Source organism: Cannabis sativa, chromosome 6 (assembly GCF_029168945.1).
Source record: "Cannabis sativa cultivar Pink pepper isolate KNU-18-1 chromosome 6, ASM2916894v1, whole genome shotgun sequence".
In the NCBI taxonomy this organism is placed as follows: domain Eukaryota; kingdom Viridiplantae; phylum Streptophyta; class Magnoliopsida; order Rosales; family Cannabaceae; genus Cannabis; species Cannabis sativa.
In genome coordinates, this window is record NC_083606.1 from 8878842 (window position 1) to 9023020 (window position 144179).

The 144179-nt window shown below is 32.6% G+C and overlaps 8 protein-coding genes, 1 long non-coding RNA gene and 2 other non-coding genes across 16 annotated transcripts; 5 read left to right on the forward strand and 6 right to left on the reverse strand.

Annotated features, from left to right (window-relative positions):
- The first annotated feature begins 8544 nt into the window (after positions 1-8544).
- Positions 8545-14059, forward strand: LOC115725130 (large ribosomal subunit protein uL11m). 2 transcript variants are annotated; one of them, XM_030654564.2, is made up of 3 exons: positions 8545-8713; positions 8784-8858; positions 13200-14059. In XM_030654564.2, the coding sequence occupies exon 3, from the start codon at positions 13287-13289 to the stop codon at positions 13758-13760; it is 474 nt and encodes a 157-aa protein (XP_030510424.1). In that variant the 5' UTR covers positions 8545-8713; positions 8784-8858; positions 13200-13286; the 3' UTR covers positions 13761-14059. The 2 variants fall into 2 exon arrangements, with proteins under 2 accessions (XP_030510424.1, XP_030510423.1); XM_030654563.2 differs by having other exon boundaries at positions 8648-8713; positions 13230-14059.
- Positions 8676-62823, forward strand: LOC115725129 (uncharacterized). Of its 3 annotated transcripts, none has more exons than XM_030654560.2 (7): positions 8676-8713; positions 8784-8858; positions 60780-60842; positions 60928-60983; positions 61184-61233; positions 61881-62023; positions 62121-62823. In XM_030654560.2, the coding sequence occupies exons 3-7, from the start codon at positions 60823-60825 to the stop codon at positions 62326-62328; spliced, it is 477 nt and encodes a 158-aa protein (XP_030510420.1). In that variant the 5' UTR covers positions 8676-8713; positions 8784-8858; positions 60780-60822; the 3' UTR covers positions 62329-62823. The 3 variants fall into 3 exon arrangements, with proteins under 3 accessions (XP_030510420.1, XP_030510422.1, XP_030510421.1); XM_030654562.2 differs by lacking the exons at positions 8676-8713; positions 8784-8858 and adding exons at positions 59385-59524; positions 59611-59669; XM_030654561.2 differs by lacking the exons at positions 8676-8713; positions 8784-8858 and adding exons at positions 59386-59524; positions 59595-59669.
- TRNAR-ACG (transfer RNA arginine (anticodon ACG)) lies at positions 18641-18713 on the reverse strand. The gene has a single exon. It is a non-coding gene; the product is annotated as a tRNA-Arg (tRNA).
- Positions 19304-19376, forward strand: TRNAR-ACG (transfer RNA arginine (anticodon ACG)). The gene has a single exon. It is a non-coding gene; the product is annotated as a tRNA-Arg (tRNA).
- Positions 50529-55874, forward strand: LOC115725128 (reticulon-like protein B21). 2 transcript variants are annotated; one of them, XM_030654558.2, is made up of 9 exons: positions 50529-52151; positions 52272-52331; positions 52434-52536; positions 52892-52966; positions 53064-53208; positions 53309-53378; positions 53700-53765; positions 55072-55194; positions 55449-55874. In XM_030654558.2, exons 1-9 carry the CDS (start codon positions 50957-50959, stop codon positions 55631-55633), a joined length of 2022 nt encoding a protein of 673 aa, XP_030510418.1. In that variant the 5' UTR covers positions 50529-50956; the 3' UTR covers positions 55634-55874. The 2 variants fall into 2 exon arrangements, with proteins under 2 accessions (XP_030510418.1, XP_030510419.1); XM_030654559.2 differs by having other exon boundaries at positions 52278-52331.
- Positions 54633-62230, reverse strand: LOC115725131 (uncharacterized). Of its 2 annotated transcripts, XR_009688542.1 has the most exons (4): positions 62092-62230; positions 61878-62007; positions 55427-55615; positions 54633-55197 (listed from the first exon to the last, which is right to left on the reverse strand). It is a non-coding gene; the product is annotated as an uncharacterized LOC115725131 (long non-coding RNA). The 2 variants fall into 2 exon arrangements; XR_009688543.1 differs by lacking the exons at positions 54633-55197; positions 55427-55615 and adding an exon at positions 58370-59534.
- Positions 62824-65763: 2940 nt separating the features above from the next.
- On the forward strand, positions 65764-69906 carry LOC115700241 (uncharacterized). The gene has a single exon (XM_061117964.1). It carries the CDS (start codon positions 65764-65766, stop codon positions 69904-69906), a length of 4143 nt encoding a protein of 1380 aa, XP_060973947.1.
- Positions 69907-69935: 29 nt separating this feature from the next.
- On the reverse strand, positions 69936-70646 carry LOC115694924 (uncharacterized). The gene has a single exon (XM_030622026.2). The coding sequence runs from the start codon at positions 70644-70646 to the stop codon at positions 69936-69938; it is 711 nt and encodes a 236-aa protein (XP_030477886.2).
- A 282-nt stretch (positions 70647-70928) lies between these two features.
- LOC115694925 (uncharacterized mitochondrial protein AtMg00310-like) lies at positions 70929-71392 on the reverse strand. Its single transcript, XM_030622027.1, has 2 exons — positions 71249-71392; positions 70929-71153 (listed from the first exon to the last, which is right to left on the reverse strand). The coding sequence occupies exons 1-2, from the start codon at positions 71390-71392 to the stop codon at positions 70929-70931; spliced, it is 369 nt and encodes a 122-aa protein (XP_030477887.1).
- Positions 71393-104522: 33130 nt separating this feature from the next.
- LOC115694926 (uncharacterized) lies at positions 104523-104957 on the reverse strand. Its single transcript, XM_030622028.1, has one exon. The coding sequence runs from the start codon at positions 104955-104957 to the stop codon at positions 104523-104525; it is 435 nt and encodes a 144-aa protein (XP_030477888.1).
- A 33439-nt stretch (positions 104958-138396) lies between these two features.
- LOC133039137 (uncharacterized) lies at positions 138397-138945 on the reverse strand. Its single transcript, XM_061117966.1, has one exon. The coding sequence runs from the start codon at positions 138943-138945 to the stop codon at positions 138397-138399; it is 549 nt and encodes a 182-aa protein (XP_060973949.1).
- Between the last annotated feature and the right edge of the window lie 5234 nt (positions 138946-144179).

A 144179-nucleotide genomic window follows, 5' to 3' on the forward strand; every position in this document is an offset into this window, starting at 1 on the left:
AAATTATCGTAAGAGGACCTGAATAAACATAAGGGTTAGGGTTTATTCACTTAAGTACATTGCCACATAAAGTACATTGTTATATAATAAATATATTGTAATACATGGAAGATAATACTCGACTTATAATGAGGACATGTCGCTATGATTCGTATGTTTATTATATAATGAGGAACGTTTGGGTTTGAATGTTTTAGTTTAAATGCTGACCAAGTGGGAGAATATTAGAATATTTCTAATTAAGGAAATAAAATAATATTATTGATTCTGATAAATGAATATTTTATATTCATTAAATCTGGACGAAATCAATTACGTAATATTCTATATATGGTCAGATTTCTATATTCATTACCTGATTTGATTTCCTGAATTAATTGTCAAAATATTCTGACAATTAATGTGGCACAGATACTGATGGAGTATCTCACCTATAAATATAGGGTCTCGGTCCCCGAGCTCCTCACTCATTCTGTTTATAACAGTAAAATTCCATCTAAAGAGAGTTGAGAGAGCGAGGAAGCCCGATTACCCACATCAATCAGTTTTCTTCGCAGATCAAAGCTTGTATGGGATTGAAGCTCAAAATCAATGGCTGGAGGTATTTCGATCCTTATTCATAGTGTATATATGTTTGATTAATTCCGCACTTTATACATAAACATATATATTTCAGTTTATACATATAAATGTCTAATAACACAACATGCACAATAACTCCTGATGCGCATAACATACCAGCAGTCCCTTCTGGTATCTCTCCCACACCAGCTACTGCTGCTGAAGACAAAAACTAGATTTTACATGCTGATTTACAACAGGAATTAGCTCCAATTTTTGAAAAATCAGATCCAGACCTTCTTCTCAAATCTAAAACTGGCAGACATGTCACTAAACCTAAATATTTAAAGGACTATGTCTGCCACACAACATCCACGACTTACCCTATTGAACAATTCATTTATTATACCAAGCTCAGTCCTCAATTTAGAGCTACCGTCCTTGTAGCCTACTCCCAACTTGAACCTCGTTCTTATACAGAAGCTTCACAGTTCAAACACTAGCTTCAAGCCATGGATAGTGAAATTGAAGCTCTCGAAAAAAATAAAACTTGAACTATCACCAAATTACCTCCTGGCCATAAAGCCATAGGATGTAAATGGGTTTATAAATTCAAGTATAACCAACAAGGCGAAGTTGTTAGATTCAAAGCTCGCCTTGTCGCTAAAGGATTCAACCAACAACAAGGCATAGACTACGATTAGACCTATGCACCTGTGGCCAAATTTAATACACTAAAAAATTTTCTTGCACTAGCTGCAATGTATAATTGGGATGTTCATCAAATTGACATCAACAACGCCTTTTTACATGGCGATCTACATGAAGAGGTGTATATGAAAATCTCCCTAGAATACAAGGCCCCACCCAACACTGTTTGCAAGCTCAACAAAGAGTATATATGGCCTTAAACAAGCATCTAGACAGTGGTACAAAAAATTAAGTACCACACTAAAAAATGAAGGCTTCCATCAATCTCTCTCAGATAATTCTTTGTTCAACAAAAGAACACCAACATTAATGCTTGTTGTCCTAATATATGTCGATGACATTATTGTGGCTAGCAACAATGAACTTGCCATCAAACACTTCAAAAAAAAATTTAGACAAGAAATTTACACTTAAAGATATAGGCTCCCTTCGGTTCTTCCTTGGCCTAGAAATTGGCAGAACAAAACACGACATATCCATCTCCTAAAGACCTTTCACTTTGTAACTACTTGCTGACACAGATTACCTTGGAGCAAAACCTGCTTCAACTCCAATGGAACCTAATCTTAAGCTAAGTAAGGATAAAGGAAAACCACTTTCGAATCCTACAACTTATAGAAGCCTCATCGGTAAACTCATTTACCTCACTATAACAAGGCCGAACATCTCTTATGTCGTCAATCATCTAAGCCAATTCCTCATATGTCCAAGAGTACCTCACCAACAAGCAACTCATCGTGTGCTTCAATATCTCAAACATACTTCAGGACAAGGCTTATTCTTTCCATCTAACACTACTCCACATGTTTTGGCATGTGCTGAAACCAGCCTATCCCCATCAAATGTTCAATTATCATTCTTCGCAGATGCAGACTGGGGAACATGCCAAGACACACGCCGATCCATATTTGTCTATTGCGTGTTCCTTGGCAAAGCCCTTGTCTCTTAGAAATAAAAAAACAGCAAGTTGTTTCTCGCTCCTCAGCTGAAGCCGAGTATCGTGCTATGGCAAATGCCACATCTAAAGTTACTTGGATCATCGCCCTTCTCATGGATTTTGGAATATCACTCAATCGGCTTGCGTCTCTATACTGTGACAATACCGCATCAATTCACATAAGCAAAAATCCAGTCTATCATGAGCGCACAAAGCACGTCGAAATTGATTGCCATTTCATTCGGGAAAAAAATCCAAAAGGGTCTCTCAAGTTACTTCACGTCCAATCTCAACAAAACTTGACTGACATCTTCACCAAAGCCTTACTTCCATCACCTTTCACCAACATCATGTCCAAGATGAATGTCTCCAACATCTACACATCTTGAAGGGGGCTATCAAAATTAGGATGTTAGTTCAGTTAGTTGAGTGGATTATAGTCTGTTATAACATGTTAATTTGGTCTCTTGATTCCGTTACTGTTATTACTTCAGTTAGCCTTGTTTGGACTAAACCTACTGCTATATATACATAGCTCTTTTGTATCAGACACATTATAGTAATAAGAATATACAGAGCAATATTTAGTTGCTCCTTTTTCTCTCTTCTCGAGTACTCTGTACTCTTTTTCCTCATAGATTTAAATGGTTAACTGAGTTAAAATAGTGTTAAAAATAACAATATTAAAAGATTCAAAACTAAGTTATTTCTCTACCACAAATAAATTTTGTGCCAAATAAAATAATTAAAAAAAATGAAAGCTTGGACAAGTTTATGTTTTTTTTTTTGTTTTTTTGAGAGAGAGATTGAAAGTTAACTTTTTGAAGTAATAAAAAACATTTCATTTTCAATACCATAAACAAAAAACAAAAAGTTATGAAATTAGGTGGTGTAGTGATCTGATCGAGATCTATATATATATATAGAGAGATTTATGATTAATTATATTTGATTTATGTTTTAATATTTTTTAGAAATTTATTTTTATTTTCTAATCTTTTTAAAAATATTTTATATTTTTATAGAAAATTAAAATAATAATAAAATATCAATTTGTAAATTTATGCTTTTTTATAGAAAAATTATTAAAATAATAGTAAAATATAAATTTGTAAATTTATGCTTTAATAAAATATTAAAATTGAGAGAATTAAGGAGAGAAGAGAAAAATAATTTTAAAGTGATTTTAGAATGTCATGTCATCACCTCATACTTCTCTTATATATAGAGAGATTTACGATTAATTATATTTGATTTAAGTTTTAATATTCAACTTTTTTTAAAATATTTTATATTTTTATAGAAAATTAAAATAATAATAAAATATCAATTTGTAAATTTATGCTTTAATACAAGGCTAATTAGTATTTTTTTTCCCTCAAACTTTGACATGTACCAAATCATGTCTCCTGAACTTTTTTGGCCGTTAAAAATTCCCCCTGAACTATTAAGATTGTTAGATTTAAGGACTTTTGTCTAATTTCATTCAATTTTATTGTTTCAGTGATTGTTTATGTAATAAATCATGCTTCCCAGACTTTGATATCTACCAAATCATGCCCCTAAAACTTTAATATATACTAAATCATTGCCCTTGAACTTTCATCTATGTTAGAATTTTTTTACTAAAATTAGACAAAAGTCCTTAAATCTACCAATCTCATTAAAATTAGATAAGAGTGCTTAAATTCAACAATCTCAATGGTTCAGGAAGAAATTTTGAACAGCTTTAAAAATTTTAAAAACATGTCGAAATTAAAAAAAAAAAAAACTTAATTAGCCATATGATTTTCTTTTTCTTTGTAGCCATTTTGTGTTAATTATTTGATTTATACATTGACACATGTTTAAGTTGAAAAAGAGATGTGAAGAAGTGCATTGACTCTATTCGATTTTTTTCGCAGAATTACATGCTACTATTTTCCCTTCCAATGTCCCTTGCCTGAAGGAGTGCTGGTCTCCCCCCCCCCCCTCTCATGATTGGATCAAACTGAATTGCAATGTTAAAGTGGGGCTTGATAGCATGTGTATAGCAGTTGTTGCCAGGAACCACTTAGGCGAGGTGGTTCAAGTTCATGCGGCTTGTCTTGACTTTTCTGATGCTCTTTGTGGGGAAGCAGCAGCATGCTGCTTGGCTATTTCTACTACTTTGGAATTTTATGCTAAGTTTGTCATCGTGGAGAGCGACTCGAGGGTAGTCATCAATGCTCTCAATGGGAAGGAGTCTCATTGGGTTATTGGAAACTATATCTCTTTTTGTAATAGTCAATCTTCTTTATTTTCGAGTTGTATTTTCTCTCATATTAGCAGGACTTGTAATTTTGTTGTCCATAATGTGGCTAAGTGGGCGTTTACCCACAAATTATTTGGTGATATTCTGTTATCTACCCTCCTGTTAAACAAATTATGTAATGACCGTGAGGTCTAACATATTCTATTAATGAAATACGCTTTTCTTCAAAAAGAAAAAAAAAAGTTGAGAGAGAGATGGACAAAGGCAAAGGGAGCCATATTGTCATCTGACTTAGTGGTCACTAAGAATAGAAAAGAATATTATATCTGAAGAAACATGCTTCGGTTTCGACTTGAGTAATTTACGGTATAAATACCTAAGTTTAACTTCTAATTGCAAATAAATACCCAAGTTTAATTTTTGGCGGTAATAATACCTAAGTTATTATTTTGGAACTTCTGTAGGTACTTGATTAAATAAACTGCCACGTGGCAATCCTTGATTGGTCCAAGTCATTAATTTTTTATTATTTAAAAAAATTAGTTCAAATATACCAATAAGAAAATGACACGTGGATATAATGGATTAACATTTAACGGTTAGGTACCTACAGAGTTCTAGAAATATAACTTAGGTATTATTACTGCCAAAAATTAAACTTAGGTATTGTTTGAGGGGGAAAATCAAACTTAGAAATAAACGGCCCAATAAAATAAACAACACAAAAAAGGCCCACGTTAAAAGGCCCACAAAAATGAATGCATCCAGGCCCAAGGATATAGAGGGAGGCCCAACTCGATGTGGATCAGTTACTGATCCTAGTTATTGATCCTTAAGGGAGCGCTACGGACAAAAAGAAAGAAAACGATAAACGACAAGAACAAGTAAAGAAAGCACCGACGGAAGCGGAAGAAAGAACGGGAGAGAATATGTAACCGACGGATTGAAGATCAACTGTAAGTGAAACGATAAACCGGAATCCGATGAGGCACCCATATAACTTGCCGACGGAGGAAGTACCTAAAACACAACGAAGGGAGGGTACCGAGGTAACACCACTAGCAAAACAAAGGCCCCCGATAGAGGAGAACTCGGATCCCCTCAGACGAGAGCTCCGGCGAAAAAAGAAGGTCTCGAGCATAAAGTAAGAAATTGATACTTTCAAGAATGCGATGCTGACGGACACGACACCGTCGAATTTAAGGTAACTAATAGCATTAAAACCCACTAAAAACATAGACACGTGTAACACTGGAGTTATCTATTAGAATACGAACACGTGGCAGGGGGAAGAAGAATAAAAGAAAGAGAACACGTGTCGATAAGGGAATAGGAGGATGATAGATCATCCATGCAAGAGAAGGACGTACATATAAATAAAAGAAAAGGAACGTAAAAAAGGGGGGATTAGGAACTGGAAAAAGAAAGAGCTCACAAAAGAAATTTTTACTGTTTTCGACCAAAACAAGTATTTATTTGCAACTGATAGTTAAACTTAAGTATTTATGCCGTAAATTACTCTTTCGACTTTCGTGATGTGAGACGAGTTGTCGTTATTATATGTCTATTCAATATTCCAAAAGTTTTGTCTCACTCTCATTTCATTTTCTTTCGATATTTGGGATTATAAACATCTACACAGGATTAGAGGCTTACTATAAAAGAACATTAAAAAGTTCATCAACACTTTGGACTATCCTTTTCACAACACAAGTCTCTCTTATGGCTTTCCTTTTAACGAATTAACACACTAAATAATAAAAAAATTATAGACTAAAGTATTAACATCACTCCCATCTCATATCTCATGAACTAAAATAACTTAAAAGGTAAAAATATAAAGAAATATTGTTAAAAATAGGCTCCATCAAGTGAGCTAAAATAGCTCAATATTTTAGATCATGAATAGAGAGAAACACTATTTATTCTTCAAATATTATTTTAATAATTTCTCTATATTTTTTAATTCTTTTTCATTTAATATTTTTGGTTTATATAATAAAAATTAGATAGATGTTACGTGTTAAGTCACGTATGTTAATTTTATTTTAGTTTTTAATTTTTTTAATATCATAATTTTAAAATTAATAATATTCAATGTAATGATAATCATTGAAATTTGAAAGCATAATAGTGATTTAAATAAAAACAAAATTACTATTATATTTTGTAATAGTAATTAAAAAAAATTATTATTCGTCCTAAATTTATCTTCAGAATTAATGAAAATGCTTATCTGGTTAAACTATCAAAACATTAAATTTAATTTAGAATAATATTTAAAATTTAACTAATTCTAAATATCAAAATTTGAAAATAATTTTTAATAAAAAAATAAATAATATTAATAAATTTATTATTAATTGCAACACTTTAGCTGAATTAATTATATTTAGGTTTAACTAACTACATGAAGGTTGACCCTTTACGTGGTAACATCTAATAATTTATTATTTTTTTTATTTAAAAAAAAGTCACCCAATAATTTCTCATAAATCAAGAATTATGTTATATAGCCACATTTTATATATAATAGATATTAAAAAAATTAAATATATAAATGATATGTAGAAAAATAGAAAATTTGATGTATGATATTGTTGACGTAATTTTTTGTCAACAGATCTAGGAAGATCGTACACGAGCAAGATGAACACAAGTAATTATCAATCAAAGTAAATCGATTTGTAGAAAACAAAATTAACGATATGAACACAATGTTTTATAATGGTTCATCCCCTTTCAGCGATAATAAGTTAGTCAACTTCAAGTTTTATTAATCTTAATGCTTAAGAATAATTCTCCAGAGTTATGTTCTCTAAAAATTCAGTTCTCAAATGAGATTTTAGAGTGAAGGAAGGAGCCAATGTAAATATTTTTTAGTTTATATGAAACTAATTTTATTATTATTTGATATTTGAACAACATTTTCTGTTTTTATTTTAAATAACGGTTCTGACACACATTATTTTATTGTTTTCATAACTGGTTTTTTTTTTTTTAAGTAATTAGTTTTCATAATTGGGTTTTTTTTTTTTTTTGTTCATAATTGAGTTATAAGTTTTAATTTTTTTTATTTAGTTATTTCAAGAAATTGGTTTTTTTTTTTTGTTATTCTTTTATGGTTTTTATTAGGACTGTCAATAAAGTATCCGATCCAATCCGTACGATCCAATCCATCCAATCCGCAAAATGCGGATGTCCGCACTTAAAATGCACCCCCTTAAAATGGATATATTGATGCACCCCTATCTGTTTTAGCATCCGAAATAATTTTTTGGTCAAATTTTTTCTCATAGTCATGTACGTTATAGTTATTTAAGACATCCTGCAAAATTTTAAGAAATTCGGAAAAGTTTAACACGCCGAAAACTACGTTCAAACAGTGTGTTGCACACGTGACTATTTTGTTTTATACGTGTGTAAAATAGATTGTTTGAACATTGTTTTCTATATTGTAAACTATTCCGAATTTTTCAAAATTTTGTAAGATATCTTAAATAGATATAACGTACATGAATATGAAAAAAAATTAGATTAAAAAATTCTTCTAGATGCTGAAACAAGTTAAGGGTGCATCAATACATCTATTTTAAGGGGGTGCAGAATCACCCTATAATCATATTATATTATTCTAGAGTAATATTAACAAAAAAAAGAGAAAACTAAATATAATTTAGGAAAATTCTACAATGCACACCCTTAAAATGGATATATTGATGCACCCCTATCTGTTTTAGCATCCGAAATAATTTTTTAGTCAAATTTTTTCTCATGATCATGTACATTATAATTTTAAGAAATTTGAAAAAGTTTAACATGTCGAAAATTATGTTCAAACAGTGTGTTGTACGCGTGACTATTTTATTTTATACGCGTGTAAAATAGACTGTTTGAACATTGTTTTCTATATTGTAAATTATTCCAAATTTTTCGAAATTTTGTAGGACATCTTAAATAGTTATAACGTACAATATGAAAAAAAATTAGACTAAAATTTCTTTCTAAATGCGGAAACAAGTTAAGGGTGCACCAATACATCCCTTTTAAGGGGGTGCATTGTAGAATCACCCTATAATTTATCTTCTCCTACAGCCGTTCTGTTCTCTCCACTAAACTCAAACCTAAACCAAAATTTTCTGGAACTCACCACTCTCAGACTCACACCTCATACCTTCTCTCTTGGCGACGGGGACGGCAACCCTCCTTCCACCTGCACCGGCCACGGCCTTTCTCAGCCTCAGAGCAGCAACATTCTCGGCCACTCTCTGGTAACGTTTCCTTATAGGGGCTGTTTGGTACACAGTTTTCTCTCTGAAAATGACGTGTTTTATTTACTAGGAAAATCAAAACCTAGCTTGGTGAAGCCCTAGCCGTTCTCCACTTGTTCCCTTCCTCTTCACTTCACTGAACCAGGTATCTCTCTCTCTCTCTCTCTCATTTTCTGGTTGTGATACGTTTATGTGTATGTATTGTTATTTGCTTAGTGTTACTTCTTCTGGTTGTGATTGCTATGGTTAATTTCTGTATTGTATAATAAGATATTATGAATGAAACCCGATTCCGATTCCAATTAGCTAAGGTAATACTTTTCCTCTTCAGCTTCAATTTCAACTTTAGTTCAATAAAACTTTTTTCTGTGATTTGCTTTTGTCATTCTTTCATAGATATAGATAAATATTTAATTTGGAACTGTTCTTTGCACCTATTAATCATATCACAATGCATTAGATTGTTTGTGTGAAATTCAATGTATAAGTGAATGGGTCTTCTTAAAAATTTTGATTTTATTAGATTCCATGTTTGAAAAGTTTCTGAATTTTTTGTAATTGAAGTGATTTGCCTTAGGTGATGCTCTCTATTTTGTATCCTGAATTTCTTAACATTGAAAATTTAATCGAATTATGAAGTCCTTATGAATTGAGGCAATTGTGTTTTAGTTCTTTTTGGGTGGTGGGGAATGCCAATTGTGTTTGAAGTCCTTATGAATGGAGGCAGTTATATACTGTCAATACATCTGTATTATTTATAAATGTCCGCTTATTGTGTCACTGATCAGATCTCCATGTTTGGAGTGTTTCATGGGGTTTAACTTTAAAAACAGTGATATAAAAAAACTGAGCTGTATACAAACCCATTTGATACAAGTATATATATAGGATTATACTATTATACTATTGTGTGTTAAAAGCTTTTATTGTTATTTAAATTATTGATTCTTGAAAAATTATTATCAAATTTGCAATTATTTGTTGTGACAAGTATATATATAGGAATGGTAAAAGAGATATCGTGTCGGGCCGGGTCAATGCCGGGTTGAGCTCGACTCGGTCCGATTGACATTCCTATATATGTATATTTTACTTTTTATAATTATTTATTATTGTTAATTTTTTTTAAAAAATTATATGAAAAATAATAAATAAATATTATTTTCAACATTTAAAAAGAAAAAAAAATATGAAATTATTAGTATTTTTTTTTAAAAAAAATAATCATTATTGTAAAAATTGTCACATTTCATTCCTATGTCAACCAAACAAAGTAATTTTCATATTCCTAGGCATCATCATAATATTACTTCACATAATCAAACACAGTAATGTTGCTTTCTTAGGTTTATAATTCCCTTCATCACTCTCTCAGTAATGTTAAACCTATTCCCATGAAATGAAACCTACATACCAAACGGCCCCTGAAGGTATTGAAGTTAGGCCCGATATTATTATTATTATTATTAAGCATTAATAAAGTGCTGTTTATTTCTTTTTTCTGATATTCATGCTTCCATTGTTTTTTAATTGTAATGTTTCAAAATGAGATGTAATTAAATAAATATATACACCTACGTCGAAGAAGAGTTTCTTGATTGCTTGATCTTATGTTCAAATTCAAGGTTCACTTTCATCCAAATATTTTAGTACTAAGATATAAAATCTTAATTAATTGGAACAGATATTCCTCTTAATTTCATCACGAAAAGAGCCTATAAAATCTTGGGTTCTCTACTCAAGTTTGGTAGCCCAAAAGATGTTTCAGGGGTGTGGTTACGGGAGGTTCATTCTAGGCCGTATTTAGTTCAAAGTCGTCAATTTCAATCTTGGGTTTACTCTTGATTTTATAGCAAATCAGTTGTAGACAAATGTTTTGGAGTTTAGTTGTTTAAAGTCATAGCTTGCAGTTTCATAGTAGCAAGTTTGATTTTTGTTGAGTGATCTTAATCTATGTGCTGCATTAGAGATGTGGGTTTTTTATTGGAATATTCCCCATTCAATGCTTATCTAACTTTAATCTCCCTTCCCAACCCCTAGCTTGTTTAGATTGTTACAAGTTTTGTGTCAACTTTGTTGTTTTATATGTGTCAAATAAGTTAATATTAATATAAGCTTTAGGCAAAAAGGGCGTGTAATCCTAATTTGTTTATATGTGAGAAAATCTATGGAGCATTGGAGTTGAAACATTGGGCATTGGATTTGGATTTGGAACATTTTTCTTTTTGAAATGGATTTGGAACATGTATTTTTTTGGGGGGGATAATAATAACATGTTTTTAGTTAGTTCTTATTCTTACTGTTTGTGTTTTTTATTGTGGGTTGTTCAGTTGTTGGATTTGGAATATGAAAGATGCTTGTTTTTTTTATTGTTAGTGTAATGTGTTGCTGGAGTTGAAGATTAAGAAACAATAGTTTTTTTTTCTTAATTTTGTTTCTAGTGTTTGTTAAATTCTGGTTGTGCTACTATTGTTGTGTGTGTATTTTTTTTTTTTTTGCAATTTAATGAAATATTAAATAATTTAACATTAAAAAAAAGCGGATTGGATTGGATTTAAACTGTCATGCGGATTGGATTGGATGGAGTTTGTTTTTATTGGATTTCACTATCTTATATTTGCTGTTTCAGATTTCTTAGTATAAAATATATATATTTATATATATATGTATATTGGGTGAACAATAATCTGCAACACATTCTAACAGAAGAAAGAAAAACTAGTTAATCATTTGATCCTAAAGTTCATAATAGCTACTAGAAATTTCAAACATAAAAAAGAAAAAAAAAGGGGGTATTAAGAATTAGATGGTTTCTATCACAGAATCATAGATGCCCATTTCTACATAAACAAAATAGAAAACTCACAGGGGAGCCTTGACTGGTGGCCTGGTTAAAACATGAGTCCCCAACACTTTGGACTTAATCCCCTTTTCCAGGTTACTTTCCATCTTCTCTCTGTCCCTTTTATATTATTTTATTTTTGCTTTGCTTTGCTTTCTTCAGCCTAGTTTGAACTTTATCTAGTTGCCTACGATCACAGCTCACTCTGTTTTAGGGAAACTATTTTTATAACCGGATAAATATGAATATGATTTGAACTATGGTATTGGACCCACCTTTTCAGCGGCAATGTACAAGATGGGGTATTCCTAAATGCCCATTATGTTTTTCTTTCTTTCTAAATGCAAGGAATTTGGTTTTGATGTTGAGTAGTATTGGGTTTAGAGGTATATATATAATAGTGTATACCATTACTTTTTTAGCTAGTGGATATGACATATTTGGAGGATGAAAGTGAAACCCTAATCTCAATACCATTTCTTCGATTCTGTCTCTGTTGTTACCCTAGAAAAGTATTACAGATCGGAGATCGGAGATCGGAGAGGAACTTTGTCTAGTTGTTTGAGTTAGTTTTCTCAAGTTTTGATTCTCTCTGTTTTGCTGTGTAGAGTTGTTTTGCATTTGCATTGATATGGGAATTTGTTATTATTCATCCTATTCTCTCTCTTTTTGATAATAGTTTTATTTTTGTCGTAATTAGTTTATACTGTTAATTAGTACAGTTCTTAGATTGGTATTTGTTCCTATGTGTATATGTTATTATTTCATTACTGTGTTTAAGTTGTTTGGTGTTGATGATGATGATGATGATGAAGTGTTTGGTGACATTGTGAAATTTGTCTTTAAATAAAATCTAATTGATGAAAAGTCACATAGAATAGAACAAACAATGTTGTGTTGTTGATTGGAGAGATAATTTGTAGTTGGTTTCAAATTTTATCTGCTGTTTTAATTGGAGAATCAAAATATGCAATGCTTCTTCATTGGAGAAGAGATGATGATAATTTGTGGTTACCAATTAATAACAATTATGATTTGTTCATTTGCATCTCTTTAGCATTGTTGTTAGCACTTGAGTTCAATTTTAATGTTGTTTTATATCATCAAGAACTTTTGTAAATTGTTTCCCTTTTTCTAGTTTTAATGCAATGAAAAGGACAATAAGTAACTTGAGAGAAAATTAGCTCTCCTGTTGAATTCTTCTATAGTATGAATAATTTAAGCAATGTTAGGTAATAGATTCCATTGATGATATCTAATATCAGGATCAGGATAAAAGCATTGGCTGGCTATTAGTTTTCTGGATAATTTAGGACTTATTCAAATTTAAAGTGTTTATTCATGATTTGTTACATTTTTTTTTGAAGAATTTATAGTTACTATTAGCTCTGTTTTCTGATGTCATGTTTGCTACAATTTCGTGTTATCATAAATATGAGGCCTCTGGGTCCAAATATTGTCCTTTCCTTAATTTAAATTGATGTCCTATACTGCTTTAATGGTTTTCTTCTTTCATGCTTTTCTTTTCTTTAAGAAAAAAAAAATCAGTCATGTTTATGCGTTGATATTAATTTTGATATTTGAAGCTATTTGTTGTTTGCCTGAGCTTATGCTGTTTGTCATTTTCGGTTTTTTGTTAATGAGGCTACCTCTGTTTTTATATCAAATAAATAGCAAGAAGAGGCGAAACAAGTCATCATTCTCTAAGCGTGGAAAGAGGCAAAAAAATCAATGGCTACTTTGAAGGAAATCTTAACACGACGCCCTGTGTCCGCGACTATTCGCCTGACTGTACCAGCAGGAGGTGCTCGTCCTGCACCCCCTGTTGGTCCAGCACTAGGGCAGTATCGATTGAACTTGATGGCATTCTGCAAGGACTTCAATGCTCGTACTCAAAAGTACAAGCCAGACACCCCTATGTCTGTAACTATCACCGCCTTCAAAGACAACACATTCGAGTTCACAGTTAAATCACCATCGGTTTCTTGGTACCTTAAGAAGGCAGCTGGGATTGAATCAGGAAGCAGCCGTCCAGGCCATGTAATTGCATCAACACTGCCACTCAAGCACGTGTATGAGATCGCCAAAGTGAAGCAATCCGATCCTTATTGCCAGTACATGTCATTGGAGTCTATTTGCAAGTCCATCATTGGTACTGCAAATACCATGGGGATCAAGGTTGTTAAGGACTTGGAGGAGGAGTAGATCATCGATTCAATCGTTGTCCGAATCCAAGGTAGGTTTTAAGGTGTCCTCATAAACTTTTGTTTTCTTCCCTTTGTAGAATTTGCTGCTGAGGAAAGTAACATCTTCATAGGCTTAGTTTCAATCCCTTTGTAGAAGATTCAAAGGAAAAGTGAAAAAAATTACAAAAGAGGATTGTTTGGTAAATTTATCCTTGAGCCAAATGTGTGTTTTACATAAGTGGTCAAACAATAGTTTACTATGATGAGATTTTTATTTATTTATTTTTTTTTTTTGAATAAAAGCGAACTTATCATAAATGATAAATATGGTTAGACCTCATGGTTATTACTAAATAAGTTTTTCCGTATGGAATCTACTATGATAAGACCAAACATCTGGTAAGCAAACGCCTATTTAGCTATATTATGAGCGGCAAAATTATAAGCTCTACTAACGTTAAAAAAATTACAATTAATAAACAAAGGAGAGGACATAATGAGATTTTGAGGTTGGTTATCCAAAATTATGCTATTTGGGTGCTGAGGAATCTTTCTTAATCCAAAGGCTTTCTCATGATTCATTATGTTATGAGAATTCTCATGTAGTTCAAAGCATATTTGTCAATTCTAGTTGTGTGAATATGAGGCGATCTTAAAATGGGAAACAATCTCACTTAATTTACCTTATACAACTATTTATGGTTATATAATGTAATTTGCAATCTTTTCTGCAACCATAAAAGATTATTTTACTAATAAGTTTTTTTTATAAAGACTATTTTTATAGAACACTCTCTTAAAATCCAATCAAAACAATTAGGTGCGTTTCTAAATTTGAAATATTTGCATGTAAAAGTGAAAGTACTCATTTTATTACATTTGTAATATTTAAATGTTCATTTTTTTTTTCAGGTTTTGGTGTTACTTATTACTAATTAGTATTGATATATGCACACATAGATTTATATTGCATTTAATTTTAACTATTCATCATATTTTACTTCTTAAAAATGACTTGTAACGTAAATATATACAGTAGAACCTCTATTTAAGAATACTCTATTCAAGAATAACCTCTAATTTGTTATAAAAAAATCAAGTCCCAATTTGGGCCAGTTATAAATAAGAATAACCTCTAAATTGTAATTAGTTATACATTTTCTAAGTCCAGTATTAACAAAGTATACCTCTATATAAGAATAATTATATCTTAATAAAATATATATATGTATTTTGTAAATTTATTTGTGTAAAATTAATAATTTTATTTTAAATTATAATACATGTATGAAATTATATTTACTCTAATTTTTTTTTTATTATGATATAGTATTAATGATTATTTATTATTATTATTGTTACATTGATACTTTTTAGTTTTTTTATTTTTTTTTCTAGTGTAACTCTATTTAGTTATAACCTCCCAATTAGAATATAATTTACTTAGTCCCAAGTGTATTCTTAGATAGAGGCTCTACTGTATTAAGATCATGTGTAATTTATATTTGCAAATATTAATACTATCATATCATATGCCAACTTTAATGAGTGTTGCCCATATAGTTGTCCAAAACATTTTGGGTCATATTAGTAGCGGACTCAGGATTTAAAGTGAGGGGGTGTCATTTTTTTATTTTTTTTTTGTAAAGTAAGGGGAAAAGTAAACTTAAAAAAAAATTAATATTTTTTATGAGAATTGAAGCATTGTCCTCTACTCTATATGTAATCTAGTTTATCGATTACACTAAAGTTAATTTATGTTCATAAATATCATTTTTTTATTACAAGTATATGTCGTAATTAATTAAATTGCATATATATTTTTGTCCCAATTTTTTTTTTCAGGGTAATTACCTCGTCTCGCTTACATGTCGGTTCGCCCCTGGATCATATTGTATTATGTGACAAAAGAGAGAAAGAGAGATAATAAAATATTCTAAAATGGACATATACAAGGATCATTACCCATTTATATTTTTACTTAAAAAAATTGTGATTAGCTAATACAATGATATTTACACCATATAATAATTTTTTTTTTTTAAAACAATTATATTTATATTTATATTTTTAAAATATAATTGTTTACATTTATACTTTTCCTACTTTTTATTTCTCTTATTTATTTATTTATTTTTCTATAACTTTTTTTTTTCTTTCTTATATCTCTTTTTATTTTTCTTTTTATTGATTTCTTTTTTAAGTTGACTTCTCTTTTTTTTTTTTTCTTTTTTCTTTTTCTTATGTAAGTTTAGCTCTCTAACTCACTAATTTTTTTTTTAATATCTCTATATATACTAGGTTATTGTTACGTGCATTGTACGTATACTTAGTTATATTTTTAGTTTTTATTTTAGTTATGTGTATTTTTAAAATTTTATAAATTAGAGGAAACTAATTAATTTTTAAGTTTGTTTTTTTTTTTTTGTATTTAAAGTTTTAAAAATTTGAGGAAAATAAATATAAAGTTTAAGAATATTAAAATTGAACATAAAATAACAATAAAAAATAATAATGTTATAAATAATATATTAATATTTATACATATATATTTAAATTAATTTAAAATTAGTATAAGTTCAATTATCCTAAAACAAATAATATTAATATTTATATATATTTAAATCGATCTAAAATAAATTATATTAATATTTATAAAACTAAACCTACTAACACTGTTAAAGTAGTACTCAAACGGTTTGGCATGCAAGACTGTAGACTAGGCGATACCCTGTCGTTAAAGGACACAAATTTTGTCTTAAACAATGCCCTAAAGGAAGCCTTGAAATTCAAGAAATCAAAAGATTCCCTACGCTTCAGCTGTTGGGAGTCTAATGTATGCTCAAGTTTGTACGCGTCCAGATATAGCGTACATTGTTGGAATGTTAGGCAGATACTTAAGCAATCCAGGAATTGATCACTGGAAAGCAGCCAAAAAGGTTATGAGATATTTGAAGAGAACAAGAGAGTACATGCTCACATATAGGATAGGAGGTCAGATCACTTTGAGGTCATTGGATATTCTGACTCCAACTTTGCGGGATGCCAAGATAGTAGGAGATCTACTTCGGGCTACATATATCTGTTAGGTGGTGGAGCTATATCATGGAAGAGTGCAAAACAAACACTCATAGCTTCATCCACCATGGCAGCAGAATTTGTTGCATATGAGGCATCCAACCATGGTATATGGCTGAAGAACTTTGTCACTGGGCTGCGCATTGTGGATGGAATTGAAAGACCACTTAAGTTGTATTGTGACAATAAGTTAGCTGTATTGTATTCCAACAACAACAGGAGCTCGTCGAAGTCAAAACACATTGACATCAAGTTCCTTGCTGTAAAAGAAAGGGTACAAAGTGGACAGATTTGCATAGAACACTTAGGTACAAACTTCATGATTGCAGACCCCCTTACTAAGGGTTTGCCACCCAAGGTCTTTTATGAGCACACTGCTCGTATGGGTGTTTTAGACTATGAGGATATCTAGATTTAGTGGGAGTTTGTCTTTATTATCCTTAGTGTGTTTTATTTGTTTCATGAAACATCTGTATTTGGATATTTTTCTAATCAGAAATTATATCATTCAGTTTATTTCACTTTGTACATTTAAGCTAAAGTTTTGATCTCCATAAAGTAAAGTAGGACCAATTGAAAATTGACATGAATAGATCACTATGCATGTAATTTTCATCCCACATTATCATGATTGATCTATGTCTTTTGGCTATGTTGATGTATGTGACAATTGATGGGTTTAGTTGTGATTGATACAACGAAAATCAATTTGATCCTATGTTGATATAGTTAATGGACAAGATTGCACATGCCTATGGTTATAATGACAAAGTTATGAGCTCAATAAGGTTAACACATATATATATACATATGTGACCTAGTGGGAGATTGTTAGAATTTATTGGGGTCACAATTGTATATATAAAATGTGTGTTGGGTCATCAAATAAATAAGTCAAGTTTATGTGGTCTATTTTGGAATAAAGTTTATAACTTAAGGGTATAATTATTATGATTTTCATATGTGGATACCAATTAGATAGTTTCTGATTTGATGAGGGGCCAAATTAGAAATAATTAATAAATATTACCAACGGTTGTAACAGTTGGTAATATAACAGGTTTTGGTCCCCATCATCAGGAAAATAAGGTTTCAAAGGTTTTGATGCAAAATTGGAAGATTATACCCTTCTTCAAGCGATTCAATGGACTCCGGTACGCTTCCGCTATTCCTTAATCCTACTGTTTGATTCTCATAAATTAATTAGGGCTAAAATCAAATTTACAGTGTTTTATGATTAAATACTAAAAAGAAAGTGGTACAGAAAACACTAAAATTTTATCAAAGTTCACCTTAATTTTTGAGCTACGTCTTGGAGCTCAATTGCTTGCTCTAGATGATTCGATCTGGATTAGAGTCTTTAAGTCGAATCCATTGAGCCTTTAGACGAGTCAAGGCTTAATTCGAGTGATCGGTTGTAGTAATTTCAGAATGTGATTCTTGAGTATTGTAAAGTTTGTTTATGAGTGAATTTAATTTAACATTTATATTAAACATGATTTTTTTTTTGTTCTTCACATGTTCTTTTCTTATATTTTCAATTGCTTACTCTAAAAAATTTGATTATAATTAGAGTCTTTAAGTCGAATTTATTAAGCCTTTAGATAAGTCAAAGTTTGGTTCAAGTGATCGGTTGTGGTAATATCGAGACTCGAGAGTGTAATGTTTATTTACGAATGAATTTAATTTAATATTTATATTAAACATGAAAAAATAATTTATTTTTGTTTTTTTTTGTTCTTCACACATTTTTTTTCTTCTATTTACCTTACCTTTGTTTTTCTTACTAAAATCCAACATTAAATAAAAACATATTAATCTCGACTCTGCTGGGGATCGAACCCAGAATCTCTGGTTCCGTAGACCAGCGCCTTATCCATTGGGCCACAGAGTCATTTCATGTTATGAATGCAAACATAATAGAACTAATTTTATTACAAAGTAGTTTCGTTAAGTAAATATATTATATTTCAAAAGAATATTATATGATTATTCCATTATACATTCACTCTTCTTCCAAAAATAAAATTAAATTGTCCATCATTTATTAGAGTTGATCATAAAATAATCAATCCAATCCAATATAATTAAACATTTTTTATACATTCAATTTTTTTCTTCCTTTACATTTGTTATTTTTTGTTTTATTTATTTAATTTGTTGTTGGAGGTATATAACAATAATAATTTATTTTATTTTGTTGTTATTTATGTGAGAATAATTTTTTTAATAAATATTAAAGGGTAACAATTCCAAAATAACTAATTCAATCCATATTTTTGTTGATTGGATCTAAAATATTAAATCTACACTTTGTACGAATTTGATGATAAACAAAATAATATAGATTAGAATGGAGGAAACTCTACTATGTATTACTAAATACACATTTAAATAATTGGTAACATATTTTGAAGAAATGAAACAAATTAATATAATAATCAACAGTATTAATTGATATGTTTGCATTACAAAACATCAAATGACTCTGTGGCCCAATGGATAAGGCGCTGGTCTACGGAACCAGAGATTCTGGGTTCGATCCCCAGCAGAGTCGAATTCTATTAATTTTCATTTTATTTTTTTTTTTACTTTTGAAAAATAATAGTAATAATAATTTATTATTTTAATTAAATCTTATATTAATCTCATGTGTTCATGCATTGTTCCCATAATCCAACAATGCACACATTCTTAATTTTATTTGTTTTTTTTTTAAAATAATAATAAGTACAATAACAGTCTAACAAATCTACTTGATCAATTTAATTTATTATTTTTTTTTTAAATTGTTGAATTCCTACCTCCATTCCAAGTGATGAGTTTCCATACTCCAATCACTCCCCCCATTTAGCTTTTTCCCTACATTAAATTTCATAGACAAAATAATCTAAATCCAATACATAACCCTGGTTAATTCCTAAACCATATATCATGTTTTCTCAGAATTGGATTGGATTGATGCAGCTTTCAGTTTCCTGTCTAACTGTTTTCAAAGATAGGCCTGTTTTAGTTTTTCCCGACGAGCATTATTTTCACATATTGAGTTTCCAATCGAATACGAAATTGCTCATCAAGTTTATTAACCATACACTTTTATGCTTGATATAAAATAATATAATAGACAGAGTGTAGTCAGGTCTATCCTAACACCTACAAAATTCAGCTATTCTCAAAGGGTATCTTCTGAATAATAACTTTTCAAAATAATAGTAATACAATGATGTTTAATGGTATGCAACGAACAAAACAAAACCAACAATAATCCATCATGTTGTGTAAATCAAACAGAGAAAATATAAAGTTATCAGGGAAGATCAGGATTTGGGTGGCTGTTGTTAGAAATTGGTAGTGCATTATGTAATTTGTTTCTTGTGTTTTCTGAGTGTTTTACAATATGAATGAACCACTGTAGGTCAGTGATTCATCATTCATATATGAAGAAAGAAATGCATACAATCAACCAAATCCAAATAAACTAGTGCATAGAAATAGCTTTAAACGAGTACCTTACAAAACGCTTGTGTTCATGTTAAACAGCAAAGAATCATCATTGTCAGCATCTTTATTTTCCAATGCTAGTGTATCAGAAGATTGAAGCTGTTGAATCTTCTGTGACTCATCATAGATTAAGAATACTCAACAAAAATCAAACTTGCTACTATGAAACTGCAAGCTATGACTTAATTAAACAACTAAACTCCAAAACATTTGTCTACTACAACTGATTTATTATAAAATCAAGAGTAAACCCAAGATTAAAATTGACCACTTTGAACTAAATACGGCCTAGAATGAACCACACCCCTGAAACATCTTTTGGGCTACCAATCTTGAGTAGAGAACCCAAGATTTTATAGGCTCTTTTCGTGAAGAAATTCAGATCAAGCAATCAAGAAACTCTTTGTAAACCTATTAACCACTTAGTTAGTTAATACGGTTTTATATGTTGGTAGTTAGTTAGTTAAAAGCAGTTGTAACGGTTTTGTTGATTTCTTGAGTTTGTTTTCTGTACAATTCTCTATAAATAAAATGGACTGAGCTAACCATTTTGGGTTAAGCTTTTCTTGGCAACATTTTTTTTTCTCTGTTCTCTTTCTCTGTTTTTCTACTGGTTTGTACCATCTGGTATGTACCAGTTCTTGCTGCCATTTCAAAGCTCTTCATGGTATCAATCGCCCTTGACCACTGTCTCCCATGGCTTCCCATGATAACACCTCCTCCACTGCTGCTCAACATGATCCTGTTCATGCTACTACCGCTGCTGCTACTCCGCTCCATCATCCGTCGTGGAATCCATTTGCCCATTCTCTCTCTGCCTCTCTCACTGTGCGCTTGGATCGCACGAATTTCCTGGCATGGAAATCACAGGTTGTTCCAACCGTAATCGGCCATGATCTTGAGGATATTCTGTTCACCGGTGTTCCCCCTCCAACACATCTTGTTAATGGAGCTCCAAATCCCCAATATCTTCAATGGAAGAAACGTGACCAATTGCTACTTTCTTGGCTTCGATCCTCCATGACAGAAGGGATTCTTGCTGCTGTTGCTACATACAATACCTCCGCTCAGTTATGGCGAGCTCTTGAACAACGCTTCACTAGCCACTCTCGCGCCCGATTACTTCAGCTCAAAGGCCAATTTTCTCATATTCGTAAGGGTTCTTTATCAATTTCTGACTATATCGATAAAGTTCAATCTATCTCTGACTCCATTGTTACTGCTGGTTCCACAATCTCTGACCAAGATTTAATTCTTCAATTGCTAAATGGGTTGGGTCCTGAGTATGACTCAGTTGTATCGGGTATTACATCTAGAAGTGATGATCTGACCCTTGAAGAAGTGCAGGCTCTTCTCATGGCTCATGAGAGTCGGCTTGACCATCATAACTCCCTTACTGATCTGAACTTAAAGATGCAGGCTAACATTGCATATGGAACACAAAGAAATGGCCAGCCTCGCCCATTTCAGCAGGGTGTTCGAAATTCCACTCAAGAACATCCCTCTCGGACTCATATCAGAGGTTATGGAAGGGGATTCAACACCAATACTAGGCTGATTTGTCAATTGTGTCTCAAAAGTGGCCATACAGCGGCTGTATGTCACTATCGATTCGACAAAAATTGGGTCACCCCCAAACCCAACCCCACCAACCCTCGGGCTTACCTTGCTAAAATGGACATTGACCAAGATCCCACCAACTACTCTCCTCAAGTTGTCCCTGATTTTGGTGATGATTTTGGGTGGTTTATTGACACTGGAGCCACAAATCATGTCACCAACACCAATGACAATCTTGACAATGCTATAGTCTACAATGGAAATGACACATTGGCTGTCGGTAATGGTAAGAAATTAGCTATTTCCCATATTGGCTCTACTTCTTTACCTTCTTCCTCTCATAAATGTCTTAGTCTCAATTCTGTCCTCACTGTTCCCTCTATTACAAAAAGTTTGATAAGTGTTTCTCAATTGACTAATGACAATCATGTTTTTCTTGAATTTCATAAAAATTCTTGTTTTGTCAAGGACAAGAACACTGGCCAAGTTCTACTGAGGGGGCGGCTTAAAGATGGTCTTTACTTACTAGGAGAAGGTTCTTCCATCTCCAAATCTGTATTGCAATGCAATCTTGCATATATGGCTTCTGATATGTCTAATGAGTCCATTCCCAACTCTTGTAATACTGACCATAGTGTCAGTTCTTGTAATTCTACAACAAGCAATAAAAATTGTTCTTTTTCTCATACTACAGATGGTTGTAACCATGCTATTTTTCATTCATCTCTCAATAAAGATGTGAACAATCGGCATTGCAAGCTTGGGCACCCCAATGCTCAAACCTTAAGCCGTCTATTACCCCACTTACCACACACTGGCACATTGAAAGATTTAAAATTTTGCCATTCTTGTCAGTTAGGTAAAAGTCATACTCTCCCATTTCCTATTTCACAAAGTAGAGCCACTCAACCTCTCGCACTCATCCACACTGATCTTTGGGGTCCTTCCCATGATCTCTCCATTGATGGGTATAAATACTATGTTCATTTCCTTGATGACTATAGCAGGTACACTTGGATCTTTCCCCTAACCCTAAGATCACAAGCTTTTGAGGTTTTTCTCAAATGGAAGGCATTAGTGGAAAAACAATTCAATTTACCTATCAAATCTGTCCAAGCTGACTGGGGAGGGGAATATAGACCTTTTAACGATTTCTTGAAGACCAAGGGATACATTTTCAACATCCCTGTCCCCATACTCATGAACAAAATGGGAGGGCAGAGAGGAAACATAGACATATTAATGAAACTGGTCTCACTCTTTTGGCAAAAGCTGGATTAGGAATGTCATATTGGTGGCATGCTTTTAGTTGTGCTGTTTTCACAATAAATAGATTACCAACAAGAGTTCTCAATTGGTCATCTCCTCTTGAGGTTCTATTTCACAACAAGCCTGATTATTCTCTCCTCAAACCATTTGGATGTGCTTGCTTCCCACATTTGAGGCCATACAATAAACACAAGTTGGAATTTCGATCCCAACAATGTCTTTTCTTGGGCTATTCATCTCATCACAAAGGCTATATTTGTCAAGCACCAGAAGGAAGGATTTACATAGCTCGTAATGTTGTTTTTAATGAAGATTTCTTCCCTGGTGCATTCATTAACACAACATTAACTTCTGAAGCACCACCACAGGTACATTCTACACCAATTACACCTCCTGTTTTTAATTCAACAGTTTCTGGTGTTCAATTTCACAATCCTAATGATGTTGCTTCTTGTGTATTACCATCGGGCTGTCCAAATAATGCAACATCTGGTGCTCCTATTTATGCAACATCTGGTGTTAATGTCCCTGGTACTGTCCCTATTACATCTGGTGCAAACTATGCAACATGTGGTGCTAATATTAATGCACCATCTGCTGCTGATCTTCATACAACATTTAATGCACCATCTGGTGCTAATATTAATGCACCATCTGGTGCTGCTGTTGGTATATTGTCTTCTGAGGCTTCCCCAAATGTTGCATGCATGCCACCTCCAATTTCCCATGACCCTCTATCCACCACCAATATTAATCAATTAACAGCCATTGTTCCCTCCCAATTTCCACCTGACCCGACTATACATCAGCCTCCTCACCAAAATGATAACCCCATAAGCCACAATAATTGTCCCACACCTGTAGCCACTGCCCCAACTACACAGTCCAATACTCACCCAATGCAAACTAGATCAAAGAGTGGCATCCGAAAACCCAAAGCCTATCTTGCCACTAGACACCCTTTACCCGAGTCTCTCCTTCCAACTGAACCAAGAAATATAAAGGAAGCTCTTAATAATCCCAAGTGGAATGCTGCAATGACCTCAGAATTTCAAGCCCTCAAAAGACAAGGCACGTGGACATTGGTTCCATATGATCCATCAATGCATATTATTGATAACAAATGGGTTCACCGAATAAAACTAAATGCTGATGGTTCTTTAGACAAGTACAAATCACGCCTAGTTGCCAAAGGGTATCTCCAAACTCCGGGCATTGACTACCAAGACACTTTTAGTCCGGTTGTGAAGCCTACTACTGTTCGAATTGTATTAAGCATTGCTGTCTCATCCAATTGGTCAGTGAAACAACTTGATGTAAGCAATGCTTTTCTTTAAGGCAATCTTGAAGAAACCGTGTTCATGAAACAACCTCAAGGCTTTGTTGATCCTACTCATCCCACTCATGTGTGTCTCCTACACAAAGCCCTATATGGTTTAAAACAAGCCCCTCGGGCATGGAATGGTCGACTCAAAAGCGCTTTATTTCAGTGGGGATTCACTGCTTCTCGATCTGATAATAGTCTGTTTATACATGGATCGGGCAACTCTCTTGTATATCTCTTGGTCTATGTGGATGACATATTGATTACCGGTCCTAATTCATCATTGATTTCCAAACTCATATCTGATCTTAACAGAGAATTCTCCTTAAAAGATATGGGCCCTCTTCATTATTTTCTTGGGATAGAAATTTATCGTGACGCTACTGGTATGTATCTTACTCAAAGCAAGTACATCACCGACATTCTCACTCGTCTTCATATGGAAGGTGCAAAGTCTTGTCCTAATCCAACAAGCTCAACTACTAAACTTAGTCTTTGTGATGGAGAACCTATGGAGGACATTACTCTTTACCGCAGCACCTTGGGTGCCTTACAATATCTTAGTCTCACACGCCCTGACGTAGCCTTTATCATCAATAAACTTAGCCAGTTTATTCAAGCTCCCACGGTTAAACATTGGGAGGCATGTAAACGCCTTCTCCGCTATCTCAAAGGAACAATCAATGATGGTTTATGGCTTTCCCCGTCCGATATAATGCAACTTCATGGATATAATGATGCTGATTGGGCTAGTTGCCTTGATGATCGGAGATCCACGGGGGGCTATGCAATGTTTCTGGGCAAAAATTTGGTGTCTTGGTCCGCCAAAAAGCAGCAGGTCGTTGCACGTTCATCAACCGAAAGTGAGTTCAGAGCTTTAGCAAATGCTGCTGCTGAACTCAAATGGATTACATCTTTGTTGTCTGAGTTGCAAGTCTCAAGTATTCAGCCTCCTATTTTGTGGGTTGATAATCAAAGTGCAATATCCCTTGCTGCCAATCCTGTGTTTCATGCCCGAAGCAAACACATCGAAATCGATCTTCACTTTGTTCGAGATCAAATCATTGCTCAGCAACTTTCAGTCCGTTTTGTCCCTTCTGTAGATCAAACTGCTGATGTTCTTACAAAACCTTTGTCTACAGAAAGATTTTTGTACTTAAAGAACAAACTTCACTTAGCTACCTCTAAGTTTCGTTTGAGGGGGGATGTAAACCTATTAACCACTTAGTTAGTTAATACGGTTTTATATGTTGGTAGTTAGTTAGTTAAAAGCAGTTGTAACGGTTTTGTTGATTTCTTGAGTTTGTTTTCTGTACAATTCTCTATAAATAAAATGGACTGAGCTAACCATTTTGGGTTAAGCTTTTCTTGGCAACATTTTTTTTTCTCTGTTCTCTTTCTCTGTTTTTCTACTGGTTTGTACCATCTGGTATGTACCAGTTCTTGCTGCCATTTCAAAGCTCTTCACTCTTCTTCGACGTAACGTAGGTATATATATTTATTTAATTACATCTCATTTTGAAACATTACAATTTTAAAAAAACAATGGAAGAATGAATTAATATCAGAAAAAGAAATAAACAGAACTTTATTAATGCTTAATAATAATAATATTGGGCCTAATAATATCTGATGCTTTTTAATGAAGTTCGATGTTTTCTCAGGAAAAAAAAAGGAGTGGTCCAATCCAAATGTGTGCATTACATGGCGACAAAATAATTACAAATCCAATGTCCCACCGACACATAGAACTTCTTCCATTTATTATTATTACATATTTGTTTTTTTTTTGTCTTTTGGGACAAGAAAAAATAGATATTGTATCAGTGCATGCATTACACAGAAAATAACAGAAGAAATCACTTTCTATATACCAGTTCTTGGGTCATGTGCCTTAGCCACATCATCTACTACGTAAATAAATAGTAATATATTAAGTAAACAAAATCATTGTACAATATTTTGCTGGAAAAAAAATTTTGTTATATTTGAATGTTTTATTCTCTGTTATAAGGGTACTTATTATAAATATAAATTGATACTTTATTTATAAAAATATTTTTATAAAGTAAAAATAAGATTTATACTTTTTATGTGATTTTAATTACAAAAATACCACTTACATTATCGCTTACATAATCAGACGATAGTTACAGGGTAGTTATTGCGTGGTTGCGCGGTAGTTGTATCAGACAAAAGTTTCAATCAGACGATGGTTGCAGGGTGGTTGCTAGGTGGTTGACCGAAGGTTGAATCGACGAAAGTTTCAATCAGACAAAAATTTCAAGGTAGTTGTTGGGTGGTTGGCCGAAAGTGGCATCAGACGAAGGTTTCAATTAGACGAAATAACTGTTAGCAAAATATTTATGCAACTGTAATATAACTGTAATGCAACTTTTGTGAAATATTAAAAATCATAACAGTGTTTCCACGTACGTAACTCTATCTACATGTCTCTTTATGATTTAATATGAACAAATTCACCATTAGAAATTTAGAAAACAACAAAAATACACCAGGATAAACATTTTATACTATAGTATTGATGTAATTTTTTTTATTATTATACTTGAGTTAGATTGTTTGAGAACTCCAGTTCAACTTTTTTATATCTGCCTTTCATGGAACTAAAAATTGAAGTTAGGAGACATTAGTTTTATGCAAATTAAATTGGATTTTCGGTTGAATTTTAGTTTCGTAGTAGTTTTTCTACACTTTTTTTTTATAAATTCAAAACAGCCTCTATTTTGATTGATTATGGTCGTCTTCTCAGGTTAAGTCGTCGAAATTAATGGTGGTTATCTTTCTGGTTGAATTTTTGTTTTTGTTGCGTGGGATTGCTGCGTAGTTGCGCGATAGTTGCACAGGAAGCATGGATCCTAGGTTGAAGGTGTGTGTAAGTGGTATTTGTGTAATTTTTTTTATTTGGGTTGTATATTTGTTTATTTGGCCAACTGAAAGTATTTTTGTAATATTGTTATTTTTTTTATTAAAACTGAAAAAACACCCTAAAAAGAAAGTGCAACATTTAATTTTTTTTTTTTAACCATAGTAAAACATTATATATTTCTTGAGAACTTATCAAAGTTCACTACAATTACAATACAGTACTATTTCTTTCCTTTTTTTTAAAAAAAAAAAAAATTAAAATTAAAACATCTCAATCATGCTAACGAGGGAAGGGAGTGTGTTATCTCGCAAATACCTCCTAAATTAAAGCCAATATTTCTTTTGGGTAGTTCTATACTTCTAGAGTAGTTGGTTTTTTTTTGGTTAATTATGATTTTTGCCCTCTAAACTTTTAGGGTCGTTTAAAATGCGTCTCTGAACTATTGAGATTGTTAGATTTAATGACTTTTTTCCAATTTTAATAAAAAAGTCTAACATGGATGAAAGTTCAGGGACCATAATTTAGTACGTGTAAAAGTTCGAAGGACATGATTCGGTAGATATCAAAGTCTGAGGAGCATAGTTTATTACATAAACAATCACTGAAATAGTAAAATTGAATGAAATTAGACAAAAGTCCTTAAATCCAACAATCTCAATTAATAGTTCAGGGGGCATTTTTAATGACCTTAAAAGTTCAGGGGGCATGATTTGGTACATGTCAAAGTTCAGGGGGCAAAAATCCTAATTAGCCTTTTTTTTTTGGGTAAAAATCATTTTAGATCTTGTATTTTGTAAATGTTACAAATTGAACTTTCTGTTTTATTAAATGACAAAATAGACCCTATATTTTTTAAAATTGTACAAATAGGACCATGAATTGATTTTTTGTCAAAATAAAACTTAATAATAATTTGATCTAGAGATGTTATGATAAAACTGGTTACATTTTCTATATCTGTTCGTGTTAGAAATTATCTTAAAGTTGGTTCTATTAAAAAATAAAATTGTTGAAAATTGAGCTCAGGGTCCTATTTTTACTATTTTAGAAAATATAAGGTCTATTTTATCATTTAAAAAAAATAAAGGGTCTAATTAATAACTTTTACAAAGTACATGGTCCAAAATAATATTTACTCTAATTTTTTCGTGTAAGACCACCACTAATTTTCTTTCTATTATTTTCGATATGCAGACTTTTTTTCTTATATAGTACCATCAAATTTTTTTATCAATTTATCAGAGTATATTATAATTAGAGCACATTTTTTATAGGGTCCACTTTATTAGAAAATTAAGAGGCACCAAAATAAAAAAGGAAAATGGATCTCTTCTAAATAATAAAAAAACTTTTTATTCTAAAGACAAGTAAACTTGTGGTATTTGTATTTGATCCTCTAAACTAAACTAAAACTAACTTACCTACTCTTAACTAACTCAACTAACTTTCAGTAATGTTATAGTTGGTGCTAGTTTTGCACCTAGTTTCTAGCGGTAAGTTGTACCTATATATAGGATATTCTTTTCACTTCTGAATCAGAGAATTAGGAGAGAGTTTAGAGGTTAATTGCTTAGTTTTCTAAGCTGTAAAATCATGTACGTTCTTGAAGGGATCAAGAACTAAGGGTGTACTCGGGTAGGAGTTGAGAAACTGAGACTATTTCTCTGGTGTGTTTTTCGAGTGAAGAAGAGCATTGTTTGCTCTAGTATTGGTGATTGTACAAACTTTCTTATTCTCCATATTAATGAAAGCATTGATGGTGTTTCTCAGTTGGAGTATGACCAAGAATCAATTTGATCTCTAGGACCGGAACTAGGATAATCCTTGTTGCATTCTCTCTTGATTCAATTATGTTTTCTTGTATTATGTTTTCTTGTTTATTTCTGTTCTTGTTAATAGTTTTAGTGCAGGTGTTAGTGTTAAATCGTGTTATTATTGTTGCTGAATTTACAACAAATCATATTCTAAGAAAACTAGAGAAAGTACAACTTTAAAGTGGTTATAAAAACACTAATCTTATTTTTTTTTCATCGGACCAAAATTTTTAAATAATTTATTCAAAAATTATTTAGAAACACACCTCACATATAAACAAAATTTAAATAACTTGTTTCACATGTATATGAAAAGAAACACACATCACATATATTGAATGGACTATTTGAATTTTGTTTATGTCACAATAAGTTATTTAGATTTTTTTTGAAAAATAGGTATGATTAGAGATGGAAATTGGTTGGTTAATGTACGGGGAATGCAATCCCCAACCCCATCCCCGTTACATATTTATACCCCCATCCCCGCCCCATCCCCGTCTAATAACTTACGGATTCGGGGTAGGGGAATACCCATCGGTTATGGGGAACCCATCGGGTATCCATTAAAGTAAAATGAAAAAACAAATTAATTTAAAATAATTGAAAAAAATAAGTTAAACTAATATTCTCACAAATATTTATTATGCATTCATAATTCATAGAAGATAAAAAATAAACCTTCTTAAAAAAAAAGCATAACCTAATAGAAAATAAAAACTAAATATGTGTCAAAGTTTGAAAAAAAAGCAAAAAATATTATATATATCTATATCGGGATCGGATATGGTGCGGATAGTGTTATATTTTGATATAATATTTTTGATTGATTAAATAAATGTTACAAAAGTTACAAGTTTGTTACTAAAGAGATAATATTTAATCTAGTGGGGGATTGTTATATTATTTATAATAATATAATATATAGATTAAATATGTGTAATAAACTAATAATATGTAACATATGACAATGTATATTAGTTGTCATCTTTTTGTAACATTTGGGAGTTACTTGTTACTATGAGTAACCTCCACCATCATCACCAACATTAAGAGTGTAAAAAGATGTTACACATCTTAATTTGAAATTCTTAATGCTATAGGAGTTATGGTGTGTGTAGGAGTTACATTTGAGTCCATAACATCTATGGGGTTATGAGTTTGAATTTCAAATGGTGATGATATCCTAAACACTATATAAAGAGGTCTAAGGTGCTCATTTTGGAGAAGAAGTTTTCTATCAAGAAAGCACTTTGCTAGAAAACCCTAAAAGGCTTGATAATTCTCAAAGCTATTTCCTAGAGAGTTCCCTTAGTGCTTAGAGATATGGGGAAATAAGCTTTTGGACAAAGGTGTAATACCTTGTTCAAGTCATGGTGATCCCTACTAATCTACACTCAAGGTGGTGAGTGAGTGTATATATATTATTCTGTTGTTATATATATACATATATTATATTACATGTTGTGACAGTCAGTAGTCCCGTGATCCGTAAGGGGAAACACCGGGTAAGCTGTGCAATCCCACACCGCCTGGGGAAGGTCAAGTGGGATGATTCTGAGACTGTGTAGGTATGGGACTATACAGTTGAAGAGGGCTTAAATGGATTGATTGGTACTACCTATGTCAACAAGGTGCATCTTGTTTTTCGGTAGCCCATCTCGAAAGAACTCCACAGTTAAGCGTGCTTGACTTGGGAGCAATTTTAGGATGGGTGACCTCTTGGGAAGTTTTCCCAGGAAGCGTGCGAGTGAGGACAAAGCACGCTGAAAACACTCGTGTTGGTCTGTAGGGCCAGTCATCAATCCAGGAAGCAGCCAGAGTGACGTACTCGTGTATAAGAGCCATTCATTCCGTGGGTGTAAGGACCCAATGGAGGCTTGAAGCGGTAACGTTACAAAATGGTATCAGAGCCTTGACCCAGCCGGAAGTGTGGTCGACGAGGACGTCGGACCCTGTAAGGGGGGGTGATTGTGACAGTCAGTAGTCCCGTGATCCGTAAGGGGAAACACCGGGTAAGCTGTGCAATCCCACACCGCCTGGGGAAGGTCAAGTGGGATGATTCTGAGACTGTGTAGGTATGGGACTATACAGTTGAAGAGGGCTTAAATGGATTGATTGGTACTACCTATGTCAACAAGGTGCATCTTGTTTTTCGGTAGCCCATCTCGAAAGAACTCCACAGTTAAGCGTGCTTGACTTGGGAGCAATTTTAGGATGGGTGACCTCCTGGGAAGTTTTCCCAGGAAGCGTGCGAGTGAGGACAAAGCACGCTGAAAACACTCGTGTTGGTCTGTAGGGCCAGTCATCAATCCAGGAAGCAGCCAGAGTGACGTACTCGTGTATAAGAGCCATTCATTCCGTGGGTGTAAGGACCCAATGGAGGCTTGAAGCGGTAACGTTACACATGTGTTCTTATCTTCTTCTATATTTCTTATATATAATATATATAGTGTATATATGTTGTATATTATGTTGTTGTAACATTTATTTAATCTCTTTGTTGGTCCTTGTATTGTATTACAATAGAGTTGTAATATGTTGATTTTCTTTCATTATAATAAAATCTCTAACAATCAAAAGCTTATTCCTTTTCAATGGAAGAGGAGATAAATCAAGATTGTGAGAATACAAGGATAAGAGATTTTATGTGAAAACCATTCATGGGTGAGCATGGTGGTGTATATTATGTGATTTACTATTTTATATGATAGTAATATATATAATATATATATATATATGAGTTATATATATGTGACATATATGTGATTATGAGTTTATATCATATAATATATAGTGATATATAATATGATATTTGAATTTATTACATGTTTGTATGTGTATATATATGAGATATATAATATATAACATGTATATGAGTTATGTGTATTACATATATGATGAGATATGACATAATATATATATATATTATGAGATTTAATATGTAGAAATAATTACTTCTATGTATTTATGTGAGACATGCATATATAATATATGTTATATATGTGTATATAATATATATCATGTATATTAATGTGTATATATATGTTATATATGTGTGAGGTATGTAACATATATAGTTGTGTAATTAATGTATATATTATGTGTATATGATATATATATATGTATATTATAGTATATATGTTATATATATATATGAGATATGTAACATATATATTGTGAATTTAATATTGATCTCATGTGTATGTTACATATAAGATGTTGATTAGTAACATACATATTATATTAATGTATGAGTTATATAGTATGATAATAATGTTGATAGTAATAATATAATATTGTTTATTGCTATTGATGTGGAAATTATTATCATCTACTTTGTGAATAAAGAATATTTTAATTTTTTTTTTTCAATTTGGTAGTGAACATCTCACTTTATGAGATAATAAAAGATGACTTTTGAGAAGTTACATCTTTTATTGGGTTATAAGAGATAGGCATCTCACATTTGAGATAAGAAAAAGTGGACTATGAGAGTTACACTTTTATTGGACTTGCATTGTCATAAGCAAGAACAAATGGATTAAAAGTGAATCCAAACTTGTGAAATGAGCCATAAATTGGAAGAGCAATTTTGGACTCAAAAGTAAATGAATCAATGTGGATTCAAAAAGATAACAAAATTGGAGAAGCAATTTTGAATCTTAAATGATCAAAGTTGTGAACAAAATTGATAAGAATTTTGTTAACTTTGGTATAATTTTGGGCTAATCTCAATAAGGAGATAACCTTAAAATTATGAGTAAAAATAATCACATTATTTTATGAGTAGTAATGTGAGTTTAATATTTTAGTTTTGTTGAGAAAACTAAAAATGTCAAATGGTATTTTTAAAGTGGCCTTAAAAAGTCATTTCAAGAGGAAAATACACAAAAGTGATATTTTATATACACTTTATGGTAAAAATGTGGGGGTGAGCCACAAATTTAATCAAAATGTATTGAGACATTATTGATTAATTTATTTGATTTTGAATTTAGATTCTAAATCAAGTTTGGCTATGTGCATAAGTGAAAATATTGACATATTTGGTGTCAAATTTTTGGTAAAAATAATTTCAAGAAGGAAATTAAATTTAAGAAAAATTATAGAGACAAAGTGGTCTTCTATATTTTAAAATCAAGATATTTTCTTGATAATGAAATGTGAAAGTGTGGGGGTGTATACTCTAATATGAGAAAATTTAGACATATTTAGTGTCTAAATTAGTGTTTAATTTTGATATGCTTGGTATCAAAATTATTGAGAATTTGAGTTGTGTGAAAATTAATCTTTTATGATTGAATTTTCCAAGCTTAAGTACTTAAGGAGAAAAGTGGTCACAAAGTGAACACTATATTTTGGCATGCATGATTCACATGGAATCAATAGTGAGAGGTTATAACAAATCGCTTAATCTCCGTACAAGATTAAAGCATGAATTTTCGAGTGATCGGACCTAAACTCCCTTAGTGTTTCTCTCATTGATGGTAACCTATCTTAACACTAGTAAACATCTAGTCTTAAGTTCAATAGGTAATAACAAGTCAATAGAGTGAATATTGTACTCAATAGTCCCATCTATGGATGAGTACATGTTGTGAAAATTGAGGGTTAAAACCGAAAGGTTTTTTAATGGAGCTTAAGCTTAAGAAAACTCACTTAAGCTTAAGAAGTGTCTAACGAGTGGTGAGACACTAAAAATCCACCTATATGGACTAGAGGTGGTGCCGCCTTTTATGAGAATTGGGAGTTATTCTCTAGAGAGTCCATGAATTGGAATTTTGCACATGGCCATTAACGGTGCAAGAGCGAGACATGCGGTCTCAAGTGAGCATTAGCGAGGGTGTGTGTGTTATCACCGGTTTGTATTAAAGGAATAATGGTTCAATGCTACGACAACCAAAATTTCATCAAACTTTGTGGTAATTACACTAAAATAAAATTCAAGTCGAAAGACATTTTATCTAATGCACCTAAGCAAGACTTCTTAAAAGTGTGTATTTAGTCAATCAAAGTGGGGGAATGTTATATTTTGATATAATATTTTTGATTGATTAAATAAATGTTACAAAAGTTACAAGTTTGTTACTAAAGAGATAATATTTAATCTAGTGGGGGATTGTTATATTATTTATAATAATATAATATATAGATTAAATATGTGTAATAAACTAATAATATGTAACATATGACAATGTATATTAGTTGTCATCTTTTTGTAACATTTGGGAGTTACTTGTTACTATGAGTAACCTCCACCATCATCACCAACATTAAGAGTGTAAAAAGATGTTACACATCTTAATTTGAAATTCTTAATGCTATAGGAGTTATGGTGTGTGTAGGAGTTACATTTGAGTCCATAACATCTATGGGGTTATGAGTTTGAATTTCAAATGGTGATGATATCCTAAACACTATATAAAGAGGTCTAAGGTGCTCATTTTGGAGAAGAAGTTTTCTATCAAGAAAGCACTTTGCTAGAAAACCCTAAAAGACTTGATAATTCCCAAAGCTATTTCCTAGAGAGTTCCCTTAGTGCTTAGAGATAGGGGGAAATAAGCTTTTGGACAAAGGTGTAATACCTTGTTCAAGTCATGGTGATCCCTACTAATCTACACTCAAGGTGGTGAGTGAGTGTATATATATTATTCTGTTGTTATATATATACATATATTATATTACATGTGTTCTTATCTTCTTCTATATTTCTTATATATAATATATATAGTGTATATATGTTGTATATTATATTGTTGTAACATTTATTTAATCTCTTTGTTGGTCCTTGTATTGTATTACAATAGAGTTGTAATATCTTGATTTTCTTTCATTATAATAAAATCTCTAACAGATAGTATTATCCCCGCCCCTGCCCCATCCCCGCTTCGGGTATTGAAATTGTCCCCCACCACCGCCCCATTAACCACTAAGATGGGGATGTTAGATAAATTAACAATTAACCCAAGATCTATTTGTATATAACATAGAACACAATAATAAGATATAATAATTAGGTATGTGTACCTGATTGATCCATAGCAATTATCTCAGTTTGATCCACAGCAGTTACTCCAATTTGATAGTGCAATACTATCAACTAAGTCTTCCTCCCTAGATCTCTAAATCAGAAGCAGTTTATTTATCTGATTATCAAAAGGTATACAATTGTGATGAGACAATATGTATTTATAGAGTTAGGGAGGGGACTTAGCTACAAAACCCTAGTTGGGCTGGGCCTGCTCATCAAAGGCTTCAGTCAACTAGAAAAGCCCACACTTCTGCTTCACCTAGACTTTACACACAGATGCTAAGCCAATTAACAATTGATCACCAACAACATGGGCTAACACAGCAAAGAACTATCCAATCAACCCAAGTTTTAATAAAACCAATAAAATTTAATGTAAGCCCAAATAAAAGTCTAACATTCTCCCACTTGGGCTACATTGATTTTAATACATTATATATTATATATCAAAATAATTTTATTTGAAAACGACTCATGGGTTGAACAACAAGAAAACATTTGTGGCCACTTTAAAAAATGATAGTTCTCTGATAGCATCTCAACATACCGGTCCAATTTAACCTTTGATAATGAACTATGACAATCATATTGTTTTTAACTCAACAAAAGACATTCATAATCACAAATACCAAAGTATTAAATCGACATGGTCAATAAGTCTAGTAGTGTGGTAAGGAATTTTGTTCAACATGTGATCAATTTAAAATAACATAATATCATTATCAGTTCTCAATTTCACTGATACCGTGATGCTTAATAAATAAGCCAGTGAAATTAAACATACACTACTTAATAAATAAGTAAGTGTCACTAAATATGCTTAAAGAATTAAGCCAACAACATATCATTGTCAATAAGCAAATAAATTTAAAAGACAATGATCACAACAATATGAACCACATGCTTTCAATTCAATCATTCTCGAGAATATAACAAAACATAATTGAAAACATATCCATTCAATAATAAAATATTGAAACATAAAATGTAGTTCATAACTTTATTCAGAAAATTATAAATAATAATTTCTAAAAACAAACAGAAAACAAAACTCCCACTAACCCAAAAGATCAAAAGATTCTAAAATGCCCATATTAACAACATGTTTATTAAACAACACGGCACTTAACCCTTTGGTTAGAGGATCTGCTAACATCGACTCGGTCTTGCAATTTTCAATAACAATGTCTCCTTTCTTGACCAAGTCTCTGACAGTGAGATACTTTATTTCCATATGTTTAGAAGCACTACTAATCTTGTTATTCTTTGAAAAGAAAACAGCAGCATTATTATCACAATAGATTAGCATAGGTGTGGAAATAGAATCAACCACTCGTATCTCCGAAATAAAATTCTTCAGCCACAAAGCTTGCAAAGATGCCCCATAACATGCAACAAACTCAGCATACATAGTAGATGATGTGATCAAAGTCTGTTTGACACTCTTCCAAGAAATAGCAGCACCTGCCAAGGTGAAAATATAGCCAGAAGTTGACTTTAAATCATCTACACAACCACCAAAATCTGAATCTGAATAACCAACAACTCGAAGATTGTCAACATGCTTATACACAAGCATAAAACTCTTCGTTCTTTGCAAATATCTCAAAACTTTCTTGGCTGCAACCCAATGATCATGGCCAGGATCAGATAAATATCTCCCAAGAACATTGACTACGAAAGCTATGTCAGGTCGAGTGCAAACCTGAGCATACATCAAACTCCCTACTACACTTGCATAAGGGATGTTCTTCATTGCTCCTCTTTCCAATTCGTTCTTAGGACATTGCTGCTTAGTGAACTTGTCCCCTTTCAGAATAGGAACAGAACCAGCTTTACACAAATCCATGTTGAACCTTTTGAGCACACGATTAATGTAAGCTTCTTGAGATAAGCCAAGAACTTTTCGATTCCTGTCACGATGGATCTCAATCCCCAAAACATAGGATGCCTCTCCAAGATCTTTCATATCAAAATTGGAAGACAGAAAATTTTTGGTCTCATTTAGTAGTGACAAATCACTGCTGGCAAGTAAAATGTCATCTACATAAAGAACAAGAAAAATATAACGACTCCCACTGATCTTCATATAAATACACTGATCAAACTTGTTCTCTACGAAACCAAACGATGTCACAACCTTGTCAAACTTCAAGTACCACTGGCGAGATGCCTGTTTGAGACCATAAATGGATCGTTTCAACTTGCAAACCAAGTGTTCTTTTCCATTCTCCTTGTAGCCTTCAGGTTGAGACATATAGACTTCCTCATTCAATTCTCCATTCAGAAAAGCAGTTTTAACATCCATTTGATGCAACTCTAAATCAAAATGCGCAACTAAGGCCATAATAATTCTGAATGAATCTTTAGTGGAAACAGGTGAGAAAGTTTCAGTGTAATCAATACCTTCTCTTTGAGTAAAGCCTTTAGCCACTAAACGCGCTTTAAACCTTTCAATCTGTCCCTTTTTATCCCTTTTAGCCTTTAAAATCCACTTACAACCTATTGGTTTAAAACCATCAGGTAATAAAACTAGCTCCCATACACCATTTTTCTTCATGGAGTCGATCTCATCATCCGTAGCTGCTAACCATTTTGAAGATTGTGGACTATTAAGGGCTTCACTAAAAGTGACAGGATCCACAAAATGATCAATATCATATTCTCCTTCTCCAAGATAAACAAAATTATCATGACACTTTGTTGACTTCTTTTGTCTCTGAGATCTTCTTAGAGGAGGTACTTCTGGAATAACTTCTCTTTGTTGATCATTGTTTTGAATAACATCTTCCACAACTGGAATTTCTTCAATAACAGGATTCTCATTAACAATAGGAGCTTCATCATTAACAAGCCCTTCATCAATAATAGGATCTTCATCATCTTCGATATCGGGAGCAATGTATTCATCAACAATGGGAGCATTACCAACTGGAGTAGGATGGAGACTACTATTATCATCTCTTGAAAATGACATAGGAATACAAATTCCTTTAGAGGACTCCCCCATTTCAAGAGATGTTGAAGGAATTTTTTCAGCAACATCAAATTCCAGAAATTTAGCAGTCTGAGATTCAACAATTCGCGTACCACGAGTAGGACAGTAAAAGCGATAGCCTTTCGAGCGCATTGGATAACCAATGAAATAACAGCGATTTGTTCTCGGATCTAACTTTTTTAAATTAGGATCATAAATCTTTACTTCAGCTGGACAACCCCATACACGAAGGTGATTCAAACTAGGCTTTCGCCCAGTCCACAACTCAAAAGGGGTTTTGGGAACAGATTTACTGGGAACACGATTTAAAATATAAGTTGCAGTCATAAGTGCTTCACCCCATAAAAACTCTGGAAGATTTGTTCTACTCATCATACTTCTAACCATATCCATGAGAGTGCGATTTCTTCTTTCAGCAACGCCATTTTGCTCAGGTGAACCAGGCATAGTGTATTGAGCAACTATACCATTTTCTTGTAAGTACTCTGCAAAAAGCCCCATGTGTTGTCCAGATTCTGTATAACCACCATAATATTCTCCTCCACGATCAGAATGAACAACTTTGATGACTCTTCCTAATTGTTTCTCAACCTCATTTCGAAAAATTTTGAGTTTATCAAGGGCGTAAGATTTTTCTTTAATTAAATAGGTGAATCCATAACGAGAAAAATCATCGATAAAAGTGATAAAATATTTATTTCTGCACAATGTGGTGGAATAAGGACCACTGATGTCTGTGTGGATAATTTCCAATAAAGATTGACTGCGGTTTGCAGTCTTCTTTCTTGTTTTAGTCAATTTTCCACGAGTACAATCAACACAAGTATCCCAATCAGAAGCATCAAGAGGAGGAAGTATTTCAGATTTAATTAAACGATCAACCCTTTCTCTGGAAATATGACCAAATCTTTTGTGCCATAACAATAAGGATGTTTCCTTAATATGAGGTCTTTTACCCACAGTATTCACAACATTAAAAGAGGAATCTAAAGGAGCCAATGACAACTTGTAAAGACCATCAGAATAAAAGTAATTTCCAATAATTCGAGAGTCAAGCATAATGTCAACATTATCATTTGCAAAATGAAAAGAATATCCTTGTTTAACCAAAAGCGGAAGCGAAACTAAATTCCTTTTAAAAGTAGGAACATAAAAAGTATTGTTCAGAATAATCTTATCACGAGACTGTAATTCAAGAGTAAATGTTCCAACATAGATAACGTCAACTCCAACATCATTGCCCACTTTAAGCTTGGACTCCCTCTCACTTGGCTTCCTGAGATCCCTTAGCCCCTGTAAAGAAGCAGAAACATGAACAGTAGCACCACTGTCTAACCACCAAGAATCAATAGGAACATCAACTAGATTAGATTCAAAACAAATACATGCTAATGGATTACCTGATTGTGCTTGCTTCTTTTCTAACCAAGTCTTAAATTTGTGACAGTCCGTTCTCCGATGCCCCAATTTTTCACAAAAGTAACACTTCACATTAGAGTATTTGGACTTTCCATTGTTATTCTTCTGTTTATTCTTATGCTCCTTACCATTACCATTCTGTTTAGTAGCACCATCATTTTTATTCTTGAATTTTCCTTTTCCTTTGTTGGGCTTGAGGTGAGAAACATAGTTAGCAGATTCATTCTTCTCCCTTTTAAGCTTGCTTTCGTCGGCTACACACCGAGAAATTAGGTCGCCGATAGTCCATGTTTGATTGTAAGTGTTGTAAGGTTTGTCTTGATAAGGCTGAAAGAGGCAGGAAGAGCATGAAGAGCTCGATGAATAATGAAAGAGTCAGGAAGAGGAATATTATGATCTCTCAACTTGGACTGAACATTCACCAATTTCAGAATAAAATCTCGCACTCCTTTTAATTCATCATACTTAATGGTTGTCATTTCATCCATAAGATGTCCAGCTCAGCGTTTTCACCAGTGTCGTATAATTTTTCTACAGCATTGAAAAACTCTTTGGCATTTGTAGTGTCTGGCAAACCACCCAATAGATGTTCAGGAATGGATCTTTTCATAGTAAGAAGACTAAGACGACTTGACTTTTCCCATTGTGCATGATGAGTTCTCTCGGCGGTACATCGGAGTCAGTAAGATCAGCAGGTTTTTCTTCTCGTAGGCATAAGTCCAAATCCATTATGCCTAAAGTAAATTCCACATCTCGTTTCCATGTCTTGTAGTTGGAAGCATTCAAAATATGGATGAAAGCATTATTGTTGTTCACAGAAAAGGAGACTGAAAAATTCAAAAAATTAAAACTTGAATAAGCAATATGAGCAATGTATTAGAAAATATTGTAGAATCAACTGGTCATTATAAACTCCCCTTTGGGGTGAGAATATAACACACACATGATCTACCTTCATGAAGTTAACAACAAAGAAAAAAATACATATCATTTAAGAATTTTATTACCTTTGGGCAAATAAATTTCTTAAAAATATGTATTAATTCAAGCAAAAAATAATAATAAATTTATATATTTAAATTATTACCTTTGGGCAAATAATTAAAATATATATATTTAATATTAACTCACTTCATGGAATGTGAACTAATACATGTAAATACTACCTTTGGGCAAGTAATTACACATATAGTCAACCAAAAGATATAATATTTTCTTCAACATGTGAAATTTGGTGATAAAACAATCTTTGAAGATTAATAATTTTCAACCAAATTTCCAAAAGAGATATATAATTGCTTTTATTATATTGATAATCAAAAAATAAAGTGTCCACCATAACACATTATTTTTTGTATCAAACAACCAAGTTTTATAATTTTAGAACAACAAATAATTAAAAGATGTGAATATAAGAAAATTGGTGGAGACTACATAGTCAAAATAAATTAAATAAGAGAGTGACTATGTCATATGGAACGAGAAGAAACTCAAAAAAATTTCTATGATCGACAAATTTCGAAAAATTATCAAAAAATATTTTTAATAATTTTTTAACTACATAATTATCATTAAAATAATAATAATTATTAAACGGAGTCAAAAAATTAATTAAAAATCATAGAAAAATCAGAAATTGAATTTTAAGCACGCTGGAAAAAAAAACGTCGAAAAATGACCTCTGACGGGGTCCCACGCGCCGCCTGCGCGAGTGGGCGTTGCTGGCTGGCCTCCTTCTTCTTCCTCCAGCCGGGTTGGAGGCGGGTCGCGCGACCCGGTTTGGCCCAGTCGGGTCTGCAAGCGTTTTCCGGCCAAAAAATCGACGAAAAGTGGGGATTTTGGATGGGTTTCGATCGGGAATCGATTTCTAGTTGATTTACACTAATAATTTCGTGTATTAAAGACTAAATGGGTAGATCTATTGCTAAAATCAATCCGAAAATTGAAGAACAAAAAGAAAAAAAAATTGTGATGCTAATTTTAGTTTAAATCCGAAATTAATTATGTAGGAACATTCTTAAACAATTGATAATGAGTTATCTATAATCAATTTTAAATCAAAAATAATAAAATCAAAACACACAAATTATAATTTTATAAACCCTAAAACTTTAAAGTTAAAACTCTCTTAATATACACAATGATTTCATGCATATAATATATCAATAGAACGAGAATTTAATGATAAACAAAACCCCTAAAGTTTTAACATTTAAAAACAAAAAATTCAACATAAAATAATAACGAAATTAATATGAAATTATGGATAATTAACATATACAAATTAATTATACTAATTATAGGTTCTAAATCATATACAATAGGCAATCTGATACCACATGTTAGATAAATTAACAATTAACCCAAGATCTATTTGTATATAACATAGAACACAATAATAAGATATAATAATTAGGTATGTGTACCTGATTGATCCATAGCAATTATCTCAGTTTGATCCACAGCAGTTACTCCAATTTGATAGTGCAATACTATCAACTAAGTCTTCCTCCCTAGATCTCTAAATCAGAAGCAGTTTATTTATCTGATTATCAAAAGGTATACAATTGTGATGAGACAATATGTATTTATAGAGTTAGGGAGGGGACTTAGCTACAAAACCCTAGTTGGCCGGACACGCTCATCAAAGGCTTCAGTCAACTAGAAAAGCCCACACTTCTGCTTCACCTAGACTTTACACACAGATGCTAAGCCCATTAACAATTGATCACCAACAACATGGGCTAACACAGCAAAGAACTATCCAATCAACCCAAGTTTTAATAAAACCAATAAAATTTAATGTAAGCCCAAATAAAAGTCTAACAGGGGAATCCCCACCCCATTAGGGGCGGGTCCCCGCGGTTACCCATCCCCGCGGTATAAATTTCCATCTCTAGGTATGATCTATAATTATCTATGTTATATTAAATGTAGCTATATAATTAAGAGTATTGTTTTTTTTATATATATAAATATTACAATTCAAATTTAAATTTAAATTCACTACATATCTATCTTATCTTTTATTTTATATCAAAGTCTAATTAGGATTTTTACCTTCAAACTTTGACATGTGCCAAATCATGCATTTTGGATTTTTTTGGTGGTTAAAAATTCTTTCTGAACTATTGAGATTGTTAGATTCAAAGATTTTTGTTTAATTTCATTCAATTTGACTATTTTAGTGATTGTTTATGTATTAAATTATGCTCCTCATACTTTGATACCTACTAAATTATGTCTCTCGAACTTTGACATAAACTAAATCATGCCCCTAAACTTTCATCCATGTTAGACTTTTTTTTACTAAAATTAGACAAAAGTCCTTAAATCTAACAATCTCAATGATTTAGTATATATGTCAAAACTCATGAGTAAAAATTCAAATTAGCCTATATCAAATATAATTATATAATGAAAAAAATCCTAAAAATTAATAAAGCATCTAGAAAATTCTCCTCAACTTGTTTTCATAAATTATATCATATACTTTTTGTTTTGGGCAGAATGGAATCATGGATGCCCATGTCTTTGGATTTTAAAAAACAAATTAAATTTAATTTGTAAAATGCATTGGGATTGAATGAGGGAATCAAATTATCGAGCAACGCACAATAATATTGAATGAAATTTGCATAGGTATTAGGCATTCACATTTTATGTTAGACAACGTCAAAATCACGTGACTTGCACGTTACGCCAATATATAGTACTGTTTTTTTATTTTATTTTATTTTTTATTTTTTGCCAAAAAAACTCATTATTAAATATTAACATTAAACCCCACCAATATTTTATTCCTTGTTCATTTAAATGTATCCTTCTCTATAAAAAAAATGTATCTTGTAATTATTTTTACTGTAAAAACAAATAAAAATTTGATGTCATAATTTATTATTATTAAAGAAATTGTTTATGGCAATCCATTCTTTAGCAAAAATAATTTATTGCTCAGGTTTGAAAATAATATAATAATAATAATAATAGCTAGAATTTTTAACAAAACCCCACGTACGTGGATCTTTATATTACCAAAAGAAAAAAAAAATGATTAGAAGATGTAATTAATATATAATCACAAAATCAAGGATGTTGATTATTTTGATTTGAAAAAAAACACACGGCCACCACTAAATTATACATATATGAGAATTAAATATTCTAACCCCACCCCATAAGTACGTGCTATATAATATATATGATACATTTTAATAACTGATAATTTATTAGCTTTTTTTTTTTTTCTAAGAGTAATTTATTAGCTTATTATTATAATCATATGATGATATGACTGAATCAGCAATATTATTATTGGTCATATATAGCCAAAAAAAAAAAAAAAATTTAGCTTCGATTCTACGATGGACCATTTGTTTTGTTAAATAATTAAAATTTATTCTAATTTTTTTAAAAAAATTTAAACATAACTTCATATAAACATATAAAAATTGTTTAAAAAAAATTGATGCTTATTGAATATCTACGAATTTAATAATTTTTATATGTTTATACGAAGTTATGTTTACTTTAATTCAATTTAGGAAACCGTTTTTTTTTTTTTTTTGACGTGGTGATCCAAATCACACATGATTAACAAAGCAGCAATCCATAATCAGCGGCAGCACCTCCTCGAACCAGGATAGCTCATTGTCTAACCGAAGAACATGTTTTGCCAAACCATGTACTGCAGAATTCGCATCCCGAGCCACATGGGACAAAATTGCTCCCCGGAGTTTAGACAATAAAGCTATGACATCCTCAAGTAGCACACCCAGCTCGTTGAAAAAGACCCTTCCTTTGTTTATAGCTGTGACTAGAGACAAAGAATCAGAAAAAACCTCTTTAATTCGCATGAAAGAGCCCAATTAAGTCCAACCAAAAGGGCCAAGGTCTCCGCTTGTAATACAGAGATACTACCTGAAAACATAACAAACCAGAAAACACCACAATGAAAAACTATGAGTAGAAACTAAAGACAAAAACTACCACGAGAAACGCAACTCAAAAAACGATCAAATCAACAATGCAAAGAAAGGATAAATGAAAAAACTAGCCAAAGGGATAACCCTTTGGCTAGTGAAAGAACACCATAAAACATAAAACAAACATTTTTCTCAAAAGGGGCAAAACATATAAATCTTGATACATTCTAGCCTGATACAAGTGCACTCCAGAACTAGCCTACCAATGTCTAACTAGTCAGTCTAAAAACGCCTAACCACATTATATAAACACCACCAAGTACTACTCAATCACTTAGCTTATTCATATTTTAAAACTTGTTACGTCAGACCTAACCCTTTTAGCAATTAAAATATAAAAGACCCTACATCATCTGAAACATGTACAAACCAGACCTAATACTGTTTAAACATGAAACTGCCCCATGTATAACGTTTTGAAACCTGTTCAAAATACTATGCTATAAAATTTAAAGGCTTATACAAATCGAATAGATTTCCTTAAAGATAACCTTTGAGAGGCTTGCAAACTGCTGCCCTCACCCTTCTATCTTCTGAAAAGATAATAGCCCCTAAGCGAACTGAACTTGTATTATTTAATACTGTTGCATCAACCATAAGTATTGTATGTCTCTGTACATGTTCTTCTTGTGGATCTCTAGGTAGAATTTCTGAATTATTTCTATTTCTTTGAAGAGTAAGGCTACTAACCTTGGCTCCATCACGAGCAGATACAATAGTTTCATAATAACTGTCAATCCAATTAACAATCTGTTGTGGTTGTCCTAATTGTTGACCATGAGTAACTTTGGGAAACCATTTTTTTTTTTTAAAAAAATAAGATTTAGCAACCATTTTTAAGTATTTGATAAAATGCAGGGTTCATAAATATATATTTTTAAAATAAGTAGCCTATAGAAGAATTAAGTTAAAATACAACAACCAAAATGATAAAAACTTTTTTTTAAGTGAATATTTGTATATGCACATAACATGGATCTAGGACACAAGCAATGGTTGACCCTTATAGTCAACCATCGTATCTTAGTGTATAATAATAAATTAGGTCATAGGGAATAGAAAACAAGAGGGATTGGAGTAGATTAAGTTTATTAATTTTATATTAATAAGGGTTAGGTTTGTGTTGTGTGAGATGAACTTGCTGATTTTATAATATATTTTTGTTAGTGATAATAAGTAGCAAGTGACAGTGACACACACATATACATACATTTAAAAATATTAATGCATAACATGCAGTTAATTTATATATTAACTCATCACATACAAGACAATAACGACCACATTAGCTTACCAATATATTTTACCAAACATGTTACTTAATTATTAGTGTGATCTTACTTGGTTGGTTGTACTCTTAGCAATCCAAGAATAACTAAATAGATCTTGATGTTTTGTCAAAAATATATAGATTTATATATATATATATATATATATATATATATATAGGTAGACTCTTAATTAGTATTACTCATAAAGGGGGTAATATTAGAAAATTTTGAGTTTTTATGATTAATTTTTCTATTTAATTAGAATTTTTTTTTCATTTTTACATTATGTAGGCTAGAATGAGTCCATTAGCTGAAAAAAAAAATAATAAAAAAAGTTTTTCGGCAAAAAAATGATAAAAAAAAAGTTGAATTTGACTTAAATATTTTTTTTTTTATATAAACATATTTTTGATATAGTGTAAAAAAATGTATTTTTTTGATATTTTCTTTAATTAAATAGCTAAATTAAGCATAGAAATTCAAATTTCTCTTTTATTATTCGCTATCGGACCAAAATCTAATGGTTTAAAATTATTAAAATTAATATTTATAGTATTCCATATATATATAAAAGAGAAGTATGAAGCGGAGATGTGGCACTCTAAAATAACTTTAATCTCATTATCTCTTCTCTCCTTAATACTTGCATGAGTTGGCAGGGGCAGGGTGGCTCCAATAAGACCATCTCAGCCTGTGAACCTGAGAACTTAACCTGGTGAACTGATCCTAGGACCTGTTCATCAGTGCTCTCAGTAGCTGGGATTGGGGATGTTGCTTGATAATCTGTTGGCTTGATAACTATTTGACTCAAGGCACGCCTTTTATTGGCTGTAGTTTTCCTAGGTCTTTTCAATGGTTCCGAGTTTGCTCCCGACGAAGTCTCTGAAGATGCAATTCTCTTCTTTCCTTTTTTGCCCGAGCTAGTAAGGAAGTTCTCAAAATCCATATCTGCGAGGCAAAAATAAATATGTCAAAAATTGTTCAAAATAAGCAAAAAGAAGATGGAGGATAGTCTCCCACTTAAGGAAATTTACCATAGCTATCAGATGAAGATGAAGAACTATTATAATTACTAAACTCCCTAGAGCAAGTGATCATGAAGAGATCATAGATATTTAGAGGAGACAAACCCCAATCTTGATGGTTCGCTCTATCAAAGTTAGTACCGTATTACTGTGTAATTCTAAAATAAGAACGGTTACAGCTTAATTGTACGTGATGCTCAGGATACCAACTATCAAACCTTTGGGCTATGCAATCTACACAATTCTAAATATAAAAATTATACTGGCTATCCTTAAATTTAACTAGGGAAGTACGCTCGACACTAAGTACTGCGTGAGACCATCCACATTTATTACCTCGGTATGCTTCTTCTTTAACGTCTTGAGGGGCTATTTTCCTCAAGAAGTGGGTACAAACCACATAATCCTTGTCTTCTTTGTCGGTAGGAACATGAACTTACTGCCACTTTGAATATTTTGGGACTTTGAAGTCACAAGTGGATTGTTAGCTGCCGAGGAGATAGCAGATTTTTAGGTTGATCTCGTTCAATAGGAAATTGACTGATCTCAATCTAAATGGAAGACCTAAAAGGATTTCGTGTCGTTTCTCCATCTCGGGAGTTGGAATAGGCCTCTTCATAACCGATGTCAATACAAATAAGCAGAATAGTTAAGTGCCTATAGTTAGTAAGTTGAAAACGCAAAACCAAGTTTTTTGAGACAAAGGAATACTTACGTATGATGCGAAAAGCAGTTGTATTGATTAGAGCGAGGCCGAATGTCTAGAAGAATTCATCCTTGATTTCAGTCTTGTTGGGTAACCTCACGATGATCCTTTGATCATTCGTTTGGGTCCCGAGGTAATAGAAACCACCTGCTCCTTGCTTCCTTGCGGGACAGGTCTTCACAGTGTAAAAAATATAAAATTTTAAGTGGGCTTGGACACTCCCGCTCCAAAATTTGGTATAAGACCTTTAGGTAGGCCAAAATTCTGTAAGAACTCGGAATTAACTAAAAGGGGGCAATTTCGAGGTAATTGCAAAACTCCTTGTAATAGTCTTTCAAAGGGAATATTGCTCCAGCTCTGATGTGCTTGAAGCTCCAAGCGCCAATCCCAGACGAGCCACTAGTGCTACAACCCTCTTCTCGGATTATTCTTTCAGGGGAAAACAGCTAAATTCCCATTGAGCGACAGACCTAATACGACATCCTTTCTTGTACTTGATGCCACAAGATCTTAGTACATCGCCAACATATGCTCCTATGGATATCTAACTTTTGATTCGATGAGTATTGCTTCGAAAGTGACTATGGGATCTTGAGGATTCTTAGATTTTCGAGCTTTAGAAGTCATAATTTTAAAATTTAAGTCACCTGGTGAAAAAGCAACAATGACTCGAGGTAAAAACAAGGGTCTCGCTAAAAGAATAGAAAATAAAATTTAGGGTTCAGGCCAAGCGCATCTTGCAGAAAATGACGTTTACCCTCAGTTATTTCTTGCAAATATCGCCTATAACGACTTGAAATCTCGTCCTGATTGGTTTTAATTAGATGATCCCTAATTTTGGCATCATTTATCTCAAGAATTGTTTTAGGTACATAAGTTTTGGGTTTGAATGGAAAGGCTAAATTCTCAGGACAGTCAGTTTCTAAGAATTCTGGGATTGTAATTTCTGGAATAAATTATGTCATTCTTGTGGATGAGTGTTATCCCAATTTTTAGAAAAATTAAATACTACCTAACCCAGAAATCTATGAATCGAATAACCTAAAATTTTCCTTAGCCCTAAAATTATCCAGACAAACAAAATAAAAATTACCTAAAAAGTAACCAAACAAAGTGGATAAAGAAACAATCAATCACGAGACGAGACTACAAATACAAAAAAGAAAGATATTAGAGAGAAGGAAGTGAACCACTTACTGTTTTGCTGAAGATTTCTAGGCGATGAAGAACTTTGCGATTGAGATTGTGATGACTGAAATGATGTGCCCTGAAAATCTCTGAGGTTAAAAATATAATCTGATGAAATACGCAGGAAGTAGGTCAGTGACAGTGAGGGCATGTAAATTGGAAGGGGAAGTAATCGTGATTTGTAGAAAAAATAAGGTCTGAAATGTGAAAATGGTGAAATGAACTGTTAATTTCAATTTTTGTACCCTCTTATTGATCACTATTAGATCAAAAGAAATATGATCTCACAGATGAGAACAGTCAGAACATTTAATGCTAATGATGTGCCTCGAAATTCTAAATCGCCAAAAACCCAAAAGCATGCAATTTTTCAAAAACGGGTTGATACGATTATACCCCTGTAATCATTTAAAAAATTCTTTTTAATTAAAAAGTACTTTTATGGGACAATTGTTATACCCAAAATTCGGCAATATTCTAGAAGTTGACACGTGACCTACAGAAGGAATATGAATCAACTCTGAGGATATAATAATGTTATATCATTAAATGCAGATTAAATAACTCGTTACTATTAAATAAAAGTTTGATAGATAATATTCAAAACTCGTTGAATATATAGTCTTAAGCGAGATAAGGATAATATTCTGAACTCGTTGATAGATAATATTCCTCGAGGTCTTGGTTTTGTGGCAAGAACGACAGCTGGCTTGGTTTTGGAAGAAGTACAAATGAGTTGTTGTGAAATATTTCAGCCTATGATTGTGGAAGTTATTAGCCTCAAGGAAGCTTTGAGTTGGATTAAGCGCCACACTTGGTCAAATATTATTGTCGAAGTAGATTGTCTTCTGCTTGTTAATGATCTTAATTGTTTTAAACATATGACCTCTCCTTATGGCTATATTCTTGTGGATTGTAAGGCTTTACTTGATGAACTTGTGCCAATTTCTTTATATTTTGTTAAACGTTCAACAAATTGTGTAGCTTACGCTTTAGTGCATGCTTCAGGTTTTGATGCTGATTGTGTTTTCAGTTAGGAGTCCCTGTGGTATCCATAATTTTGGATGATTTCAAAAAATAAAGAGCATTTTTATTTTTAAAACAAATGAACAAAAGAGTTGCTACAAAAGGAAAAAAATGAATAATGAATTAAAAATAAAATATTTAAATAAGATTAAAAGTAATAGGTAAATATTGTTGAGAAAAAAAAATTAATAATAGGTAAATAGATAGTGTAGAAAATAGGATTAAAAATGATCTATTTGAACAATATCCCTATTTTGTTTTTGGGCTTTTTTCATTTTTACACTTCAAATTATTATTATTATTTTTTTTTTGTATTTTTACGGAATTCTACATAGAAAATCATATTGCAACTAGCGCTGTAACCTAAATTGCAACAAAAAATCGTATATAAACTCCTATTGCAACTAGCGCTGCAACTACTTTAGAAACTCAAACCGTAAATTTGAAAAAAAAGAAAAAAAAGTTAAAAAAATAGTATAAGGGATAATTTTTTTTTTTTTTTTAATAAAAACACGTTAATTTAATTCTAAAAATTGGGTGATAAAAGAGAGGTTGTGGAAATGGAGAAGCACTCACTCCAACAAATTCCAATCTTTCTGTGCCCAAATCATCCCCAAACTCTCTTTCTGTATTTCTCTCTATTCAATTCCCATGTGAACTTATAAGAGAAAGAGATCACCTTTTCTCTTTAGCACCAAAAACAATAAAATAAAAAAATAGGGAGATCCTACGCAATTATACAAAAGTTGAGGGAATATTATGAAAATAAATAAAAAAAAAGTTAAAGGAGAATAATAATTATTAAAGATTTTCTCTTTTCTTTTATATTATTACCTTTATTAACAGTTAAAACACACCCCTAATCATTCAACCCCACTCACTTCTCTACTAACCCTTTTATTTTATTCTATTTTATTTAATTAAATAAAAAAAAAACAGAGAGAGAAGGAAGAAGAAGGAAGGGGTCCCTTTGGGTTGAGCTTCGTGGTACTACCAACCAAACCAACCGCCATTTTCTTCAGCTTCAAGCTTCCTTTTCAATTGGTAAGCAACTATGTCCCATTGTACTCATTGCTAGAAAGAAAAAAGAAGAAAGAGAAAGAGAAAGAGAGATAAATAGGGAGATAATGGATGATGATATTGGTAGTAAGAGAAGAGTTGGAACTAGGAGTAGTGTTGGTGTGGTTTCAGGTTCTGTTTGGGAGAGTAGGATGAAGCATGATGAGGTTAGAGGTGGGATTAAGGTCTTCATTGCTGGTGAGGAAGGTTTTGAAGATCAGTCTAATGGGAATACTCCTTCATCACCATCAGTATCAGTATCATCACCGTCTGGGAATAAGTTGAGGAAAGGTGTTGGAAATGGCAATGTCGGTGGTGTTGGTGGTGGGAAGAGGAAGATGTGGAAATCGGAGAATTTTGATGGTTTTGAGAGGAGTCCGATTCAGAATAACAAAGGGAAGAGTGATGAACAACAGGTTAAGGAGGTTAGTGGGGATGGAGCAATCAAGAGGAGTCCGATTCAGGGGAGGAGGCTTAGATCTGAGGGGAATGTTGGTAATAAGGAATTGGTGAAGAGTCCAATTGGGATGAGGAAGACGAGGTCTGAATCGTTGAGGGAAGCTAGGGAATCCGGCGAGGGAATTGAGAGGAATTCGGTGCCTGCGGCTCCGTTGAGGAAGGCCAAATCGGTTTCGGTTTCGGTTCCGGCGAGGGCCAGTGTTGGTGGTGGTGAGTCTGTGAATGGAATTGGATTGGTGAAGGTGAAGAGTGAGACAAATGAGGTGTTGGATGAATCAATGGATGGGTCTGTTGAGGAAATTGAGAAAAGCCCAATTGAGAATGTGAAATCTGGATCTGATGAAGGTTGTAAGGAGTTTGGTGTGTGCGAAGAAAAAGTCATTTCTAGCAATGTGCAATTACTGAAATCTGCTCCAAAATGTGATGATGAACACGAGGAGGAGCAAGATGAGGAGGAGCATTATGGTGATGAATTTGTTGAAGGAGAAGAGGAAATTGAGGTTGAGAAGAAAAGTGTTGAGGAAATTAAAAAACCAGAGTCAGTACCAGAAGAACCAGAGCCAGAATCAAAGCCACCAGAACCAGAACCAGAACCAGAACCAAAGCCAAAACCCAACAAGATTGTCTATGGAGAAAAGTTTGTGAATGAAGTAAAGAAGGTCCATTTTGAAAGAAGAGATGTTAAGAAGCTTCATCAAGCTTATCAAAAGCAACCAGAGCCCATGTCTTTAAATGTGAAAAAACAACTTCCTCCTGTAACAAAAAGGGCCACTGTTCATTCAAGTTTCGCTAAATCTTCTGCATGTGAGTGTTTTTTTTTTTCAATTCGTTGCAATTTTCTCTCAATTGCTGCTGTTTTTTAGTGAGGCTGTTTTCTTTTAATTTGTTCTGCTCATAAGTATTTAATTCTTGCATTAATATCAGCTGCAGCTTCAGATGATTACCATAGTTTTCCAGAAAACCATAGCAGTTTACAGAGTTTTGGTGAGTTATAGTGCCTACAACTTTTGATCCTAATTTCTTTTCTGAATTATTTCGATTTTGGGTATTCAATGACTGCCTCTGTTTCTCTGTTTCTCCTCTCAGTGGATTTGATAATGTGGAAAGAGATATCAAGATCAGTTTTCATCTTTGGAATTGGAACATTCACTATAATCTCATCTGCCTATACTAGAGATCTCAACATCAGGTTAGTAAGTTCTGAACCCTGATAGAATAAGAACATGGTGAATTTGGTCATGTGTAAAAGTAATCTAATAAACAGCTATCAATTCAAACCATATTGTAAGAAGTAAAATCATAGGCAACAATTGTAGTGCTTATTGAGAAGGTATTTTAATTATTTAGTTGAGTAATTAAACCATTTATTTTAATTTTTTAAAATGTAATGAGAATAACTAAATCAACCAACAAAAAAATTTCCAATATTTTCCTTGTTCAAGTATATCTCTTCTATCTAATGTGTTACATGAGCAAAATAGCATGTCCTCTGTTTCTAAATAGTGCTGAGAACTAAAATTTTGTTCTGGATTCCTCTTCTACAGCTTTATTTCTGTTCTTTCCTATATGGGCCTTGTTTATCTTGCTGCCACTTTCCTCTTCAGAGCTATTATCTGCAGGTAATTCCTTATTACATCAACCATTAACAAATTGATCAAATTAACTTTCTCATGTTGACCAAACAAATGACATTTGCTTTTCTTTTAACATCACCAGGGGAGTTATAGACACAGATTATAAAAGATATGTACTGGGTGAAGAAGAAGCAATTTGGTTACTAAAACTTGTGCTTCCTTACTTAAATGAGTTCCTGCTAAAGCTCAAGGCTTTATTTTCTGGTGATCCTTCTACTACAATGAAGGTAAAGACCTTTTCTTTTTCTTCTTATTTTATTATTATATTTGAATCTACTTTTGTCTTAAGAAGACTACTAAAAGGATGGGAATCTGTGACACTGGCAGCTGGCAGTATTGCTCTTTGTTTTGGCCAGGTGTGGCAGCTCCATAACCATTTGGACAATGGCGAAATTGGGTAAGTTTGATAAGAATAAAGTCAGTTTTTCATACACAATCATTTCTAGTGTGAACAAAAGTTTGTGTTTTAACTTGACCAACTGAACATTTAAAAGTTTCAACCTTGTTTTTACCCTTTTTCCAGTTTTGTTGTTCTCTTTCCTCATTTTGCTTAACTCCCACAATTGGATAATTCAACTACAGTACCCCAGAAGTTACTGTTTCTCAACAAGTGAATTTCTTTTCCTGACAGCCAAACATAGATCCATAGAAAAATGCCAAAATCTCCCAAGAAAACTTTTAATGTTTTACTGACACTTGGTTGTGCTAAATGTCACAGGATTTTTTGGGGTGTTCACCGTACCAAAAGTCTGTTCTCTGTATTCTGCTCAGATAAGTGCATACGGTAAAATTCCTGGAAAGTTAATAATATCTTTGTTTGTTAGTTCAAAGCATGAAATGACTCATATGATTCACACGTACACCTTGTAGACACGTGGTCCACCATTATTGGACTTTCAGTTTCTGCATAATCACCAGTGGGTGTGACATGAAATTAACATTAGGTAAAAAATTTGTTTTTTATTTTTTCTAAAAGAAAAACATAGGGGAAGATTTGATGGGTCCCAAAATGAGTTGGCTAACAAAATTTGATTATATGCTATCATAAATTTTTTGTGAGCTTATCAAAATTCTTAATGATGTTGTTTTTATTTTTTTTATTTAATGATGTTCAATTATGATTTTTGAGTGGTCACATGACATAGTTCTTTAACTCTACATGTTCCTTTGTCAATAAAGTGGACTTTTAATTGAGATCCTTTACTGTTGATTAACGGCTATAAGATCTAGATTGATCTAACGGCTAAAAGGTTACATTAGAGTTTGTTGGAGAGCCCTTGTGGTGTTATGTCACACTCTGTCTGTGGTTCTTTAATTCTTGACTCTTAATGCTGAAAGTGTAGTCCTCCACCTCAACATTGAGAAAATAAATGTTTTTTCTTTTGGTCGATTGAAAATAAATGTTAGAAATTATTGCTATTGTTTGTATTGATTTTTTTTTTTTATGAGAAACTAGGTGTGTGAGTACCACTTTTTTTGTTTTAGTAAAAAAAAAAATTGGCTCCTTTCAAAAATAAATAAATAATTAAAATAAGTTTGGCTTTTACTTTTAGTAATTCTAAGCTATTTGTCTGCATATAGTTTAATTTAAAAGGGATTCTATGTTAAAAAAAAAAACATTATTAAAATTTTATCCAAATGACTAGTATGCATCATGTATAAACTTTAACACTTTAGACTAACATTATTTTGGAAAACAATACTAAAAAGTAAAAATCTAATTTAAATAATATATTAAGAAAGGATTGTAGTGAATATAAATAAGATGGGTGAAGTTGTTGTTGTGGTCCCTTCCTTCTATAAACATAAAGGAAAAAAGTGTGTTTTTCTTTGAAAAAAAGAAAAGAAAATGGTTGCCCATTAAAGTCTCTATATCTAGATTCATCCTCATCCATCTTCTTCTTTTTTGCCCTCATTGAATTGGCATTTTGCTTCAACCAACTAAGTCCAAGACTAGCTAAGTTTGTACAAATATAGTTAACATTTAAACTCATTATCCACACTAAAGTTTTTTTTTCTTTTCCAAAATTGACCTTAAAGAATTTTTAAATTAATTGCTTATATTGACACACATATTTTTATTATTGCAGCTAAATTTTGGGTTCGACGCTTTCGCGATGCTTGGGATTCTTGCTCTCACAAGAAAGCTGTGACCGTGGCGGCCTTTCTTCTTGTATGGAATCTATCGTCTATCGTCGCTCGCATTTGGGCAGGTACTGAAAGAAATACTTTAGTGCAATGCAATTTATCAAAAGAGTATTGTTATTGGGCACTGAGTGCTTTTAACATTTCTCTTATCAAAATCTTTATTTAGTTTAACTACTTCAGGTTAGTTCAAGTGGTCATAGGAAGATGTATGTGTTAGAGATCTTGAGTTCAAGTTTCAGGTTATACATTATAATATATAAACCGAAAAAAGAAAAAAAAATGTTTAGTTAGTTTGACCTTTTTGATCTTTGCTTTTCAGTGTTCATGTTGTTTGTGGCCTTTCGATACTATCAGCAGACTATGGTGATAGATGATTGGGTAGAAGAAGAGAGTGCAGAAGATGAAGAAACGTGGCACGATCCCATTGGAGGAAGGAGACATTGGCAAGTCCCACCAGTGCCACCCACTTTAGTCGACCATAATAAACTAAAGAAAAGATCATAAATATATAGAAACACATACATTGTATGCCAATTATTTATTTATTAATTCGTTTTCTTTTTTTCTTCTTCTTAATTCTTATTATTGTCCTTTGTTTCTTCTATTCTTTTAAATCTTTTTTCATTGTAAATATTGGATAAATAGTGACATTTTCCTTGTCCTGCTATAATAATTGATGCTTACATTATTACATACAAACAATGTTCAGTATCATGATATAATTACATATGAATTAATTTGCTATTATTTAAGATAGTAAATTTAGTAATATTCTATTACTATAGTATTTAAATATTATTCTTTGCCATTATAATTTATAAAGGAAGAAAAATTGTAACACATGGCGCTCCGATCCGGTGTTTGGAGAATTTCCCATTACATTTTAGGGAATATGGAAGAATATAATCAAAATAACATACAATAGGTTTCACCAATACTAATAACTAATATAACTAATACTGTTATTCAAAAAAAAAAAAATATTACTAATACTGACTATGATTGTTTATCTTGTTAAATTAAGCATAAAAATAAGTTTGTTTGCAACGTGACAGAAGAACTAATTTACAATACTGTGAATAGTTCAAGGATCAATTTTAACAAAATAAAACGTTCAAAAAAAACAATAATACATAAATGGGATATTGGCGGCTAAACCATACTTTACGCTTTGTAACACTTAACCACAAAAACTAAAATTTTGGCGGCAAAACCTACTGGACGTCTATTCTTTTTTGCACTGTACACCTCTATCCAAAAATCACAGTTAAGTGCCACAGTGTACTATCCACGTGTACACACTTGTACACATAGCAAATTTTCAGTGGTCCACGTAATATTAATTTTAAAAAATAATTATAAATATTTAAAAAATTAAAAAATTAAAAAAAAATATTTTTTTTTTACTTTTATTTCTTCTTCTTTCTTCTTTCTTCTTTCTTCTTCTTTTTCTACAGAACCCCTCACATCCATCTCTTTCTCTCTCTTGTCTCACCACCGGAGCCGAAGCACCTAGATCAGAGGTGGAGGCGGAGTTGGTCGACGTCGCACAAACCCTCCGTCCCATTCTGTTTTTTTTTCTTCTTCTTTCTTCTTCTTTTTCTATACCCCTCCCAACCCTCTCTTTCTCTCTCTCGTCTCACCACCGAAGCCGAAGCACCCAGATCGGAGGTGGAGACGGAGTTGGTCGACGTCACACAAATCCTCTCTCTCTCTCTCTCTCTCTCTCTCTCTCTGTGGTGGTCGCTGGAGTTGGTCAACGTAGCACAAGGGGGTCGGGGGTGGTCGCTGGGGTTGGTCGACGTCGCACAAGGGGTCGAGGGTGGTCGCCGGGGTTGGTCGACGTTGCACAAGGGGGCACAAGGGGGTTGGGTTTGGTAGGTTTTTTAGTGAAGAAGAAGAAGAAGAAAAGAAAAAAGGAAAGAGAAAGAAAAGAAGAAAAGAAAATAATTTTTTTTTTATAAATAATTTATTTATTTTTATAATTTTTAAATTATTTTTTATAAATTTTTTATTTTTTTTTTAAAAAAAAAGTAAAAAAATGTTTTCAATTTTTTTTTTTTCTGATTTTTTAATATTTATAATTATTTTTTAAAATTAATATTACGTGGACCACCGAAAATTTGCCACCAGTCTACTATGGCACTTAACTTTGATTTTTGAACGGAGGTGTACAGAGCAAAACAGAATGAGAGTTCAGTAGGTTTTGCTGCCAAAATTTTGGTTTTTGTGGTTTAGTGTTACAAAACCTAAAGTTCAGGTGGTTTAGCCGCCAATATCTCTTCATAAATAGTAGTTCGAGAAACAAAAATCTTAAATAACTTTTTTTTTTGTGATATAAAGAGAGACTACCATATAATTTAGGGATGTTCATTGGACCGCATTCAATATTTTTAGGCCTATCCAAATCTAATCCAATTATATATTGGATGTCAGATTTTACCATCTGATCTGATTCAATTAATTTTAGACATCCAATTGATCCAACATCCATTGAATGTTGGATTGGATCAGTTCTATCCGTTGGATGTATTTCATATATATTTATTATTTTAATTTAGCTTTATTCAATATTTTAGACCTAGCATTTTATGGATCAGATCAGATTCATGTAATATTTTAGGTTCAATATGTATTGGATCCAAAAAAAAAAGAGTAAAATTTTAATGTAAATTTTTATAGATACATATATATTTTAAATATAACAATATAAAATCTAATTATTCATCAAAACTAAATGAAAATACCAATTAGTTTGATTGGATGTTGGATGTATTTGATTTTTGGACACTCCATCCAACATCCGATCTGATCCATTTGAATATTCAAAAATGATATCTAATCTGATCCGATTACAATTGGATATCCAATTGTTTAGCGGTCGGTTGTAATTAGATCGGTCAGTTGTCATTGAATTATGTATAATGCTATACTTATAATTTTTTTTTTGGCGCTAGTTATGGATGTTTTTTTTTAATGAAAATAAGGTTAGCTGTATATAGTTTTGTTATTATATATTGTACAAATTTATAAAAAAAAAATTATTTATAAAAAATATATATAAATAATAAATAAAATAAAAATTTGGGAATATGCGGTTAAGGCCAACTCTAAGGAGGCGGCAAATTGATACTTTGGTGTTGAGGATTGATCCAAGGAGGCTGCAATTGTGACTGCAAATTGAGGGTTTGTCTACAGTGCACGGCATATATGCCGTGCACTGTAGCCACGACATGTCTCTTTTTTTTTTTTTTTTTTTTTTTTTTTAATAATTTAATTAATATTTATATTATTATATTTGTAAAATTAAGAATTATTTTTTGGGAAATTTTTTAATACACATTTTTAAAAGTGATGTACGAATCTACTCCTATTTATTTCGGCACCCAACAAACTTTTTTAGTCTATTTTTTTTATATAGTAGTGTATATTATAATTATTTAAGACATCCTGTAAAATTTAAAAAAATTTAGAAAAATTTAATACGCCGAAAATAAAGCACTTCTTTAAAAGTGGTGCACTGATTTACTCCTACCTGTTTCGGCATTCGGGAGACTTGTTTAGTCTTTTTTTTTTATGGTCGTGTACATTATAGTTATTTAAAACATCTTGCAAAATTTTAAAAAATTTAAAAAAATTTAAGATGCCGAAAATAAAATTCAAACTTTCTGTTGCGTGACTCTTTTATTTAGAAGAATACATTGTAAAAGCACCTTATAATATTTATTTTTGTGTAAATTTAAATGTGAATATCATAATTTTTTTTTAATTATAATTTAAGTAAAAATTTATTATATTTTTTTTTATTTTTTTATATTAAACAATAAAAATAATTTTTAAAATTGAACACATATTAAAATTAATATGATATTATTTTTTTAATTTATTAAAAAATTAATATAATAATAAGGAATATTTTTTTTAGTGTAATTTTTGGTGTTGTGGTTGGAGTAGAAATAATTTTTGACACCAAATTTGGTGATAGTGTAACACCAAATTTGATGTCTCTTTGGAGATGCTCTAAGTTTAGGGATTTTTCTTTTTTGAAAAAAAAGAATTAAATATTATAATTTTTTTTTTTTGAGAAAACTAAATATTATAAAATTTTGAGACTTAATAAAATATTAAAAAAATTAAATTGAGAAAAATAGAATATTAAATATTATAAAATTTTGATACCTAGTAAAAAGTTTTAAAAAACTAATTAAATAATCAAATGTTTATTAAATGAAAAAATAAAATAAAATACATAATCACTATTTCTGGATACTTCTCTCTCAGACTCACACACCTCATACCTTCTCTCTTGGCGACGGGGACGGCAGCCCTCCTTCCACCTGCACCGGCCACGGCCTTTCTCAGCCTCAGAGCCGCAACATTCTCGGCCACTCTCTGGTAACGTTTTCTTACAGGGGCTGTTTGGTACACAGTTTTCTCTCTGAAAATGACGTGTTTTATTTACCAGGAAAATCAAAACCTAGCTTGGTGAAGCCCTAGCCGTTCTCCACTTGTTCCCTTCCTCTTCACTTCACTGAGCCAGGTATCTCTCTCTCTCTCTCTCTCTCTCTCATTTTCTGGTTGTGATAAGTTTATGTGTATGTATTGTTATTTGCTTAGTGTTACTTCTTCTGGTTGTGATTGCTATGGTTAATTTCTGTATTGTATAATAAGATACTATGAATGAAACCCGATTCCGATTCCAATTAGCTAAGGTAATACTTTTCCTCTTCAGCTTCAATTTCAACTTTAGTTCAATAAAACTTTTTTCTGTGCGTGTACATGTATAATTTGCTTTTGTCATTCTTTCATAGATATCGATAAATATTTAATTTGGAACTGTTCTTTGCACCTATTGATCATATCACAATGCATTAGATTGTTTGTGTGAAATTCAATGTATAAGTGAGTGGGTCTTCTTAAATTTTGATTTTATTAGATTCCATGTTTGAAAAGTTTCTGAATTTTTTGTAATTGAAGTGATTTGCCTTAGGTGATGCTCTCTATTTTGTATCCTGAATTTCTTAACATTGAAAATTTAATCGAATTATGAAGTCCATATGAATTGAGGCAATTGTGTTTTAGTTCTTAACACTGATCCACGAATTATTGTTGTTTATTAGATTAAATCGAAGGGAATTGGATAGTTGGGTGGAAAAAAGTGAAAGCAATTTATAAAGGAAAGGAGGTGGAAGATCATGAATTTTTTGGGAATGGAACAGTTTTTTGAGATTTACTTTTTCAGTGTTTGATTTATATAATCAGATTTTGTGTCTTTATGCATTTAAAAGAAAGTTTTGATGTGACTTAATGTATCACTTGTAAACACATTAGGTTAGGAGCTGTAATAGGTTTTAATGTAGTTTTGTGAAGGGTTTTTGAAAATATTCACTTGTGTACATACTCCACTTCTCCAATAAAGACAACACCAGAGCTTTATTTCCCAAATTAAGAATGAAACACCATGTCAATGTCTAGCATCCCCATCAAATCCTTGTAGTTATTAATGCATAATCAGAATAGATCATGGGAAAGAGATTTGTTAATCATAAAAGTCATTCTTGTGTTTTTGTATATTTTCTCTCCTAATTTTATAAGTTCTATTGGCTTTTTCCACTAACCCTAATCTGCTTTTCATATTCTATCTAAGCAGACACCTATATTTTTGCACTTAGATATCTTCAAAAGATTCGGCGATGGGCAAGCCAAGTTCACGGTACTACTATTATGACATTAAATTTCTTTAGCTTATGATAAATTAAATTGTGGGCTTTCAAGGTACTTATTTATATGGAATGCAGGTCGGAGTCCACTAAGGCTGATCGCAAGTTTGAAAAGAAGCTTGAGTTTTATTCCAGTAAGTTTGGTTCTATGTAGTTTTATGCAAACCCTCTTTTCAAGTCTTCCTCCACATTATGTATTAGTTTTGATGCTCTAGATTTCAGTGTTGAGTTTGTACTGTGTTGTCGGATGTAGTGCACAAATATTAATTATAGTTTGCTTGTGTTGGATTCATTGAACCTTACTTAGCAGTCTCTTCCTAAATTCTTAATGCAGAGGTTAGGGATACTGTCGCCACCTTGAGTGCCCAGAAGACTATTGCCAAGGTCAGAATTTTGTTCTAAAGTCATTCGAATACCCTAATTTTGTTTTATACATATACGTATATATATAGTTAATGAGAATTTCTAAAAGGTACTACTAGTGTTTAGCACCCTCATCGGTGCCATACCGCTATTGGTGTAATTAAGTATCGGGTCCCATATAACTTAAGAAAATTACTTTTAAAGAATATCGTTAATCAATTCCGGGGCGCCACTTATAGAAGGTGTTGGGCACTACTGGTGCCGAATAACACAGGAAAATTTTAACTGTAAACTTAAACACTCTTAAAAGAATCCATTTGTCAATCAATTTAAGTCTATGACCCCATTTTGTTTGGATAAGTTCAGAACTTATGTTACTTTTGGGATTTTGGAAGTTAATAATGAGAAATGTAGTTGATATTTTGTCTTCTTCAGGAAATGTAAATAGCGTGTTGTTGATTTTAAATGGATCTTTATTGGAGTTGCGACATTGTGTTTGCTGTTTGTGCTCATTTGTTCTTTCAGGCATTTTATATTTTTTCTTCTTCCATCGTATGATTGTGTTTTATAACAATACCTAGGAGCCATCATCCTTATTTGAGAATATTAGTTAGTATTTAGTACCTTCACTATACAGTATATTGAGATATGTTACATGTTCTTACCAGAAAAAGAAACTTCGAAGCCGTCAGAAGAAGCTGAAACCATATGACCTCTCCGCTCTTACAGAGTTCCTTCCTGAATTGAAGAATTCTCAGAAACAAACTCCAGCTGAGTTTAAGCTAAACTGTAAATCTAGGCAAAAGCTAATGTCAGTATTTAAATTTGAAGGATTTGCTTTCCCTTTCATATAGTTTTTCAAAGCTTTTTCATGCTTACTTGTTTGTTTCATTCATGTTGGCTCTCAGACTAAAAGAAGCAAAGCAAATGAGTACGGTTCTTAACCATCCTGCGTTCCAGTTGGATCCCTTGGCTGCTCTCGCCCAACACTTGGAGAGCACGCAACCAATTACAGAAGAGAAGCCAAAGCCAAAGAAAAAGAACAAGAATGGAGGGAGGAAGAAAAAGGATAAGAAATCAAAGTCTTCAACTGGACCTGAAACTATGGATATGTAACTTGACAAGTGATGCCGGCATTGTTCATACAAGTCAAAACAACTTATCAATTTTCTTTTATTATCAGCTCTTAGTAGCGGCGGGATATGCAAATTACCAGTACTCACTCAGGTTCAGACTTCAGAATCGGAGCAAGTGTTTAACCTATGGAATCAATCAGGGGAGGAACTTCCTTTTTGTAACAATGGCTTTATTAGATTGGTATTAAATGTTATACATAAGTCTAGAAAGTTAAGAGTGTGTTTTGATTCTACAAATTAGGCTGTTTTGTTAGAAATATTGTTAGTTAAAGTTAGAGTGTGTTTTGATTCTACAAATTAGGCAGTTTTGATTCTACAAATTAGGCAGTTTTGTTAGAAATATTCTACACTAGGGTACCATTTTTGCATATTGGGCCCAAAAACTCGACCTGCTTGGTAAACTTGTTCGGGGTAGGTTGAAAAATACTACTATTATTAATCAATTAATCAAATTTACCTCTAATTTTATATTTAATTGAAACATATCTCTTTTTATATGTAATATACCTAAAATATCCTGACATAAGAGAATTACATGGAGAGTATTTTGAACTGATAGGGGCAAAATTGGTATAATGTTTTAAAAATAGGTAAAAATGATAGACATTGAAAAAGAAAGTAAAAATAAAAGAGAACAGTATAAAAAAGGTATAGAGTGTAATTTCCTCAACTTTTCCGGCTTGGATGGATCAGAATCGGGTTCTAGGCTATTTTCCATTTTCGACTCTTAATATTATTATTTTTTGAAAAAATTACATAGCCTTAGAGTTAAAGGCGAGATTCAAACGAGGAAAGGCTTACGGTGGAGAGATCCGAAGATTCTCGAATCGATTAACCTTTGGAACTGTTGCTGAATCCATGGAGAGGCAAGAGCCTACAATTTTAAATTATTTATAGCAATAACTTTCGGTAATTTAATGTCTATCAATACCGATATACATGTTTAAGTGTCGGTATTTGTACTGATTTAGTGGAATGTCAAAATCTCTATTATATTTGGCACTACTTTATTCTTTTCTTTTTTATTTTAACTATTTCTTTATTCTTTTTTTGTGTAAGAAAGATTTTTTTTTTCTATATATATAAATTTGTGCAGCTGGTTTTTTATTTCTCTTTCTTCTTTTTTTTTTTTTTTGTGTGAAATATTTCTCTTTCTTCTTTTACATATATAACTATACTAGAAATTTTAAAAAATATATATGTTTTTTTTTTTCTCCAACAGAATGCAAACTAGTCATTTGTGTTTATATATTATACTACTGTGTCCTATCATTTAAATTGAATAGTTTTTTTTATCAAGATAAATTGAATATTTTAATATATGAAAAAATATTATTTTTTTACCATGACGACTAACATCAAAAATAACTTTTTATTTTTTTCTTATATTTTGTTAACACATTAATAATCAAATTTTAAACTTGAGTCAACTTCAATACACCAACCAATATCATATAATATACTTAAAATATCTATTTTTTTTTTTTTTTGAAAAATGAAATATCAACTTCATTAAAACTAGCATTCTGAATACAAGATGGCATGAAGGTCAGCCAGAACATTATCCTCAAGAATGCTACGATCAGAGTAGAATCGAGAGCGTCTAGCCACAAAATGGGCCACTCGATTTGCTGATCGTTTAATAAAACGTAAACTATTATTAGGTGAAGAAGACAATAAAATTTTACAATCATTAGTAATCAAACCAAAGACATTAGACATTTGTTGTTTACTAAAGATTGCTTGAACAGCACAGTCGAGTTGAGCATGTATGCCCTTAAAAAGCTCTGTGGCAGTTAGTCCTTCATTTTCTTTTTAACTGTTGTAACAACCTGTTATTCATATTCCTTATCCTTATAACCTCTTCTTTTCGAAAATTAACTGTTCCCTCTTTTCTGCTTTTTGAATTTTCTGCACTAATCTTTCTGTATCCATGCCCGATTGTAGTTCCTTGCATGGATAATCTTTTGAATGATATGAATCATACATTAACCTTGACTGAATCTGAAAGAGAAGTTCAAACTCTCCCTACTGGTTTGTCCATTGGTAGGAATGCTCCACCGAACCATGTTCTCTATGCCAGGGTCATTTCAGCACGCGACATTAATCGGAAGACCTTTAAAATAAAGATGAGTGGTTTTTGGAAAGGCCAATTTCCAGTCACCATCACTGATCATCACTCGGGTCTCTTCCTTGTTTCCTTTGGCTGTCTTGGAGACCTCAGGAAAATCTTGCTCTTGGAACCTTGGCACTTCCAAAATCACCTTATTGTACTCTCTTCTCCTACTGCTCTTCATGCGGCCAGTCCAGAATCTATGATCCTTACTCCTTTCTGGATCCAACTACACAGATTACCATTCTTAAGTAAAACTAAACAGATGGCTGAATGGGCTGGTAATCTTCTGGGTACTTATGTTGATGTTCATGAGGATTCGTTGAATGAAGGTTGGGGACCCTTCTTGCGTTTCCGTGCCATCCTAGACATCTCCAAGCCACTCCTTCGAGGAAAGATGGTTAAACTACAGGATTCTCAAGATGAATTTTGGCTCGAATTTCGCTATGAGCGTTTGCCTGAATTTTGCTTTGAGTGTGGAACTATTGGACATCCTTTTGAATCTTGTCATACCTTCCTTGAACAAATTTACAATGGTGTTGAACCATTGCTTGAATATGGTCCTTCTATGATTGGTTCTCCATTGCCTGAATCCAATTATGATCGTTATAGGACTGATTTCTTTAAAGGAGGAGTTTGGCCACTTATGACTCGACTTGCTAAAAAGTCTTTCACTGCTGCAATACCAAATCTATCAACAATTCCTCTCCATTTGCCTAATAATCTGACTACCCGTGAGTATTCGAACCCCCCACAGCCACATTCATCTTTAATTTCCTCTTCTTCTTCCACTCATGTATCAACTTTTAATACTGTACCAATGACAACTGGTGTTACTTCATCTAAGGAAGCCTCTGTTATTCCTTTTCCACAATACCTCACATTAAAACCCATGATTGCTACTTATCCACCCACTCCACAAATCGTTAAATCTTTCCCTCACACTTCCTCACTGCCAATCTCTTTTCCTTCGATTCCTTCCACTCCTAGTACCATTGTTTCCACATTTCCTTCTGCAGCAGGCCAATCCCCTCGGTCTCTATCAAAAGGCAAAGCTGTTCTTGAGTATGATATTGGTACAGAGAATATCAATCCCAACAAGCAATTTAAAAGGCAAATCGACTCTGAGTCCCTTCGCAATGTTCTAAAACGTTGCAGATCAAATGTTCACTCTACTCAGTTGGCTTCTTCAGCACCAACAAGTACTTCTACTCTACCTGTTTCCTGTGTCAATGATCTGGATTCAGTGGAGTCTCAGTCTGATGTCTCAGCGGTTGTTGCTCCGCAACACCGCGCACAGCCATGAATGTTATAAGTTGGAATGCCCGGGGATTGGGGAACCCGTGCGCATTCAGACATTTGCGCTTGCTTGTTCATGAGCAAGGCCCCTGTGTTCTGTTCATCATGGAAACTAAGTTAGAATCTGGTAATGTTGATAGATTTCGAAATAAACTACACTTTCCTCATGGCATTGAAGTACCTCGGCTTGGTCTAAGTGGTGGACTTATGCTTCTATGGAAGTCTCATATCACTATTTCTATTAATAATTATTCTACAAATCATATTGATTGTTTTATGGAAAGTAATGATGGTCCGTCCTTACACTTTACTGGTTTTTATGGGCATCCTTGTGCTTCTCAGAGGCATCTTACTTTGACTTTGCTACGTCGATGCTTCGATATTGCACCTCTGTCTCCGTGGTTGGCTTTAGGTGATTTTAATGAGATTCTTTCTCATGATGACAAAATTGGTGGCTCCACCAGGAATGCTTCTCAAATTACTGCCTTTAGAGCCACTCTTGATGCATGTAAACTTTCTCAAATACCTTTTGAAGGTGAAAGAACTACATGGACTAATAAGAGCCAAGGAAATGGGAATGTGAAAGAGAGACTTGACTATGGTTTTACCAATAATCATTGGGATTCAACTTTCCTTATTCCTACTTTGAGACATTTGAACTTTGATAATTCGGATCATCGGGCCCTCAAAGCAACTATTTGTACTAGTTCAGATCAGATCAATGTCCCAAAGTTTAAGTCAAGGTTTCGCTTTGAAAAAATATGGTTGCAGGAAGATGATTGTGCTGACATAATTTTGTCTAATTGGAAGAATAATAACAGTAGCCCGTTAGCTCAATTGACTACCAATATCTCCAACTGTGCTTCAAATCTTCAAAAATGGCATTTTGAACACTTTGGCAATCTGAAATCTGACATTAAGGACTCCCATGACCATGTAGCTGCTCTACAAAATTCTTCCAGTGCAGATCCACAACATTTTGAGGCTTTAAAAAATTCTGAAATGATCTTGGATGAATTATTAGCTCGAGAAGAGGACTATTGGCATCAAAGAGCTAGAATTTCATGGATGAAATCTGGAGATTCGAATACAAAGTTTTTTCATCAACGTGCAAACTCTCGATCGACCAATAATCGTATCAAGAAACTCCGTGATGCTAATGGTAATAACCAAACCAGTACCACTGCTATGTTGGACATTATTACCACATACTTTCAGTCTCTTTTCAGCAGCCAAGAGGTGGATGAACATGCTATTTGTACTATCATTGACTCTATTCCAACAACAATTGATGATGCTTCCCAGAATATCATATCGGCTCCTTACACAGCAGAAGAAGTTCGTACTGCTCTACGTACTATGAGTGATGATAAAAGCCCCGGGGTTGATGGTATGTCCGTCATGTTCTTTACCAATTACTGGCACATTGTGGGTTCACTTGTCACGGATGCAATTCTGGATGTGTTGAACAATGGTGCAGATCCTACACTCATTAATAAAACCATAATCACACTAATACCGAAGGTTAAGAAGCCACAACTTATCACTCAATATAGGCCGATCAGTTTGTGCACCGTTCTTTACAAGCTAATATCTAAATCAATTGTTCTGCGTATTCAGCCGTTCTTACCTTTGGTTATCTCTGAGTATCAAAGTGCTTTTCTGTCTCAAAGATTGATCACTGACAATGTCCTTGTTGCATTTGAATTGCTCCATTCCCTTAAGAATCGTAAAAGAGGCACACAAGGTTATGCGGCAATTAAATTGGATATGTCGAAAGCTTTCGATCGTGTTGAGTGGCCTTATCTTGCTCAAGTAATATTAAAGATGGGATTTGGATCTGTTGTCATTGACTTGATACTCCGCTGCCTGCAATCAGTCACATATTCCTTCCTTTTAAATGGACAAGTGTTGGGTGAGTTAGTACCTACACGTGGAATTAGACAAGGTGATCCACTCTCACCTTATCTTTTCTTAATTTGTGCGGAAGGACTTTCAAGGCTGCTGCAAACTTCAGAACAAAATGGATCATTGCACGGGTTAAAAGTCTCTAGAACTGCTCCTTCGGTGTCCCATCTCTTTTTTGCTGATGATAGTGTACTCTTTTGTCGAGCAAATCATCAATCAGCACGATCTATTAAGCATATTCTAGACATCTATGGACGGGCTTCAGGTCAAGTGGTTAACCAAGACAAGTGTGTGCTTTCTTTCTCCCCAAATACAAAGTCTCAAAACCAAGATTTTTTCCAACATCTGCTCAACATGCCAATACAGCCTTGTCATGAGGAATATCTTGGTTTGCCATCTTTTGCTGGTAGAGATAAAACAAAGCTTTTCAGCAGTATTACAGATAAAATATGGAAGTTACTTAGCAGCTGGAAAGAGCAATTATTCTCAGTTGGTGGTAAAGAGGTTCTATTGAAAGCGGTTGTGCAAGCTATCCCAACTTATGCTATGAGTTGCTTCCGTCTGCCAGTCTCTTTGTGTAACCAAATTGAAAGCATGATGTCAAACTTCTGGTGGGGATCAACTTCATCAGGTAATGCAATTCATTGGAAAAATTGGAATTCCCTTTGCAAGGCTAAAGTACATGGTGGTTTAGGCTTTCGGAATTTCATTCTTTTCAATCAAGCACTCCTTGCTAAACAAGCTTGGAGATTGTTGGAATCTCCGAACTCTCTCCTTGGACGTGTTCTACATCACAGATATTTTCTAAATGGGACCTTACTTGCAGCAGGGTTAGGTGCTACTCCATCTTTAACATGGAGAAGTATTGTTTGGGGGAAAGAGCTTCTAGTTCAAGGTTTGAAATGGAGAGTGGGTACTGGTGAAAACATCACTTGTAAATCAGATTCATGGCTTCCTGGTCACACTACTTTCACTCCTTTCTCCTTCAAAGGACCTGATGCTTCTTTACAGGTTGCTGATATTATAGATCAACATCGACAATGGGACATCACAGCTATATCGGCTAACTTTGGTCCAGCTGATTTTGACAGGATTTTGGCTATACCACTTAGCCTTTTTCCTGCTGAAGATGTTCTTATCTGGAATGGTACTACTTCAGGATGCTACACAGTCAAATCTGGTTATCAATTTGCTGTCTCATTGGCTGACTCTCATGAAACAAACACCAGCACTACTCTTGACTCTTGGTGGACAAAATTCTGGAAGCTGAAGCTTCCCTCAAAGATTCGCATTTTTGTTTGGAAGGTTTTTCATAATGCTTTGCCCGTAGCATCTGAGTTACATAGGAAACACATTGCTGAAACACCTTTCTGTCCTTTATGCAAAGTCCACAAAGAAACTATAAATCATGCTCTTTTTTTCTGCACAAGAGCTAAAGATGTGTGGCGACAGTCTCTGCTGGTTTTTAATTTCAAAATGGCTGCTTCTACTACTTCAGCAGATTTCTTGCTCTATGTCTCGGCTAATACCTCCTCCACTGAGTTTGAAAAATTCTTGGTAATTTGCTGGAGTATATGGTTTGAACGTAATGCTGAATACCATGATAAACCATCAAAGAAGGCTGCTGCAGTATTGGATTTTGCTACAAACTACCTTCTGAAATATCAAAATGCTCAGGCTTCCTCTTTGAACAATGCTGGTACTGCTACATCAACTGCTTCACGGGCTTCAGTGACTCAAGAAACACCATTGCCACCACCAACTGCTCTATGGACTGCCCCGCCGCTTGGCAAACTTAAATTGAATTCTGATGCTGCATGTAACAAAGCTTTGGGTAAAATTGGTATCGGTGCTGTGGTGAGAGACTCATTTGGAGTTATAGTTGCTGCCTTATCGAAACCAATACAAGGGTGTTTCAAACCTGAAGAAATGGGAGCTGTAGCTCTTGCTCACTCTCTGAAATGGGCTGTCAATCTTGGATTATCAATTAATTTCATAGAAACTGATTCTTTATTGGTGGTTCAAGGTTTAAAAATAGCATATATGTGTAATTCTGCTTTTCATTTGATTTTAAACGATGTAAACTATTTAGTATCCTTTTTCCCACGAGCACAGATCACTCATGTTAGACGATCTGCTAATACTTATGCTGATGTTTTGGCTAAGTTTGCTCTTACGGTGGATACTGATGTTTCTTGGTTGGAGGAATTTCCACCTCCACTTATGACTGTTATGTAATATTTTCCTATTAATATAATGGTCTTTTCTCAAAAAAAAAAAAAAAAGATTGCTTGAACAGTGAGTAGGTTGTCAGTTTCCACCTCAATCGTGCTCCACCCTTTGGCTTTTAACCAACTAAGGGCCTCCTTAACCCCTAAAGCCTCAACAACCTCAGCCTTGTAATTCCTATGGTAATATTTGGCAATAAAGTCGATAAGTTGGCCATTCGAATCACGTGCAACCACACCAAACCCATAGGCATTTTCCTTCTCAAATATTGCACCATCGACATTGATCTTAACCGTATTAGAAGCAGGTGTCGTCCATTGCTCAATGTTACTACCATCATGCAAGAGAGAGGATGATAATAAACATGTTTTATCTTGAGCTTTTCGCCGATGATCAAGAGTAACCCAAGCCGAAGTGAGAATTTGAGTAGAAGAGGAAGCTTTTTTATCCCAAACTAAGATGTTTCTTGCTTTCCAAAGAGCCCAACAAATCAAAACCACACGACAAATAACATCATCATCATATCTATTAAACACACTGTCAAGCCAGTGTCCAATAGTACCATTCGGATCAGCATGAGGGATCAAATCAGCTTTTTGCCAACAACTTAAAGCAAGAGGGCAGTTGAGAAGAATATGAGAAGCTGTCTCAACATGTTGAAGGCAAACAGGACAAGTAGGGGAAATACTTACACACTTAGTAACCAGTTGGAGACAAGTTGGTAGAGCATCAGAAACTGCTCTCCACATGAAGTTCTTCACTTTAGGTGGTATTTTAAGGTGTCAAAGTTTGTGCCAGAATACCGAATTGTTCACACCAGGCCGAGTATTTTTCTGAAGCTGAAGCTTGGAATAAGCAGATTTTACAGTGTAGCCGCCTGTTCTATCACCAGTCCATGACCAACAATCTTCAACAGTTGCAAAACTAAGAGGGATTCCAAGAAATAAATCTGCATCCCGAGTGTTAAACATATCCTTGACAAGAGAGACGTCCCAGCTTCGAGTAGATACATCAAAGAGAGAACTAACCATCTACTCATTAAGACCCGGTCCTGTAGTAGAGACATAGGGGTTGACAGGATCAGGAAGCCAAGGTTGTTTGAGAATGTGTGTTGAAAGCCTAGTACCGATAGTTATTCTAGCCCCAAGATGAACCAAATTCTGTGCACTCCAAATACTACGCCAGAAAAAACTAGGATTGTTACCCAATTCAGCATTTAGAAAGTCAGTGCGAGGGTAATATTTAGCTTTATACACCTAACTAGCAAGAGACGATGGTGAACAGAGAAGTCTCCAACCTTGCTTAGCTAACATGGCAATGTTGAAATCATGGAGATGTCGAAAACCCATACCCCAGATTCTTTAGGTGCAGCCATACGATCCCAAGACATCCAGATGATGCCTTGTCCATTGGAACTTTTTGTTTTCCACCAAAAGTTTGCCATAATTTTCTCAATGTCTTGGCAAATACCCAACGGAATGAGGAAGACACTCATGGCATAAGTTGGAAGGGATTGGATGACAGACTTAAAACATCTATTTAATACAACAATTTTCATATGTTTTTAAAAAGCTTATAAAATATTTAAATAGTATCTTCAGCATAATAGAATTGGTTACGTAAAATTATTGTGTATTATAATTTTTCTAGTAAGTTATTAGCAAGTGCTTACAGTTTATTGTATATCATATTATTACGAAAGAATGTGCGTATAATTATTTTACACAACAAAATAACATGATGTTACTTAAAATAAAGTTTTTTTTAGGTAACATCATGTTATTTTGCTTTATAAATTTTGCTTTTTAAAATCAATCTAAATTGCTTCACAAAATAATTACTGATTTAGATACTATTTAGTAACTTTTAAATATGAAATATTATGATATTTATAGTAACTCATAAAATTAGTTGGTACACTAATTTTGTTCAAATTTAAAATTTAGTTACTTGTTTGTTATTACAAAAGATATCAAAATATTACTTTTAATTCTGATCACTTTTTTTGATGTCGACAAAAAACTATAAAATTTATTACATTTCACCACGTAAATATCAAATTATTTCGAGAATTGTTGTTGGTTATTAAAATACCGGCTATAATGTAATAGTTTTACACACGCATATCAGTGGTTTTTTTTTGAAATAGATTGACACATATACCAATATACCTTAGTGGTTCTCTTTTAGGCTTCAGTACCTACACGTTTTTTTTTTGTGATTACTTTTTTTTTTATCTTTTATGTGACTCATGACATATACCATAATTTTTTTTAACAATGATGATAAACTTGTCAAATATTCTCTTTCTTTTTCTTCTTCTCCTTTTTTTCTATTAAATATTTTAGGTTTATTTTTATATTTTGTTAATAAATAAATAAAAAATACTTAAATTTAAATAAAATTTAATGTATTAAATAACTTAATAAGTTACTATTTTTTTTTTTTAGACATTACAAGATTAAATAAAAATAATATTTTTATAAAACTATTTTAATAGATTTATAAAATAATTTGTAAATAAATTGAATAGTACCTGGCACTTCATGAGTTACATTAAAAGAAAAAACGTAACCTCAAGGTATCTTAAATAATAAAATAACATAATATAGCTTAAAAATATAGAATAATTTTATGGTAGGGACATTGGTTTTGTTCCTATAATATAAAGACATCTTATAATATTTGATATCGATAACTTTTGAGTGTACATATTATCGAATTTATACTTGTGAGTACTAGATTAGTGGAGAAAAATAACAACTTTAATATAAAAGTTAATTGAAAAAAATATGATTGGTCATGGATATGATTCATTGGAGTTGGCAATTCACACACTAAATTCACTTGGACCAATAGGAGAAGAAGGGAATGACTAGGGGAAGAGAGAATTGAAAATACTAAATAAATATTTGATGGAAAAATATGTTTTGTTTTTTCTCTTGTTAGAGCATCTCCAATGGAGAGCTATAAATATGATGCGTTGCCATTTTTAAAATTTTTTACAAAAAGTTAAGTCCAATGGTGATCTAAAATGTGTGCCGAATTATTGACACAAAAAATAACATGTGCCAAATTTTAACCCACAATAAACGACACATTTTTACTTGCCTATTTGACACTCATTAATACTATTCATTAATAAAAATGTTAATGAATATTAATGATAATATTGACTTTTATAACTATAAAAAATTGGTCAAATATAGCTATATGGTATATTTTAGGTCAAATTTATCTCAAAATATACACCATCTGTTGGAGATGGTCTTAAGTTTTTTGACAAAATTTTGTTCCAAAGTTATCAAATACGAATATAAATCAAATTCAGAATAATATAAGGGGTAAATAGCAGCATAAGTATCCAAAGTTTTGAGTTTGTAAGTGATATAGACCCAATGATTTTTTTAGTGGCATAAGTACCCAATGTTTATAAAATTGTAATTTTTCTCTATTTTCGTCAGTACAGACTCCATTTTAAATTTATTAAAAGAAGATTTGGAACTAACTGATACTACATATTTCTGTCTAGACTAAATAATCTGGGTCTTATATGTGCCTTGTTTAAAATAATAACAGAGTCTATACTTGATAAAATTAGAGAAAAATTACAGTTTTATAAACACTGGGTACTTATGCCGCTAAAAAAAATCATTGGATTAATGCCGCTTACAAACTCAAAACTTTGGGTACTTATACCACTATTTACCTTAATATAAAAGATTACATGAAGTTCTCAAAGCTTTTACAAGCTTATCTTTAGTTCAATTTTTATTTTATGTAATTTAATAAAAAAACATAAGAAACTATACAGAAAATAAAATGTAAGAAACAAATTGTGTAAAGAGAGAAAAAAAAATCTATTGTTGTATTTTTTACAGAAAAGAAGAAAAAAAAAAGACAAAAAATAATTATTTGACAAAATACGTTATAGAGAAATAAAATAAAAATAGATTATAGATTATAGAAATATGAGACGATAGAATGAGATTATTTCATCTGAAACAAGTGGAAGATAGAGAAGACTCAATAGGAAAAAAATTGGTTAAAGAAATATTGAAGAAATATTGTTTAAAATTATTTGGATGGTATTGAAAATTTTACAAACATGAATAAGAGAAGAGCAATGAGAGAAACAAAAAGAGATAATGGTAAAAGAAAAAGAGAGGAGAGAGAAAATATATTATTTTATTAATTTATTGAATTATTATTTATGTCTGATAAATAATTAGTGTACTCTAAATATTTACTATTTTATACACTTATCTATTTATTATGGTTAAATTTATTATCAATGGTTATAAAAATATTTCTACCATATAGACAAAACAATAGTTCTTACTATAGACATATCCTAATTTATATATCTATTCTATATAAAATGTGCCTATATATCTGAAATTCTTAGTTTATGAGAAATTTATGGGTGACTTTTTATTTTTATTTAATAAAATAATAAAATATTATTTATATATAATAAAATAATAATAAAACAAATCCTATTAATATTTGAACTGATATTTAGTATATTTCAACTCTATATATAATCACAACTATAACTCTAGAAATTAAAAATATATATATATAATAAATTGAACAAAATTATATATATAGCTAGGTTTCCTCTAGCTATTTATCTTCATTTATATATATATTTTTTTTCAATCGCAATCCACTCCCACTATTCAATAAACAGAGCAAGCAAATTCTTATTGCCGTCTAGATGGATGAGTGAATCTGCGAAAAATGGAGGATCAAACGCAAATTCGCCGTGAGAAATTCAAAAAAATCGTCCCCCAATTTCAGGTTCTGATCCAATTGGGTCTTCTTTTTATTCGTAAATCATCCCCCAATTTTTAAGATTAATTTTTCATTTTCTAACATTTTGGGATTTTTGTCTCCTTATTGAATCTTTTCAAATCTGCATTGTTTCTCAGCAAGCTCTGATATAAATTAGAATAAGAATGTCCAAATTATAATAGGAAAAGGAATATATAGATATCTAATTTTTAAATTCTTTATGGCGAACTAAATAATAAATAAAAAAAAAGATAAAAAAATAAAATAAAAGCTAAATAACAAAAAAAAAATAATAAATAAAAAAAGATAAAAAATAAAACAAAAGCTAAATAACAATTCATTATTATTTTAAATGTCGTTTGTTAATTCAAACCACCAGGGCTACTCAAAGCCCCAACTTTGGTAAATGTCGTTTGTCATGTTATACGGAGACTAAGCTATGTCATTTGACATTTGTTATGTTTAACCTTCACATCAAAAAACATGTTGTTATATTCTATATTTGGATTATGTTAAAAATTTGATCTTATGAAGAATACGTTTAATTAGCTTAATGTGTTTTACTATGCATTATATTCATATACAGTCCTTCTTTTTCTTTTCTATCTTCGAAAGGATAGTTAATAAATATAATATATAGCTTTTTTTTTTTGAAATAATATATAGCTTTTTTCACTCTCTCTAATATGAAATAACAAAAAAAATCATAAAATTACCCATGCACGTTGGGTCCACATGAGTCAAAAAATCATAAAATTATCCTTTACAAAAATATACACTGATATTTTTAAATTTTTTTTTTTTGATGATCTTAAAAAATATTATAAAAATAATATCAAAACAAAAAAAAATTACTTACCCTAATTTCGTTTTATCTTAAGAAAAAAGAAAATTAACTTTCTAATTATTTTTTTTTTCACAGGAAAAAAGAACTTACCCTAATTTCGTTTTATCTAAAGATTTTTTTTTTTATTTATATTAAAAATAAAATGGTTTATTATTAAAAATAAAATGGTTTATGAGAAATTCATGGGTCACTTTCATTTATATATAATAAAATAAATCTCATTAAATCCAAAAAAAAAATACGATTGGGTTTTTGCTGTTGTATATGTAACGCCCTAATGCTAAGGCACGCTACAGTGCTTTTTCACTTATTGTGCAATCTTTGCTAATCAAAGAAATTTCTCGAAAAACGTGTCAAATTAAAACTTTTGCTTTAAATATTAAACTTTGTAATATAATATAATATTTACAAATTCCGGGATCCCGTTTTCAAACTTTGTAAAATTTACTTTTCAAACTATACATTTCAAAATACATAATTTCCAGGTCGCACAACGACTTTCAAAATACAACTCCCAGATGTCCCGAGACCGAACACTCCAGGTCACGCTGCTTGACATGTACAATCTCACCCGAGCTCAGGTTCATTCTTGTTCAGCCTTCGCCTTTCCTTTACCTACACATGGAAGCAGAAACTGTGAGTCAACGTACTCGCAAGAAATGCATATAACATACCATATAATTTCCGACCTGTAAATAGGCGCCCATACACCTATTTACAGAGCTTAACAGATGAGTATGAACGTTCAACACCAGGGTACAACCACTATACCACATACACATCGTACCTCACTGTACGAGTGTTGGTAGGGTTTACCCCGAACACTGAGTAACACTGAGTGATGTACCACACACCTTAGTATTTTCCCGTGCCCATGTTGGTATCACTGTATCGTACTCACAACCACAATAATCACTATACCAATGCACTCTATAACTTATTCATACAAGTGTTGGTAGTGCTTAACATAATTCAAGCATGCATATACAAACACATATACACACATTCATATAATCACATCATATATTATACACAGTTCTTACCTATTTTTCGAATTCAAGTGTGCTGGCCGACCTGAACGGAAATCACGTGCTAGATGGATGCCCTAATCACAATAATTGCAACACAGATGAGTGACTCGCTAAATCACTTTCCGGGACTTAAACTTGAAACTAAAAGTTTCCCTATCGATAAACCTCATGGTAATACCCTAAATATCTCAAAATTGGCCAAAACTAGGGTTCTGGAAATTCCCCCAACAGGCAGACCGGTTCCCAACCGGAAATTCGGTTCTGGGTCACCATCCGGTCGACCGGTTGGTACAGGTCCCCCAGAACCGGAATTCCGGTTCTGTGCTGGGAACCCAAAAATTTCCCCCATGACCTCAAATCTCAACCAAACTTTATCAAACTCTCCAGTACACCTATACAATGCATAAACAACCATTTCCAACTAACAATTCACAGAACAAACCAACAATACTCAACTTGCCATTAAAGACCAAAGCTTTGAACTCTATGTTCAAAGTTGCATAAAACTAACACCAAGCATCAAAACCAGTTGCTAGGGACTTAGATTAACTCAAATGAACCCTAATTTTTGGACTAAACAAACATCACACTCTAACAGCCACTGTTTAGGAAAAACATAACTTAAAATCAATGAAAAAGCCTAAAATAACATCTTCAAAGGTTCTAGGGCTTACCTTAGATGAAACCTCCTTGAATCCTAGCTTAATCCTAGAAAATGGAAGAGAAAAATCTGATCTTTGCCCTTGCTTAGCCCCAGCCGAAAGAGAGAGAGAGAGAGTTCAAGAATAACTAAATTTCCAATTTTCCTTCTTTTCTTAATTCTTTTCTTTTCTTCAAAGTAATCTCTTATTTTTCAATCATCAATAAAATTAACTAGGTGTCATCACCCATGGCTACCACCTACTCCCACCAAGGAAAAGACTAAAATGCCCTTTAGACTTAAAACTAGGGTATTTCTAAAACTAGGAGTAAAATGGTCAATTTCCATAACCCCGCTCAATCCCGATAATTTATTTTCTCTAAAATATTTTCCACTATAAAATAAGGTTCTAAACTTACCCATGTGATCAATCTAGCCATCCATCGCATTTTCCGTTGTCGCCGAGCAAAAATTACAAAAATAACATATTTCACATATAAGCTAAATAATACCCCTAGAGTTTAATAAAATCTCCGGAATTGAGAAATTATAACTCTAATATTTATTTCTAAATATTGGGGTCTACAATTAAATTAATTCATAAATAATAATAAAATAATAAAAATTAGTGCTAATTGCCCTTACTAATCCAAATTACTAGAGCGGTCATTACAATTATCCCCCCGTTAATAGGATTTCGTCCTCGAAATCTAACCTGAATAGCTCTGGATGTTGAGTCCTCATATCCGACTCCAATTCCCAGGTGGCTTCTTCCACCTTACTGTTCCTCCAGAGCACCTTAACCAGTGCAATAGTCTTTTTCCGAAGAACTTTTTCCTTTCTATCCAAAATCTGAACAGGTTGCTCTTCATAGGATAAGTCTGGTTGTAGTTCAAGGGCTTCATAACTCAAGACATGAGTCGGGTCTGACACGTATTTTCTTAACATAGAAATGTGAAATACGTCATGAACAGCTGATAATGCTGGTGGTAAGGCTAGCCGATACGCTACCTGCCCGACCTTCTCGAGTATCTGAAATGGCCCAATGAACCTAGGGCTTAACTTACCCTTCTTCCCGAAGCGCCTAATACCTTTCATTGGTGAAACTCGCAGGAAAACATGTTCCCCTGCCTGAAATGTAACATCTCTGCGCTTCGGATCAACATAACTTTTCTGCCTGCTTTGAGAAGCAAGCATCCGAGCCTTGATCTTATCAATAGCTTCATTGGTCCTCTGCACTAACTCTGGACCCAAGTACTTCCTTTCTCCCGTCTCGTCCCAATGAATAGGAGAACGACATTTTCTACCATATAACATCTCATAGGGAGCCGTCCCTATTGTACTCTGGTAGCTGTTGTTGTAGGAGAATTCAATTAAAGGCAAGTACTTACTCCATGAACCCTCAAAGTCCATGACACAGGCTCGTAGTAAGTCTTCTAAAATCTGAATAGTTCTTTCTGACTGACCATCAGTCTGAGGGTGAAAGGCTGTACTAAACTTTAACTTGGTACCCATAGCCTTCTGAAGACTCACCCAAAACTTCGATGTGAACTTTGGATCTCTATCTGATACAATAGATTTAGGGGCTCCATGGAGACGAACTATCTCCTTCACATACAGTTCAGCGTACTGATCCACTGAATATGTAACTTTCACTGGTAGAAAATGAGCCGACTTTGTGAATCTGTCCACGATGACCCATACTGAATCATACATCCCCGTAGTTCGAGGCAAACCAGTTACAAAGTCCATTGCAATGTCCTCCCACTTCCATTCTGGAAGGACTAAAGGTTGCAATAATCGTGTCGGCCTCTGATGTTCAGCTTTACTTTGCTGGCAGGTTAAACACTTGGACACGTAGTCCACCACATCTCTTTTCATCCCATACCACCAGAAGTAGGGTTTCAAATCTTGATACATCTTGGTGGTTCCCGGATGCAACGAATAAGGCGTGGTGTGAGCTTCATCCAGTATTTCTTTCTTAAGCTCATCAACACTGGGAACACACACTCGAGCTTTATATAACAACATTCCACTGTTCGAGACTGAAAAGTCTCTAGGCCGACCAGCCACTACTTCGCCTCGAACCTTAACTAGCTCGGGATCTTCCAGCTGTGCCTTTCTGATTCTCTCCAACAGGTCAGATTGGAGTGTTAAATTATGTAATTTTCCGACCACGAACTCAATTCCTGCACTAACCATTTCCTAGGCTAGTTGAGGAGCTATCATAACTGTAGTACAAACTTGCCCTGGACCTTTTCTGCTTAAAGCATCGGCCACAACGTTGGCTTTCCCGGGGTAATACAGTATTTCACAATCGTAGTCTTTAACCAACTCCAACCACCTTCTCTGCCTCATATTCAGATCTTTCTGGGTGAAAAAGTATTTAAGACTCTTATGATCTGTATAAATTTCACACTTTTCACCGTAAAGATAATGTCGCCATATCTTTAAAGCAAAAACCACAGCAGTGAGCTTTAAATCATGAGTTGGGTAACGCTGCTCATAATCTTTCAATTGACGAGAGGCATAGGCTATGACTCTGTCAGCTTGCATCAGAACACATCCCAGACCCTGTCTGGATGCATCACAGTACACCACAAATTTCTCTTGATCTGATGGCATAGCTAACACCGGAGCTGTTATCAAACGTTGCTTCAACTCCTGAAAGCTTGTCTCACACTTATCTGACCACACAAATCTCTGATTTTTCTTGGTCAATTCGGTTTGGGGCATAGAAATTTTAGAAAATCCTTCGACGAAACGTCGATAATACCCTGCTAACCCGAGAAAACTTTGAACTTCCGTCACAGACTTGGGCCTTGGCCAATTCTTCACTGATTCTACCTTGTTTGGATCAACCATAATTCCATTCTTTCCAACAATATGACCTAGAAAGGACACCTCAGATAACCAGAATTCACACTTTTTGAACTTGGCATACAACGTGTGATCCCTAAGTCGCTGTAATACCATTCGAAGATGATGTTCGTGCTCCTCTTCTGACTGAGAGTATACAAGGATGTCATCGATAAACACTATAACGCAGTTATTGAGGAAATCCTTGAATACCCTATTCATAAGATCCATAAAGGCCGCATGAGCATTAGTCAATCCGAATGACATTACCAGAAACTCATAGTGCCCATATCTGGTTCTAAAAGCAGTCTTCGGTATGTCCTCCTCCCGAATTCTGAGTTGGTGATAGCCAGACCGTAAATCAATCTTTGAATACACTGTCTTTCCCTGAAGCTGATCGAACAAATCATCGATTCTGGGCAACAGGTACTTGTTCTTAATCGTCAGCTTGTTAAGTTCCCGATAATCAATACACATTCTGAGGGTACCATCTTTCTTTTTCACGAAGAGAACCGGAGCTCCCCAGGGCGATACACTGGGTCGAATAAACCCAATATCAAGCATCTCCTGAAGCTGCAACTTAAGCTCCTTGAGTTCTGCTGGAGCCATCCTATATGGAGCTTTAGAAACAGGTTCGACTCCAGGTGCCAGATCAATTACAAAGTCAATTTCTCGCTGTGGCGGCAATCCCGACAACTCCTCGGGAAACACATCAAGAAAATCTTTCACCACCCGGACTACCTCAGGCCCAAATGTTTCAGGTCTGCTGGAGTCAAATACCACCGCTAGAAATCCTACACAACCATTGCATAGTAAATCTCTAGCCCTCAGCACAGAAATAACCGGAACCCGAGACCCCTGAACTGATCCAACATAAACAAATGGATCTTCACCTTCCGGCTGAAAAGTCACCATTTTACGCCTACAATCTATACTGGCCGAATACTTGGATAAGAAATCCATTCCCAGTATAATGTCAAACTCAGTTAATTTCAATTCTATGAGGTCAGTACTTAATTCCCTATCCTCGATCCTAATTGGCATAGACCTAATGCGCCTATTAGAGATAACCAATTCCCCGCTAGGCATTAGGGTTCCAAACCGTCTTTCTAAAATATCACAAGGCCTACCCAAAAGATCAATTACTCTTGTAGCCACACATGAACGTGTAGCTCCCGAGTCAAATAATACTGTAAATAACAAGTTGTTGACGGGAAGCTGACCTGTCACAACAGAAGGACTGGCTTCAGCATCAGCTTGGGTAATGGCAAAGACTCGAGCAGGAACCGGTTTCACTTCAGCTTTCGGCTCCTCTTTCTTTGCCTGGGGGCAATCTTTCTTAAAATGTCCCACCATGCCACACTGGAAGCATGTCTTCCGGTTACACTCTCCCGGATGATGTTTCTTGCACCGTGGACACTCAGGATAAGAGTAACCCTGGCGTCCTCTTCTGCCTTGGTTCCCACGGAACCGCTTATTTTGCCCCGAGCCACCAGAAGCTGGAACAACTTTTCTTTTCTGCTCGGTGGTGGAGTCACCACCATCCCTACCATAAACAGGAATATGAACAGTGGGGGTTCCATCAACACTCGGAGTCACCCGGGGCTCCTGAAGGAATTTCACTGCCCCCTCAGCTCTCAAAGCCTTTTCAACCATCTCCGCATATGTGGTTGCTTCAGTGGTAGTAATCACTAGATCATGTCGAATCTTTGCACTCAAACCCGCCAAATATTTTTCTTTCTTGCTAAAATCAGTTGGCACAATTCCTGCTGCCAACTTGGCCAATCGGTCAAACTTCGTCGTATATTCAGTAACCGACATTCCCTCAGTTTGAACTAATTCGGTGAACTCTTTCCGCTTTGCACTGCGGACTGCTTCATTGTAATACTTGGAGTTAAACAACTCCTTGAATTCTTCCCAGGTCATCAGCGTGACGTCTCGAGTGAGGGTTATCAACTCCCACCACACGAGAGCGTCTTCCTGAAACTGAAAAGTGGCGCAGGTTACCCGGTCATTTCCTACCACTCCCATAAAATTGAGAATACGATCAATCACCGAAAGCCATTGCTCGGCCTTCATCACATCAGGGTCTCCCAGAAACATTGGAGGTGCCTGTTTCCGAAATCTTTCGTACAACGGCTCCATACGGTTGCCAACAACAGGTTGTTCTCCTGGCACCGCAGGAACTGCAACGGCCTGCACCACTTGAGGGGGCACGGAAGGAGGACCCTGCTGCCTCAATCTTTGGATCTCTTCATCTTGTTGGCGGATTCTATCTTGCATCTCCGCAAATCTTTTCTCCCAATCAGGAGTAGCTTGAGGTGGATTTACAGGGCGACCACCCTGAGCTCTGCCACGGCCACGGCCGCGACCACGTGGATTTTGAGGATTCCTCTGACCGCCTCCGGTCTCAACCATGCCACCCTGACTTCTTGTATTTCGCGGGGCGTCCATTTAATAGGACTTAGCCTGCGAATCCATAAGCCAGGCAGGTTAGACAGCGATCAAAACTTAACACCGCTCTTAAAGACTTAAAGGCAACACACTTTCTTTTTTTTTTATAATTAATTAAAATCTAATATGCTTCCTAACATGCTTTCACATTCACATTTATTTAAAGTACTAAACAAGTACGAGCTTACTGAACCGTGAACCGAGCTTTCTCTGATGAAGATTGTACATGTCATAGCAGGCTTCGGTAGACAAACCTGGCGGCTCTGATACCAAAATTGTAACGCCCTAATGCTAAGGCACGCTAAAGTGCTTTTTCACTTATTGTGCAATCTTTGCTAATCAAAGAAATTTCTCGAAAAACGTGTCAAATTAAAACTTTTGCTTCAAATATTAAACTTTGTAATATAATATAATATTTACAAATTCCGGGATCCCGTTTTCAAACTTTGTAAAATTTACTTTTCAACCTATACATTTCAAAATACATAATTTCCAGGTCGCACAGCGACTTTCAAAATACAACTCCCAGATGTCCCGAGACCGAACACTCCAGGTCACGCTGCTTGACATGTACAATCTCACCCGAGCTCAGGTTCATTCTTGTTCAGCCTTCGCCTTTCCTTTACCTACACATGGAAGCAGAAACTGTGAGTCACCGTACTCGCAAGAAATGCATATAACATACCATATAATTTCCGACCTGTAAATAGGCGCCCATACACTTATTTACAGAGCTTAACAGATGAGTATGAACGTTCAACACCAGGGTACAACCACTATACCACATACACATCGTACCTCACTGTACGAGTGTTGGTAGGGTTTACCCCGAACACTGAGTAACACTGAGTGATGTACCACACACCTTAGTATTTTCCCGTGCCCGTGTTGGTATCACTGTATCGTACTCACAACCACAATAATCACTATACCAATGCACTCTATAACTTATTCATAAAAGTGTTGGTAGTGCTTAACATAATTCAAGCATGCATACACAAACACATATACACACATTCAGATAATCACATCATATATTATACACAGTTCTTACCTGTTTTCCGAATTCAAGTGTGCTGGCCGACCTGAACGGAAATCACGTGCTAGATGGATGCCCTAATCACAATAATTGCAACACAGATGAGTGACTCGCTAAATCACTTTCCGGGACTTAAACTTGAAACTAAAAGTTTCCCTATCGATAAACCTCATGGGAATACCCTAAATATCTCAAAATTGGCCAAAACTAGGGTTCTGGAAACTCCCCCAACAGGCAGACCGGTTCCCAACCGAAAATCCGGTTCTGGGTCACCATCCGGTCGACCGGTTGGTACAAGTCCCCCAGAACCGAAATTCCAGTTCTGTGCTGGGAACCCAAAAATTTCCCCCATGACCTCAAATCTCAACCAAACTTTATCAAACTCTCCAGTACACCTATACAATGCATAAACAACCATTTCCAACCAACAATTCACAGAACAAACCAACAATACTCAACTTGCCATTAAAGACCAAAGTTTTGAACTCTATGTTCAAAGTTGCATAAAACTAACACCAAGCATCAAAACCAGTTGCTAGGGACTTAGATTAACTCAAATGAACCCTAATTTTTGGACTAAACAAACATCACACTCTAACAGCCACTGTTTAGGAAAAACATAACTTAAAATCAATGAAAAAGCTTAAAATTACATTTTCAAAGGTTCTAGGGCTTACCTTAGATGAAACCTCCTTGAATCCTAGCTTAATCCCAGAAAATGGAAGAGAAAAATCTGATCTTTGCCCTTGCTTAGCCCCAGCCGAAAGAGAGAGAGAGAGAGAGAGAGAGAGAGAGAGTTCAAGAATAACTAAATTTCCAATTTTCCTTCTTTTCTTAATTCTTTTGTTTTCTTCAAAGTAATCCCTTATTTTTCAATCATCAATAAAATTAACTAGATGTCATCACCCATGGCTACCACCTACTCCCACCAAGGAAAAGACTAAAATGTTCTTTAGACTTAAAACTAGGGTATTTCTAAAGCTAGGGGTAAAATGGTCAATTTCCATAACCCCGCTCAATCCCGATAATTTATTTTCTCTAAAATATTTCCCACTATAAAATAAGGTTCTAAACTTACCCATGTGATCAATCTAGCCATCCATCGCATTTTCCGTTGTCGCCGAGCAAAAATTACAAAAATAACATATTTCACATATAAGCTAAATAATACCCCTAGAGTTTAATAAAATCTCCGGAATTGAGAAGTTATAACTCTAATATTTATTTCTAAATATTGGGGTCTACAATTAAATTAATTCACAAATAATAATAAAATAATAAAAATTAGTGCTAATTGCCCTTACTAATCCAAATTACTAGAGCGGTCATTACAGTATATCTACGATTAGGTTTTCTTTAATTATTTATTGTATTCCTTTTCCTATTACAATTTGGACATTCCCATGTGATCACATATAATATTCCAATCCGCTCTTCTCTTTTTTTCTTCACAACTTAATAACAAAAAATATAAGTAATAATAATAAAAAAAAAGAAGTGTGACTTTTATCAAAGTTCACAAAACCAAGCATCAATGGCGAAAAAAATTCAACAAAGTTTACAGCTAATAAATGATTCTAAGTGCTCGGCATATGCATTAGTTTCCAGGAGCAAAGTTTTTTAAAGTTACGTAATAATTTACATATATGTTGCAAACACAATATACAAAAAAATAAAGAAGAATATGGAAGAAAGAAGAGACCATTATTCACATCTAGAAAGGCAGTGGAGATAATAATAGAAACTTTTCATTTTTTTTTCTTTTTTTTATCAATTTTTTTTTCTTTTTGAGTAAAGATAAATATGAAATTTTAATCGCATAGATTTTTATTTTAATAAAATATAGTATTTTAAAATAATTTAATAGTATTTTGTTATAGAATACTATCACTTTTTGTTAAAACTGGTTTTCACTTTTTGTCGACACTACCATATTGAATTTATCAACGAAAAAATGGACAATCTAGATATATGCAGACCCGGCTAGAATGAAAAGTGCAAAATACAAAAATTACACTATTGTCTCTATCGAAGCAAATGAAGATTGAAATCCACCAATGACTATCATTAGTTTTCTTATCTACAATTTTTTAGACAAATGCTATCTTCAATTATCAATAATTTAGAGATTGATTTTTAATTTTCTTTTTATCTTACACCCATTTAAGTAATGTTTCTTTAAGTATTGGAACATCAATTTTTAATTTATTTTTGGATTAACTTAAGAACATATTTAAATCATCAAGCTTTCTTAAACACTAATATATTGCATTCGGTATTCACTTTTAATTGACAACATTATAAAATATAATATTTAGATACACATAATAATAATCTCACCTAATAATTAATAATATTTTTTCTTTAATTTTTAATTGTATCACTTTCAAATAACATAGAAAAAAACTAACATAAATTTAGTATACGTGCCTCGCACGTAATTTTTTGCTAGTATTTATATATATATATATATATTTATAGATAGATGTAGATTATCAAATGGGAAGGTTATGTTTTAATTTTTATGCTAGATATTTTAGGTTTTTTTAATAATATAGAAAATTTATTAAAAAAAATAGGAAGATACCAATGGCTTGGGTTAGATAATTTAGTTTCTAATCAATAAAAAATATAAAAAAATTAAGTCAAAAACGTGAGTTATTAATTAAAAAAACTATATATATAAAAATAAAATAAATAAGAAAAAAATAAATTGAAGTATATATTTTATATCAACTAATATTTAATTATAGAGCTAATAAAAATTAAAAAAATAATAGAACTAAAGAGAAAATAAATAACAATGTAAATTAGAGAAATTTTAAAGTAAAATATCATTAACTCATATTTCTCCTATATAATAATAAGAAAAATTATCCATATACTATTTTTTAATTTTTTTTTTTAAATTTAAGATTTCTTAGGTAAAAGTGAAAAACCCATAATAATAATAATATAACATGTCAAACATGAGAAAGATTAAGTTTAATGAAAAAGAAATTAGGAAAATAAACTTGTTTATAGTATCTGTACCAATGTATTAAAAGAAACTGCTTTTATCTAAGAAAGTGGGAAACATACAATTAACCCATATTATCTCACTGATTAACATAGATTGATGAGATAGGTGGTTCAATCCAAATTGGAGGTCGCTTTAATATCCTGTGCAACATAGTTGAGGGTAAATTATAGTTGAAGTTGAAACTTTGGTCGTCGAGGTTATATACTCCTAAATCACAATTTCGATCAGTCTTAGTGTAACGCCCTGTCCAACAGGGACGCCACGTGTGTGCAATTTAATAAAATACTGATATTTATATAATATGTAATTATACTAAAAGTGTGGGTAATTAAATTTTGATAATTAAAATTCGACTTTTAAACTGTTTAACAAAAGATAAGTAATATGGACTACGGGGTTCCCCTGTTTTCAAAATATTCACAAACTGGTTTCAAAGTATTTTACAACATAAACTTTATACTTCCAAAGTACAATCAAAATAGAGCATCCTGTTTACTGGGCCGTGTCACTGCGGCTGGTATGTACATTGCTGCTGCGACCACAAACTCATGGTTGCTCAACTTTTGCCTTTCCTTTACCTGCACCATAAAGCACCCGTGAGTCACAAAGACTCAGCAAGAAAAGTAACCAAAACGTTAACTGAAAATGATTATCAATTTAATCTCATACCAATATGTTTACTCATTATACAATATCATAAAGTATTCCTTTACACATTACACATTCACATTACACAATCTTGGTACTTTATAAAGTACCCGTTTTACCACTCGTTAACCACGAGCTGAATATGTCACTATCGTTGCCCGATAAAGCAAACGATAAGTAAGAAACCTAACCGCGGTTTCAAGAGTAATTACTCGTAACGGTAATAACCGTTTCCAACCCTAGGTCATAACCTAGGCTTATTAAATATTTAATCAAAGTCTTGATAATAATCAAGGCCACTTCCATTCAACCATTAATCTTTAACCACATACGGTGCTTACCGCTTTTCTTACCTTGGTTCAGAAATCAAGAGTACGGGCCGACCTGAGTGGAAAACAAGCTAAGCAATTCCGGTCCTATGCCACGACAATTAAAACTCAAATGAAAACCTTAATCAAATTTCTGATAATCAACTATTCTCACAATCGAACACACCCTACTTTCCCCCAGATCAAACTAACTTAACCATCTCTAAAACACCCTGAATTCCACTCCGAAAGACACCCCGAAACAGATCAGACTTGAGGAGAAAAACCCAAAATCCCCCTTTCCTGGGAAAAACGGTCGGCCGTTTTTCAGGCACCCAGAAAAACGGCCTGCCTTTTTTTCCTGGCAGCCATGGTGATTTTTGGTTTTTCACCCCAAAAACCAATCAAACCTCCACCAAACCTGCTCAAACCTTCCAAAACAGTATAATATAGTAAACATGACATAACCCAACAACCAATTCATTGAAATATATCCATTTGCTCAAAATCACACTTCAAAGTGAAGAAAAACACAATTCTATCCCTATGTAGCTTAATCAATTCAACCAGCCCCTAACTCCAATCAAATTAAACTTAAACTAGTTTTAAACACCCTCAACAACTAGCCTAGAATCATATTCCCTCACCAAACAACTTGCAGCCCCCTTGAAAAACCAAAACCCCAACCAAAACTAACTTAAAAGTAAAAGAATTTAGGAAAAACATGCAACAAAGACTTACCTCAAGGCTTCTAAGTTGAGCTTGGGAGTAAATTCAGCTAGAAACTAAAAGAATTTGAGGAAGAACTCCCTTGGTTCAGCTAGCTTCTAGGTTGCACGAGAGAGAAAAGAAGAAAAGAGTTGGTTTCTTGTCTTAGAAGTTAATTCCTTAAAATAGGGTTTCCATTCTTCTTTTTCTTTCTTTTTTATTTCTTTTTTTTTAAATAACAATCAGCCCACCAAAATTCAAAGGTCAAAAAGTCAAAAACATAAAAATGACTAATTTACCCTTCAAAGAAACCTAAACTAAAATTATAACCTAGGGGCATTTATGGTAATTTTACTAATTCCCCAATCCGACATTCTAATAAAATTCTAACTTAATCTGGGATATTCTCAAAATAATCCTTTCATTTAATGTCGTGACATTACTAACCACATCGCCAAATTTTCACAATTGCCGGGCCCGAAAATAACGTATTTCATTAAATAATTTCTCAACAATTTACCTAAGTAAGATCATAATCCTACTTCATTTCCCAAGTAATTACATATTTAATAAAATATGTCTATTTAAATATTATTTATTTTCTGGGATATTACACTTAGTGGGCAGACCAATCTCATCATGAGTAAAGTATATACAATTCGGTTGAATATTGAACTCAGAAGCCAAGGCCACAATGCTTGAATTATCACTAACAAATAAAACTATATCACCAAGACTTTTCTTTTCTAACCACTTACCACCCCTATTATCTCCATCCAAATCGAGTTTCAAAACTCTAAAATTTTTGGTAATGCGTTCATCATAACCATCTTCATTCCAAAATATATCCCTTTCAACACACAATAACTCTTGTTTGTGCTATATTTGAGGTCATTGTTGAGTAACACTTGTTTGTGCTATAAACCCTTGTCCATTTATTGAGGCCAACTTCATTTGTCAAGTAAGGACGAATTCGGTTGTCTATGGTATCTATTTCTTTCATGAATCCTTCAAAATCAGCCAGATTATATGCTTTTGATGCACAATAGAATGCATCTCTCAGCTCATCTCCTCCTTTTCTAAATCTTGATTTTATATTTTGGAATAGATGGAAGCAACATACCCCATGCATCAAGTTGGAAAATATTGTTTTCACTGATTTGGCGATACTTTCATGTCTATCTGAAATTATGCATTGCTCTTCATGTTCCCCATATGTTTGTTTGAGTTTCTCCATGAAGTATTGCCATGATGCATCATTTTCTGAGTCGACTATTGCAAAAGCTAGTGGAAATATATGTCAGTCAACATCTTGTGCCTTAGCAACTATTAGAGTACCTCCATATGCATTCTTCAAAAAAGTTGCATCCACAACTATTATTGGTGTGCAGTGATTCCAGCCTTTGATAGAAGATGCTAATGCAAAGAAACAGTATTTGAATCTCCCCTCATCATCTTGTACAAGATCTGTTATTGTTCCTACAAATATTACACATTATGATATTGTTAATTTATGAAACAGGTACTGTTTTGTTACTAATTGATTTATTATAAGTTTATTTGTATACCTGGGTTGCATTTTTGAATCATGTATAGGAAGCCAGGGATTTCATTGTATGAATCATATGGGCTACCTATAACGTCGAAAGTAGCTTTTTCTTTTGCTCTCCATGCTTTGTGGTAGGAGATGGAGATACTATAATCTTCTGCTATGTCTTCAACAATGTCATTTGGTTTGTAGTTTCTTTTGGGGTTTATGATCCTTCGTTTGATGCAATCAGCAATTATGTCACTTGTTGCTTAAGGATGGTCATTGAGTTTTCTGACCTTGAACATGTCGGTTTTGCCATGTTTTGATGCTAGGAAGTACCATTTACAGTTACTGTCAACACATATTAGGCTGTAGTCATTGGATGATGACCTTTTTACCTTGTATTGTTGATTCAGTTTTATGGCATAAAGGCTTATGGCGAGTTTCATTGTATCTTTGTCTTTGTAAAGCTGTCCAACTTGTATGCTATCAACCCTTGGATCGGTAATTATGTTTGATGTGTTCTCCCAGCTTGTGTTGGTTGCTTTCTCAACTTGGTCTGTAATATATTCTGCAATTATTTGTGCAAGTTGAGCTGTTGTAGGTAACTCTTCGGTTTCTTGTACATACGGTTCAACATTGCTGTCTATTTGACTTGAGTGGGGAATGCATGATAATTGTTGGTCTGATAGACTTTGGTTGGGGTCTGAAGACATTGAAAAGTTAATGAGTAATGGGTATGCAACCTCATCATCATTTTTTTTCCTTATTTGCTCATAGAATCTGCAGCCACTGTCATCCTTGATCTTCATTGGTTGTATAGTTGGTCGTATTTGAAACTGGATTTCCATACTGATTAGTGTCTTGTTATTCAAGTCTAATTCACTACAAATTTTTGTTTTGAGGTCTCTGTATGAGAAACTTTTTGGTAGTGGTATCCCTGTGACTTCATAATCAGTGTATATACATTTATCCACAATTTTGCCATTGTAGTAAAGCACCAATGTCATCAATTTCATTTGTCTGAGATTAACAATGTTAAAATTTTCAGAAAAAAGCATAGAACATATGTAGTTGAATGTACATAATGAGGTATTTTATATGAACTGTTACCTTTTTTGTTGAAAAATTACAAATGTATGTTAGGATAATCCTTTAATTTATAGAGAAATTACCTCTGTTTTCTTAGCTTCTTTGGAGAAATTGAGTGTTTGATGGAGCTGTTTTGTTGCTTTTTTCTGCAGGAAACTTTGTTTGAGGAATGAAGATGTTGTTGAGTTTTTCCAGTGGCGATAGTGAAGATTCGACGTTCTGATAAAGTGTGATCAACGAATTTTGATTTTTCACAGCTTCGATCGTGTATTTGATGATTAGAGAAACATTCTGGTGACGATCGACTTATTTTTCTGTGAAAATTGTGGTGATCGATCTGAAACTTTTTTGGAAATTGGCATGCTCGATCGATGTGATTTTTTTGCAGATGTAGGTGTTAAATCAAGGATGTTTTCACAATCAGTTACTTTTTTTTTGGTTTGATTACTGGAATCGGGAGTTTCTGATGATTTTTTCACAAGATCGGAGCTTCGATTGTGGAGTTGCAGAGCTCTAATGGAGGTTCTATACATTGCTTCAGATTTTTTCTTGGTGTGGTTAAAGTATATATAGGAGTTACTAATAGTGTATTGCACATTTTTTTTTCCATTTTTTCAGGAAAATTTGAGCTGTTGATGTCGGTTGTTTCTTCACCCAGAGAAGACGGTGATTTCTTAAAATCACGTATATTAGTTTCCGTTTTCAGTAGGGACATAAACGGTATTTGGTACAATTAATGACCGAAGGTTATATTGCTAATTTTGTTACATTTTAGGTATATTACTAAAAATTGCCCTAATATTTAATTATGAAGCTAATAAAAAATTAAAAAAATAATAGAACTAAAAAGAAAATAAATAACAATGTAAATTAGATAAATTTTAGAGTAAAATATCATTAACTCATATTTCTCCTATATAATAATAAGAGAAATTACCCATATACTATTTTTAAATTTAAGATTTCTCGGGTAAAAGTGAAAAAGCCCATAATAATAATAATAATATAACATGTCAAACATGAGAAAGATTAAGTTTAATGAAAAAGAAATTAAGAAAACAAACTTGTTTATAGATATTAAAAGAAACTGCTTTTATTTAAGAAAGTGGGAAACATACAATTAACCCATATTATCTCACTGATTAACATAGATTCATGAGATAGGTGGTTCAATCCAAATTGGAGGTCGCTTTAATATCCTGTGAAACATAGTTGAGGGTAAATTATAGTTGAACTTGAAACTTTGGTCGTCGAGGTTATATACTCCTAAATCACAATTTCGATCCGTCTTAGTGGGCAGACCAAATATCTCATCATGAGTAAAGTATATACAATTCGGTTGAATATTGAACTCAGAAGCCAAGACCACAATGCTTGAATTATCACCAACAAATAAAACTATATCACCAAGACTTTTCTTTTCTAACCACTTACCACACCTATTATCTCCATCCAAATCGAGTTTCAAAACTCTAAAATTTTTGGTAATGCGTTCAACATAACCATCTTCATTCCAAAATACATCCTTTTCAACACACAATAACTCTCCAGTAAACGATGAAACCACAAGATATCTTCGTATAAATAAATCTCCTCTGAGTCTTCGAAGATTTGGGGCAATAACCAACTCCATAGAAATTGTTGTTATTTCAGTATTTGGATTTGGGTACTCAAAACATACAAGTGTTCCATTGAATGTAAGAGCATAGAACTTGCCCTTATAATAAGCTACATCTTCAAATTCTCTATCAAATTGATTATCTTTAATCTTTGTCCATGTTGTGTCTTTCCCATATCTAATGCAAGCCAATTCACATATTTCTCCATATATCACAACAACAATGCACTCATTATTATTATTGCTTAATAATGGACTAGCTGTAATTAAGGCCTTATTTACATGATATTGCTTTCCTGCATAATAGTAGTCTTCATTATCATCAAAATATTCATCTTCTTCTAAATAAGCCTCCAAATGAGAAAGAGTTGGAGGAAGTAAACATGGAAGACTTACTTGATGAGTAGTTAGTGGGTTTGAAGATGATGATGATATGAAATAATTGTTAGAAATAATAGAGAGATTACAATGGAAGAATAAAATAAGATGAATAAAAGATTAAGACAATTACAACTCTAAACAAAATATTACAAGGACAATATATTAAATAAAGAGTTACAATCCCAAAGCACAAAATACAAATAAAAGAAAAGAGTTACAACTCAAAACTCAAAGATACAAGTAAATGTAAAAAGTATATATATATAATAGTGTATATATATATGATATAGAATATATATATATAATAGAGTATATATATATGATATAGAATATATATATAATAGATGATGTATAGTAGAGAAATAAAGAGTGTATATATAATATATATAGTACTATATAGTCAATATATAAATATATGATAGTATATATATAGGAGTGTTTAGAGGAGAACAAGAGAACAAAATAAAACTTGAGAATAGAACAAAATAAGAAAGAAGAACAAACACCCAAAGTGGAGATGGGGATCACCAAAAGCTTGAACAAAGTTTCTACACCTTTGTCCAAGAAGATTATTTCCCCCTCTATGAAACACTTAGGGCTTTGTGGAAATACTTCTAGGAATAATCAAGCCTTAGAACTCTCTAGCTTTGTGTTTGAAAGATAGAAGAGAAGAGTGTATCTCAAAGGGTGAACCAAGACCTCTATTTATAGTATTTAGGATCAAAAACTTTGAAATTCAAACATCACACACCCAATGGCTGTTACCATTTTTTAATGGGGGTGTAAATGGGATTAAATGGGTGATTTGGAGGTTATGGGAGTTGTTCAAAGCCATCCCAATAGCAAAAAACGTTCTACTACTAATGCTGAAAAAAATAGTAACTAGTTACTAGTTACTAAATTTTTCAGCTTTTGCAAATAACACTCCAATATATTCCAAACCATTCTCACTTTATTTTATATCACTTATACACATTATAAATGATAAAATTCAATCCCCAACAACTATATTTGAATTATAGTTTTTGAATTTCAAAAATTAAGTTGTGTAACCACTCTTTACACACTTAATTAGTGATCATGTGGAAGTTACAAAATATTAACTCCACCTCTTATATGTTACAACTATATGTAACTCCCAATCACATAATATTGTGATTATTAGATGCATATAATTCCCAATTATATTATATGTAATAATATATATAACATATCACAATTTTAATCTTAAACATTATATTATATAATAAATAATATAACATTCCCCCACTAGATTAAAATTTGTGATACCTCATTGTAACACTTTATTTAATCAATCAAATATCTCATATATCCCCCACTTTGATTGAATAAATCAACACTCTCTATAGAGTCCTTGCGTAAGTGCATAAAGTTAAGTGTTTTTCAACTTGAACTTAAGCATAGTGTAATCATCACAAATTTTATTGAAAATTTGGTTGACAAAGCATTGAACCAACTTTTCTTTATAATAAAACGGTAAGGACACACACACCTTTGCTAGGTTCACCCAAGACCTCATGTCTCGCTTTGCACTGTTAATGGCCTTGTGCACATTCCATTCATTAACCTTGTTGAGAAAAAAATATACTCCCTATTTCTCATTTAGGGCGGCACCACCCTCAGGTCAATATAGGTAGAATTCTTACAGTATTTGTTACCAAAATACTTGTTTTCCAAACTGAATTCTATTATAGACTTTTAAAAGTCTAACCCTCAAATTGGTAACTCACTAAGTACTTAACAACTTTATAGGTTGGGACATATAGTACTTATCACATTTGTTCACACATTGATTTGTTCTAACCTATTGAACCTAACACTAGTAAAGTTACTAGTATTAAGATAGGTTACCCTCAATTGTGAACCGGTTTAGGGAGTTTTAGTCCCATCCCTTTAGAAGTCTTTTCCACTAAATCTCTAGTTAGTGGCTTCGTAAACGGATCCGCCAAGTTTTCACTTGATCTCACATAGGATATTGAGATGACTCCTCTTTGAATCAACTCACTTACATATCCATGTCTTAGACTAATATGTCTAGACTTCCCATTATATACTCCACTATATGCTCTAGCCAATGTTGCTTGGCTATCACAATGTATCGATATTGTAGATACATCCTCTTTAATAATTGGAATCTCAATTAAGAGATCTCTTAACCATTCAGCCTCTTTCCCAGTGGCAGCTAGAGCTATAAACTCCGCTTCCATTGTGAAATGAGAAATGCAAGTTTGTTTCTTGGACCCCCAAGAAACCGCCCCTCCACCTAGGGTAAATACCCAACCAGTTGTGGACAAATTATCCCCAAGGTTGGCTATCCAACTTGCATCAGTATATCCTTCTAAAATTGAAGGAAATTTGGAGTAGTGAAGGCATAGGTTTTTGGTTTTCTTTAGATAACCCAAAACTCTCCCTATTGCCTTCCAATGATCCACACTTGGATTACTAGTAAACCTACTAAGTTTACTCACCGCAAATGATATATCGGGCCTTGTACATTGGGCAGCGTACATAAAGCTCCCTATAACACTTGCATACTCCAACTGAGCCACGACCCTACCCCTATTTTTAACTAGTGGTTTACTATGATCGAATGGTGTGTTGGCCTCTTTAGCCTTTAGATGGCTAAAGTTATTCAACACTTTCTCAATATAGTGTGCTTGCCCTAAAGCAAAACCCCCACTATGCCTTGTAACTTTGATACCCAAAATAGTATCGACTTCTCCAAGGTCTTTCATTTTAAAGGTTGAAGAAAGAAACCTCTTAGTTTCTTCTATTCCTTTCATGTTATCACTAAGGATTAACATGTCATCCACATACAAGCAAACAATTATCACATAATTTTTACAAGTTTTTGAATACAAACACTTGTCTCCATTGTTATGCCTAAAGCCATTTGAAAGAATAGCATTGTCAAACTTGACATGCCATTGTTTCGGAGCTTGCTTTAATCCATATAAGGATTTCTTCAACTTACACACTTTATGTTCATTGTTTGGTAGGACAAACCCCTCGGGTTGTTCCATATAGACCTCCTCATCAAGGTCACCATTTAGGAATGCCGTTTTTACATCCATTTGGTGAACATACAAGTTGTGTAATGAAGCCAATGCAAACAACACCCTTATGGTAGTTGTTCTAGCAACAGGAGCATAAGTATCAAAATAATCAATACCCTCTTTTTGCCTAAAACCTTTAGCTACTAACCTAGCTTTAAAGGTTTGTATAGAGCCATCAGTGTGATATTTCTTTCTAAATATCCACTTACACCCAATTGCTTTGCATCCTTGCGGAAGATCCACAACATCATAGGTGTCATTGGAGAGAATTGAGTCCATCTCATCATCAACTGCTTCTCTCCAAAATGCACTATCTCTAGATTGCATGGCTTCTAGAAAAGTCTTAGGATCATCCTCAATAAGAAGTATTAAAGGAAATTTCCTTATTACTTCTTCTCTAGTCCCTTCTAACACGTAGAAAGAAATTAGTTGAGAATCTATTTCATCCTTATTTAGACTTTTATCTTTTCTCACCCTTTGACCTCTCCTAGGTTCAATGGGTTGTTCTACAACTTTAGTAGTGTTCTCCTCTTGAGATCCTCTTTTAGAAGTAGAAGCTTGAGAATTATTTTCATATAAAATATTCTCACCTAGAGGTGTGGAACTTTGAGAGTTGTCCTCATACAACTTATTCTCAAAAAATTCTACTTCTCTAGATTCAATTACAACATTGGATTCCACATCCAATAGCCTATATGCCTTACTATTGTTGGCATAACCAATAAATGCACATTTTATGGCCCTTGAACCCAGCTTGGTTCTATTTGGTTCGGTCTTCTTACAATAAGCAAGACACCCCCACACTTTGAAGTAACCAATATTTGGTTTTCTTCCTCTCCATAACTCATATGGAGACATGTCATTTTTCTTCATAGGTATTCTATTAAGAATATGACATGCGGTTAAAAGTGCCTCCCCCCATAAGTTGTTGTTCAACTTAGAGTACACTATCATAGAATTGACCATTTCAAGAAATGTTCTATTCTTCCTTTCAGCTACACCATTTTGTTGTGGTGTATGTGGTGTCAAACTCTCATGAATTATACCATTTTCCTCACAAAAATGAGTAAATTCATTAGAGAAGTATTCACCTCCTCTATCACTTCTCAACACTTTTATTTTCATGTTAAGTTGATTTTCAACCTCCGCTTTAAAAATCTTAAAAGCACCAAAGGCCTCATCCTTTTGCTTTAACAAATATACATAAGTATATCTACTATAATCATCAATAAAAGTAATAAAATACCTTTTACCACCTCTAGTTAGAATACCATTTAATTCACATAAATCACTATGAATTAAATCTAACAATTTTGAATTTCTCACAACATTTGGAAAAGGTTTTTTAATCATCTTTGCTTTTACACAAGTTTCACATTTACCACAATTCCTTATATCACAATCAATCATGCCACATTTTTTTAACTCTTTTCATAGTAGAAAAACCAATATGAGCTAATCTAAGATGCCACAAAAATAAAGAATCATGCTCAATCATATAAGTGGAACTAGAAGCTTTATTATTGCTAACATTAAAAGTTACATCATTGGTGCACAATTTCACCATTCCCTCGCAAGAGTACCCCTTGCCCAAAAATACATTAGACTTGGTAAGTATGAGCTTACCGGATTCATAAACGGCCTTAATGCCGGGCTTTCCAAGTAAGTCACCACTAATCAAGTTTCTATTCATGTCGGGCACATAAAGCACATTCACCAATGTGACTTTCTTACCGGAGGTGAAAAATACATCAATGGTACCTTTGCCTAGTACCTTTGATTTGACCTCATTACCCATTTGGATCTCATGGTTACCCTTTGACTCTTCAAAGGTCTTGAACAATGATTTGTCATATGTGACATGAACGGTGGCACATGTATCATACCACCATCCCTTCACTTTCCCTTGCACGGAATTCACCTCACTAAGAGTAGCAATGATATCCTCCTCGATAGCATTTACTTTGGGTCCCTTAAAGTCTTTTCTATGCTTACAATCTTTAGCATAGTGTCCAAGTTTGCCACACACAAAACATGGACCTTTTCCACCTTTGAATTGGTTTGGTTTAGACTTTGGACCCAAGTTATTACCCTTTTTGGTCTTTCCCTTGTTCTTATTAGGAACTTTGAAAGTTGCATTTGCTTTGGAAGTCTCTTCATTAGACCCCTCCACAAGCTTATCCCTACATATCGATTCCTCCTCGATTCGAATATGTTTTTGGATTTCTTCCAAAGAGTAATCCTCATTTTTGTGAAGGATTCTCTTCCTATAATTCTTCCAAGATGGTGGCAATTTTGCCACTATTGCACCAACTTGGAATGCCTCGGGAAGTTCAATTTTGAGCACTTTTAATTTATTAACAATAACTTGCAACTCATGAATTTGAGGTAAAAGAGGTTTACCATCAAGAAATTTTAAATCAAAATATTGAGAAATTAAAAATTTCTTGGTACCTTCCTCCTCGGCCTTGAATTTCTTTTCAAGGTGATCCCAAATTTCTTTAGCATCCTTAGTGTCGGTGTATAGGTCATAAAGCCTATCCGAGAGTGAGTTGAGGATGTGTCCTCTACATAGAAGATTGTCATCTTCTCTCTTTTTCCTTTGTACCTTGACCTCATCGGTATCCTTGTCGGTAGGTGCGGGTAACGGCTCCAAGGTGGACTCAAGAATATAGGCAATCTTGAGTGTGGTTAGGAGGAACCTCACCTTGTCTTTCCACCTAGTGAAATTGGTGCCATCAAAGCGGTCCAATCTCACCAAGTCTTGGTTCATCATCTTGATAGTTTCTCCTTCCATTGAAAACAAAAAATAATCTTCTTGATTGTTAGAAATAATAGAGAGATTACAATGGAAGAATAAAATAAGATGAATAAAAGATTAAGACAATTACAACTCTAAACAAAATATTACAAGGACAATATATTAAATAAAGAGTTCCAATCCCAAAGCACAAAATACAAATAAAAGAAAAGAGTTACAACTCAAAAACTCAAAGATACAAGTAAATGTAAAAAGTATATATATATATATATAATAATGTATATATATATAATAGAGTATATATATATATGATATAGAATATATATAATAGATGATATATAGTAGAGAAATAAAGAGTGTATATATAATATATATAGTACTATATAGTCAATATATAAATATATGATAGTATATATATAGGAGTGTTTAGAGGGGAACAAGAGAACAAAATAAAACTTGAGAATAGAACAAAATAAGAAAGAAGAGCAAACACCCAAAGTGGAGATGGGGATCACCAAAAGCTTGAACAAAGTTTCTACACCTTTGTCCAAGAAGATTATTTCCCCCTCTATGAAACACTTAGGGCTTTGTGGAAATACTTCTAGGAATAATCAAACCTTAGAACTCTCTAGCTTTGTGTTTGAAAGATAGAAGAGAAGAGTGTGTCTCAAAGGGTGAACCAAGACCTCTATTTATAGTGTTTAGGATCACAAACTTTGAAATTCAAACATCACACACCCAATGGCTGTTACCATTTTTTAATGGGGTGTAAATGGGATTAAATGGGTGATTTGGAGGTTATGGGAGTTGTTCAAAGCCATCCCAATAGCAAAAAACGTTCTACTATTAATGCTGAAAAACATAGTAACTAGTTACTAGTTACTAAATTTTTCAGCTTTTGCAAATAACACTCCAACATATTCCAAACCATTCCCACTTTATTTTATATCACTTATACACATTATAAATGATAAAATTCAATCCCCAACAACTATATTTGAATTATAGTTTTTGAATTTCAAAAATTAAGTTGTGTAACCACTCTTTACACACTTAATTAGTGATCATGTGGAAGTTACAAAATATTAACTCCACCTCTTATATGTTACAACTATATGTAACTCCCAATCACATAATATTGTGATTATTACATGCATATAATTCCCAATTATATTATATGTAATAATATATATAACATATCACAATTTTAATCTTAAACATTATATTATATAATAAATAATATAACAATAATAAGGTTTATGAAGTGTTATAGTGTAGTCTTCATTCACAACCACTAACCAACCTAGTAAAGATCCATTAAAACGTTTGCTATATAATAAAGATAACTTCAGTTTTAAATTATTATTATGAATAGCATTGTATACCCTCCAACTATCTTCTTCTTGGTTAGGAACTAGAAGCATTGGAAGATAATGGTGGTGCAACATTTTGTTGTGTTTGGTATACTTGTCTTTAATGGCCAAACAATGCCATGAAACACACACATTACTCAAACTTGAAAAATCTATGCTTGTCTCCACTTTCTCCAAAATTAATTCTACAACATGTTTTGGAAGTCCTGCCCAATCTATAGAAAAAAATATATATATATAAGAAACGTACTCTTGTTCTTTTTTTATTATTATGAATTAATAATATATAGTATAATAATAAATATGTAAAATATAGCACATACCTCGAACTTGATGATGATTCATGGTTTACTCTCTTCTCTCTGTTTTTCTTTTTTAAAATTGAAATGATCAATTAATTAAGATTTTTGTTTGACAAGCATCAAACACTTGATGATATTTATAGTTTCATTATAATAATAATAATAATAATAATAATAATAATAATAATAATAATAATAATAATAATAAAAAAAAAAAACAGAACTTTGAGCACAAATAGGAATGTACAACGAAAATTTTTATTTTAAAATTTATGTATTTTAAAACGATAAATATCTCTATATTTTGTTTAATAATAACTCATGAAAATATATCAAAGTTCAAATTTTGGTATTTTTTATTTTAATAATGTGAGTAATAATTTATTATTTTTGATCAATTTATTTATTATAAATATATATATATATATATTATTCTTAGTGTTTAAAATGTATTTTGTTTGAATAAATTAAATTAGAGTTCAAATTTCAGTTACAATTTCAATATAAAATTTTATTAATTGTTAAAATATATTTTTTTAAAACAATATCTTATATATATTGATTAAATATATTAATATACTAATTAATAATGAAAAGTTAATAGAATTGAATCAAATTTAAATTTAAATGCTTGATAATTTAAATTTAAATTATTAAGGTTTAACTTTTTTTTTTAATAATAATTTCGTAAAAATACATTTATAAATTCCAAAACTCAATATATGATTTGAAAACTATTATCATTCTTGTATCTTATTTATAATTACCAATATATATATTTTTTTTTAGAACCAAACATTTCATTAAACAACTAGACGATTACAAGAAAATGGCAAGTCACGTTCAATCACATGACGAGCGTGACTTGTGACTTTTATTAAAGAGAAAATATAAATAGAAAATTATAAAATATGAGGAAAGGAATTTGTGACTTTTATTTTTGGAATTTGTGACTTTATTTTTGTACATAAAAAATCTCATAAATATTTAAATAAATTCTATAGATTAGTAGATTGTATATAAATTCTATATTATTATTGTAACATACATTTTTTTTTTGGGTTCAATTATTATAATAAAAGAGATTGCTACGGATCATGAGTAAGAAAATAGGATATTAGGGTTAAGTTATTGTATATCTATATATTTTGTAAAAGGTCTTCATTGACTTTAGTACATATATTAGGAGATCAATTCCAATGGTAACAAAACATGAAAACCCATCCATGTTGAATTTTTTTTTCTTCATTAAATTACTAAGAAATTCTGTAAATGAAATACAAAAATCTCTATTGTCTTTTTGTAATGTTACCGCTTTAAGCTTTCATTGGGCCTTTACACCTGAATGACTCTTATACACGAGTACACCACTCTGGCTATTTCCTAAATTGATGACTGGCCCTACAAATTAAACCAACAGGAGTGTTTCCAGCGTGCTTTGTCCTTAATCGCACGCTTCCTGAGAAAACTTTCTAAGAGATCACCCATCCTGAAATTACCCCAGGTCAAGCACGCTTAACTGTGGAGTTCTTTGGGCTACCAAAAAACAAGATGCATATTATTGATATAGGTAGTACCAATCAATCTATTTAAACTCTCTTCAATTGTGTAGTCCCATACCTACAAAGTCTCAGAATCATTAACCTTCCCCAGGCGATGTGGGATTGCACAGTTTATCTAGTATTTCCCCTTACGGATCACAGGACTACTGACTAGGGGTGTACAAAATTTTTGGTAAACCGTCCAACCCGAATAACCCGCCCAAACCAAATCGACAAAACCGATAAAAAATTCAAACCGACATAACTCGACAAAATTCTAAACCGCCCAATCAGTTAATTGGGCGGGTTGAAAATTGACCCAAACCGCCCAATTAAACCGCCCAACCCGATTTAACCCGATTTTTACTTTTTTTTTTAATTTTATATAATATATATTTTAAAAAAAAGTCCCAAATCCTAAAATTCTTTCTCAACCTCTCAATCAAATTCTTTCTCACATATATTGTGTATTTATATGGTTAATTTTTATTTTAGTTGAAACTTAAAAAAAAAAAAAACCCCCTCTTATTTCAGTTTGGGCGGGTTAACCCGACCAAACCGCCCAAACCGTCGGTCGGGTTAAGATTTATTTATTTATTTTTTTAATTGGGTAGGTTGTATGTAGAATTTTACAAACCGATCTTTACGTTGGGTTAGAAAATATGTAGTATAAACCGACTAAACCGACCGCATGTACAGCCCTACTACTGACTGTCACACTTTTGCTGCAACAATATACATGCAATATGTAATAAAAATGTTGAAAAGCAAAAAGAAAATTAAAATGAATAATAATTAAAAGAATTACTAAAAATCTTGTAAATGAAATAGAAATTTTTTTTATTATTTGCTGCAACAATATATATTGTATTATGGTTGAAAACTTAAATAAAAAAACATAATAAATAATAATAAAATCATCTTCTATAAAGTATATTGTATGAGATTACAATGTTAAAAAATTTAAAGAAAATAAATAAATAATTAAACTCTACATATACAATTTTACGACATATATAAATAGAGAACTACATATATATTTCTCTATTTATATAGAATACACATTTAGAATTGTAAAGTCCTTTTTTGGCAAGTTAGATGCCAAAATATTTTTTACTTTATGGTAAGGTTTATTTGCATTCATAACCGATTTTCTTACCTTGTTTATTCGGTTTTTATTGCTCTTTTCTATGTTAGGAAAGAATCATTTTTCAGCTGGACTTTTCTTTGTTTGGAAAATTCTTGTAAGAGAAGAAATTCTCTTATGAAAAGTTGCCTAATTTGGGAAACTTGACTTTCCCTTTTTCTAATTGATGATTTCGATTTTGCCTCTATTAGAACAAATCAAATTATCTTTATTTAGCAGGTTTGAAGTCCAAATTCGTGATCTTGGTTCAATTTAGAAAGTTTCCTTTCTGGTCCTGATCTCCTACTGCGAAACTCAATTCTGATGCTGCAAATCAAGAATTTTTTAGGAAAGTTTTGTACAGCTAGGAAATTGTTTTTGTGGCTGTCTCTAGGGTTGCTATGCTCTATAAATAGGACCTAGAGAGCGACCAAACGATTTCATCTCTTCTAGTCTCATATTTCCATATCTTTCTTTGTGAGAAGATTGTTTCATTTGTAAAAAAGTGTTCAACTAGGTTTTGATTTTCTTATTATGATCTCATACTATTCTTAGAATAGGTTGAAGAGAAGCTTTGAACAAACGTGGGTCTTCAGGAGAAGACTTTTCCAAGTCTCATTTCGGGAGGAAGTGAGCATATATCTTTGGGAGAAGATTTGTTTAAGCCTTACTTCGGGAGGAAGTAAGCACACATCAATAGCTCAAGGGAGTTCACTACTTGGTGTGTTTCAGAGATCAGATTAGCAAGATGGATTACAAAGAGTTGCGGCAAATCACTAGAGGGAGTCTAAATTTGTCTAAGTCAATTGCTTTTGTAATCTTTGATACTTTACTAATTGGTTTCATTCTCTAGGCGTGGCCCCGTGGACTAGTAGTGTTTGAAAGAACACTGATACCACGTACAAATTTCTTGTGTCAAGTGATTTAATTTTCTGCAATTATTTTTTATATTCTATCTGTTCTGTTTTGTCGCTGCAAAACTGGTTTCTCTAGTAACAGAATTACATTCTGCTTCTGCTAACGTATACAGTTTTATACTCTCATATATATATATATATATATATTATTGACATTTGTAAAAACTCGATTTTTCAGGAATTGTAGGATCGGGGACCACATCACCCTCAGCCATCACAGCCGTACTGCCATTTGTGCCACGGTTCACGCTTACAACATTCCCACTACGCTGCATGGTAATGGAGGCACCATGCAACGTACCATCCTGTACTTCCTTGTCAGGCCTTCCCCTTGCTGCCACCTGCGCTTTCATCTTCACGCCATTCATAGTGGAGCTGGCATTCTGCTCTGAACGGATATTATACTGTCTCTTCCAAACACCTTTGGCACGCTGGGCATTCCCCTGTAAATTTATACCTTCATCACAGACCACCAACTCATAACTAGAGCCAAAGGCCATGAAACAATTCCCACGAGCTCCATCTACCTTAATCCACGACCCATACATTCTCACAGTAGGTCCAACCGCGCAGGGTTAACCCATACCGTGGGTTCAGTGCATTCTTTGTTTGCATGGACTAATTTACCACAATTAAAACATAAGAAAGGCAGTTTTTCATACTTAAACTGAATCCAGGATTCAGGGTTTGCTTTGAGGAAAAACCCAGTAGGGATAGGATGACTAATCCACACATCAATCCAACATCTGAGATAATCAACCCTCACAATCTCCTCCTTCCTCTTCCCGTTAGTTTTGACAAGCTGACCAACCTTCTTGGTGAGAATAGGGGCATTTGTTTCAGAGAGACACCGAGTAGGCAGACCGTGAAACTCAACCCAGAAATGAGCCACTTTAAAATCTGACATACGCACCTCCCCTTCAATCAGCCAAGGATGTTTGAGATTCAGCAGCACACCATTAACCAGCCACGATCTTTTGTTCATGACTAAAGCACAATCCTCTTCTGAATCGAAGAAGAAACCTAAGACCCCCTCGTCAAACTTCTTCATCTTCCAGCCTTGCTCCAGATTCTAGATGCCAAGAAGTATTTTCTTCACCATTGATGGCCATGCTCTTACACCCGATAACTTTTCCAACACAAGCCCTATTCACCACAATATCCTCAAGAGAGAGGTCCTCAAACAGTTCCATCATTTCCATCTCTATATTACTGTCGCGTTCCAAAACCTTCCCGACATCATGAGTCCACATCCACGGTCACCTCAACACTATCTACTTCCTTCACAATAGCCATGACCATCAAGGAGAACAGAGAGACACCACAACGAGAAAATAAACACTAACCCTCAAAGAAGCTACAAAGAGCGAAAAAATACAAGTAGAAAAAACATCTGAGAAAACCAGTAAAAGTCCACTAGGAGACTAGACCAAATAGATGAGCCATCAATTCTCGGATCATGTGATATAGTATCTTATACTTCACATATAGCAATCAAGGGGTTTTTTAGCTTATAATTTCATTTTGTTTTTTACATTTTGAAAAGTTAGAAAGCATTTTATTACTACCTTCAAATTGACCTGAAATTGCGATATCTTTTGCTCTAGTGAACTATTTTTCTTACAAAAGAATCCCATTATATAACTTGTGTCAAAACATGTTATTACTTAAATTTTATGTTTTGTAATCTTATCTTGAAAGTTATAGCAGTGATTTTGTAAGCTTACTCGTCTTTTTTTTTTTTTTTCCAAAGCTTACAATAGTCATTGTGATAAAATGTTGACATAAAAAGTTTTTCTGAGAATTAGGCAAACAAATTGACAAGAAGTATATAGAAATTCAAATCCTTGAGTCAAAACAAAATGTTCTCAATTTCTGCTAATTTGGCACACAATCCAATCCATGCCAACTTGCTTATTTTCAAATCTTCACAAAATGTGCACATATCTTAGTCGAATTCTTGTGTGTTGTTTTTTGAATGGATTGATTGCTAAACAACTATGTGCCAAAGTTTGTTTAAGGAAGTGGGCAAGGAAAAAATATTGAGTTTGGCAGCCACAACTTTCAATTTCATCCTTAGTATGAGAACTAAATGGTGGTTTAACTTTAATTTAATAGCAGTCTGCATAGCCAATTGGACTTTGTTTTTTTTTAGAAGTAATTGGACTTTGGTTTTAGTTTAATGATTTTTGGCATGTGAAAACTTTCACATGTGAATATCTCCTAGTGTATCTTTCAATGGGGTCAATCAATGTAAATGCTGAATAATTGAGGACCACATGGATGAGCAGAGACAAAGTTTGAATATGAAAATCTTATCAAAAAAGAAAAAAAAATTGGATTTGAAAATAATTGAAATTTGGAAATATAACACTTTATTCTCTCTATGTTACTGAAATATCTAGTTATTTCTCCATGTTTTAATAATATCAAATATAGACAAAAGATTAATGTTTTTTTTTTTAAGAAAAAAAAAATAAAAATCTTAAAACACATATACCTTAATATCTAGAGAAAAAAACTATAAAATAATTTAAAAATCTAATAGGCATGGAATATTTATAGTGAGTGTCTCACTTCTAATAGGCATGGCCATCACAATTTTGTAACTAAAACTAAAAGGAATTATTTCACAAAAACATAAAAACATTAAAAAAATTCCAAAAATACAGTTTCACGAAATTTTAAACATTTTTTACGATTTTTTTTATATATAGAAAATACGGTCTTTTTATTTTGTAATCTTGTTAATTTGTTGTTTATTTTTTGTTATATGTATGTTATTTTTTGTTGTTATTTTTTTAATGTTACTTTTATGTAATTTTCTTGTTGATTTTATGTTATTTTTATTGGAAATTATTTTACCAGGATCTTAGATCTACTCACAAGTATGTTGATTAACACCCTAAATATGAACTTTCTAAAACAATGAAATAAACACATATAAAGTTTAAGAAACCTTACATTGGTTGCAGCGGAACATAATGACTCCTTCCGTTCAGATATCTAGCCCTTGATTCCTTTCTGTAGCAGAGCATTATCAATATCTGAACCTGGATCTCTTTCTCTGAATCCTTGATGCTGAAACTCCTTTGCTGATGATCTTTCTTCACGATCTTCCTCACTATGATTGAGGTATCACTTGATGTGTGTGGGCACTACTCTAATCACTAAGGATTTCGAAATATTGAAGAAGAAGAGAGAGAGTGGTCAGCTAAAGATAGGGAGAGAGAAGGCTCAGTTTTTCTAATTCAGAAAGTCTGAAGAAAAGTGTTATTTTCCTGAAGCCTTCACTATCTATTTATAGCATTCCACTAGGGTTAGATTTGAATTATATGGCATTAAAATAATGAAAAAATCAATTTAAAATGCTACAATAGGTGGCCGGCCATGCCTTTAATGGATTGGGCCTTGGGCTTTGCAATTTTGCAAATTTAACACCTTTTGTATCTGATTTTCTCAAAAATGCCAATTTCCTAATTCAATCATTTAAATGCCAATTCTAACTATTTAATAACTATAAATAATTATTAAATAATATTGTCATTTATCATATTTATTAATTGAACCATACAAAGTATCATAATTAACAAATATGCCCCTATAAACTCTTTCTTTACAATTTCGCCCTTACTTAGTGAAAAATTCACAAATAGACATAGTCTAATTTGAGAATTATAATTGATTAATCAAAACCAATTACATGAGTCTTACAAGCAATATTATCTCAACTAGTGGGGGGACCATGGGTCTATATAACCGAGCTTCCAATAAGTAGATCAAGAATTTAGCACTAAAATTCACTAACTTATTAATTCTTCGTTGAATCCACGCATAGAACTTAGAATTGCACTCTCAGTATATAGAATGCTCTATATGTTCCACCATATAGACACATCATTAGTTATCCATTGTTATAATCCTAATGTGATCAATGATCCTCTATATGAATGATCTACACTGTAAAGGGATTAAATTACCGTTACACCCTACAATGTATTTATTCCTTAAAACACTTGACCCCGTATAAATGATATTTCAGCTTATGTGAAATGAGTACTCCACCATTTATGTTCGTTTGGTCAAGTTCGAAGGAGATCATCCTTTGCTTACTATTCGCCAGATAGAAGCTATAGATTCCATGTTTATGCTAGCGCTCCCACTCAATTGCACTACCGTGTTCCCAAAATGTACGTATCACCCTGACCTAAAAGTAGGCTTAACTAACAAATCAAAGAACACGAATAGCCTTTCAAGATTGAGCCTAATCATAACAGGATTAAGATCATTTGATCTAGGATCAACTAGGCGATATTGACTTGAATAGATTTTACGGTAAGTTTAATTAAATCTAAGTCAAAGTTCAATATCGGTCCCTTCCGATGCATACTCCATGCATCCAACCTGAGCTTTACTTTAACCAATGCTCTGGAAAGAACATAGTATTTCTCCAAATACAAGTAAACTCTTGTTGTAGATTATCATATCAGTAAAACCCTATGTCTGATAAATCTAGGAAACTTTATTCACATAGTCATGTTTACTTTCCAATGTGTTGACGGCACAATAAACAGGATCAAGTATGTGAAAAGGGTTTCAGATGAATTTATACATTATGTACATATAATCATGAAATAAATCATATGAACCATGCAACATTAAATGTTATTTCTGATCTATATTAATAAGTAAATCTGATTATATTGAAATGAGTTTTATTTAGGGCATAAAACCCAACAAACTCCCACTTGCACTAATATAAAACAAAAAAGTGCGTTTCAAATAATCTCAACACCTTGATATACAAATCAAGTGTAGTAGTAGTAATAAACTCCTCGTAATAGGATCTGAAAGGTTGAATTAATCACAACCTTTTCTCCACCATTACTCTTCCTTTAATCACAAAATCATTGATAATGTGAAATTCCTCTCTATATGTCTGCTCTCTTGGGATACTGGATTCTATACCTTTGACAACTACTTTTGGTTAATCAGGAAATTAACACTAGTAGTTTAAGGCAATTTGGAATGGTGCCAAAGATGTATAGAACTTTCCTTAGACTGAATAAGTACCTTTCCTGCAGCTTTAACATTCAGTCTCTCTCTGGTAGACCTAGAGACTTCAGATAGGTTTTTACACTTCTCCAAAATCACTATTCCACCCCCAGAGTAACCACCATCTTATCAGAAATATTTACTAGCACATAGGCAAATTTTGAAATCTGATATGGTGTAGTCTAAGAATTTTAAACACACCCTTATAGACTAACATATAGTTCCTCTTCTTTATCTTAGGATTTACTTGATTGTCTTCCAATGTTCTTCTCCTGGATTAATCTGATACCTACTCATTACTCCCACTCAACAGCAGGTGTCTGGTCTAAGGCATACAAAAGCATATCTAAGACCTCTCACTGTTGATATAAGAAATTCTTTCATGGCTTTATCTTTTCTGGAATAGTTGAGACTTTTCCTTAGATAAAATCTATGCCTAAGAAGTTGTGAAGCTTCTATAGATTGCCATTAAAAAGAAAATGCTTCAGCATCTTACTAAAGTAAGTTGCTTGCATTAGAGTAAGTAATTACCAGGTATACCACAAGCCATAGGTTTAGATAAACTCAAACCTATAATACTAGGAACAGGAAGTTTTGTTAAGTCCATTGAATGGACTTATAAACGAAAATTTCCTTTTATGTCCTTGTAATAGAAAACTTTAGGTTACTCCATGTGAATGGATTAAACCATAGTTCTATTGGCTTTCTTCTTAGTTTCTTATCTTGACAATCCATTACTTGTTTAAACTCACAATGGATTTTAATCACTAGTGTCTCCCAAGTCATAAGAAGGTGAGTTCCTAGAAACTCTCCCACTACGACAAGGCACCGTGAATTATGTCTAAGAAAACTAAATGGTATTGACCTCTTTGGTTGTGACAAGACAACAGAGGCAGTGGGATCATCATATGTCAAATAAGATGATAGAACACTTTTAGAATCAAGAATTAAATATCTCCTTTATTTGCTACTTGTTTTCAGACTTAGTCATTATCTTAGAAAAGTAGTATTTGTTTGAACAAACACTTTCTTATCTATTGACAATGGGATGGTCCACCCCTAATCACTTAGAATAGCTAACAAACCATGGTTAACAGTTCTAGCTTTTCTTAAGATTTTAATTAGGTCATCCATGAATCTAGTAATGATTTACATTAAGTATACAACCATTACATCATTCTGAAATTGTATTACCATAGAAGGAATTAGGCAACGACTAGTAACTAATCATCAACATGCAACTCGAAATTTCTGGGGAGGTAAGTTTGGATATAATTCAAAAATCAATTTAATGATCTTTGAACTGCATATCTACTAACTATTTCTCCACCCCTATCAGTTCGCAAGATCTTTAACCACTTACCTTAATGGTTTTAACCATTGCTAGAAATTAATGAAATTTTTCAAACATTTCAAATTTCTTTGCATAAGGTATAATCTAGAGTGATCGTTTTAAGAATACAACGAAAAAATCATATCCACCCCTGAATGTACATCCATCTGCGAATGAGATGAACTACTTTTAGTGGATATAGGCATATTAACTCTTTGCAGAGATTGATCTTGTCAAATCCACTATGAACAAGATACAAATGCCATAGATTAAAAAAATGGTAGTGTCTATTGATGACATAGGTTTAGTTACATCAAAGAGTTCTTAGAATACTGCAAGTGGATCCTGGTCACAGAATACCTAACTCATATTCCATACAGTTTTAATCCGTTAATAGAAGATGGATATTAAACACTTGAGAAAGTGTAACTGTATTGTATCTGGAATTAGAAATATAAGAAAATTTCTGTTTGGATTCTAAAATTAAAGTCAAAGACTTAAATTCAACCAAATATAATGAGTAATTCTTTCTTGGACCACCACTACTAATTAAACTCTAAGTCAGATTTGCCCATACAAGTAGGAGATTTCTAAGATTGAGGATTTATATCAATTGGGAATAGAATTTCGGGATTATAATCATATGGGTCATTTAATTTCTTAAGAGAAAATATATAATGACATGAAATGATTTATAGACCATTCATCCAATGATATATTATTGAGCTAATTCGAAATGAATAAGCTAAGAGGAATTAGGATAATTTCGTTTATAAATAAGAATCCAACGATGCTTCGATTAGCGAAAGACAAAGTAATCTTATTTATGTAATCTTCTTGTTTCATATCGTAAAAATACTAGTCTTAGGTGTCATCAATTGATGAACAACTAGATGTCGCATATACAATATTTATCTTTCGAGATCTAACACTATTATGTATGTCTAATGGTGAAAATCCACTAGGGATTTATCTCATTAGATAAACAAGCCAAGTTAGACCAATAATGAAGATTCGAAATTAAACTACAACTTAATAACAGAAAATAACATGGTTCAATATAAATTCATACACAATTCAGAAATTATAAACATATAGCAAGTAGGAATGACAAGTGAAAATACTAAAACTTACAATCCTAAATAATTTCTAAGGTTTTCAACAAACTGATATCAGTGTCCCGTTTAGGCGAGAGTCAAAGCTACCATTCATTGAATAGAGTTGTCAGCTCGTCTAAAATATTTAAACATTCTAGCAACCTTTTATTCGATCAAGATTGGAATTCAGCGTTGTCCCGTTTAGGCGAGAGTCAAGGCAATTCTATCTTATGAGCTTCCACCATTGTTTCATAATTTGCAAGTCAAGTATGGTCGCCACCATTAGGGTGATCCATACCATACAAAACACTTACAAACTACTTATCATGCGAGGTTAAACGGTGCGAAATTGCTAATGAACGTTCCTCCATTAGGGAGGATTACTCACTAAAACAAACGCGGTGTAAAACCCACAATGGAGATCGAATGTCTCTTGATAATAAAGCTCATTATTTAAAAAGAGTTGCATTTTCTTTGATTCTCTTTATTTATTCTATTTATTTTAAATATATATTTATTTAATTAAAATTTTCAATTTAGAATGAAAAATTCTAAATATAAATTTTAATTTAATATTTATAAATTTTACTTAGATGGTTATGAAAATAACATGAATTATTTCCATCTTAGTAATAATTTCCAATAAATATTTAGAAAAATATTCAATTTAAGTTGTTACAAAATTAATTTAAATTAATTTACAACTCAAATTTTATTTTCTATAAATATGTATATTGCATTTCGAAAAATTAAAGTATTTAAGAATACAATTTTCGAAAAATGCATGTTAAAATAAAAAATAAATCCTGGAAAAATTATTCTAATTTAATGTTGGCCCAAAATTAATTAATAAAATTAATTTACAACAAAAAATATAATTTTCCTATTTAATTAAATATATATAAGAAAAATTTCAAATATTTAAGTATGATGATGAAAATCAACTTAAATATTAATTTTCTATTTAATTAAATACACTAGAAAAATACTTCAAGCAAAAATATCATCTATCTAGATTTTCCTTTGACTAATTAATTCAATTTCTAATAATATACTTTAATTCAATTTATTTTAAATTAATCAATAAATGAAAAAATCATTGATTTAAGGTTATCCAAGAATTAATTAAAATAAATAATTAATTTACAACTTAATCTATTTTTCAAGATAAAATTCGAAATTCTAGCATTTAAGAAATGCAATTTCGAAAATTGATTAATAAAATAAAGAAAAAATATATTTTGAAAATTATTTAAATTTAGTTGAAAAAATAAATTTCAACTAAAAATAATTTTCTATTTAATTAAATGTCATGAAAAAGAAATATTTAAGTATGATGATAAAAATCAACTTAGATATTTAATTTTTCAAATTAATTAAATGTATTAAATTCAAGAAATAAATAATTAAGTGTAGAGAAGGCTTAATTATTAATCTCTAGTTTAATACTAGGAAAAATATACTTAAAATAAATTGTACCAAAATTAATTATATAAATAATTAATTTCACAATTTATAATATTTTCCTATTTAATATTAGAAATAATAAGTAGTCTAGAAATAACTATCTAGAAAATATCTTATTTGACTAAGTATCTTTTCCACAAAATTTGAAAAAATATCTAATTTAAGTTGTACTAGAAAAAATCTAGAACTTAAATATTTTCAAATTTAAATTTAATTAAATATCAAAAATTAAGTTGTAACCACTTAATTTGAAAATATTCCACTTTAAGTTAATATTCGAAAAGATATTAACTTAAAAAAATATCTAAAGAATCTTAATAACCAATGCCTAAAATTCCTCAACTTAATTTTGAAATTTGAAATTCAAAAGATATTCAGATTTAAGTTGGTTAGTTGTAGATAACTAAATATCAACTTAAATAAGAATATTTAATGAAAAATTTAAATTAAGTTCCAGAAAGAATCTAGATGGTTATAATTCTATATTTAATTAAATACAAGAAAATACACATAGTTTAGCTTAGAATAAAAAATTCTTTAAACTATGTTTTTCTTAAATTAATTTTAAAATAAATGAAATTAATTATGTTGCTAATCAATTTTAATTAGGTTAAACTAGTGTAATTAACCTAGTACAGTCATTCAAATCAGGCAAATGGGCCTTCACAATTGGGGTGGTTTGTGTGAGGGGGTGCTGGGTTCAGTATGTCGTACCCACTTCTATGGCTCCCAACTCTCACACAAGGCCCAAAAGAGAGGAATTTAACCTTAATAAGAACAACTGTTATTAATTGAATAAGCCCAATAACTAAATGGGCCTAAATAAATTCTATCAATAACTATGATAATTTATTTTAGCAACAACAACCTATATGCATCTATAATAAAATTAAACACATAGGCTCACACAGGCACACTTTGGATGGGTCCTATCATGTTGCTAGGTCATACACAGATGAAAGAAGATTGTAAATATACCTGTTACAAATTATTAACTTGACCAAGGGAGCCATCAGATCATTAGATCTGGCAAAAAGTAACCATGGCTATTTGCAATCAAGTAATAATAGGTTTTGAAAACTTACAAACAAGCTAAAACACATACTCCTGCAACAAGGTTAGCTGGATAGTTGGATGTAGGATTTATTTAATTTTAAATTAAATATTTAATTTCAAAAATAATTAATTAAATAAAAAATTTTCGAAAAATTTAAAAAAAAATTGAAAAATTCGAAAATTAAAAAAAATTTAAAATTAAACCTACAATTTTTGAAAAATTAGGTTTCAACCAACCTAAATATCATTTCAAAAATTTGCTAACTACTTTTAAATTTTAAATGTTATTTTATAAATAAAAATTAAATAAAAAATTAGAAAAGATAAATAAATATCTTTTCAGATTTTAAATTTAATTTAAATAAATAAAATAACAAAATTTAAAAGTTAGCAAAATATCTTACATCAATTTAAAATTACATGATTATAAATATCTTATTTTAAATTTAAATAAGGTCAAAATATCTAAAAAGATTTAAAAAAAAATCTTAAAAGATAAGATATAATTAAAAATATCTTAAAAGATAAGATATCTTAAAAATATCTTAAAAGATTTTATAAATATCTTATAAAATCTGACCTTAAATTTTAAAAAATAAGATATAATCAAATTTAAAAATAAGATAGATTTTTAAGCAAGAAGATAGATACTAATTCTATTCAAATTCAAATTACACTAATATCTTGAATTAAATTTAAAAAATATTAAATTAATTCAAAATGATAATTAGAATTGAATTAGGAATAGTAATAGTATAAATACAAAACTATACAAAAAATTGGAAGTTAATTCCATGAAAAAGCATGAAAAATTGAAGAAAAACAAAAAATTTCGAAACTGTACGGACAGATTTGCGATCGCAGGAAAATATCAGCAGAGCCCGATTTTTTCAAATCTTCAAAAAATCATAACTAATTCAAATAAAATCCAAATTAAGTTCTGTAAAAGGCTAACTTGCTTAATTTTTTCCATACTATCCAATAAAAATAATTCCAGAGATAAAATCGCAATTATTTTTCACGAAAATTTTACAAACATCAATCAATCATCAAATAACACTCAATACAACATGATACCATCCAAAGAACATACAAACAATCGTTTTAAAGTCCAAATTTCTTGCAAGTAAATCAATTACCATGGATCTGAGGCCAGTTATTGGAAATTATTTTACCAGGATCTTAGATCTACTCACAAGTATGTTGATTAACACCCTAAATATGAACTTTCTAAAACGATGAAATAAACACATATAAAGTTTAAGAAACCTTACATTGGTTGCAGCGAAACATAATGACTCCTTCCGTTCAGATATCTAGCCCTTGATTCCTTTCTGTAGCAGAGCATTATCAATATCTGAACCTGGATCTCTTTCTCTGAATCCTTGATGCTGAAACTCCTTTGCTGATGATCTTTCTTCACGATCTTCCTCACTATGATTGAGGTATCACTTGATGTGTATGGGCACTACTCTAATCACTAAGGATTTCGAAATATTGAAGAAGAAGAGAGAGAGTGGTCAGCTAAAGATAGGGAGAGAGAAGGCTCAGTTTTTCTGATTCAGAAAGTCTGAAGAAAAGTGTTATTTTCCTGAAGCCTTCACTATCTATTTATAGCATTCCACTAGGGTTAGATTTGAATTATATGGCATTAAAATAATGAAAAAATCAATTTAAAATGCCACAATAGGTGGCCGGCCATGCCTTTAATGGATTGGGCCTTGGGCTTTGCAATTTTACAATTTTAACACCTTTTGTATCTGATTTTCTCAAAAATGCCAATTTCCTAATTCAATCATTTAAATGCCAATTCTAACTATTTAATAACTATAAATAATTATTAAATAATATTGTCATTTATCATATTTATTAATTGAACCATACAAAGTATCATAATTAACAAATATGCCCCTATAAACTCTTTCTTTACAATTTCGCCCTTACTTAGTGAAAAATTCACAAATAGACATAGTCTAATTTGAGAATTATAATTGATTAATCAAAACCAATTACATGAGTCTTACAAGCAATATTATCTCAACTAGTGGGGGGACCATGGGTCTATATAACCGAGCTTCCAATAAGTAGATCAAGAATTTAGCACTAAAATTCACTAACTTATTAATTCTTCGTTGAATCCACGCATAGAACTTAGAATTGCACTCTCAGTATATAGAATGCTCTATATGTTCCACCATATAGACACATCATTAGTTATCCATTGTTATAATCCTAATGTGATCAATGATCCTCTATATGAATGATCTACACTGTAAAGGGATTAAATTACCGTTACACCCTACAATGTATTTATTCCTTAAAACACTTGACCCCGTATAAATGATATTTCAGCTTATGTGAAATGAGTACTCCACCATTTATGTTCGTTTGGTCAAGTTCGAAGGAGATCATCCTTTGCTTACTATTCGCCAGATAGAAGCTATAGATTCCATGTTTATGCTAGCGCTCCCACTCAATTGCACTACCGTGTTCCCAAAATGTACGTATCACCCTGACCTAAAAGTAGGCTTAACTAACAAATCAAAGAACACGGATAGCCTTTCAAGATTGAGCCTAATCATAACAGGATTAAGATCATTTGATCTAGGATCAACTAGGCGATATTGACTTGAATAGATTTTACGGTAAGTTTAATTAAATCTAAGTCAAAGTTCAATATCGGTCCCTTCCGATGCATACTCCATGCATCCAACCTGAGCTTTACTTTAACCAATGCTCTGGAAAGAACATAGTATTTCTCCAAATACAAGTAAACTCTTGTTGTAGATTATCATATCAGTAAAACCCTATGTCTGATAAATCTAGGAAACTTTATTCACATAGTCATGTTTACTTTCCAATGTGTTGACGGCACAATAAACAGGATCAAGTATGTGAAAAGGGTTTCAGATGAATTTATACATTATGTACATATAATCATGAAATAAATCATGTGAACCATGCAACATTAAATTTTATTTCTGATCTATATTAATAAGTAAATCTGATTATATTGAAATGAGTTTTATTTAGGGCATAAAACCCAACAATTTTCGTGTTATTTTTTAGAAGGCCAATTATGTAAAACCTCATTTAACACTTGAGGTATGTAAAACTTCAATAGCTTTTTAACCATCAGATTGATGAAGAATGCATATTTTTGGTATCCAATGGCTGGTATACCTTCATCTAGAAGCAAGGGTACAAAAATTATTAAAAATTGGCAACCGATCTTACATTTTCTTATTATCTAATTTTTTTAAACAATATATATTCTCTTTTAACAATAAATTGTACTTCTATTCAATTACACTGAGATATTTTATTCATCATCTCATTTTGCATTTTTATTTTTCTATATTCAACCTGGTGCTTTTAATATTATCTATCTCATTTTTTATTTATTTTTTATTTACTGTTAATGTTTGAATTTATTTCTCTATGTGCCTACCTAATCTCATAATAGAACACTTTAAAAAGGTTGTTCTAGTAATTCTTTCATCTATTTTGGTATTAAGAAAAATATTTTATCTATTATTTAAATAATCATGTATGTTATAGCTATTTAAGATTATCTGTAAATTTTTAAAAAATTCTGAATAAGATTCAAATATTTTATTACACACTTCACTGTTTCTTTTATACATATAGTTTAAAATATGTATTTTTGGCATTATAAAACTATTTAATTAGAATTTTAATTATAAAGTCCTTGGTGGTTATATTTAGTAAATATGACAAAATTAATTATGTGTAGTATTTTTAAAATAAAACTAAGATCTTGTTTTGCGTAAAAAGATTTAAAATCAAAATATTATACTTGTTCTAATAAATATTAGTATTTTTTATATAAGTATATAATATCTTCAAATTTATATTTATGAAAATTATATATATTTATATTTTGTTAGCTGATTTATTGATTAAGAAATTGTACATTTTGCAGATTAAATGATACTATTGTTTTATTATTTATTTAAGGAAACTTTGTTCGAATCTTTCACCATAAGAATATCACCGTTTCTTGATGCAATTCATGAATTGCATCGGCAAAATGTGATGTTTACCAGCAAAACAAAGTTGTTTTGCCAATAAATTATCCCCGGTCGAAGACCTTTGCCAGCAAAATACCTCGCTAATAAAAGGTTGTTATGTCGGTGAAACAACCTAATTTTGCCGGCAAAGAGTGCCAAAGCCAAGCGCGAACATTTGGCAGTTTTTTTTTTTTGCTTTTGTCGGCATTATAATGCGTTGACAAAAGTCTCAAAAAAATAGAGAAAAGTTTCTCGCGTGGTTGAAAATATGCCAAAAAGTATGCGGGAAAACACTTTTACCGGCGTAATTAAGCTCGCCAACAAAAGTAAAACAGTATATGAAACACACACATCTAGTGTTTCATTTTATTTTATTTCTTAAAACCTTTGACAGCCTGCTGAATTACGCCGGCAAAAGGTGACCTTGATGAAAACCCACAAAACTCTCTTCTCTTTCCCCATTTTCTCTTTTTCTTTCTATTTCTTTCCTTCTCTCCTTCTCTATTCCCAATCCCAAACACATCACCACCTCCTTCAAACACCTTTGATCACCTCCTCCACCACCGCCAATCCCACCACTACTCTTCTTGTTGGAATTTTATGCCCTAAATAAAACTCATCTCAAAGTAATCTTATTGACTATTAAAGAATGATATAGAAGTGAAACTTTATATTACTTAGTTCACATGATTATTTTATGATTATAGTTTTAATATATAAATTCTATGAAATCCAAAATTTATGGATAGTCATAATTATTGTATTGTCTACACAGTAAAAAATAATCATGATCATAAGCTTCAAACATTAAGTCTCATGATATATCAGTGCACATGATTTAATCGACGTGATAATCATCGATTAGTTTACTTACACTTAGATAAATGGAATACATTTTTTAAGGTATTAGTAAAGTAAACTAAGATCGGATCATGTATTGGCTATATATCGGACTAGACAGATATTTACAGTAGAAAAGATATCGTAAACTTACCGTAATATTTTTTTCTAAGTAAATCTCTAATAGTTGATCTTAGATCAATGATGTTAATCCTGAGATGATTGGGTTCTGGCTTAGCTGTATTACACATGTTTTTTGATTTGTTCGTTACAAGCCTACCCGAAGGATTGACTCAATACTTACATCTTGGGAATATGGTAGTGCGATTGAGTGGGAGCTCTAATAATAGATATGGAATTTATAGCTTCTATAACTTTATAGAAGTGAAATGATGTCTCCTTAGAACTTGGCTAATAGACATAAATGAAAGAGCTCTTATTTCAGTATTATACTAGTTTATTGAAATATCATTTATAAAAAACTAAGTGTTTTAAGGATAAAATACATTGAAGGGCAAAACGGTAATTTTAGTCCATATTCAATGTAGACAATTTATAGAGGATTGTTGATTATTTAGATTGGCACAATGAATAAATTATATCATGTATATTCTTGGTTAATAGAGCGTTCTATGTAATCAAGAGTGCAATTCTGAATCTACAGTAAAATCATGAGGAATTAGTAAGACAGAGAATTTATATTTATATTATTAATTGTATTTATAAATTTATTGTGTATTTTTTAAAAAAATGGTGTACTGATATATTCTTACCTGTTTCGAGAGTTTTTTTAGTCTATTTTTTTTTCATGATTATGTACATTATAGTTATTAACATTTTGTATATTTTTGAAAAATTCAAAAAAATTTAGCACACCGAAAATAAAATTCAAACTATCTATTGCATGTCTGACTCTTTTATTTGGAGGGGTGCATTTTGTTAATTGTGGTAATTTTAGTTAATTAATATAATATTAATTTTTTTATTTTATTAAAAAATAATATAATAATAAAGAATATTTTTTTTTTTGTATAATTTTTAGTATTGTGGTTAGAGTGAAAATAAATTTTAATATTAAATTTGGTGATAGTGTGACACCAAATTTAATGTACTCTTTAGAGATGCTCTAACAAAATAATATTTTAACATGTAGAGTGAAACATATTATAAGTATATTTATGTACTATATTGTATACTGGGCAATTAAAATAGAAATTCGAAAACATTTTAATCCTATTTAGAGCAGCTCCAAAGAGGCTGCAAATAAGTGGTATGGTGTGTATATATGTTCCGAGGAGGCTGCATATCATGCAGCATTATATGCCGTGTACTGTAGTCACGACATTCTCTCTCTCTTTTTTTTTTTTTTAATATTTATATATATTTATATTATTGTATTTGTAAAATTAAAAATTATTTTTTGGAAAATTTTACAATGCACATTTTTAAAAGTAATGTACGAATCTATTCCTATTTGTTTCGGCACCCGACAAATTTTTTTAGTCTATTTTTTTTATATAGTAGTGTATATTATAATTATTTAAGACATCCTGTAAAATTTAGAAAAATTTAATATGCCGAAAATAATGCACTTCTTTAAAAGTGTGGTGCACTGATATAACAATTGTGATAATTTTTGTTAATTAATATGATATTATTTTTTATTTTATCAAAAAATTAATATAATAATAAGAAATATTTTTTTAGTGTAATTTTTGGTGTTATGGTTGGAGTAGAAATACTTTTTGACACCAAATTTAGTGATGGTATAACAATAAATTTAGTGTTTCCTTAGAGATGCTCTTAATGGTATTATTTTGGAACTAATCGTCAAAAACCATATACATTAATTTTTTTTTTTGAAAATAAGCGTGTTCATATCATTAAAATAAACTAGACCTGTTGATCATTACATAATAGGTTCACAGGGACCGAATTAATCGGAATATTACCGTACAACTTGTTAATGAAAGCCCAATTAGCCACATTATGGGCAGTAAAATTACAAGTTCTACTAGCATAAATAAAATTACAGCAAGAAAAAGAGGGAGAGGATTTAACACAAAAAGAGACATAGTTCTCAATCGCCCAGTGAGACTCCATCCCATTGATAGCGTTGATAACTATTCTGGAATCACTCTCAACCAAAACATATTTGAAACCAAGCAGAAGAGCCAAATCCACAGCCGAACAACAAGCAGCAGCTTCTCCACACAGAGGGTCCACAAAGTCCAAATGAGCCGTGTCAATCCGAACCACAGAACCTTGATGATTTCTAGCTACCACCGCAATGCACATACTATCCAGGCCTACTCTTACATCACAGTTTAGTTTTATCCAATCTTGAGGAGGAGGCTTCCAGATACCCTCTAAATGAGGGGGGGAAGAAGGCAATATAGCATCATGAAGTTCTGCATAAGAAATACAAATCACATCAATACATTTCAAGACATCCAGACGAGCACTGTTATGAATAATGTCATTACGAAGTCGCCAAATAGTGTCAACGACAATCGAAGCATACAAGAAGACCTCATCCACTCGAATCCCCCTAGAATTAAGATTCCAAATGAATTTGACCCAGTCCCAAGCACGAATCCCCGCATTGCATATAGGGTAAATGCCCCAAGGTGAAGAGCGCCATAAATGCATCGACACATCGCAAGACAAGAAAAGATGTTCCATTGTTTCTTCCCCTATTCCGCACAAAGGACAGCTGGTATCCTGCACATGGAATCTTCTTCCAATCACCGATCTGACAGGGAGCGCATTAGAAAGAATGCACCACCAAAGGATTTTATGCCTTTCCAAGACCTTGCTATTCCACAATTTATTCCAAAGTGCCGGAGCGACCGCACACTGCTGAGCTCTATCCAATGCTTGAGTCAAATAAGCCGATTTGCAAGTAAATAGTCCTGATTTTTCTAGGGTCCAAACCCATCTATCATTCCCCATCCCCGTAGGTGTTCCGCCCTTGAGGATTGCAGACACTGTTTCCCTATCAAAGAGGCCATTAAGTTTACTGATGTCCCACCCTCCATCCTCAAGCAGAAGATCAACTACGAAGTTGTCATTGGTTGAAATCCCAATCCTTGGTTTCGGGATAAAACCTTTCAGATGCGGAATCCAAGGATCCCTCCAAATTTTAGTCGTCCTTCCATTCGTCACAGCTTTACAGGCCCCTTTCTTTAGGATAGAAATGGCTTTCACAACATTCTTCCAGAACCAAGAGTCCGAGTCCAGAACCATATACATTAATTAATAGGGAAACACATATTCTTATAAAAATGCCAAAATTGTAAAATACATCATTTATCAATCTCAAAACATATCACTTTAGTGAAAATACATCTCACCAAAAAGAGACATTTACTCTAATACCCCTCAAAAATATATTTTATTAGATAAATATAGAAAACCTAATTAAAATTATTTTCGTGACATGTAAATTTGTACAATCAGGTTATAAAAACCGGCTATAGGGAGTCAAGGCCACTTTTATTACACTAAAAAGGTATTTGTCTTATTTTTTTATTTTTTTATTTTTTTTTGGAATCAAAAAGGTATTTGTCTTATTAGTGGTGTTACACACCTCAAAATGAAGTGAGGGACTTCATAATTCTTCTTTTTGAAAAACCGTAAAAATATATAAAAAAAAACATTCTTTAAATATAAAAATATAAATATTTTTTAAAAAATAGTGTCTTATGTAATTATTCCAAAATAAAAGTATTTGTGATCGAAAAGTATTATTATATTATGTTAGTATTAAAAAATTTGTAGCTAAAAGTAGTATAAATCAAAATAATAAGATAATTTTTTATATTTTTAAAAACAATAAAAATAATTGGTTATTACATTAGGCACTTATTTTAATAAAAAAATTATATGTTTTACATTTAAACAATTTTTTTTTTATTACATTTTTACGGTTTTTTTATAGAAACAACAAAAAAGTTACATAAAAGTAACATTTAAATAATATCAAAACAACAACAAAAACTAACATATATACAGATAACAAAAAATCAACAACAAATTAACAAGAGTATAACATAAAATGACCGTGTTTTCTGTAAATAAAATAAAAAAAATCATAAAAATGTTTAAAATTCTGTGAAACCGTATTTTTGTAATTTTTTTGTTATTTTTGTATATTTGTGAAATAATCCTAAAATAACTACAAAAATATGAATTTACACTTTTTTTTTTAACATTTTTACACATTTCAATTTTTTTTCTACAAAATATTGACGGTTGTTTTTATTTTTGTTGTTTTTACAACAACATTATACTATCATGTTGTTTTCATATTGTTTTATTGTACTATATTATTTACACATTATTTCGGGTATATTCTAAAATACCTTTTTTATTTATCAATTCACTAAATCTATCTCTAATTTATATTCAATTGAAACATACCTCTTTTTATATATACTGTACTAAAAATAACCTAACATAAGGAAGTCACATAAAAAGTATAATTAAAAAAGAGATAAAAATTGGTAAAGTATTTTAAAAAAGAGATAAAAATGATAGATTTTTTTAAAAAAAGAGTAAAAATAAAAGAAGACAATATAAAAAGGGTATAGTGTATAATTTCCTCAATTCTCCATTATTTTCATGTAGTTTCATAAAAATATAATTAAAAAGACAAATCAATAATAATGTAAATTATAGTTGTAAAAATATACATAAAAAATTACGTTTTTTATTTTATTTTTACACTTTAAACTAGTTTTTTTTTTTTTTTTTTTTTTTTTTTTGCATTTATACGAAATTCTACATAGAAATCCCTATTGCAACTAGCGCTGCAATCTAAATTGCAACAAAAAATCGTATAGAAACCCCTAGTGTAACTAGCGTTGTAACCACTTTAGAAACCCAAACCGTATAATTTAAAAAAAAATAGTATATAGGATAATTCCCCTAAAAAATATTATTTTAATTTAAATAAGAATTTATTGTCACCAAACAATATTTTTTTAATCACAACAAACTTTATCATTGCATACCTGATATATATAAGAGGTTATGATTAACACTATATTAATCATAACTCGTTACTTTAAGTACATACTATTTTTTGTAGAGAAGTATATATACGATTTTTTAGTTACAAATAATTTTTGTATTGTGAACCAACAAAAGTGATGTATATTTTGTTTTAGTGATAATTTGTTAATAATCTATATTTGGAAGTTGTTAAAAAAAAAAAAAAAGGATTTTTTAATATTATACCTAAAATTAATTTTATTTATAAAAATACCTTTAAAAAAAATATTTGCATAAATACCGATATGCCACGTCAGCTTACATATCGAAATTCAAAACAATTACCGAAAATAAAAAAAAATTAGAAAAATCTCGTTTCTAGAAATTTCCGCTTTTTGGGAGTTTTGAAAAAAGCAACTATTTAATTGCTTTTGATGTGGATAAGATATTTATTGATTACTTTTCTATTACAAAATTTATTTCAAAATTTCACATATATAAATAATAAAATAACCATTTTAATATGTGAGAAATATATATATTTTTCTGTCTCCAAAAAAAGATGACTAATATTAAAAGTAACTTTTTTGTTTCTTTCTTATATTTTAGGCTATATTATGTTATTTTATTGTTTAAGGTATTTTGAAGTTACCTTTTTTTTTTAATGTAACTCAGATGATGTTTCAGATACTATTTAATTTATTTACAGATTATTTTATGAGCCTATTAAAATAGTTTTACAAAAATAAATTTATTTTCTCTCAAAAAAAATAAATTTATTTTTATTTAATCTTATAAATGTCTAAATATAAAAATAAAAAAATATATATTTTTTTAGTAACTTATTAAATTTTTTTGATATATTAAATTTTATTTAAAATTAAATATTGTTTATTTATTTATAAACAAAATATAAAAAAAACCCTAAAATATTAAATAAAAAAAAAGGAAGAAAAAGAATATTTGACAAGTTTATCATTATTATTAAAAAATTACAAAAGAGAGAAAATGATTAAGAAAAAAAAAAAAAGAAAGAAAGAAGAGAGAAGTTAATATTGGATGACACACTGACACACGAAAGAAAAAGGAAATAAAATATGGGATTGCAATCCGAATGTATACAGAATACCGCATACCAATTTAAAGAAACTGATATTTGGGTATATGCTTAAATTAAACAAGTTGTCATATATTTGTAAATAAAATACGGTCAACGTGGTTTCATGCAATTAATTCTTAAAAAAATTCTATATTTCGAAGTTTGACGAAATAATAACCCATTAGTACCATTACATTACATTTTGTTCAAAATGGCTACGACTTCAGCTTCTCTTTTGTTCAAAAACCATATTTTTGTAGTATAAAAACCTGTATATATAATTTTCACTTGTTATAATTAAGCTGTAAAATGCAGAACAATAAGCAAGCCAAAATAAAGGGTCAACAACAGATATAAGAATCGAAAAAAGTGACACAATACTAAATTCTACTAAATTGAGAAAACTACACAAAGAACACTACACGTGGCATTTAGTCATGTGATAATGACAACATGGTATACTTCTCTTTGGAATAATAATTACTCTTCTGGTCTGGTCAATTATGCCGATGATGCATGTGATTATATGATTAAAGATGTCTTTAATTAATTCTATCTTTGAATCGATTTATAGAGCTTTTATATAATAATGGTCACTATGCATATAATGCACGAGTGGCCAATATTTGATATATAGTTATAGCTTATCATAACTAACGTAAAAGAAAAGATGTGTATACACACACAATTATTTGTGTTGTGAAGTGATTTTTGTGGTTCTAAATATGACAAAATTTAATTCTCATTATATACAATATACCCACTTGTCGTTCTCTCAATAAATCTCACCAAGTAATTTTCAATCATTGTATTATGTCTAATAAACCCAATTTGTTTCTAATACGTTTTCCCATCTGTGATGTTTTCATTCGTTACTTAAACATAATCATATAACATATTATTAATATTCCTAGTAAGAATATTGAAAGTTTGACAAGTGTTTGGAATCTCTATAATGTATTATTAATTGTTGTTAGGAGAATATCAATAATGTTCTAAGAAAAATAATTAATTTAGGTTTCAGTAATAACGTGATAAAATTACAAATAATTATTAGTATTTTATATTTGGGATTTCTGGTTATAGAATTACATATAGCTATATTAGTTTGAACAAATAATGTACGTACGTACCAATAGAATAGAGAGAAAGATTAAGAGTCATGTTTTTTGGGTATAATTTTACCTACATTTTTCAGATAATCTCTTTGACTTGACATATAAATAAAAATAGAAGGGAGTAGATAGTTTCTTTTGTCACTATGATGGGACATTGATTCATGTTATAAGAAAACAAAAATAGTACTCCATTATTGAGGTGTGTTCCTAGCTACTTATTAATACTGGTCAAGATAATTTATTATCAAAAGAATATATGTGTTGGTTTGGTTTCAAGTTATATACATTGGATTTGTAAATTAATTTGAATTAATTATACAGAAACAAAGTGTAACGTTTGCCTACAAATTATACTCAATAAATTACTCCGTAATAATAATAATAATAATAATAATAATAATAATAATAATAATAATAATAATAATAATAATAATAATAATAGGAAAATTGTGTGTATTATATGTTGGCCATATACTTTAATGTATAGTTTTATTTTTAAGTAAGACCCATTATAAAAAAAAAAGTTAAAACTACTTTTTTAGGATTTTTTTTTTTATTTTACACTTTAAAATAGTTTTTTATTTTTTACAGAATTTTATATAAAAATCCCTATGACAACTAACGGGGCAACGTCTTAAATCGCAACCACAATCCATATAGCAACACCTTCATAAAAATCTCCAAAAAAGCTACAAGAGCAACCCAAACCGTAATTTTTTTTTAAAAAAAGTTAAGAAATAATATATGAAATAATTTTTTTTTTATATATATATATATCGAAACTTATGAGAATAACTGGTTAGATTTTTCCATATGTATGGTTTATTGGGGATGATAAATTACTACACACTACAAAAAATTTGATTTTTAATCACAATAGAAATTGTGATTAAAATTAAAATATATTGTAACTAAAAATTTTAGTCACAAATTTTTTACTTGACTCTAGGTTGTAATTAAAAAATTCGTGGCTAAAAGTTTTAGTAACAATAAAAATAATATTGTGACTAAAAATCACTTTTAGTCACAACTAATCTTCGTGAATAATAAGTGTAAAGATGTCTCTACAATTAGTCACAACTTATTTATCTTTAGTGACAACAAAAGTTCTCACTAAAACGTTTTTAGCCACAATCCACTTACTATTAATCACAATTTTTATTATCACACTAAAATTTCTTAAGTCGCAACATAAAATTGTGACTAATATTTTTTTAGTCACAACAAAAATTGTGACCAATACTTCTTTTGTGATAACAAAATATTGTGACTACTTCTTTTGTCACAACAAAATATTGTCACTAATATTTCTTTAGTCATAGCAAAATTAATTGATCACTAATACTTGTTGATCAACACTTTTTTATTGTTACTAATATCCTTTTAGTCACAACTCATTATCAATACAAAATAAAATATTTAGATATTCTTAGGGTAAATATTAGATAACAATGTCATTAGTCATTTTGTTTATTAAATGTACACTATATCATTTTTTTTTTCAAAATTAAGTCACATAAAACAACAAACAAACTCAATTAAAATAGTTCAGTCATCAATTTGACCATTTTATGAACTCTTGAAATTCATTTAATAAATGTAATGTTTTTCACCAAGCACCATCCTAAAGTATTCATATCATTTTTTAAGAATCTCCTCTGCACATTCTGTACCATCACCATTGCTTGTCTCTTCTTCACTGTCCATCTCAATATAATATGACCTAAATCCCACTAACTTTGCAGCAGCAAAGAAGAATTTTGAACCGCTATTAACCATGCACTGAAAAATTCAAAATTTCAATCAACTTAACAATATAACTTCTGATAGCTTTGGTAATAAAATGAACTAAAATTTAAGTAAAAGCAAGTAAAATAAATACAAGTCATGTAATTCAAGATATATAAAAGACTAATTAAGATAATCTTTGTTAAGGGAAATAAGACAGACTTTAGGAACAACGATTGCTGATAAATGGGAGCCCTAAGAAAGGACCCTGTGGTTAACCATAAGTTAATCTTTGTAAAGGAAACATAAGGAAAATTTTGAACCATAAGGATAAGTAACAAGAACCTCATGCAAAGAAACAATACAACAAGCGATAATAGAAAGAAGTCTTAAATTTTCTTCGAGGGAGTTAAAGAGGAGGTTAAGATTAAGATCCTGGGAATTGCTCACATGGAGGAGGAGTCTTTTCCTCTCAAGTACTTGGGAGTCAATCTAAGACCAACCAAATGGAAGGCATCGAATTGTGGTATAATTCTAGATAAATTTAATGCGAAACTCAATGGCTGGGCTAGTAGGAACTTCTCCTTTGCTGGCCGGGCCCAACTTATCCACTCTGTTTTGCTTAGTATCCGAAATTTTTGGATTAGCGTCTTCATCCTGCCTTAAAGAATAATTACTACTATTGATAAAAGATGCATAGACTTCCTTTGGGGTTCGATTGGTAATAGAAGCAAATTTTATCTCCCCTTTTGGGAAAAAGTTTGTCTTCTTAAACAACTTGGAGGTATTGGTTTCCGAGAAGGTAAAAAGTGGAACATGGCCATGATAGCTAAGCATCTTTGGGCAATTTCTAGCAAACAAAACAACCTTTGGGTGAAGTGGATTAATTCGATCTGTAACGTCCCCGCTTCAAGCCTCCATTGGGTCCTTACACCCACGGAATGAATGTCTCTTATACATGAGTACGCTACTCTGGCTGCTTCCTCGATTGATGACTGACCCTACAGACCAACACGAGTATGAATGTCTCTTATACTCGTGTTGGTCTGTAGGGTCACCCATCCTGAAAACTTTGTCCTCACTCGCACGCTTCCTGGGAAAACTTTCCAGGAGGTCACCCATCCTGAAATCGCTCCAAGCCAAGCACACTTAACTGTGGAGTTCTTTCGAGATGGGCTACCAAAAAAACAAGATCCACCTTGTTGATATAGGTAGTACCAATCAATCCATTTAAGCTCTCTTCAACTGTGTAGTCCCATACCTACACAGTCTCAGAATCATCCCACTTGACCTTCCCCAGGCGATGTGGGATTGCACAGCTTACCCGGTATTTCCTCTTACGGATCACGGGACTACTGACTCTCACACGATCTATCTGAAGGGGCAGGATATTTGGATTTTTCTCTTGAAAGCATATTCGAGTTGGTATTTTAAGAAGTTAATGAAGATTAGAGATTTTACTAGCATGACCACATTGAATCAAGCTGTGAAAGGAGGCAAGTTTAAGGTGAATAGGTTCTATAATACGTTGATAGGGGCAGTTAGAGCTCTTTATTCTGCTATTGTTTGGCACAAGCTGCTTGTCCCTAAACATCAATTTATTTACTGGCAGATTATCAATGATCAACTCCTAACCAAAGACCACTTGAGCAGGTTCTTTTCAATCCCCTCAAACTTGTGTGCGGTTTGTGAGAATGCCCAGGAATCTCACAACCATTTGTTTATGAAATTCACCTTTACCAAGAAGCTGATTGAAAGTATAGAAAGCTGGGTTGGTAATCTGAATTGGCCGAGCAACATCCAGGACCTTCAGCGAAGGAATTGGCAACAAAAACCTAATCTGTCTGCTGCCATTTTGAATGTAGTAACTGCTGTTACCTTGCATTATATTTGGATTAATAGAAACAGCTGCATTTATGATGCTCTTTGTTAAACTGTGTTGTCTATTAGTAAGGATATTAAAGCTATAGCTAAGGCTAGAGTTTTAGGGAGACACTACACTAATGTTAAGAAAAAAGACAGTTAAGTTTTGCAACTAGTTAGCACGTGGTAGCTGTTTGGTTTGTGGCTGGTTGTGGTTCCAACCTTCTTTGCTTTGTATTGTTCGGTCCTTTTGAATAAAATTTCCTTTTTGTTAAAAAAAAAAAATTGAACATACTGTCCAATATTAAAAATAACAATAAAAAAATAATAATGTTACGAATAATATATTAATACTTTTATATATTTTAAATTAATTTAAAATTAGTATAAGTTCAATTAACCTAAAAAAATAATATTAATATTTATATATATATTAAAATCAATCTAAAATTAATAAATAATATTAATATTTTTGTAAAACTAAACTTACTAACACCATTAAATTTAACGAAATATTCTTATATTTTTAAAATATTCATTAAACCAACAAAAACCATTAAATAACTATATTTTATATATATATATATATATATATATTATACTTATAGCATGCACTTTATTATTTTAAAAAATTATGAATAATTATTTGTGTTGAAAATAAAGTTCAAAGGTGTAACTAGTTTTTAAATTTATTTGTAGATATGTGCAATTAATTATTTGAAATTCAATTTTCAATGCTATAAATTATTATACATTTTTTTTAAAAAAAAATAATTGATAGAACTATAACTATAATATATATACATGGTATTACGTACATATATAAAGAAATCTATCAATAGAAACAAAAATACTCCTAACTTAAAATTTTGGTTGATATATTTTATGTATATATGACAATGGCAAACTAAAATAGTGACATTTAATTGTGATAGCAAATATATATTACATGTCTATATATTAGCTTCATTATATTGATCCATTCAATCATAGTATGTGGCTGTTGTTTTTCTCTGAATTATATAGTTTATTATATTATTATTATTATTATTAGAAAACTGTTTATTATTTAATTATTTAAGTTCTTAAACAAGTCGACTTCGAAGCTTGTCCCTACAATACAAACTGATGAAGTTCAATCTAAGCCAAGGGTTGATATTATTAGGCACTTTGGGTTTGTTTGGAACGCCGTATTAGGTCGTGTTGTATTATATTGTATTATATTGAATTGTATTTTATGCAATATTTTTATGTAAAACTATATGTGGTATTAACTTTTATGGACACCTAAATATATAATATTTTAGTATAAATTAAAGTTTAACATAGTATTATATAAAAATATGATATATAACTCAATTCAATATAATACAATACAATACAATACGACTTAATACGGCGTTCCAAACGAGCCCTTTAATAATATATTTGTTTACGACCCAAATCAAAAAGAAAGTATATTTATATTTATATATATTTATGTTTGTATAAATATCATTTTCTTTCATTTGGTCATCTTAATGAAGTTGGGGCTTAATTATTGTTTCTTGTGACTTATACATATATTTTAATGTGCACTTTTAATGAGTATTAGTTATGAATTAGTAAAATTAAAAAAAATTATATTTAATTTTTCTTATCTAATTAGAAAAATCTGTTATTTTTACATTATATACGAGTCAGGTTATTTCACTAACTAAAAAAAAGTTTTTCAACAAAAAAAAATAATAAAAAAAAAAATAATTTTAACATAAATATTTTTGTATAAATAGTATAAAAAGAGATATTTTTTGATATATTTTTTAATAAATTAACTAAATTAAGCATAACAATTAATAAATTAAAATTTAATTATTTAATAATTTTAAAATTAATTAATTTTATTTAATAACCATCAATAAATCCCACCACAAAGTACTATATATTCCACTTTAATTGAATATACTATTAGCAGTAAAGAATAATCACATTTAATCACATATGACATATATATGAGCATTATTATGTTTATTAATTAACTTTTTTTTAAAAAAAATCCTCAGCTAGCACACGGGTCGAATATATATATGCATATTAATATTTGTTTTGCAATCTGTGTGTATTATATCGTCAACATATTATTTTAGCAAAAATATCTAGAGTATTAATTTATAGTATATATTGTAATTAGGACCATCTCTAATGATAATGATATATTGTACCTAAGATCATCTCTAATAATATATTGTAATTAAATTTATCTCTAATAGTTATACCAATTTAGTATAAAATATTTTACTTTTATTACAATAATTTTAAGAATTATTTGTGGCATAACATTCCTAAGTGGTCAGATTTTTACAACTAACCCTAATTTTAAAATTTTAGTGGTAAAACCTCCTAAACTCATGTTCGGTTAACACTTAACCATTTTCATCTATTTTTAAATGTTAAATACCACACTGTATTGTCTACGTGGATCAAAATGTACACATGACATTATATTATTAGTCCAAGTTAATAAATATTTAAAAAAAAAATAAAAAATGAATTATTTAAAAAATAAAAATAAAAAATTATTTTTCTTTAAAAATTAATTAATTTAAAATTAAAAAAACAATTTTAAAAAAATTAAATTAAAAAAAAATCCTAATTCCCTAACAAATTCTTTCTTCTTCTCGTTCTCTCTCTCATTGCTCTAAACCTAGCTGCCATCCCCGTCAAAGCCACCATCACCATCCACCACAATTGGTGACTACCATCACCACCAACCTTCACAACTGCCAACCATCACCACCACTGTCGAAACAAATGCACACCATCACCACCGTCGAAACCACAATTGCTCACCACCATTACTATTGTCACCTCCATCCTGATTCAAACACAATCCCATAACTCATATCCTAACACAATCAAACAAACATAAACACAAACTCCATTCAAATCAATAAGAAAAAAAATCTTAGATCTGACAATTAAATTTTTCAAAATAAATAATAAATGAAAGAGAGAGAGAGGTGCGACAATGGAGAAGTCACTGAAGGGGCAAGAACTGTTGTTGTTGTTGTCGTTCAGGTCCCGTACCTGTAACGCCCGTATTTTATAATAGTAAAATCCGAAGTCTAATTTTTCATAATTAATATATTAATAATTATATGGATCGGGATCCCGAGTATCAAAATACTTGTTAAAGGTGTTTTACTAATATGCACATATACATATTTTTTTTTAAACTTAGCGGACAAGCATCCCCAAAATACAGACTCCAAAATACTAATAGACCGAAACCCTCCAGGTTGCACTGCCGCGATATGTACAATCATGCCGAGTTCCACCTCACTGTTCCTCCAGCTTTGCTTTTCCTTTACCTACACAAGGTAGCAAACTGATGAGTCTACAGACTCAGTAAGATATGCAAGAAATATATAAAAGTAGCACGCGGCCAGCTTTATGATCAAGCTGCCCTGAGCTTAACAACGAAGCTCCCCAAATGGTTAAGAACGTTCTTAAGGGTAGTACGACTACTATACCAAATGCACTAAAGTACCAACTCTGTACTTGTGTTGGTAGAGCCCTAACTGTACTCCCAGAAATTACTAAGTGTTGTACCACGAACACGACGTACCCAAGGTACTCGTGTTGGTAACACCGTAACCACATTAATATTCAAAACAAGCATATATTTTCATAAATATATATATTCTTACGCTATCTTACCTCGTTCCTTGCTCAAGTGTGCCGGTCAGCCTGAGTGGAAGTGCAGCTCGACGTTTTACAGGGCCCTAAACCATAATGTTTAAAATCCGATGAGAGACTCGCTAAAACACTTATCGGGGATTTAAAATAGAAACTAAACTTAACCCTATCGATAAAAAGGATGCCAACACTCCAATTTACTTAAAAACGGGAAAAACTAGGGCTCGGGAAAAAGCCCCAACCGGCAGGCCGGTTCCCAACCGGAAGTCCGGTTCCTGGGACCAACCGGTCGACCGGTTGACGCAGGCTCCCAGGAACCAGAATTCCGGTTCTGAACTGGGAACCCAAAATCCGACCCCCACAACTCAATTTAATCCCAAATTTTCTAAAAACTTCCAGAACACCTGAATGCATCATAATAAAGCATATTCAAGCATCAAAAACCAACATTAAACTCAGAAATCCAATTCACCATTAAAGTCACAACTTGAGCTCAAAAGCTCCAAATTGAACCAAATACTAAACAACCACCCATTTAACCTTAAAACACTCTAAATAAATCTTATACAACTTCAGAATAACACATCCACTTGAATTCAAAACATACAGCCCCTAAATCCTAACTAAACAAACATATAACCTAACTTTACTAAAAAAAAAAAGGTCTAAAAGCAAGGTTAAGTAGTATACCTCCAATTAAAGCTTCCAACCCACCTAAAACTTGTTGAATTGAGTTGAGAAAAAAATAATTCCTAGCTGAATCCTTGCTGGTTCGAAAGAGAGAGAAAAGGAGAGAACTTGGTGATGAAGACTATGGTTCTTTCTTGAAGGTCAAAGATTAACTAAGCCTTTGACTAAAGAAAACCCCTTAAATTATACATTTCTCAGCCAAAAAAGATAAATCAAATAAGACAAAAGAAGTCTTGATAAAAGACCTTTCTATCCCTCCATTTAATAAAAATAATTAAAACATCCCAAGGGTAAATTAGTCATTTTCCAAACCCCGAAAATACCAACACCGCTAAAACTTAACAATGATATCCCGAAAAATATTCTAAACCATATGAAATGCAACTCTCTATAGGCCCAACGTCGCTTCCACAGCTTCCGAACACAATCACAGAAATTAAGAAATTACATAAATAACATAATAAATATATATGAACTCAAATAAATTCCCATAATCGTATTAATTATTAATAATAATATAATCTCATACATGAACCCTAATTATTTAATAATTTAAGGTATTAATCATATGCGGTCTTTACAATTATCCCCCCGTTAAAAGGATTTCGCCCCCGAAATCTACCTGAACAATTCAGGATGCAGAGTCCTCATATCAGATTCAAGTTCCCAAGTGGCTTCTTCCACTTTACTATTTCTCCAGAGTACCTTGACTAATGATATGGTTTTGGTTCGGAGAACCTTTTCCTTTTTATCCAGAATTTGCACTGGTTGTTCGTCATATGATAAATCAGGTTGCAATTCCAATGCTTCGTAACTCAGAACATGCATTGGATCAGACACATACTTCCTCAGCATGGAAACATGAAACACATTATGCACTGCTGACAAGGAAGGAGGTAGGGCTAACCGATAAGCAACTTGTCCAACCTTCTCCAGAATTTCAAAAGGTCCAATAAACCTAGGGCTCAATTTACCTTTCTTTCCAAAGCGTCTGATTCCCTTCATCGGGGATACTCGTAGAAAAACATGATCACCAGGTTGGAATATAACATCCCGTCGCTTAGGATCTGCATAACTTTTCTGCCTGCTTTGAGAAGCAAGCATTCGAGCTTTGATCTTGTCTATTGCTTCATTCGTCTTCTGAACTAATTCAGGGCCCAAGTATTTCCGTTCTCCTGTTTCGTCCCAATGAATTGGGGAACGACACTTTCTTCCATAGAGCAGCTCATAGGGAGCCATTCCTATGGTACTTTGATAGCTATTATTATAGGAGAATTCAATCAGAGGCAAATACTTACTCCATGACCCTCCAAAATCCATGACACGAGCTCGTAACAAGTCTTCAAGTATCTGGATGGTTCGTTCAGATTGCCCATCTGTTTGTGGGTGAAAGGCTGTACTGAATTTCAAATTAGTTCCCATAGCCTTTTGCAAACTTACCCAAAACTTTGAGGTAAATTTAGGATCCCTATTTGAAACGATTGACTTCGGTACTCCATGAAGACGAACAATTTCTTTCACGTACAAATCAGCGTACTGATCCACTGAATAGGTTACCTTAACAGGTAAGAAATGTGCTGACTTTGTAAAACGATCCACCACAACCCAAACTGAGTCGTACATTCCTGTGGTTCTAGGCAAGCCAACCACAAAGTCCATGGCAATGTCTTCCCACTTCCATTCTGGAAGTGTTAATGGCTGAAGTAACCCCGCCGGTCGTTGATGCTCAGCTTTGATTTGCTGACAGGTTAAGCATTTAGTGACATAGTCCACTACATCCCTCTTCATCCCATACCACCAGTAATAGGGCTTCAAATCTTGATACATTTTGGTGGTTCCTGGATGTAATGAGTAAGGGGTAGTATGAGCTTCTTCTAAAATTTCCTTTTTAAGCTCATTGAAATCAGGGACACACACCCGTGCTTTAAACAACAGCATTCCATTGTCAGAAATGGAGAAGTCCTTAGCTTTGCCTGCTAAGACATCTTCTCGAATCTTAGTCAATTCTGAATCTTCTAACTGAGCCATTCTGATTCTTTCCAACAAATCTGACTGAAGTGTCAGATTAAATAATTTCTCAGTCACCAACTCAATGTTTGCCCTAGACATTTCCGAGGCTAGCTGAGAGGAAATCATGACCATATTAGCTATCTGATCAGGTCCTTTTCTACTTAAGGCATCTGCCACAACATTTGCCTTTCCAGGATGATACAAGATTTCACAGTCATAGTCTTTCACCAATTCTAACCACCTTCTCTGTCTCATATTCAAATCTCTCTGAGTAAAAAAATATTTGAGACTCTTGTGGTCAGTATAGATCTCACACCTTTCACCATACAAGTAATGTCGCCAAATTTTCAAGGCGAACACCACTGCTGCAAGTTCTAGGTCGTGAGTTGGGTAGCGCTGCTCATAATCTTTCAATTGTCGAGAAGCATAAGCTATGACTTTATCTGCTTGCATTAACACACAGCCTAAACCGTGCCTTGAAGCGTCACAATACACCACGAACTTTTCTTGATCAGATGGCAAGGCCAGGACAGGAGCTGTAATCAATCGTTGCTTCAGCTCTTGAAAACTCTTTTCACATTTATCTGACCATATAAATCGCTGATTTTTCCTAGTTAACTCGGATAGCGGCATTGCAATTTTGGAAAATCCTTCCACAAAACGCCGATAATAACCCGCTAAACCGAGAAAGCTTCGAATTTCAGTGACTGTTTTAGGTCTAGGCCAATTCTTCACCGCTTCAATCTTCCCTGGATCAACCATAATTCCATCTTTTCCAACAATATGCCCTAGAAAAGACACTTGTGACAGCCAGAACTCACACTTTTTGAACTTTGCATAGAGTTTATGATCTCTAAGCCGCTGCAGAACCATTCGAAGATGTTGCTCATGCTCTGCTTCTGACCGAGAGTACACAAGAATATCATCGATAAATACTATTACAAAATTATCGAGGAAATCCTTGAATACCCTATTCATGAGATCCATAAAAGCTGCCGGTGCATTTGTTAATCCAAAAGACATAACCAGGAATTCATAGTGACCGTATCTGGTTCGGAAAGCTGTCTTCGGGATATCCTCTTCTCGAATTCTCAATTGGTGATATCCAGACCTCAAGTCAATCTTAGAGAATACAGTCTTGCCCTGAAGTTGGTCAAACAAATCGTCAATTCTGGGCAGAGGATATTTATTCTTAATGGTTAACTTATTCAGCTCCCGATAATCGATACACATCCGAAGAGTTCCATCTTTCTTCTTCACAAAAAGCACAGGGGCTCCCCAAGGTGACACACTAGGCCGAGTGAACCCTAGATCCAACATCCCTTGGAGTTGTATCTTCAGTTCTTTTAATTCAGCAGGTGCCATTCGGTAGGGTGCCTTTGAAACAGGTTCTGCTCCAGGAATTAAATCAATGATGAAATCTATCTCCCGCTGAGGTGGTAATCCCGGCAATTCCTCTGGAAATACATCCAGGAATTCCTTAACCACTTTAACTTTTTCTGGTCCAAGTAACACAGGTTTACTGGAATCTACTACCACTGCCAGAAATCCAACACATCCATCTCGTAATAAATCCCTAGCTTTCAACGCTGAGATTCTTGGGACACGAGAACCTTGGACCGAACCAACAAAAACAAAAGGTTCCTCATTTTCCGGTTCAAAAGTTACCATTTTCCGTTTACAATCAATACTAGCAGAGTATTTGGACAAAAAGTCCATACCAAGTATAATGTCAAATTCGGCCAATGGCAACTCCACGAGATCAGCACTCAATTCCCTATCTTCAATTCTAATTATTACTGACCTAATCCACTTTCTTGAAATAATTAATTCTCCATTAGGCAACAGGGTTCCAAACCCCGTCTCGAGAATATCACTAGGCCTATCAAACTGATCAAGAAGTCTTGATGACACATAAGACCGAGTAGCACCCGAATCAAATAAAACAGTATAAGCAAAACCATTGATTAGAAGCTGACCTGTAACTACTGAAGGACTGGCAGCAGCATCTGCCTAAGTTATAGCAAAGACACGAGCAGGTGTAGGCACGGGTTTGACCTCGGGCTTCGGTTCCTCTTTCTTCAACTGAGGACAGTCTTTCCTGAGATGTCCCACTAAACCACACTGAAAACAGGCTCTCCGGTTACAAACCCCGGGATGATGCTTCTTGCAACGCGGGCACTCAGGATAAGAATAAGTCTGACGTCCTCCTCTATTCTGGTTTCCTCGAAACCTTTTTCCTTGCCCTGAACTTCCCGAAGATGGAAAAGTTCTTTTTCTTTGTTCAAAGGTAGAACCCCCACTCTCTTTTTCAGGACCCGACATAGGGAGAGTAGTAATCCCACCAACACCAGAAGACTATCGGGTTTCTTGTAAGAATTTAACTGCTCCTTCAGCTCGAAGAGCCTTATCAACCATTTCTGCATAGGTTGTGGTATCATTTGTTGTAATAACCAAGTCATGTCTGATTTTGGCATTCAGCCCAGCCAAATACTTTTCTTTCTTGCTGAAATCTGTTGGTACAATTCCGGAGGCCAACTTGGCCAAGCGATCAAACTTGGTGGTATATTCGGTCACTGACATACTCTCACCTTGTACCCACTCAATAAATTCCTTCCGCTTTGCACTGCGGACCGCCTCGTTGTAATACTTGGCATTAAACAATTCTCGGAACTCTTCCCAGGTCATTCTAGTTACATCTCTGGTGAGGGATACCATTTCCCACCAGATCAGGGCATCCTCTTGAAATTGAAAGGTGGCACATGCCACCCTATCATTTCCAGCTACTCCCATAAAATTCAATATTTTCTCAATAACAGTCAACCACTGCTCAGCTTTTAAAACATCAGGGTCTCCCAGAAATACTGGAGGCGCTTGCTTTCTGAACCTCTCATATAAAGGCTCCATACGGTTACCAGCAATATTTTGCTCAGCTGGCACCGCAGGGGCTGCAGGAACCGCAACAGGCGGTTGCAGGGGAGGCTCAACAGGGGCATCCCGTTGCCTGAGTCGTCGGATTTCTTCTTCTTGTTGCTCAATTCTAGTTTGCATCTCGGCAAACCTTTGCTCCCAATCAACAGGGGCCTGAGGTGGATTCTCTTGTCCACCTCTCGGGACTCGACCGCGGCCTCTACCGCGACCACGGGGGTTTTGGGGATCTCTACCACCCCGACCACCTCCGGTCTCAACCAATTCACCCTGCCTTCTAACGTTTCGCTGGTCGTCCATTATTTAGGACTTAGCCTGCGAACCCACAAGGCACGTAGGTCAGACAGTGGTCAAAATGCTTTCAAGACCGCAATTAAAATTTAAATCATCTTATTTAATCATATATACAACACAACATATCTTAAATTAGTTTGCAAAAAGAAATATAGCTTACGGAACCGTGAGTTGAACTCGACATTGGCCTTGATTGTACATATCTTGACGGTCTTCAGTGGACAACCCAGTGGCTCTGATACCAAACTGTAACGCCCGTATTTTATAATAGTAAAATCCGAAGTCTAATTTTTCATAATTAATATATTAATAATTATATGGATCGGGATCCCGAGTATCAAAATACTTGTTAAAGGTGTTTTACTAATATGCACATATACATATTTTTTTTTAAACTTAGCGGACAAGCATCCCCAAAATACAGACTCCAAAATACTAATAGACCGAAACCCTCCAGGTTGCACTGCCGCGATATGTACAATCATGTCGAGTTCCACCTCACTGTTCCTCCAGCTTTGCTTTTCCTTTACCTACACAAGGTAGCAAACTGATGAGTCTACAGACTCAGTAAGATATGCAAGAAATATATAAAAGTAGCACGCGGCCAGCTTTATGATCAAGCTGCCCTGAGCTTAACAACGAAGCTCCCCAAATGGTTAAGAACGTTCTTAAGGGTAGTACGACTACTATACCAAATGCACTAAAGTACCAACTCTGTACTTGTGTTGGTAGAGCCCTAACTGTACTCCCAGAAATTACTAAGTGTTGTACCACGAACACGACGTACCCAAGGTACTCGTGTTGGTAACACCGTAACCACATTAATATTCAAAACAAGCATATATTTTCATAAATATATATATTCTTACGCTATCTTACCTCGTTCCTTGCTCAAGTGTGCCGGTCAGCCTGAGTGGAAGTGCAGCTCGACGTTTTACAGGGCCCTAAACCATAATGTTTAAAATCCGATGAGAGACTCGCTAAAACACTTATCGGGGATTTAAAATAGAAACTAAACTTAACCCTATCGATAAAAAGGATGCCAACACTCCAATTTACTTAAAAACGGGAAAAACTAGGGCTCGGGAAAAAGCCCCAACCGGCAGGCCGGTTCCCAACCGGAAGTCCGGTTCCTGGGACCAACCGGTCGACCGGTTGACGCAGGCTCCCAGGAACTGCATTCCGGTTCGAATCGGGAACCCAAAATCCGACCCCCACAACTCAATTTAATCCCAAATTTTCTAAAAACTTCCAGAACACCTGAATGCATCATAATAAAGCATATTCAAGCATCAAAAACCAACATTAAACTCAGAAATCCAATTCACCATTAAAGTCACAACTTGAGCTCAAAAGCTCCAAATTGAACCAAATACTAAACAACCACCCATTTAACCTTAAAACACTCTAAATAAATCTTATACAACTTCAGAATAACACATCCACTTGAATTCAAAACATACAGCCCCTAAATCCTAACTAAACAAACATATAACCTAACTTTACTAAAAAAAAAAGGTCTAAAAGCAAGGTTAAGTAGTATACCTCCAATTAAAGCTTCCAACCCACCTAAAACTTGTTGAATTGAGTTGAGAAAAAAATAATTCCTAGCTGAATCCTTGCTGGTTCGAAAGAGAGAGAAAAGGAGAGAACTTGGTGATGAAGACTATGGTTCTTTCTTGAAGGTCAAAGATTAACTAAGCCTTTGACTAAAGAAAACCCCTTAAATTATACATTTCTCAGCCAAAAAAGATAAATCAAATAAGACAAAAGAAGTCTTGATAAAAGACCTTTCTATCCCTCCATTTAATAAAAATAATTAAAACATCCCAAGGGTAAATTAGTCATTTTCCAAACCCCGAAAATACCAACACCGCTAAAACTTAACAATGATATCCCGAAAAATATTCTAAACCATATGAAATGCAACTCTCTATAGGCCCAACGTCGCTTCCACAGCTTCCGAACACAATCACAGAAATTAAGAAATTACATAAATAACATAATAAATATATATGAACTCAAATAAATTCCCATAATCGTATTAATTATTAATAATAATATAATCTCATACATGAACCCTAATTATTTAATAATTTAAGGTATTAATCATATGCGGTCTTTACAGTACCACCTAAAAATTACTCCCATTTCCAGTGTCATCGCCCCAAACCTCTCCACTGCCATCTCCTCCGTGCTCGCCGTCAACAAAGACCGCCCCAGTGAGCTTTGGTCGTCGTTTCCAGGAACCGAAACCTCCACATGTCGAGTTCGAGCTCGTCCAAGGTCAACTCTGTTGACCCACTTCCTCTAACCACTTCCTCCACATTTCGACAGTGTGAGCCCTCACATCGACACTGAAACTCTTCATCTCTGACATGGGGGAGACGCCGGAGTTTCTTGTGGGTCAGAATGGTGGTGGACGGCTAGACTTAGGGCAGTGAGAGAAGAGAGCACGAGAAGAAGAGAGAAATTTAGGGGAATTAGGGTTTTTTTTTTTTATTATTCTTTAATTTTATGATTTATTTTTTTTATTTTAGATAAATTTATTATTTTAAATTATTTTTTTTTTATTTTTTATTATTTTTTTACTTTTAAAATAATTAATTTTTTTAAAATATTTATTTACGTGGAAATGACTATGTACACAGGTGACATGGATCCCAGTGATAACCTATCTAGATTCAACATATTCATGACAGTCATGAGGGTCAAGAATAATGCTAAATGCCTGTGTTTTCCACTGACATTAGGAGGATCCGCAAAAGAGTGGTTCAAAAAGTTAGAACTAGGGTCTGTGGATTGTTGGAATAAATTGCAAACTAATTTTAGAAGGCAATTTGTTGCAGCCTGAAAGATGAACCTTAAAGTTAGTGCTTTAACTAACATCAAACAACTACCAATGGAAATCTTGAAGAACTTCATCAAGAGGTTAAAAGAGGAGGCTTCCAAAACTAAGAAAGTAGATGACGGACAATAATTGGCATTATTGCAAGCTGGGATCTGGAAAAGAACTCCATTCTGGAAAGAGTTGCAATAAGAAGGTGCAGCTAGCCTTCAAGATTTCCAGAAGAGAGCCCAAATATATTTCAACCTGGAAGAGGCCCAAATAACAACTTTCAGAGGGTAGTATCCTCAGGAGGCCCAGGGTATGCTTCTGGAGTAAAATTTCTAGGTATCACGCTTCCTGCCGCTCCCTAAACGAGTGGGACGCCTAGTGTGCAATTTCAAGCAACACCTGGGTACTCACCAAATTCTATCATGGCACCTGCACATTCTGAGTATGGGTTGCCCGCAAGTGGTCCCACTCCCAAAGCATGCACGCAGTATCCTTCTCAATCTGCTTCACTTGCAGCAAGTGTAGATGTAGCTCCCGAAGTTTCTCGGAGTAAACAGTCATCCAAGGAAGCACCCAAAGTGATAGCAAGAAGCCAAAAAGGTCCGGGTATAATCCCCAATGTACTCAGTGTATTGATTTGGTGGATACACAAGAGCGTGTATATTCGGCCACAAGGCAAAATGTTCACTACCGAAGGCCATCTCTTTTATCCCAAGACAGCTTGCAGAAGGACCCCAATAAAATATGTGAGTACCACAATGACATTGGGCATACAACCAATGAATACAAGGATCTTGTAACGCCCTGTCCAACAGGGACGCCACGTGTGTGCACTTTATTTAAAATACCAATAATTATATAAGATGTAATTATACTAAAAGTGTGGGTAATTAAAAATTTTCATAGTTAAAACTCAACCTTTAAACTATTTAACAAAAGATAAGTAACATGATTTATGGGGTCCCCCTGTTTCCAAAATATTTACAAACTGGTTTCAAAGTATTTTACAACATAAACTTTATATTTTCCAAAATACAATCAAAATAGAGCATCCTCAGTAAACCTGGCCGCTGCGGCCGGTATGTACATTGCCGCCGTGACCATAACTCATGGTTGTTCGACTTTAGCTTTTCCTTTACCTCGCACCATAAAGCACCGGTGAGTCACGAGACTCAAGAAGAAAGTGACTAAAACAATAATTGAAAGAAAATGATTAACAACTTATTCTCATGCCATTATGTTTACTCACTATTCGATAATAATAAGCATTTCCTTAAACATCATACATTCCTGGTACTTAATAAAGTACCACTTTTACCACTCGTTACATACGAGCTGAATATGTCACTATCGTTGCCCGATAACGCAAACGATAAGTAAGAAACCTAACCGCGGTTTCATGAGTAATTACTCATAACGGTAATAACCGTTTCCAACCCTAGGTAATAACCTAGGCTTAATAAGCTTTAATCAACATCATGTTAATAATCAAAATCACCTCCATTTATTCATTGATTTTTAACCACATACGGTGCTTACCACTTTTCTTACCTTAATTCAGAAGTCAAGAATATGGCCGACCTGGGTGGAAAAACAAGCTAGGCAATCCCGGTCCTATGTCACGACAATTGAAACACAATAAATACCTTAACATAATATTCCGGATTAAAACCCTAATTTAGAAATCAAATGTAACCTAACTCCCAACAACCCTAATTTAGGTCAAGCATCCCATATTTAATTTAAAACAGATAGTACACAACTCCCGGTCAAAACCGAACATAAAACAAACCCGAAGAAATTCTTCCTGCAGTAACCGTCGGCCGGTTACGGTATACCAGAACCCATCCGGTCGACCGGTTCTGGCAGACCAGGAACAAAAGTTCCTTTTCACCAAAAATCGAACCAAAACCCCTCCAAACCTATCCAAACTTTCCAGAACAGTTTATTAACATACATATGACATAACCTAAGCTGCAAAACACAATGGTTCAATCTCTAGCTTGAAATCACACACTCAAGTGAAGAAATCAAGTTTCTTTTAGCTTTCTCACTCACCAATCAATCCCAACAGCCATGA

What these genes read in the sequence shown, in the direction of transcription:
- LOC115725130 (XM_030654564.2), top strand. Translation starts at nt 13,287, where the DNA reads ATGGCTACTTTGAAGGAAATCTTAACACGACGCCCTGTGTCCGCGACT.
- LOC115725128 (XM_030654558.2), top strand. Translation starts at nt 50,957, where the DNA reads ATGGATGATGATATTGGTAGTAAGAGAAGAGTTGGAACTAGGAGTAGT. An exon ending in TAGCAGTTTACAGAGTTTTG is followed by an intron (nt 52,332 to 52,433) that starts GTGAGTTATAGT and finishes TTCTCCTCTCAG; the next exon opens with TGGATTTGATAATGTGGAAA. An exon ending in TGCTCAGATAAGTGCATACG is followed by an intron (nt 53,766 to 55,071) that starts GTAAAATTCCTG and finishes TTATTATTGCAG; the next exon opens with CTAAATTTTGGGTTCGACGC.
- LOC115725129 (XM_030654560.2), top strand. Translation starts at nt 60,823, where the DNA reads ATGGGCAAGCCAAGTTCACG. An exon ending in ATGGGCAAGCCAAGTTCACG is followed by an intron (nt 60,843 to 60,927) that starts GTACTACTATTA and finishes TATGGAATGCAG; the next exon opens with GTCGGAGTCCACTAAGGCTG. An exon ending in AAATCTAGGCAAAAGCTAAT is followed by an intron (nt 62,024 to 62,120) that starts GTCAGTATTTAA and finishes GTTGGCTCTCAG; the next exon opens with ACTAAAAGAAGCAAAGCAAA.
- LOC115700241 (XM_061117964.1), top strand. Translation starts at nt 65,764, where the DNA reads ATGAATGTTATAAGTTGGAATGCCCGGGGATTGGGGAACCCGTGCGCA.
- LOC115694924 (XM_030622026.2), bottom strand. Translation starts at nt 70,646, where the DNA reads ATGTGGAGAGCAGTTTCTGATGCTCTACCAACTTGTCTCCAACTGGTT.
- LOC115694925 (XM_030622027.1), bottom strand. Translation starts at nt 71,392, where the DNA reads ATGAGTGTCTTCCTCATTCCGTTGGGTATTTGCCAAGACATTGAGAAA. An exon ending in CTGCACCTAAAGAATCTGGG is followed by an intron (nt 71,154 to 71,248) that starts GTATGGGTTTTC and finishes CTTGCTAGTTAG; the next exon opens with GTGTATAAAGCTAAATATTA.
- LOC115694926 (XM_030622028.1), bottom strand. Translation starts at nt 104,957, where the DNA reads ATGAACAAAAGATCGTGGCTGGTTAATGGTGTGCTGCTGAATCTCAAA.
- LOC133039137 (XM_061117966.1), bottom strand. Translation starts at nt 138,945, where the DNA reads ATGGAGCCTTTATATGAGAGGTTCAGAAAGCAAGCGCCTCCAGTATTT.